At 32.7% G+C, this 129,176-nt stretch overlaps 2 protein-coding genes and 1 long non-coding RNA gene across 8 annotated transcripts; all 3 read left to right on the forward strand.

Annotated features, from left to right (window-relative positions):
• The first annotated feature begins 16,892 nt into the window (after positions 1–16,892).
• On the forward strand, positions 16,893–57,979 carry LOC143085633 (uncharacterized). 6 transcript variants are annotated; one of them, XM_076262104.1, is made up of 3 exons: positions 40,536–40,662; positions 41,101–41,162; positions 55,350–57,979. In XM_076262104.1, the coding sequence occupies exon 3, from the start codon at positions 55,357–55,359 to the stop codon at positions 57,799–57,801; it is 2,445 nt and encodes an 814-aa protein (XP_076118219.1). In that variant the 5' UTR covers positions 40,536–40,662; positions 41,101–41,162; positions 55,350–55,356; the 3' UTR covers positions 57,802–57,979. The 6 variants fall into 6 exon arrangements, 5 of the variants coding, with proteins under 5 accessions (XP_076118218.1, XP_076118219.1, XP_076118223.1 ...); XM_076262107.1 differs by lacking the exons at positions 40,536–40,662; positions 41,101–41,162 and adding exons at positions 48,412–48,569; positions 51,330–51,402; XR_012981392.1 differs by lacking the exons at positions 40,536–40,662; positions 41,101–41,162; positions 55,350–57,979 and adding exons at positions 16,893–17,114; positions 23,689–24,851.
• Positions 57,980–83,322: 25,343 nt separating this feature from the next.
• LOC143085634 (uncharacterized) lies at positions 83,323–112,633 on the forward strand. Its single transcript, XM_076262109.1, has 2 exons — positions 83,323–83,342; positions 109,429–112,633. Exon 2 carries the CDS (start codon positions 109,435–109,437, stop codon positions 111,826–111,828), a length of 2,394 nt encoding a protein of 797 aa, XP_076118224.1. The 5' UTR covers positions 83,323–83,342; positions 109,429–109,434; the 3' UTR covers positions 111,829–112,633.
• Positions 85,375–97,980, forward strand: LOC143085635 (uncharacterized). Its single transcript, XR_012981393.1, has 2 exons — positions 85,375–85,581; positions 95,244–97,980. It is a non-coding gene; the product is annotated as an uncharacterized LOC143085635 (long non-coding RNA).
• Positions 112,634–129,176: the final 16,543 nt, after the last annotated feature.

Here is a 129,176-nt window from a genome sequence, read left to right on the forward strand (position 1 = left end):
ACTCTAAATTGATGCGAACAAATTTTTTTAGTCATAATATTCAAATATTGCTACCTATTTTCTTATACAATCAATCCTTACATGAAAATATAGCTCATTTACTATGCGGCTATATAGATTTACATAAGCAAATGCTTATATGGTCAGTTTTGGTTGTTGTGGACAAATAATTTTATTATATGAGTCAGTCTGAGGTATGAAAACTACTGAATTTTGTTTACAATTCAATATTTTGAATAAAAAAAGGACATGCTGGCACTCTAAATTGATGCGAACAAAAATTTTTAGTCATAATATTCAAATATTGCTACCTATTTTCTTATACAATCAATCCTTACATGAAAATATAACTCATTTACTATGCGGCTATATAGATTTACATAATAAAATGCTTAATATATGGTCAGTTTTGGTTGTTGCGGACAAATAATTTTATTATATGAGTCAGTCTGAGGTATGAAAACTACTGAATTTTGTTAACGATTCAATATTTTGAATAAAAAAGGACATGCTGGCACTCTAAATTGATAAATAAAATTTTTTAGTCATAATATTCAAATATTGATACCTATTTTCTTATACAATAAATCCTTACATGAAAATATAACTCATTTACTATGCGTCTATATAGATTTACATAATAAAATGCTTATATGGTCAGTTTTGGTTGTTGCGGACAAATAATTTTATTATATGAGTCAGTCTGAGGTATGAAAACTACTGAATTTTGTTTACGATTCAATATTTTAAATAAAAAAGGACATGCTGGCACTCTAAATTGATGGGAACAAAATTTTTTTAATCATAATATTCAAATATTACTTCCTTTTTTATTATACAATCAATCCTTACTTGAAAATATAACTCATTTACTTTGCAGCTATATAGATTTACATACTAGAATGCTTATATGGTCAGTTTTGGTTGTTGTGGACAAATATTTTTATTATATGAGTCAGTCTGAGGTATGAAAACTACTGAATTTTGTTTACGATTCAATATTTTCAATAAAAAAGGACATGGTGGCACTCTAAATTGATGCGAATAAAATTTTGTAATCATAATGTTCAAATATTGCTACCTATTTTTTTATACAATCAATCCTTACATGAAAATATAGCTCATTTACTCTGTGGCTATATAGATTTACATAAGCAAATGCTTATATGGTCAGTTTTGGTTGTTGCGGACAAATAATTTTATTATATGAGTCAGTCTGAGGTATGAAAACTACTGAATTTTGTTTATGCTTCAATAATTTGAATAAAAAAGGACATGCTAGCACTCTAAATTGATGCGAACAAAATTTTTTAGTCATAATATTCAAATATTGCTACCTATTTTCTTATACAATAGATCCTTACATGAAAATATAACTCATTTACTATGCTGCTATATAGATTTGCATAATAAAATGCTTATATGGTAAGTTTTGGTTATTGCGGACAAATAATTTTATTATATGAGTCAGTCTGAGGTATGAAAACTACTGAATTTTGTTTACAATTCAATATTTTGAATAAAAAAAGTACATGCTGGCACTCTAAATTGATGCAAACAAAATTTTTTAGTCATAATATTCAAATATTGCTACCTATTTTCTTATACAATCAATCCTTACATGAAAATATAGCTCATTTACTATGCGGCTATATAGATTTACATAAGCAAATGCTTATATGGTCAGTTTTGGTTGTTGCGGACAAATAATTTTATTATATGAGTCAGTCTGAGGTATGAAAACTACTGAATTTTGTTTACGATTCAATATTTTGAATAAAAAAAGGACATGCTGGCACTCTAAATTGATGCGAACAAAATTTTTTAGTCATAATATTCAAATATTGCTACCTATTTTCTTATACAATCAATCCTTACATGAAAATATAACTCATTTACTATGCGGCTATATAGATTTACATAATAAAATGCTTATATGGTCAGTTTTGGTTGTTGCGGACAAATAATTTTATTATATGAGTCAGTCTGAGGTATGAAAACTACTGAATTTTGTTTATGATTCAATATTTTGAATAAAAAAGGACATGCTGGCACTCTAAATTGATGCGAACAAAATTTTTTAGTCATAATATTCAAATATTGATACCTATTTTCTTATACAATAAATCCTTACATGAAAATATAACTCATTTACTATGCGGCTATATAGATTTACATAATTAAATGCTTATATGGTCAGTTTTGGTTGTTACGGGCAAATAATTTTATTATATGAGTCAGTCTGAGGTATGAAAACTACTGAATTTTGTTTACAATTCAATATTTTAAATAAAAAAAGGACATGCTGGCACTCTAAATTGATGCGAACAAAATTTTTTAGTCATAATATTCAAATATTGCTACCTATTTTCTTATACAATCAAACCTTACATGAAAATATAACTCATTTACTATGTGGCTATATAGATTTACATAATAAAATGCTTATATGGTCAGTTTTGGTTGTTGCGGACAAATAATTTTATTATATGAGTCAGTCTGAGGTATGAAAACTACTGAATTTTGTTTACGATTCAATATTTTAAATAAAAAAAGGACATGCTGGCACTCTAAATTGATGCTAACAAACTTTTTTAGTCATAATATTCAAATATTGCTACATATTTTCTTATTCAATCAATCCTTACATGAAAATATAACTAATTTACTATGCTGTTATATAGATTTACATATTAAAATGCTTATATGGTCAGTTTTTGTTGTTGCGGACAAATTATTTTATTACATGAGTAAGTCTGAGGTATGAAAACTTCTGATTTTTTTTTACGATTCAATATTTTGAATAAAAAAGTACATGCTGGCAATCTAAATTGATGCGAACAAAATTTTTTAGTCATAATATTCAAATATTGCTACCTAATAATAATTATATATTACGAGTTTGTCTGATGTATGAAAACTACTGAATTTTGTTTACTATTCAATATTTTAAATAAAAAGAGGTCATCGCCGTACGTCAGGCTGGTACAAACATTGCTGTCAATTGTTTTATATGGTCAATTATGGCATAAAAATCTAACTGAATTACTTCTATATAGAATAAGATAACTTGTTAAGAGGTAAATATTGTCAGTTGTGGTGAATGATATCAAAAAGTTTTGTTTTACGAGTCAGTCTGTCTAAGATGAGAAAACTGTTTGATTTTGGTGAGGATTACATTACATGTATTTAAACATACTTAAACTATTATTTGCGAAGAACAAGAAATTTACTATAATTATTGTTCAATTAAATACAAATGTGTGACATTTTTAAATAACTGTAATCGTCAATATGTCAAGCAGAAATGACCACTTGGTCAATTAATTTTGATGTTCCTTATCATTTCATATTTTAGGTCAGTGTATCCAAGTTACGATGACAATCTGAGTTAACGGGCGTTTACTTCAAACAGTAAACGCGCGTTTACTTATTACAAAAATAGAAGACGCGCCTTTTTCCACGTTAACGCGGAGGTAAACGGAAAAGTAAACGCCCGTTTACTCTTTACAAAATTAGAAGACTCGCCGTTTTTGCGTTAACGCGGAGGTAAACGCGAAAGTAAACGCCCGTTTACTTTTAATGTCTACTGCAATTTCGGAGTTAACGCACAGTTAACGCGGCGTTTACATGAAGTGCACGCGAGTTAACGCCGCGTTAACTTTTTCGGCCCGTCTACATGTAATGCTTGGTCTGCACCCAACTGTACCTGTGTTTATTTGATTAATAATTTCCGAAAGTTCTACATCTAAAGATTGTTCAATTTTCATGTCATAACCAGGAATCGTGCATTCCTTAACGCTAAGTTGGTCATCTTCTTTATAGTCACAACTTGCAAAATCTTTTGGATTGAACTCATTTGAATTCAAAGTATTGATTTGAAAAGCCTTGTCACTTATATCTACTTCAATTGTTTCATTTTGATTTTGATTGCCTTCTTGACCAGGAGGCCTTCTTGAAAGATAGTCAGCAATAGTATTATCAGTACCCGCTAACCATTCAATCTTGCAATTGTAACTTGCAATACCTAAAGCCCAAAGCTGTAATTTTGTTACATTGTGGCGAAAGCAATAAGTACTTTAAAGGCTTGTGGTCAGTTCTGATAATAAATTGAGCTCCATGAAGATAATGATCTAATTTTTGTAATGCATAATGAATGCTAAATGCTTCTTTTTCAATAGTAGACCACCTAGACTGTGTATCTGACAGTTTATGAGATAAAAAGTAAACGGGTTTTTCTTTTCTTAAACATGATAAATGAGTTTCTTCTTCCTCACAAGGTTGCAAAAGACATACACCTATGGTATCATTAGACGCGTCAGTATACAAAACATAAGGTTTCTTCAAGTCAGGGTATACTAATAAAGAAGTCACAGTTAAACTATATTTCAAAAAATCAAAAGCTCTTTGACATTCCTCATCCCATTGAAATTTAGCATATTTTTTAGTTAGAGCAAATAAAGGTAAAGAAATCTTTGAAAAATTAGGGATAAAGCGTCTATTGTATGAACACGCTCCTATAAAACTTCTTACTTCCTTAACAGGGTTTGGTAATGTTTTTATTGCTTCAACTTTGGCATCGTCCGGTTTTACACCGTCGATATTGGTTTTAAAACCTAAATAATTAGTTTCTTCCTGCAAAAATTGACATTTCGTTAATTTCAATTTCAAATTATGTTGTCTTAATCTGTCAAATACTTGTTGAACGTGATCGAAATGTTCCTCTACAGTTTCAGAAAAAAATATCAAAATATCGTCTATATAGGAGATAGCAAAGTTTAGATCTTGTAAAACTATTTCCATCAATTGACTAAATACAGCAGGACTATTTTGCAATCCAAATGGCATAACATTAAATTCAAAAAGTCCCTTATGACAAACAAATTCTGTTTTTGATTTATCTTCTTCCGCCATCTTAATTTGCCAAAATCCTGCCCGAAGGTCGATCAATGAATAAAACTTTGCAGCCCCTAAAAGTGTCAACATATCATCGATAACTGGAAGTGGATATCGGATTGCTAAAGTAGAAGAGTTCAGGGACCTGAAATCTATGCAAAAACGTGTAGTTTTATCTTTTTTATCAACTAATACAGCTGGTGAGGAATAATTACTGTTAGATCTTTTTATAATGTTTGCTTCTAACATGTCAGTTATTGCTTTATTCAAATTGACTATTTCTCTTTTGTGTAATGGAGTTCGATAAGGTTTCAATTTAACCGGGGGATATCGATTCTCATTTTCACTGTGTCAGTTTGACCTAATTCAGTTTCCTTAAAAGCAAAAACATCTCTATTATTATTCAACATTTGTAACACCCTACCCCTATGAACATCAGGAACATTAAGATCAGTTTCAAAAACATTCTCAATTTCAGAGTGCTCTTGAGTAGATTCAAGTGAGGCAACATTTTCTTCTAAAACTGGTGAAGCCCTTCCTATTGCTATGCCCCTTCTAAACTTATAAGTTTTACTCGTAGTATTAACTATAAGAACTGGCATTTGACGTTTTTCATTAATGTTTGCAACTGAATTAGCAACCATTAAACCTGGTTGATAACTCACATGCCCCTTGGTAATTGGTGAAATTTAAAAAGATTTAGAACTTGAGAATGTATAATTTTTATTACCTTTTACATAACAGATATTACTATTCTGAGGTTTGAAGACAATGGTTTGAGTAAGTCTAACAATTGAAGCTATATGAATATCTTCTACTAATTCCTAAAACATTTAAAGAAGCCCCGTTAACTCCTTGTAAATTGACTTTCTTTTTTTTCTAATTTTGGTAATCCCTTAATTGAATTGTATATCTTATTATGCAATAAAGATACTGAAGCTCCACTGTCAATTAAACTTCTAACTTTCATATGTGCAATTTTAATCAAACAAGAATTTGGATTCCCCGCTAAATTAATTTCAAATGTTTGTACTTGTTCAGTTTCATTTTCAATTTTGCTTTCTGATACATTTTTAAATGATTTTTGTTCTTGATAAGTTTCAATGTTTCTATTTTGTATATTTGAATTTCGCGCTCTAACTTTTTTTATTTCCGCTGAATTTTGAATTTCGCGCCATATTTCCTTTGTTTACCTCCTGTTTTGAAAAAATTGGCGCCATTTTTTCTTTGTTTGCCTCCGGTTTTGAATTGAAATTTCGCGCCATTTTTTCTTTGTTTGTTTCCGGTTTTGAATTACGATTGTTATATCTTTTATAATAATTTTTATTACAGTGATGGGTAGAATTGTTAGAATATGCATTGTTAAAGTCTGTTGATTTGTTATTTATTTTTTTAACCATGATTCATATATATTATATACAGGTTTTGTATATCCATAATCAATTTTTCTCTCAAACATCTAATTCCTTAATTCCCTTAAAAGTCTCCCTATTGGCTTCAGCATAAAGAGACCGTCATAGTTTACATTTTCCCTTGGTTTCCTAAATTGTTCATTTGATCTTGCTCTACATTTTCTTTGATAATAACCTGTTTTACCAAAGTTCCAACAGAAGAACGTTCTTCTTTGTTGTCCTGTTAAGTCAGACTTGTTTTGTACAGAATTAAACCTTCTAGGATATGTATTTGCATTATTACTTATCGTGTTGTCATTAAAATTTCCTCGGGGTACATGTAATTCGGCACGCGAACTTACTGTGTTTACATGAAACTTTGACTTATTGTCCCTACAATATTTTGCCTTATGGCCAAATCGGTTACAATTGTTACATTTCACACCTATGTCTCGGTAATGCGATATGTCCATTGGTGTTATATTACGCTCATTACCGTTATTTTTTTAAAGTCAAATTTTCGTCTTAATTGTGTTTCAGCCATTGCAGAGTTTACTGCTTGAGCCAAAGTTTGTGGATTTTCACGCATTATTTTCATTCTCAAATAATCTTGATACAACCCATTTATGAAAAAGTTAACTAATTGAAGTTGAACTATTGGTTGATTGATATCTTGCCCTCTAAAAGCATCTGTTGCTAAAGTTAAAATTCGTTCTTCAAATATGGAAACATTTTCGCCAATTGTTTGATGAACCTTATTCAAAAGTTCGAATACATATGATGCATCAGGAAAATGCCCATAACGAAAATTCAATTGAGTTTTTAGATTATCCCAATTATTATTCCCCTGATCAGTTTCTCTTAACCACCTAGCAATGAAATCACTTACTGGCCCTACAGATGTTTGATAACATATCATTTTGCAATCATTCGGACTTAAATTTGTAATCATTGCATATTTTCATATAGATCGAATCCATTGAGAATATTTTTCTGAATTTGAACCGTCAAAGCCTTCAACTATCAAATTGACACCGTTTGCAGTTAATTTTTGAGTAAGACCTTGAACTTGTGTTGCTAAATTTTGAAAAACTAACCCTACATTAAATTCTTGTTCAGCCATTTTTTGAGAATATAATAATTAAGATTATCAAATAAAATATCACACGTACTTAAGTATTTTTCAGAATTCGTCCTGTCACGGTGTACCAAAAACAGTGATCTTATAACAAGATGGAATTTGCTATAAGTTTATTAACGCTGCATAGGCCGATGTGTCCCATAAAATAAAATACACAAGTATATATACAGAATATAAACAGTGTCAAGGTTTCTATTAATTTGACCATTATAGTTATAATTCTAAAGATACAGGGATGAATATCTATTAAGTTGACTCTAATTGACATGTTTTGACCAACCTGGAAATTGATGTTTGAAGAATACACGTCCAGTGTTATAACTAATTGTTATTGCTACATGTCACCACCTGGTCTGCGTGTAAACATGTTATGTGCAACGTAGAGGTCAATTGAACAACCTTTTACAAGGTCATGATTTTCTTAATAGATATTCCCCTGTATTTATTTTATTCAATTTAATAAACATTTTGAGAATATATAATCATAAATATAAATATAAATATATATAATATATATTTATATATATATTTTAAGCCCATCATATTGTCACAATAAGTCAGCATGACCGAAATGGTCAATTGACCCCTTAAGAAGTAATTGCCCTTTTTAGTCAATTATTAACATTTTTTTTTTAAATTTCGTAATTTTTTACAAAAATCTTCTCCTCTGAAGCTACTTAGACAAATTTAACCAAACTTGTCCACAATTATCATTAGGGTTTCTGGTTTGAAAATTGTGTCCGGTGACCTCGCTCGTAAACTAAGATGGCTGCCATGGCTAAAAATAGTTCAAAGGGTAAAATGCAATTTTTGGCACATATCAATGAAACCAATGCTTTAGAGAAAATCTGCAACGGATAAAATTGTTCTTTAGGTCAAGATCTATCTGCCCTGAAGTTTTCAGACCAATCGGGCAATATGTTGTTGGGCTGCTGCCCCTGAATTGGTAATTTTATGAAAATTTTGCAGCTTTTGGTTATCATCTTGAATATTATTACAAATAGAGATAAACTGTAAATAGCAATAACGTACAGCAAAGTAAGAGCTACAAATAAGTCTACTTGTCCAAAGTGGTCAATTGACCCCCTAAGGAGTTATTGTCCTATATAGTCAATTTTTAACAATGTTCATAAATTTTGTAAATTTTTAACAATTTTTACAAAATATTTTCCACTGTCACGTCTGGGCCAATTTCAATATAGATAGAGATCATTGTAAGTAGCAAGATTGTTTAATAAAGAAAGATCTATAAACACATCACCAACACCAAAACACAAATTTGTCATGAATCCATCTGTGTCCTTTGTTTAATATGCACATAGACCAAGGTGAGCGACACATGCTCTTTAGAGCCTCTAGATTTTTTGTTTATTTAGGTCTGAAATATTGATAGGAAAGAATAACAAATATAAAAAAAGGAGAAAAGAGAGAAAAAAAACTAAAGAATAGAGAAATATTTCCTTAAAAAATTAAAGAATTCAGAAGGAAAATACCTAATATCGAGATCTTCTTTTATTTTTATTCGATATCTTTGTATTAATTTCATAAAATAAGTATACCCATTACCACGTGACGGACATATAACTAACATGCATCCTTGCTGCCATCAAAATAATTAAATATACACACCCATTTCATTTCAAGAATCACATCAAAATGATTTAAACGCTATCATGACTATAGAAAGTTAATTATGCATATCCAGAAACATTTTCAACTCACTGTTTCCTGTGGTCAAAAATAGGGAGAAATTTTTCATACAGTTGTTAATCTATTGATTGTTAATTTACACAACTGTGATAAGGAGTGATCAGATTCATTGCCCTTGAGAAATTTGGCATATCCTGCTGGTGCTTTACAGTTTAATTACGCTTTCAAAGATTTAATACACAGACATTATTTCACAGATCACTTCACTTCAATTTTGTCAACAATTTATATATACTAGACATAAAAACCTATACTGTGTGACCCCCTAGTTAAAATATTTTTTTATGGTAATCCCCCCAGTGGTATGATATTTTTGGCAATGACCCCCCTAAAATGCACCAACCCCCTCAGCTGATAAATAATTACTGTTCCCTTGGATAATATCTAACAAATATATACATGTTTTGCACAACTTGATATGCATACAAAATAAAATGAAACATTCAAGTCTACTAATATACTGTTTTGTGGATAAAAGATAGACAGTGTTCATATCATATGTATGTAACCTAAAAAAAACAATACAGTGTTCACTTATCAACCATTTTGATATCTTCGTCACGTATGCGTGACCTATTTATAAACCTGTCACGTGTAAACACTGTTCAACCTTGAACATTGATAATCTGTTATAAAACACCTCATTTTAAAAGTAATATTATGTAACCCTAGTAGCAAGGTGAACTATATTACATTAAGAAAAACAATTCATTGTTTTTTTAACTTATATAACATGTATTTGAGCACACTTTTTTAATAACCACTTAATTATTATTGATATGTTTTATTTGTTTATTTGTTTGTATATTTATTATTTTGGAAGATAGATTATTGACGTTTTATGTTGTGTATCATATTATTGTTATTCAAATGATCATTTTATTTGTTTAAACTTTGTTTTCAATAGGCAACATGAAGTTATGCACATTTTTTTTTATTTTATTTTTATATATATTTAATGCCCTTTCACCATCGTATGTGACGTCATTTTCATAATTTACTGCGTTGAGGCCTGGACTGAGTCGGGTGTGTCTATTCTGTGTTGGTCATTCATTATGTATTCGTGTTTGTTTTATGTAATGAGTTAATACTTCAGTTTCATTATGTATATCTGTTATATTCATTTGATAAAATTTACTGTTTGCAATAGCATTAATTGTTCTAAATAATAAGGATGTTCTTATCCCAAGCATAAAAACTTAGCCGTATTTGACACAACCTTTTTCAACTTTTGATCTTCAGTGCTGTACAACTTTGTACTTTTTTCGCTTTCGATCTTTTATATCTGGGCGTCACTGGTGAGTCTTGTGTGGACGAGGCGCGTTTTTGGCGTATTAAATTTTAAACCTGATGCTTTTTGTTATTCATTAATCATGTGTTTCTTTGTCTAATACGTTTTCCTATTTATTTGTATTGTAGTCCTGTAATATTATGTTGTCATTTCTATGTTATATTTAACATTGCCATTAAAGTGCGAGGTTTGGCATGCCACAAAACCAGGTTCAACTCACCATTTTTTCCTTTAAAAATGTCCTGTACCAAGTCAGGAATATGGCCATTGTTATATTATAGTTCGTTTCTGTGTGTGTTACAATTTAACGTTGCGTCGTTTGTTTTCTCTTATTTTTTAGTGTAAATTGACATTGCGATAAGACGTGTCACGGTACTTGTCTATCCCAAATTCATGTATTTGGTTTTGATGTTATATTTGTTATTCTCGTTGCATTTTGTCTGATGCTTGGTCCGTTTCTGTGTGTGTTAGTTACATTGTAGTGTTGTGTCGTTGTTCTCCTCTTATATTTATGCGTTTCCCTCAGTTTTAGTTTGTTACCCCGATTTTGTTTTTTGTTCATGGATTTATGAGTTTGAATAGCGGTATACTACTGTTGCCTTTATATGTACACAAATATGCATGTATGATCAAAACATTATTGTGACATATTATTTGTGCTTGTCTGATTCTCGTTAAGTATTTAGACAGCTGCATTGATAATTTGTGATATGTGATCAAAAGATTTCCCTATAAACAGAAACAGGTAAACAGTAACATGCCGTCCCGGTAGGAAATATTGTCTGTGATTCCCTCCTGCTCTTACAACTTGGCAAACTCTTTTCACCTTTTTGCGTAAGTCGTTTGCTTCACAGTTTTCTACTAAAATTTCACAATTGACACTTGAAAACAATGATCATATCGTGCACTATATCCTTTATGGTATACTACCACCAAATTATATTATGCAATATCCGGTTGCATACGAAAAAGGGTGGAATAGAATATTTTCCTTGAATTTGACAGTTGTAGGAAATTAATCCTACGTTTAATTGCAGGGAAAAAAATCGAATACATAAATATCTATCTTGGATGTTTCAAAACACCATTATTTTTTATTTGGTGTTTCAAATAAATATTTTGGAAACTTGAGGTTACAAACATGATAACTGAAGCACGTACACAAGAAAAAAAAAGCGGTGAAAATTTGATAGGTTAACTTCCAGTGATGGTTTTTATTTGACTTGTACGTTGGCTATCAGATATTCGGCTTTGAGACTTCCAAATGAAGGTAAAATCCAGAAAAGCTCTTTCGAGATAATTGACAATACTTGAAAATGAATCAAAAAATCGTCATTCATACAGTTACTCCTAATAAAAGACGTCACCATTTTTGTAGATCTTGTATTTTTGATCATTTACTTTTTGATTGTTTTTACCTTTCTGTTCGTGTTTTCGAAACAATAGTAAAATAATCGAAATTTAAGGACAATGGTAAATGTAGGAGTCTTCCAATACTTTTTGGGTAATATTTTAAATATGATTCTTATTCATTAAGTACTGTTGAAAACGAGATAAAAAAAAATAAAAAATAGTAAACCAATTAGAAACGATCATCATTTGAGGGAACATTTTCCTTAAGGAATAATCCAATCGTTTTATAAATTAACATTTTGTAGATCTTTTACCGTGGTTATCAAATAGTTTGTTTCTGTGTTTGTTGGTGTTTGTTGGTACAGTTCAGTGTTTTTGTTTTTTCCCCGGCTTTTTCCACTTATAGTTGACTTGTTTCCCTCGGCTTTGGTTTGTAACCCGGATTTGTTTTAGTTTAATCGATTATAAATATTGAACAATGGTATACTACTATTGCCTGTATTTACAAATGGTTAGTTTTTTTGTTGAAGATGTTATCTCTATAATGTCATAATTTTCAAGATAATGGGAACAAAACTCCAAGATATAGCTATTTTAAATTCATTAGAAACATTTGTGTTGCTGTCTTGTATATAGTAACACTCAACTTTCAAAATATTAGTTCAATGTTTTGCACACTCTATCAATTTTTTGTTTTACCCATATCCTTTTACGTCAACTTAATGACTTTTCTCGCATATCCAATCTTTTGCATTACTGAACGACGATAAAGTTAATGGAGATAAATGTACATGTATGCATCTTGATATCATCAGACAAATATCCAATTTTTACAATTATCTATCTCTCATATAATGCCGTATAAGCTGCAGCATGTCATGTTGAAACGAAAAATGTTCTTATACCACAATTTTCTTTCGGAAATTCCTATAACAATCAGTTTTGAGTTGTTTAATCTAGAAAGACTCGAATTATAGTGCGGTATTTGAAAAATGCCTTAAATATGATGGTTAGAGTCTTGTTACTCTAAAATGACAAATTAAACAAAAAACGGAAGGGAACTTCAACTCCAAGTGCTAAAAAGATGCATTAAATCTGACTTTAAACTCCCAGTCAGTACAACATTCCCTAAACGTGTCTTAAACTTATCTGTAGCGTTTTCTAACGTGCTAGTAGCGTATGTAGTACGTGCATGTAGCGAACAGGTATACGCTTGACACACGCTAGAGCTAGATGAATTTTTATGCTATTTACCTGATATTTTACTGTAATAAAGTCAGTATCAAAATGTAATGTTATGTTGTCATTTTAATGTCATATTTAACATAACCACATTGATCTCATTTTTTCTATGATGAGTTTATTTTGATAGATGTTGTCGAAAGAAAGTACATTAATCGCTTCATCAAGTTATATTATTAGGGACACTTAGTATAAATGAAAGAAAAAGACAAATGTAACAAACCTAATTAAATAGAGCGTAAGTATACACGAACAAAAGAAAAGAAGAAGAAAAAACGATATCAGGAAAATTGAAGAAGTAAAAATAGGACACTTGTTATAAATAAATAGTTGTGTAATTTGGTAGCGGGATGTTTAACCATGAACTTAAAAGTTTTTGCTCGAAATATATAACATGTGTAAATAGAAGTGCATTTTGATATACTTCTAAGAGAAACGGCTGGGAATCACCGAGTAGTTTATTTCTTATAGGCTTCCTGGATTACAAGTTAGAATCCTATAAAGTTGACAGTAGCCATATATACCGTGACATATACATATTCTTCTCATAACTGTTGGAAATCACCAGTATTGTTAATAGGTAAGTGAATTATGAGGTTTTGCACTAAATGCGCTTCAACCCAATTATTGCAGTATGTAATACTTTTTTTTTAAGTTAGGAAAGATGTGTCGTTGGGTCTTCAAGTTTTTATACGTTTCAGTAAGTTCGTGAAACGGTTACCAATGCAATGTTAACCGTCAGTGGATATTATAAAATTATTGTGTTGAATATTGTTGGGTTTTTTGTCTTAAGGATTTTCGTAAAATGAGTTTGTTTTTATGTTGAGCTGTAACCATGGTAACGCCACTGATAAGGTGAGGGAGGATTGAGGTCATACACATTTGTTGAACCCCGCTTCATTCTTGTTATGCCTGTCCCAAGTCAGCAGCCTGTAACTTAGTGGTTGTCGTTGGTCCATGTATGTTATATTAGTTTTTATTCAATTGTTATGTAATTGATCTTACTGTTGTTTTTTAATGATTTAAATTGATTCTCATTTTTTTTTATCTCGGTTCCGATTTTTATCCGACAATATGGTATGTGATTTTTCATTGTTGAAGGCCGTTCGGTGACCTAATATCACTTATATATATATTATTTGAAGTCTGTAAAGCTAGTAAATGTTTAATTTATGATTGTATATTAACGATCTGACTGAAGTTGAGTTCGTTTTGCTCATATCTATTTTTCTTAGTTGTTTTTGCTGTTTTTCTTTTGGTCGTTTTTCGTTGTTTGGAATCACCGTGTTCATTTGTCTTAGACTTATAAGTTTGACAATTATTTTTGTATCTTCTGCCTAAAACTAAAATATCATTCATAAATGTGTAATGTATAATGACCTAATCCTCATCTTGAATTACCAAACAGATGCAAGTTTATGTTTTATAGAAAGTTGAGCAATACGTGTGTTGCTACTTAACATAGACCTGAATCATTATATTCGTCAATTTCTGTGGTTTGTTTATAGGTGATATGTAAATTTGAGTACAAAGTAGACACTTTTTCCGTTTAAATTAATATGAAACAGATCATCTTTAAATCTAAAGTACATTATCTGAATCTTCAGAAAATTTTGCATTTCGTTAAATATTTGAATTTGTGGTTCTCCTCTACCCACAAAATCTACGAATATATGTATCAAACAAATATGGATGAATCCACAGTAACTGCACTTGATTTGGAAAATGCCCAAATCGTCCATCGGGTCTCACCATTGGCACAATTAAAATTACAATAAACTTTAACCAAAAGCAGAGAAGCAGTAGGTTTAGAAATTCAGGGCAAATGAATGTTGACAATATGCTGCACAGGTTTACATATATTTTGACTAAAATAGTAGCAAATGTGCATTGGCGGTAGCTATGGTAGTTTTCAAAACAGTAGTTAAATTGGTGACTGATACTAGAAACCAACATTTTGAGATAATGAAGTTTGTGTAAACTTACGGAAAGGTTTGTATTTCATTTTGTGTCTGAGATGTTAGTTTCAGATTTAAATACTATAGTAACCATGATCAATTTATCTTCAGATGTAGATCAGAGTGATCACGTTTTTGGAGTGGTTTGTCTAATGAAAGTAAATTAATCGTTTCATCGAGTTATATTTGTGCAGACAATTAGTATAAGTGAAAGAAAAGGACAAATGTAACCAACTTTATTAAAAAGAGCATAACACACAAAATATACATGAATAAAAGAAAGAAAAAACTATATCCGGAAACTTAAAAAAAAACAATTAGACACTTGTTATGAATAGTTGTGTAATTTGGTAGCCCAAGGCCGTAGCTACCCTTGAGGCAAGTGAGGCAATTGCCTCACTAAAATTTCGACATTGATTATTTTTTTTATACATATATATCAATATAATAGTCATTTGTTGTTCTGTCTCAACCTTAATTTCTATATAACTTGTCATCATTCATTTTAAACTATTCTTCTTGGATATAACTCAGCATCTCAACGGGTGGTGTTTCTCGATAACATTAACCTAGTAATGATAATCATCATGGATCTCTGGTTAAAAACAGGCTCTTGCAGAAAAGGAAAAAGTAAAATCACAAAAATACTGAACTCAGAGAAAAGCGACACTGAAGGTAAAGAAAGGAATAATTTTAGTAAACTAGTTTTTTGTGAACAGAGTCTGAGTATTGTATATAACTTCATTAGAACAATCCAAAAACGATAAGTAGACTGACAAATCAAGTACTGGTATTCGAAAGGGGGAAGTTCTGTCTGCGTATTCATTTCTCCGTTTAACCAACTTTTGACAAATCAAGTCATCGCAAGGGGCAGTCCTGTCTGCGTATGCATTTCACGAACTTTAATCTTTCTCTTTACAGATAAATAAAATATAAATAATATGACACATGCATGGATTAGTTTCTATCCATGTTTCTTTAACCTTCAAAATTGAAAGAATATCCCATATTTCAATTTGATATTATTGAGGAATGGTAGAACCTTTAACACAGAATTTTGTCTTTACTTATTCGGGACTACGGAATTTCGTTTCTTTATATTCGGGGTTTCGGAATGGGACTCCCCATACCCATAACCCCTAAATTTATAGATTCTGGAACTTAAATACCACCAACTATTTCCAGAAATAATTTGAAATTATGGACCTACACGTAAACGTCAAAAACTCCATTCCAATTCCCCTGTACCCATATCATATATACTCTATAGATAGAATCATATACATTTATCTTATCTCATTCTATCCCTAGTTTGTCTACCGTAAAGCTTAATTCCCTTTTGCAAACAAAACTGTTACTATCGATGCTGCTACTAAATTGCTGATGGAGAAGGAATTATAAGAAGACATTGATCATTGTGTTGATGATAATGTGCTTCCTTTAGAAACACTGACTGCCCTGAAACGACTGAAAACTTGGAAAGAGCATGCATGAGTGGCAAGAAATTGTGCGGGCTTGCCATGTTCATCGCGATAAGGATATCAGCAGATCAAATTATGATTCTGAAACGAGTTGACTGAACCGGCCATAGAAAAATTTGGCAAACTCCACTGAATCGATGTTTGTTCTATGTTCTGGCAGCAGACTCAAATCAGTGATATTTAGATGATTATCTTACATATAAATTTAAATAAAGTTGTTAAAAATTTGGTGTAAGTAAAAGTCTTAAAATATAAAAAAAAATATGTAAAAAGTGTCCAAATTCAAAACATTATCAAATTCTCTAAAAATGCCTAAAATGCAGGATTTTGCACCATTCATTTCATACCCTCAAATGGCTCAATTATTTTGCCTCACTAAAATAAGATGCCTAGCTACGGCCTTGGTAGCCTGATGTTTTACCACGAATTTAAAAGTATTAGTAAGAAATGCATACCATGTGTAAATAGAAGAACACGATAACATACAATTTAAAAGATAACCGGCCGGGAATCACCGAGTAGTTTATTTCTAATAGTCTTCCTGGATTAGAAGTGTAGAATCCTATAAAGTTGACAAGAGCCATATTCATATTCATATTCATATTCTTCTCATCAGTTAACTATTGGAAATCACCAGAACTGTTAATACAGGTAAGTGAAATAGGAGATGATGCACTAAGTGCGCTTCAACCCTCCTATTTCAGTATATAGTTTGGTTGGTTTTTTTTTAATTAGGAAAGATATGTCGTTCAGTCTTTGTTAGTCTTGTATGATTTTTATATTTTTAGTTTCTTGTGTATAATTCGGAATTTAGTATGACGTCCATTATCACTGAACTAGTAACATATTTGTTTAGGGGCCAGCTGATGGACTTCTCCGGTTGTGGGAGTTTCTCGCTGCATTGAAGACCCACTGGATGCCTTAGGCTGTTTTCTGCTCTACGGCCGAGCTGTTGTCGTCTCTTTGACACATTCTCCATTTTCATTCTCAATCTTGTATACGTTTAGTATTTTTGTAAAGCGGTTAACCAAAGGTCGTTCGGTAATCTTTTATCGCTAATATAAAGGTCATTTGAAGTCTGTAATGCGAGTAAATGTTTGATTTATTATTGTATATTAATGATCTGACTTTAAGTCGAGTTCGTTTTGCTAATATCTATATATTTTTTCTAAGTTGTGTTAGCTGTTTTTCTTTTGGTCGTTTTTCGTTGTTTGGAATGGCAGTGTTCATTTGTCTTAGACTTATAAGTTTGAAAATTCTTTTTGTATCTTCTGCCTAAAACTTAAATATCATTTATAAATATGTAACGTATAATGACCTAATCCTCATCTTAAATTACCAAACAGATGCAAGGTTATTTTTTTATAGAAATGAAGCAATAAGTGTGTTGCTACTTGGCATGGACATGAATCATTATATTCGTCAATGTATCTGTATCTTGCATCTATGCAATAGGATTGAGTTATCATCTTTTCTTTCGATGGGTGAGCTTACCCATACCTGCAATGTAAGCCTTTTTTTATAGTAGTTTAATCATTGATGAGCATGAAATTTATTACTTACAAATTAAATATAGTCAATAGTTTAAAGTCATAATAAACGAGTGACCGGTGAAAAATAATGTTATTCCAATCCTTGAACTAATGCATACAAACATCATAAACTTAGTCTTCTGTGCAAGATTTTATCATTTTTTTCGCATAAATTTCGTATAATCGTCAATTTTTTTTCAATCGGTCAGTGTTGTTGTGAAAATATAGCAGGCAATTAAGGTCGTGTTTTGAAGCCGAAGTTTAACGATTGTCACCTGTTTGTCAACAATCAACAAAAAGCATGGATATTGAGCCCGTGTTTAACATGTACAATCAGATAATAGTTTATTTTAAGGACATTCATGCGTATTGCGATCACCGGATTTTTACGAGATGGGTCACACTGAGGTCACTTTGCATACGAAAAATATGTTGGGGAATTGCTTCCTGGAAGGAAGCAATTAAAATAAAGTAAACTCCTTCTAAATATGAACAAATTAAAGAATTTTCTTCAGAAAAATGTATATGTAAAAAAGTTTTATAATGAAAACTATTCATTGAGTTATAAAAAACAGGCATTAACTTTTTTTAATTTGAGGTTCTTATGACTTTAGTAATGGAGCAGTTAAGTTTAATTAGTCGTTCTCATTCCATCTTAATAAGGAGCAGATTCAAGTGCCAAGAAAATACCGTTTCATTTGAAGATATTTAAGGATAATGTCAAAACTACTAGACGGTAAGCAGTCAAAAATCAATAAATCAATCTTCTTTTTTTAGTAAACAAGATTCCCGTATAAGAACTATAATTTCAACCATTATGGAAATACACAATTTCATTCATTTGCAATTTTATATACGGGCGTTAAACATTTTAATATACGTGGTAGCAATACACAGTTAGGAGTGTGGTTTAGTATTTTTACCTCTGAATTTTTCAAATAGAAAATTAACGCTGTCTTCGTCCTAGACCTGAAAGTAGAAATTAGACTTGTGCCCATGCTGAGTGGCATTTCACCCCTGTAATGGTACCCATGGTATTAAAAATACAACCGATCCTTCGAAAGGAATACAAACGATTGCAGAATGCAGAAAATAAACTCGTTATCAATATTCGCGTAATTCGACTCTGAGGCTAAAGGAGTAGGTCCGGTAAGGGCCGATTTCAGCCTCAAATTTCAGGTTCATCTGACGAAAGATTTTGGACACTTTTTAAACAATCAAGTGTCTATTTCAATTGATTCAATTTGTTTATGTGAAAGATTTAAACTGATTTAGTCATTAAAAACGCTCTAATTCAAGCTTAGATATGAAACATCTATCAGATATGCCAAAAAATGTCACTTTAAGGCTTTTCAGATGTTTTTTGTCAAAAATGAAAGTGGCTGCATCCGTGTCATCCTCAACCTTTATACAATGTATATGTTAATATGTATTATCATCAAATACAAATTTCAATATTAAGAATGAACATTAATGCGGCCACTTTCATTTAGGACGGAACTCGTCAAACATTCAACTATAATGCTAAAGCTGTGAAGATTTCAGTAATTTAGCATGACTTAATGATGCTAGTACCCGATATGTGTGCATTGTACTGTTAAAAACAGCCCATATTTATGTAGCAGAAGCATTCTACTTTCCAATAAATAACTAAAAGTTTACATTTTATCAATTTTGTAAAACTGCTATATTTTGGGGCCAAAAAGGGTCTTACTGGACCTACTCCTTTCCCAACCATAAAAGGTCATAGAATTTGACTAATTTATATTAACAATAGGCTCTTACCCGTGGCAAAACAGTCAGAAAAGGACATTTAAGTTAGTGAAGAATCGTCTAACATTTGATGACAGGTAGTCTAATTAATATACTAGTAATATGATACCCTGCTGTTATTCTATTAACGTAGTTTCGTTATGTGGAATTTGACAACCATAAACTATCTTTTATGTTTATTAAATAATTAAGCATAATACATTAAAACAGCATTGTACAACATCAATCGAGGCTACCAGTAAATAACAATGACATCGACAATGTTTTCACAATCATTAGACTGTGCTTACTTAGTTTGAAATAAGTTTTAAAAATGAAACAGACATTAGTTGCGTACACGGATTTTAAGCTATATTAATTGATATTTGTGGTGGAGTTTTTTTTTACGTGTGTATGGTTGTGTATTTCAAGATCTTTTTACATAATAAGCATACGCGAATAACTATATTAAAAGTCACACGAGAAATAACATGAAGAAATATACCTCGTAAACTTTAAATGTTACCACTTGCACTTTATAAGATTTTTGCACTGATGTTACATTACATAATTATGATTTCGTGAAAGCCTGGGAAAGTGTAAACTAAAATCGTATTTATCTTGTATACAAGTTAAAGGGGCACTAGCTACGAGATATTTGAAAAAAACTAATATATATTTTTTTTGGCTCAATCAGTAATGAAAATAAGCAAAAAACATTGATTATGAATTATTGACTTGCAAGTGAATAATTCTAATACAGGTAAAAACGACGATAAACATTTATTTTTTATCTGTAATGTGAAAATAAATATACCTAGAATAATTTAACAGCACGTGTTTTTTTAATGTATTTATATCTATATTTATGTTTACATCGCTTATATGGTCATCGGATGACTATGGAAGTCAACTCGATAAATAATTAGATGACGTCTAGACTCAAATACACACGAAACGAAGGTACGTGTTTTCATGCCTGTGCCTTGTTTATTGTTTTATTTGGACTTTTAATAGTTTGGATAAATGTTTTACTTATTATAAATCAAATATGAGAATTTGATTAGAATCGGTGAACATGAATTTGACAGCTAGTGCCCCTTTTAGGTTGTTTCTAAAAATCAGAAAGGAGCGTTGCCCAATTTTTTGTCTTAAGGGAGTTTGAAAGACTAACCGTATAGCGGGTTACTTTCGTAGGGTGCAAATTTTTGCTTATTTTCGCGGATAGAAAAAAAATCGTCAAAATAAATTCCGCCAATTTAAAACGGCCGGTGCAAAGTATTGTTAAAAGTTTTAAATCCGCCAAAATAATAACCGCCAAAATATTTCGTATACCTTATTCAATGAAAATCGCCAAATTTTACACCCGCCAAAATAACCCGCTTTAGGGTAATATGTTAACTTCTATGTCGTTTGGTCTCTGGCGTAGAGTTGCTCATTGGCAATCATACCACATGTTCTTGTTTTTATATTTTGTATCAAAAACAGTTTATATACAAATTTGCAATCGTCACTTTATCGTAAGAATGTAATCTAATAATAAGTTTAGATTATAACATGCTCCATATTGGGTCGAGGGATGATACCAGGGCCAATATGGAAAAGGCATGTTATAATCTTTTTATCACATATTTAAGTTCTGCAGAAAAGAGAAAAAGCATAAAAGGTAAAATCTTAAACATTTTATCACAAACGTGTCGTTAAGGATGCAATGACGTCACGTCATTTAGAATCAGGGCACAATTACCAATAACCTCTTTTTTGCCGCGGGCAATTTTGAGATTATTGCATATGCAAAACCCGACATATTCGTAACAAATGTGTGTTAATACAAAAGAAATCATGACTAAACCTGGTTTTGTTTTCATATTGTAACCGATGATATATCAGTTATTATAAAAAGTATATAAACATCCTTCATCTGCAAGATCAGCTAAAGTTATAGTACATTATTCCACAATTGAATTTACCGGATGAATTTACTAAAGAATTTGAACAGTATAAAATAAGCTATTTTAGATCAAACTTGACATCGTTAAATAATGTTACATAATTTATAAAGGAGTATAATTTTTCAAAGTGTCACTTAACGTGTGTATCAGATAAAATACATATTTACAAGGAAACACATTCGGTTTGGTATGACTTCAATACGTTTCAACAACGCATACCAAGAATTATCTTTAATCTTTGATACAAAAGAAGCTCAAAGATTAAATATACAAGATATAGATATTGTTTAGTACATATTGCTTTTCATACCTGTTAAATTTTTAAAACTCTTCTTTTTATTACTGAATTATACGACGCGAATTGTAGTCTGCTAAAAAATATAATGTATATGAAACACCTTTAGAATCAAAAGAAAATATGCAAAGTGGACATGGTATGTCTGAACATTAATAGAAACTTTATTCTTGGGAGTAATTTTCCATCAAGAATCATATGATGTGATCATATTTATATTCTGCCAATACAATTATTTCAGACACCTTGATTTTAATTTCTTTTCATTTGGTATTATCTATGTCTGTTCCATTAACTTATACTAGTTTGCGCTGAGTAATAGCGGTAAAATGGAATTGTGGAATAGTATACACCTATGGACTGGATTTGAGGGTAATAGCAAGTATGTTTCCCCTGAGATAACAACTATTGCTCGAGGCGAAGCCGAGAGAAATAGTGGGTATGCGCAGGGACAACAAACTTGCTATTACCCGCACAACCAGTCATTATGTGTTTTATTATACTGACCAAATCAACTTTATAAAAAGTTTACATAAATCATCTAAAAAAAAAGAATATGTCACATAAACATGCACATGTTGAACTATATACTATTCATCTAAATAAGTTACAAATATGAGGGCAATTGCCTTTCATTAATGCTCTTAATTGTAGAAAACTAGACCCATGTCTGGCGCAGATACACACTTTTAAACTATTATCTATGATTAGTTTATTTACTTGAACTGTTGTTGAATTTTATTTTTTATTATAATTCAAACTTTCGGGAGGCTAACAATTTAGGAGAAGATAAAGCTTAACTCTTTCCTTTAAAAATGTATTTATAATTGCCATTCATATGAAATGGAATTAAAGCAATTTGACAATGAATGACATAAACATATCAGTGAGTGAAAATCCCTGTACCAAGTCAGCAATTTGACAGTTGTTGTCCATTCGTTTGATGTGTTTTATAATTTGTTATTTCCACTTGATTAAGGAATTTCCGATTTTGAAATTTCCTCAGAGTTCAGTATATTTGTGATTTTAATTATAATATTCCTGAATAGTGTCTTTCAAGTTGGTCTAACGTTTTAAACAGACATACTTAGAAACTAAGCAAACGACAAAATTGACATACATTTTCATAAAATTAAAATATTATGACCGATCTTTTATTTAACTCGAGACTCGTAACGTCTATTCGCCTTGGCTTTCAAACATTCGGCTTCGAGCGTCCTTGGGCGTCTCATTCCAGAAAAGAGCTTCAGACGCATACATTTAAGTGTTTCTTATTATCTTTTGAATGACTGAATCGATACCGCTGGTGGTGGACTTTCAGTCCCCAAGGGTATCATCCACTAAGTAGTTAGTGCTTCATCACTATTATTATTGATAACAAATCTTTCAGAATATTCTTTTTTTTTTATCCAAATCAGAAAAAAACTTAGAAACTAACTCTCTCAGGCAAAGATAAAATTCGATGCTTATGGCCATTTGTCGGAGTTCTGTTTGGTCATAAAGCTCTGCAACTATTTTAGTTTTATACATTAGTGCTTTTCAAATATGTGACGTTGAGCATTCATGATGAAGGAAAATCAAGAAAAGCGATACAGACGCGTGTAATATATATAGTATTGTTTTCATTTTTTTCTCTCTACAAGTTGTTGTCATTTGGTTTGTGTTTAAAAAATTCTTTTAAACTTGTTTTACAGGTCAAAAATGCCAGGGGAACAGCTAACCTGTGTTTGGCAAGCTATATATGCCCTAGATCGTCTCAACAGTGTAAACATGAACAAAGATGCTATGAAATTGTTTCTTACAAATGCCGCTCAATACGAATCAATCCACTTTTCTGATCGCAAATATTCCGACACGTTTTCAGAGGCAACTGTTAAGTTCAATGATTTCAAAGAGTACGTAAAAAAACATCTGCGGGAAAATGGGGTTGCCTTTTCCAAAACTTGCAGTGATTTGGAAGAAATGAGTTGGAATAACCTGAAGTCTGGCCTGAAAAGTAAACTAGAGACAGAAGACGTTTATAAACTATGGCGCATTTGTAATCGCCTGATGAAGGAAGATACATACCCGCCTGTGGTCTTTAGAGAGGAGGCAAGCTGGCTTTTAGAGAAAGTGCTGTCTAATCTGGGACATAATCTGAAGTCTTCAGATGATGCCTTTAGAGAAGATAAATTTACTTTCCAAGAAATGTTATCAATTATGGAGGATTTTGCTTTTTCCGACACATCACATCAACAAATAAACACATGTATCGACGATCTCTATACGTGGTTGGTTGTAGAAGTGATGAAAAAAGCAAAGTATACAAACGTACTAAGAAGCAGGCAAATTGGACAAATTGGGTAAAACGTTGGTGTGTTTTAACACCTCAGTATCTTCGATACTATGGTACGGATGTTAAAGCTTCAACAAGAGTTCCAACAAAAGCTGATTCCAATCAAAAAGGCGAATTTACGTTTACTAAGAATACTAAACTAGAAAGCCTTATAGGGTACAGTGGTGTAGTTAAAAGTCTGCAAGGAAGGTTTAGGCTCGCAAATGTTCCAGTTTTAGAAATGGAAATTGCTGTCGATGACGAGAATGAGAAACGAGCATGGTTATCTGACCTAGAGGAAATAATTCAGTGCTTGAGAAATAATACAACACCTGTTCAAAAACTTCTCAAGGAAAGGCATTTGAAAAGTATGGCAGCAAGGGAAAGGAAAGATGGAACAAATAAACAAGTAGAAGATATCGAATCAGCTCTAAATAAAACAAAGCTCCGGGCCGAGAGGCAGTCTAAAAAGCAAGTTTTCGATGACACATCCAAAAATGTAGTAAAACCATTAACAACAGAAAAAACAAAAGACAAAATACAACTAAAGCGCCCTTCCTTGGAAAAAGAGAGTGCAGAAAAGATAAAAGCGATGTTTATGAAAATTGACACGAATGGAAACGGTTTGTTGGATAAATTAGAATTTGCAAACTTCTTAAAGGGCCTTGGATTAAACATGTCAGAAAAAGAAAGCAATCTAGTTTTCAAATCTGTAGATACAAATAAAAGTGAACAGATTACCTTCGAACAATTTCAAAACTACTTTTGTTTGCATATCATGAACGAAATGGAAACTGCCGAATGCGTAAATGCCATGCGAAAAGCATTTTTGGAGGCTGATCGTGATGGATCAGGTACACTAAACTTCCGGGAATTTACGGAGTTTGTTTGGGAAAAAAACAGGTCTGCCAGAATGACAAAAATTTTGAAGTCTTTCGCTAACATTACTACTGACGAAATTTCGTTTAATGATTTTGAAAAGCTGGTTTCAGGCAGTGGATCAGAGGTTCTTGTGCCAATATTAGAAGAAGAAATAGAACGCGGCACTGACTCATCTCTGGATGATTTTGAAGACCGCCTTTAGAAAGTCTATAAGGACACAGAAGCAGATGAACTAGCAACCTATATAAGACAACGATGGGATAAATTTGCTACATTCCGAAGGGCTGGGCAAACAGGTTCTGTTGTTATGACTGGTGGACACGGAATGGTAGCAGATATTGTTCCAGGAGATTATAGTTTGATTGACCTTGCTTGCTTCAGTGACCTGCCTCCATTGGAACCAAAGCATAAGGTCGTAAAAGACACACAATGGTTATCCAGTACAATACCCGGAAAATCAGGAAAGATCATATTTCCACTTGAATTTGACAAACAAGTACCAACCGAACAGGCCACATCAGAACTTTTACGGTATTATGGTTGCAGTTTTGCTGATAGTCAGCAAGAAAAAATATCTTTGCTCTTCCGTAACGGAATCCAGGATTTCACGTATGAAAACGGATACTTGGAAAAGTACGTAACGGCTACAAATGGTGGGGCAGGAATTGAAAAGCATGATTTTTCACATTTAGATTGTCCTTTGTCAGAAGATTCGGGAATTTTCATTCTTGCAAAATTCGTGGACAATGGCGATTTCCACATAACAGCCTTCCGACTTCCTGTACGTCATACACTATATGTACCCGGAGGAGTAATTCATTGTAACGACTACCTCAAAGGGACATGGAGGACCATGCTGTCAGATGAAACAGACATTGATCACGTGCATCTCACACACGTCGTAGAAGAAGGGCACGAAGAAAAGTTTAGATTTCAGTTTACATATTAACTGCTAATTCCGCTTTTACAAATACTTGTTAAATTGAATGAAAAGCATTCTTACGGAATTTTCAATGAAATAAGGAAACTTCGATCATAAATGATTGATAAAAATATTTGCCTATCTGTATGTATATGAGGGTTATTAATCAGGAATAAATGAGATATTAAACAGTACTGTAACTTGGTTTCTCCGTTAAACAATTGACCAAAGTTTTGTTACAAAATGTACCAAAGAGTACCTACTCATTTAAGAATTGAATGCTTCTTTTCGTAAATTCATTGGGGTGTAGTTTAGTTTAAACATATTTTATTGTCTAAATATACAATAGGATTGGATACAAGTTATAACAACTTAAGAAAATCCTCTCCATATAAGTACAATATACAAAATTTCAAGATGACAGCAATTAAATATTTCAGTACAATATGAAAAATATATACAATTTTATATTATGTTTAAACAGTATAACAGTTGGATACGAGTACAGCAATATTAATCAAAGAATCTTTTTGTATGGCGTTTATAACTATGTACATTTCTGAAAAGGATTGTGTTTTGTTCAACAGGGTGTTGGGGTGTAAAAGCGTTGACCGAAGTACATTTTGTTTAAAGCGTAAAAGCGCTTCATTCTCAAAATGTGCGCACGTTCAACGCTTTTACAACCCAATGAAATAATAAAAAGGAGCATTTTTGGTCAAGGTAGTTTTTGATGAAGTTGAAGTCCAATCAACTTGAAACTTAGTACACATGTTCCTTGTGATATGATATTTTTTATGTTTGATGCCAAATTAGAGATTTTACTCCAATTTCACGGTCCACGGCGCATAGAAAATCATAGAGCGATTGGGGCATCTGTGTACTATCGAAACATTCTTGTTAGTTTTAAATATTTTCAAACAAACGTCACGTTTCCTAAAGATACTATATGTAAGTAGTCATTAAAACCTGTACAAATAAAAACAACCATCGGGCTTTATGAGTGTTTTGTGTATATTTAAACACGAATATACTAGTTCTTCCTTATACAATTATGAAACTAAACTAAAGAAAACAATGTCTTCTTATTATCAATGAACCATCAGGATATGACCTATTTCTTACAGTATATGGGAAATAGACATACCATTGAAAATGTAACGTTAATGAACAATACACAATAAAAGAAGATGAAAAGGTTATGTGAAAAAAACTCTTTCTGACAAACATGCACATCTAACCATATTTATTTACACCAAATATAGTGACCCTATTGCTGATAGTTTTTGAAAAATGTATATAATGATCATAGGATAAAGTTAAATTTGCCAATAATAGAGGGACAAAAGATACCCGATGGACAGTCAAACTCATAGATCGAAAATAAACTGATAACGCCATGGCTAAAAAATGAAAAAAGACAAACAGAAACATATAATACATATGACAAAACATAGAAAACTAAAAGACTAAGCAACACGAACCCCAACAAAACTGAGGGTGATCTCAGGTACTCCGGATGGGTGAACAGATCCTGCTCCACATATGGCACCCGTCGTGTTGCTCATGTTATTACAATAAATTATAATAATATATGAGTTTATGGTCTAATGAAAGAAATGTACACATTATAGTTGTTTATTGCACCAGACTGATGACGAACTTTCAACGGTACTTTAGAAATCATAATTTATTCAAAAAGAGAATTTGATTAATTACTGTAAGCTAAAGTTGAACACGTCGGTTACTATTAAATGCTTAAACTACATCTGACTAATGATTTTTAAAGAAAGAAACTGTCCACAAAAAAATAATAAAGACCAAGGAACTATGGAAATAAGGTCTTGTTCAGATGAACTCTGATAGACGGCTATGTACATCTTGCAATCATACCATAAAGGAAATATAAATGACCTTTTGCTCAGAGTATTTAGATGAAAAGTCCTATCCTTTAAATGCAACGTTCACAAAAAAAAACAGTTAGAAATACATGAAGGTCATATGAACCCTACAAGGCGTACATATAAACATGTACACCCGCCACATTATTTATGTATGTGTCTGTCCCAAGTCAGGATCCTGTAATTCAGTGGTTGCCGTTTGTTTATGTGTTACATATTTATTTTCGTTCATTTTTTTTTTTTTTTTTACATAAATAAGGCCGTTAGTTTTCTCGTTTGAATTGTTTTACATTGTCTTATCGGGGTCTTTTATAGCTGACAATGCGGTATAGGCTTTGCTCATTGTTGAAGGCTGTACGGTGACCTATAGTTGTTAATGTCTGTGTCATTTTGGTCTTTTGTGGATAGTTGTCTCATTGGCAATCATACCACATCTTCTTTTTTATACACATACACCATTGGTTTATTTATTAAACCATTGCATTGAATAATGATTTATAAAAATTGTAGTCGAATGGACGCTTCCAGGTATACATGAACTGCTTACAATCATTTCATACACAAAATAAATTGATGTATTACTTTGTATTTCTAAGGAATGGACCGATAGATCATGTGAATAAGGTCAAGTTATGGATTTGAACGCAAAATCTTATCCTTAATCATAGCTTTATAATGAGCTCACAGTCATGGTCAGAGGAATATTTCTTATACACATTCACGTTTTCAATAGATCCAATATACAAAATATAAGAATCCCATTTCTCATAATAAGTAAGAAAATCAGTGGTTCATGCAATCTTTTGAAGACGAAACGCACGTCCGGCGCAACTAATATAAATTTCAATTCTGGTATCTATGACTAATTTATATACATCTATATTTGCGGCTTTTTTCTCTGTCAGCATTGAGATTTACCAACACTGTCACTATATGTCATGTGTAAAACCAAATATGATTTAATGTTATATTAAGTTAAAAGGGAAAAGGGATCTAGGTTCTTGTTGTTCAGTCTATAGTTTTTCTATGATTTTTTTTTTTGTCGTTAATTTTTATTTTGTGCAATGGAATTGTTCGTTCGTCCTGAAAATTTATTTGTTATCTTTCGCCTAACTCTTCAATTTCTTTCAGGGTGTTATATAATATGATGACCTTACCCATATAAGAAATTACGAAATAGATACATGTTTATGTTTTATAAGGATGCGGAAACAATAAGTGTATTGCTATTCTGTGGGTTTACCTTCCTGGTGTATCTACGGATATGTAAGTCTAGGTGCGACGAATGACCACTTCGCATTTTAAAAATAGATTTGGAGAAGATAATATTTAGATGTATATTGCTAGTTAAACTACGTCCATAATCTATACATGTTTAACGTAACTAAAATTAATATAATTGTAAGCATAAACTGTCATCTTTCATCTCTGTTACATTCTGCTTTATATGATGATAGTACTGCAATGAATGATGCGCTTTTTGGTGCCCTTTCTAATCGTCTCAAAAATTGAATCAAAAGAAAAGATATAAAAAGTTTTAAAAGTTCTGTCAATTGAAAGTTTCCGTTTTTTTTCTGAACAACGTTGTTTACTATTCATAAACCAAGTTAACGTTGAAATCGACTTACAATGTTTTGCCTTTTCTTTTTGAAATTTGTGATTTTTCTTTTTGAAATTTGTGATTTATCTTTTTGTTTATTTTTGATAAATCTACATTCTAATATTTGCTTGTTTTCAACATTATGTGTTAGTGGTAAATGTTTTCAGTTAAAGTTGGAAAACGATAAATGAATATAAATTTCAAATGGTCAATAATTTTATAATGAAGTATAAGTTTTACATATCCCATCTCATATAATTTAGCAAAGAATTAAGCTTTTGACAGTTTCACTGAAAATTAGATATTTCTAAGAATAATTGAAACACAATTACAAGCTGTTGGAAAAATTATTACGATTGACATACTTGGGTAGGATTGCTACGGATAATTCCTACAACAAATGTAGGCGTGTTATACACCATTGTAAAAATAAATCAATTTAGATTTACGATATTACAAGTTTTAGTGGGATTGACAGCCTGAAAATTTGGCAATAAACGTCTCGCACTAAATGATCAATTATAAAAACTGTTATCTTTTGCCTGAATAGAACTAATCACCCAGTTAGTAAAATTGTGGTCTGTCTAATAAGTTACGAGTTTCCTTTTTTAGATTCAAATTTTCCCATGACGTCAATATCATTCAGACTCTCTCTTGACTTTACGTATGAAAAGAAATAAATTCAGATAACTCCGAGAATCATTTAGACTTTTCCATAGCATTGACCAATCGGCAACCGAGATATATAAGTAGACGTGACGCGTTTATTGCCAAATTATCAGCGGTTGGCAAAATTATTACGATTGACATACTTTGGTATGATTGCTACGGATGATTCCGACAACAAATGTGTGTATGTTATGCACCATTGTAAAGATAAATCAATTTAAATTTACGCTATAACAAGTTTTAGTGGGGTTGACAGCCTAGAAAGCGGCATACAACGAAATTTCGTCACCGTCTGACATTTTTAGAAAATGCAAGTTAAGTACAAGGTATTATATTAAGGTATATAGGAATTTTTTTTCTGAGACAAGTGCCTGTGATATGTATACCACGTAAATCTCCTTATTTTCATAAAGTTGGAATATACTTGGAATATATATTTGTTTTTATGAAACGTCCACACAGTAGTTATCTGAAGACTAACAAATAGACAAAATTAATGCCAAACCTGACCATTATCAAACACTGATCACAACGTAATAAAATTGACGTCTAAAAATCAGCACACGCCAACAAAACGAATATATGAACCTGTAAGAGCAGTTACAAAATCTTGTTAATTCTTGATTTACACGAGTTTATAAAACTTATCTAAATATATTACATATTGTACTATATTTTGCCATTCGCACTAAAAAGCGCACTCATCGCTTTCAATATCGATCCAAAATAGGCATGGCTATAGGAAAAAATCATTATTAAGCCTTTTCTCGTTTATTCGGCGAATGGCCGCATCCAAGAAAAGCAATGACTCTTATAGCATTTTATCAAAGGTTACCAAATGTACCAGTTGGTTCACTAACTAACAAAACGTATGTGTATGGTCAAGTTATTTCAGAATTACGTTAATATAGAAACATGCAGCTTCGTCGTCATCAATAAGAGAAAACCAGTCAATTTCCGTATCAAGTCAAATAAAAACTTATGAAATAAAAATACACAGAAACACAATGTTAAAAAAACTAACCTTACTTGATAATTAACACAGTTATTTCAGAATTACCTTACATTAGAAACAAACAGCTTCATTGTCAGCAGATTGAGAAAACCAGTCAATTTCCGTATCAAGTCTTATAAAAACTTACGAAATATTTAAGATACAAAGAAATACAATTGTAAAAAAAATCTTACCTTACTTGATAATTAACACAGGAAAAATATAATTCAATTTTATATTCAATTAAAATTAAACTTTGACTTTGACTTTTATAACAATTGCTATTCCTTTTTAATATAAAACCACGCGAGAATTATGAAATCTCACATTCCTCAGTCTCAGTATTGGTATTACTATTAAGTCAATACGAATTTAACAATATTTCGTGGTTTAGTTCAGTTATTTGTATATATATATATATATATATATATATATATATATTAATTTGCAATCGATTTGAAATCATTTTTGTATAGAAAGTAAAATGGTTTAATCGATCAGCTTTATTCCAATGTTATAGAACAAACAATCCCGGGACAATATATTTCAAAAATTGAAAGCGACCATCGACTATTTTATTCGATTTAACATAATGAAGAGGACGTTTTTCATCTATATCTTCAATTCACCATGATAATTGCATCTCGAAACAAAGAAAGAAAAAAATATATATCATTTTCATTTTTAAAACTATATTCTGTACACGCATTGTAAAGATAATTCATATAGTTCCCATGATTTCAAAATAAGTCTCATATCGATTAAAAAAGAAAAGTAGCCTGTAGGAATAGTATCTTTTAATACAACTTTCTATTTTTTTAAATTCACAGAAAAAGATAAACTCTACCGTGGATTAAAATTTGAAATTGCACTCAAATTATCAGTTAAAACAAAAACATGCAACGCAGATACCATAACAATAGATATACATATACACACACGAGTTGTACAAATATTTAGATTTCTTCATTCGACTTTTACAACATACTGCGTTAGTTAATATTTATTCTTCCCTCGACGGGGCTCTAACCTGGCCTTTTTTAAATCTTGACAACGGGAGAGATCCGTTTGCGCCAAAAATGTGTCCTTTTGCGCCACATCTTTTTTCTACAATGCTACGTTTGCGCCGCCTGTTTTAAAATTACATGGTATCATTTGCGCCAAAAATAAACCATACGATTGCGCCAATTACTAGAAGAAAAATGACTTCTCTCCACCGTTATTCGGACTTGGAACCGGCAGTTTACACGGCAAATCTTTCCGTTTCTGAAACATACTTTCTTTTTACTACTGCTGCATGGGTACTTCCTAATTGATTGTATATAGTAGCTTGTAAGTTCACTTTATTGTTCAAAAAGACAAACATTGAAGGATGAAATGCATAAAACAGTTCATAATAATTTCCCGTGAAATGCTTCTGCCCCATTACTAGTACGTCTTGAGGTAGATGGAGTTTCAGTCCATACGGATGGTGAGAGCAAAGCACTGTGTCATCAACGTATGTGGCTAAAACATAATCATAAAAGCTTATATTTTCTTCTCTTTTGGCATATCTTGTATTAAATATATTCAGCAAAGCGATAAGTTTTCTTCTCTCTTTGTACATGGATTGCATGTCTACTGCATTTCAAGTCATTTCTCTCCAAATGCTCATCTTCATGGTGAAATATCTCCGATCATATGATACTTTTTAAGCATGAAATAAGAATAAATATTAATCATTAATATTTATGATAGATATGTGTACAGGTAAATTGGTGCAAATGTATATCTCTCTGAAACATAAGTTAAGTAAAATTTGTCGGGTCTTTAATAAAAACGTGACCAATCCAATTCTATTTTCTGGCTTGGATTTCCGAATTTCTGGTATGCGAGATATAGTCGATTGAAAATTATTAAATTATGTGTGTAGAAGTATAGAACTTTATATTGAAGGAGCTGATAAAAAAAAAACAAAATGTTCTTTAAGAGAAATCTTAAAAGGGTTATTCCGACCGAATTTTTTAATCTGAATTTATGTCTTATTGTTAAAGATCGCGTGTAATTAGATTTTTTTTTGTTAGATTGCTGTCTCGTTGATATATTTTCCACATCTTCTTTAATCCTAACATGGACTTAATAACCTCCTTGATCATAGATAGCAAAAACATATTACTATTCATTAAGGCGATTCAGATTTCCATATTATTTTTAACAATTGGCATTTTATAAGAAGTGGATATTTTTGGTGCCTGTTCATAGTTTGTTGTAACATAACCTTTTAGGTTACATTACATTATTAAAGAGTCAATTTAAACTTTAACTTAATTCGTTTAAAAAATCAAATTTCCAATCATTGCTGAAAATCATTGAACTAGTAGTCAAAATGAATAGTTTTACACTGAATAGTTAATAACCATAAATGTTGAAATTCCGAAAATAAGATCAAATACTACTATAATTATTTTCCTTAAAGGTTAACATGGTTCAACATAAGGCATATCCGGATAAATCAGATCATCAGAGAAACTAGTAAACATTTCATTACAGTTAATCTGGACAGGAATTAACATGCAGTTTGCAAAATACTACATTGAAAACCTTGTTCATAGAATCTGTTTATCTCTTCACTAACTTTTGTTCTCAATCCGAAGAACAACAAATAACTCATATCACATTTAACTGATGAAGATTTATAGCTTTGACTTCATTTGAAGATTTGAAACTATAATCCCGATACGGGCGGGAGATGCGTTCAGGAGATGTTGGAAATGCTATTTAACTTAGATTAGTTGATAGCTGTCTATGCGGTATTCACTTTGCTCACATTGAAGGCCGTACTGTGACATATAGCTGTAAAATTTCCGTGTCATTTGGTCTCTTAGTTTGATTTAAACAATATTTTATTTTCAAAAGTGCATAAAATACAATTATACCATACAAAGAGTAGGAATTTGGAAACAAGAAGAACTTATATTAATCCGTCTCCCTTGATTAAATTTGGTCTCTTGTGAAGAGTTTCTCATTGGCAAACATACCACATATTCTTTTATTATATACTAAGTAACGAATAGCATTGTTTCTGTCTTACATTAACACATCATAGGAAGTTACCTGTTTCTAGAATAGCGTCCGCATTTTTGTCCTAAGTCAGGAGACGCTGGCCTTTGTAAGTTCTGTATGTTGTTTTTTCTTATTATTTTAGTTCATTCAATTGTTTTGGAGTTTAGTGTGACGTCTATTTTTACTAGTACACAATTTTTTTAGGGGCCAGCTGAGGACCACCTCCGGGTGTGGGATTTTCTCCCAGCGTTGAGACCCCTTCGGCAGCTGTCTGCTCTATGGTCAAGTTGTTTTCTCATTGATATATCCCCCATTTCTATACTCAATTTGATTCATCAAAAACAACCAGACACGAACACAAATATGACATAATCTAGTCTTACGTTAGGTGAAAGGTTCATGTACGCTAGAGACAAAACAATTGACCTAACCTACTATAATTATATTTTATAAGCAGGAACAGAACGATTTATCGGATGACATTTTAATAGTTTTTGTACCTTTAAATATTGTATCATCTTACCCAGTCCTTTAAACTTAGATAATATGAACTTTTTTCTTGACTTGGGGTGATCTAAACTCAGATTATTTTTTTTTTTTTTTTTTTTTTGACATACTGATATAGTTCAATTCGCCACCTTAAACATATTATATATACATACATATAAAGTTCCAACCGCCCTTTTAGACATATATAGACAAACATATGTATAGAATTCTTCAATCACCAAAAAATTAAAACCATTTAGAGGCTTGCATTGCCATAGTTCAAATATATACTGTCTTACGGGTTACATCATGTGAATGTTGCAACGTCCGATTCTTTGAGTTATATAATGCTATGGATATCTATCAAAATTGAAACATATTAACATCACTTTAACATAACAACTAATTATCTAGTCTTAAGACACAGTTCAAATATATATACGACATATGTACAATGTACAATGTACAAACAAATTCGTATCAATGTTTAGGTGGAAAGGGTTTAGTAGGGATGTCAACTCGGTGTACTTGATTTATTATAATCGAGTACTGTTCAGATTTACCGATCGATATTCCAGTACTCGAGTACTCTTTGACATCCTTACTATTTACACTTATATAACCTAACACAATTTACTTAACTTTTAAAAGTTGTCTACCTGTTTAATTCCCCGTTTCCTTGTTGTCAGTTTCAAAACGTTAAATTCAAACAATATGATGATGGTGTTTATTCAAAAGTTGATAAACTAAACATTTACTTTCATATACTCGGAAGTGAAACAGATAATCTTGTGTACACTTTTACAAAGACGATTCGGTTTCTATCACGTAACGCACAAAACAACCCGAATATTTAATCATTCGTGTCATGCAGTCGTATGAAATATAGACAGTGAAATCCTCGGGTTGTTAGTATTGGTTTAACACGGTTACGTTACACTGAGAGCAAACATGTTTGACGTTGAAATTGAACACAAAATGTCCAGATGATCGCATTTTTTATGACCATCGCTAACAGAAAGCTTGGTTTGCCTCAAATCTAGAGAACACTTTCGATTTCGGTTGGAATTGATAAGAACGTTAAATATGTATATAATTTAGAATTATTACCGAATATCCAATCTTATTTAAATTGAAATTATTAGACTTTTTGTGAGATGTTTATGGTCAATTAATTTGATAATTTGACAATTGACTAATACGTTGGCAATCAACTATTCGGCTTTGAAACTTTCAAATGAAGGTAAAATCCAGAAAAGGCTCTTTTGAGATAATTGATACTACTTGAAAATGAATCAAAAATCGTCATTCATGCAGTTACTCCTAATAAAAGACGTCACCATTTTTGTAGATCTTGCATTTTTGATCGTTTACTTTTGATTGTTTTTACCTTTCTTTACCTGTTTTCGAAACAATAGTAAAAAAACTCGAATTTCAGGGCAATCTTTAATGTAGTTTTCCAATAGTTTTTTAATAAAATTCTAATTATGATTCTAATTCATTTAGTACTGTTGAATACGAGATAAAAAAAAAAATTTTTAAAAATAGCAAACCAATTAAAAAAGATCATCATTTGAGGGGAAATCTTCCTTAAGGAATCATCCAATCGATTTATAAATTAGCATTTTGTAGATCTTTTAGAGTTGTTATCAAATAAACTGTTTCTATGTTTGGTGGTGTTTTTTTTTGCCGCAGTTCATAGTTTCTATTAATTTTTTTGCCGTTGTTATTCTCGTATATTTTATGTGTTTCCCTCGGAAATATTTCATAATTAACCTACCCTGATCTGTGGTATTCTACTATTGCCTGTATTTACAGATTGTTTTTTGAAGATGTAATCACAATTTTCAAGATAATTGGAAAAAAACTCGAAGATAAGTTACAAACTCAAAATCTAACGACATTAACCCATATGATGATTCAGCTGATGATTTTGATGGAATAAGTATTTTGTAGATCTTGTTATTCTAAGCGTGTATGCTCTTTGTAGTTTTTAAGATGTTAGCAAACTGTGACAGATATGATTTACTATTTAAGGTAGGAATATTTCCTCCTCCCTTTTTATCAGGGTATGAAAAACATAAAGGTTAAACGCAATCCAATATTTCATTGAAAAAGCACACCCAAGGAACTTTTAATTCAAAGTATTGGAAAATATAAAGAATGTGTATGGAAGGTTTTACAGATCAACTCATCTCTGTCAAATTACTGACCATATATAAATTCATGCTCTGCGGTAGTATACCTGATAAATGTATGATGAAAAATTTCGAGGTCCATTCAACATATTAAAAAATAATAGTATCAAGAAAATAGAGGAAGGTGTCTGATAAATATAAAATGTGTGAACATGTTGCAAATCATCACTGTCATACTGCTGGCCATAAATAAATTTCTTCTGTAATGTCTTTTTCTGAAAATAAAAGGAATGACTGAAATATTTGTTGGATCAATAAACTGAAAGACAATTATACAGAGTGGCAAGGTGAATGCGTTATAGTCCCTCTCTAGGGATAATAGAACTCGTTCCTCGCGTTTGTTTTACAAAATTTTCTTCAACCATTTTAATTATTTAAGTATTATAAAGGATACCTGGATACTAGATTTAAGATTTGCTTTCAAAATTTTAATTTTTGAAATTAGTAAAAAATGGTTTTGTTTTACACATTTTATTGACATAAAAAATAAAGTGCACCTGCAGAGAATGTTATAAATATATACATATCCAATATAAAAAAGAAGATGTGGTATGATTGCCAATGAGACAACTATCCACAAAAGACCAAAATGACACATACATTAACAACTATAGGTCACCGTCCGGCCTTCAACAATGAGCAAAGTCAATACTGCATAGTGAGCTATAAAAGGTCCCGATAAGACAATGTAAAACAATTCAAATGAGAAAACTAACGGCCTTATTTATGTAAACAAAATGTTTCTACTACTGTTGAATCCGCAGCAGTTAGAATTAATGAGCTATTACATTACTAGTTTGATATCGATGTGGCATTCACATTGAACTGATCAACATTATTATGTGATTGTTACTACTGGTGAAAATAAAGGCAACGGTAGAATACCAGTGTTCAAAAACGAATTTCTTTGCTTCTAAATAGCCAGCTTTATCCAATTTAGGAGAAAAATGTATGTGAAGAAATCAATTCTCAACCAATAACAAGTTACCTATCTGAAACTATTTCACTTTCACTTGAAACATTTGTGTTGCTATCTTGTATATAGTAACACACAACTTTCAAGATATTAGTTCAATGTTTTGCACACTCTATCAATTTTATGTTTAACCCATATCCTTTTACGTCAACTTAATGACTTTTCTCGCATATCCGATCTTTTGCATTACTGAACAACGATAAAGTTAATAGAGATAAATGTACATGCATCTTGATATCATCAGACAAATATCCAATTTTTCCAATTATCTATCTTTCATATAATGATGTATAACGAAACGAAAAATGTTCTTATACCACAATTTTCTTTCGGAAATTCCTATAACAATCAGTTTTGAGTTGTTTAATCTAGAAAGACTCGAATTATAGTGCGGTATTTGAAAATGACTTAAATATGATGGTAAGAGTCTTGTTACTCTGAAATGACAAATTAAACAAAAAACGGAAGGGCACTTCAACTCCAAGTGCTAAAAAGATGCATTAAATCTGACTTTAAACTCCCAGTCAGTACAACATTCCCTAAACATGTCTTAAACTTATCTGTAGCGTTTTCTAACGTGCTTGTAGTGTATGTAGTACGTGCATGTAGCGAACAGGTATACGCTTGACAAACGCTAGAGCTAGATTAATTTTTATGCTGTTTAAAAATTTCCCGTAGTTATAGCGTCGACGAAGCGTATACATTTGCATTTCGATGTACTTCCAACTTCTAACGGTTGCTTAGCGTACCACTTCCATGCACTTAACGTATACGGCTAGTGCACGTCGATCTATACGCTATAGTGTGACGCCGGCATAATGTGTAGACAAAACTGGTAGCTGGTGTATCAAATAATAAGCCTGGTACCTTGATAACTATATACTAGTAACCAAAGTTAGAGATAATTAAGTATTTGTAAACTTAAATATAGGTTTGTATTTCATTTCGTGTCTGATGGGATAGTTTTAGATTTAACCAAATAGATATAGGAAGATGAGGTATGATTGCCAATGAGACAGCTCTTCATCCAAGTCACAATTTATAAAAGTAAACCATTATAGGTCAAGGTACGGTCTTCAACGCGGACCCTGGGCTCACAACGAACAGCAAGCTATGATTAGAATTAGACTATTTACCGGATTTGTAATCACATAAGCAGCAGGAAGGGTGCCACATGTGCAGCAGTATCTGATTACCCTTTCGGAGCACCTGAGATCACTTCTAGTTTTTGTTGGGGTTCGTGTTGTTTATTCTTTAGTTTTCTATGTTGTGTCATGCGTAATTTTATTTGTCTGTTTGTCTTTTTCATTTTTAGCCATGGTGTTGTCAGTTTATTTTTTCTATTTATGAGTTTGACTGTCCCTCTGGTATCTTTCGTCCCTCTTCTATAAGGGGTCCAAAAATAATTACTAGTGTAAAACCATTCAAACGGGAAAACCAACGGTCTAATCAACATAATAAACGAGAAACGAGAAACACTTATGAACCACATAAACAAACTACTGAACATCAGATTTCTGATGTAGAAGAAGTGCAAACAATTTCAGCGGGTTTAAAAGTTTTAATGACACCAAACATTCTCCCTTATCTGAAACAATAGTGTAACATCACAACATGGATAGACACACTATAAAATATCAATTGAAATGGCTCAATCAAAAAATGTAGTACACAAATTTTAACTGCCATAGAAACTTACATAGAACTAATACAAAATGAATAACGTAATCTTACTTAATCATAAAACAACATGTACTTATGTTTGTCACGTAATACTATAAGCGAATAATAAATTAAAAACATATATACGATAACAAGAAATAGACAATGCTAGGATTAAAATGGATTAACTTATTAACATGTAAGCTAACAATTTGGAGAACAATAGTCGCTTGATTTAGATAAAATTTGAATTGTTACGAAATAAGAGGAAAATATCGCTGTCACATAATAATGAAACTACTGAACATAATAACCAAAGCACCGAACATAATGTCAAAACTACTGAACATAATGTAAAAACTACTGAACATAATATGAAAATTACTGAACATAATATAGACACTACTGAACATAATATAGATACTACTGAACATAATGCATAAAGCACCAAACATATTAAACAACCAACATCAGAAGACAGTCATGGCGTTCCATAATTATCACTTGATTTAAATGTTGACCGAATACTGTATTCTGAACTGAGATCCTGAACACGCTCATTTAATTATCTGGGTTAGGTCGTCGGTTTCTCGGAAAAGATTATTCATTTATTCGTACTGTGGTAGAGTGGAATTTAGCATTGTTTTGTAATTGTAAATTTGTATATATTGATTAGATATATTGGAATGAAACAATTTTCATACTATTGATATTATTAGTTACAAATTGAATGGTATTTAATTTGTCCAGTCTGAATACCGTTAAACTGACCAGTGTACCTGTTTGTCTATGTTTCCTTGATTTCTATATTTAGAATCTTAATTAAGGCTATATTTCTTATGGATAGTGATTTTGGTCACATGTTCTTTTTGGAGGGAAATTTCTATTGTTCTGGACACTCTCTTTTCAACTGTCATACTGATCAGATATATTTCACATTTCTGGAGTTTGCAAATTATCTTTTATAAATTGTTATAGTTTTTGCTGAATCTTTTGGGAATCCATAATTTACTACTTTACAGGTCAGTTGTATATACTGTTTCTCACATTATTTTAATAGTCCTAGAGTTTTTAACAGAGTATGCAAGATTTGGTTAGATTGATTGGATTGAATGGAGAAATGAATCTGTAGTATGAATATGACCTTTATGAATGATAAATACAATTAATTAATCTATAACATGCTTTAAATCATTAAAGATTGATAAATGATTATATATCAAATAATTCCTAAATAATAGATTATAATATAGCATTGGAGTGAAATGATATTAAATAGAAAGAAAGAGTTTTCTTGTGTATAAATAAGAAGTAAATTAAATAGTTAAATATTCATTTTAAACCTTTATTATGTTTTAGTATTTAAGAGACCAGATTTTCTTATTTTTGGTATGTGTTCATATTATGAAGTCATTTATAGACATGGAACACATTAGTTATAAGTTTATATTTATCTTCAGGTTAATATTTGATGTAGCCAATACACTTATGAAGTCTTGAGACCTTCAAATAAATACTTGAGGTAAGCAAAGAGTTGTATTATGTTGTTTTATAATTTGGTTAATTATTTGCTTATTTTGCTTACTTTGCATTGCTGAGTTGCTGCATGTAGATATTTTAATGTTTTACTATTTTGCTTAGTTAATTACTATTTATGGAATTCATGTAGAATATACTATTTACATGGTAACAGAATATTTATTGCAATTGAGTTTGTGAGATACATAAATTAATACTAAGAAACAAGTTTATTTAAGTTGAGTCTTTGAGACAAAATTATAGATGTGAAAGAGAATGTTATTTTACTTAGAATGTTATACAGTGCAATGTACTTGTTCATAAACATGTCAGAGTTATTTATCTTTGCACCAGTATTTAAAGTATTTTATAACTATGTTTTGTAGGGTCTTTATACGAGACAACTGATTACTAAGACCTTTAATTAATAATCCATACATATTTACAACCGAGTCTTTATGATGTCCATTTCCACCCGGTTTCAGTACATTAAAATTACATTATGATAAAGTTCATCCCACTCAAAAAAATATGTAAACATTTTGCAATATTCTGAAAGGATACAAAACTATATAAATATGATTAAATAGCCTTCCCAGGAAAAATGATTTATTGAGAAAAGTAAAACTCTAACATTTTTAAAAGATATTTAAGTGGACGTAAAGGCGTTTTACTAAAATTCTCAGACTGATTTATACTAAAGAATGTGTCCATCACAAATTTCATAGTTTAAATAATACAATGATAATAACACCGGTTACCCCATATGATGAAAATGATTAAAAGATTAGCATAAAGTTATTCAATATACATCAACTTGACAAATACGTTATTGTATTACCAAATACAAATTCCAACATGCAACCCTTGGAGACAGAAGTCTCGTGTAAACATTTTCGTTATGTATACTTAATATAAAAATCGTGAACTAAATAAGATATGTAAATGTTCCCGACTATATGAGTATTTGGACCGTATGAATATAATCATACGATCTACGAGCTGGATCAGATGGGTAAATTTCAGACAAACATTTGTCAAAATCTTTTTTTTTGCAAGTTAATGTTAATAACGCAGATGAATAAGTGATTATTCAATCAAGTGAATTAAATATTTATTAAATTGTCTATCTGAATTATATTTTGGCACTCTCGCTCCCGGTGACCCTTGCTGCAACAAGGAACACCAGATTTTTTTTTTACATTTACATGTTTTGTTCATGCATGTTTCTTTGAATTTCCATATCTTACTAGCAACAGAAAAGCTGTCTTGTTTCAATTTTTTTCGTCACAAGTTCCTATTATAAAAAGAAATAAATAAGCCTAATTCACATGATAGTTTGTACACACTAAGTCAGGAATCTGATGTACAGTAGTTGTCGTTTGTTTATGTATTTTATACGTGTTTCTCGTTTCTCGATTTTTATATAGATTAGACAGTTGGTTTTCCCGTTTAAATGGTTTTACACTAGTAATTTTGGGGCCCTTTATAGCTTCTTGTTCGGTATGATCCAAGGCTCCGTGTTGAAGGCCGTACCTTGACCTAAAATGGTTTACTTTTATAAATTGTTATTTGGATTGAGATTTGTCTCATTGGCACTCACACCACATCTTCCTATATCTATCAAGCAATATCCTGTTTTCACTAAATACACCTCGGGAATTGCTTTCTAAAATACTCTTGAAGATATAGAGTAGTAGTGCACAACATCTATATAAACATATCCCCATTGTGATCTAGATCTATTTCTGTCAAAAAAAATACGGCTGACTAATACACAATATTTTAGAAGCAAAGTTTTCTTAATCATTCAACCAACGACTTTAACTGGTGTAGTATCAATATCGTAACTCTATAGTTATTTGTAATTTTCTTTGGTTAATAAATGATTTGCATTATTAATAAGTCTTTATTTAAAAAAAAAATAATTTGGTAAATCACATGTATCGTAAATTCTGTATTTATGATTTAAGGTCATCATTATTAGAACTGAATTTATATATTTAGTTTTGTAGGGTTCATGTTAAGCAATCGTAAGGTTTTGTTGACTGACGTTAATCATATAAAACAAGGTAATTAGCTCAAATGCCAATGAGATAACTATTCAAAGTTCAAATTAAGTGAAAATAATCAAGTGTAGGCAACCTTATGACTATAACCATGAGGAAAATGAATTTTTAAGAACATATTTTAAAAATAACAAATTTGAGGACATGAACCAATATCTATTACTTAACTTTTGGATAGACACATGCAGGGGTTCAATAAGTTCATATTTGAGCGCTCAACCCTTCCCTTTACATGAACAGAGCACAATATAAGAACCGCTTCTCACAAAGTGTTTGTTACGATATCTGATTTCTTTATTTTTCTCCGAATTGAGGCATACATACTTTGTTGTCATTGGATATCTTTTTGTAAAATCGTATGTAATTGGTTAACTTTTTTATTGTTCACACGTTGCTATTTATAAACATCAATGTTTTCATGATCAGTACTTATTTCCAAAATCACAGTTTTATACAGACTTTGCAAGGTAGGTGAATTTTCAAATGTTATTCTATACTGCATGTTTTGCGCATTCGTTATTAGAACTAAAAAAGGATGAGATATATAAAATTTGTTAATTGTCTATGAAAACTTGCTCTGTCATTCCCGGACATAGTTTAGTTAATACAAGAACTTAATTAGTCATGAAATTTATAAATAAGTCTACACGCAATACGATATTAAAAAAATCTTATTGCTTTATTCGAAGTTATAAGGATAAGTATATCCAGTGTTATTCGTCTTGCTATGCATTCAATTGCAAGTTGGTGTCTTACATATATTGTTTCGTCGTATTGCTCTCATGTTGATATGTTTTTCTTATCACGCTATCAATTTTACCATATTTAATGAAACAAATTGTACATTGTACAATTGTACTCAGTTAAATATTGCTGCCAAAGGCAGAAAATGTTTATCAATGTTGTATGATTTTTCAGATTCACAACTTAACAACGAAATATTTGGGCGGGGTACATTGTATCATCAGTAGTTCGCACCACCACTGGTTGTTAATATGCTCTTTATAGACCCTTTAATTTGGAAAAATGACAAATTCTGTTCTGTTTTATTCTATATACAGATTTCGAATTGAGTGTATAGAAAGTATTCGAACTACCTAAGCCTTATGTTATATATACAGAGTTATTTCTTTAAAAACATGTTACTTTATCGTATATCTAAACGAAACAGACAGACAATTTTCTTTTATCCTGTTACCCTTATGCTTGACTTGATAAGTGTTGGACTAATGGGTTGTGGAGTATTGGGCTGTCGGAGCAATTGATTGTCGGACTATTGGGTTGTTGGACTAATGGGTTGTCGGACCAATGGGCTGTCGGACCAATGGGTTGTCGGACTAATGGGTTGTCAACTACATCTAATGGGCTGTCGGAATAATGGCGTGTAACCATCTCATTAATAATTATACCACATCTTCTTTTTTAAATTAACAGAAAAGATAAAAAAAAATCTACATGAAAGTCGAAAAATATAATATTGTATGTATGACAAAAAGAGGGCTCCAAAAAGGTTCTCAGTCCTAAGATCAATTGGTCACTTTTAGAAATTTATTTAGTTAACCAGGCCATATTAGGCAAATTATACAGTGACACCAACAAAATTCAAACTTGATCTCTCTGTGTATACATGTTTCATAAGATTTGATTGAGGCAAACTAAAATTATAAAATGGGAACCAATTGTGACGACTAATGTACTGACAAACATGGGTTAAAGCTACTACAACCCCCCCCCTTCCCCCTCCAAAACAAAAAAATTGCGGCACGTCATAAAAGTGTTTATTTTAGTTTTTGCCCGGCCTTGTACCTTGAATCGATCAAATGTGTGCACAAAGAGTGGGACATTGGAAATGTATTCTTTTATTTCACAGGGGACACTAAAGTCTTGTATTCATGCATGTTTACAACTTGTTGGGATTAAAAAGCATTGATAATTACAAAGAAAAATAAGATTGGTATGTACTGCGCTGTTTCTAGTGTTGCAGTTTATTGAATGTGTAGAATTTGTCTTCAAATTATTACTGTTTTTAATCTTGTATTTATATGCAGACATTCTCAGCTTAGTGGTTTCATTCCAAATCTCGGGATTAATGCAGTCTTTTGTAAAGGTTACAGAGACAGATACAGAAAATAAGGGCGTAATTCATGTAAAGGTTAAAAAAACGTTGAGAATAGCAAAACAATTTTTTTCGAAGATTTATCCTAAAATATGATACCTCAATTTACAGGTCTCTTAAAGGAGAGGAGGGGAATTTCAGAAGGATTAGAAGTGTGCTTCAGCTGAACCCCCCTCCCCAACGCACACACCCACACACACAAAACAAGATATTATGATATTGGAATCATGAACTTAAAAAATGTGAGATATATGTAGAACGACGCATAGTAAGAAATGATTCATTATTGATACAATTATATTGCTTGATAATTTTGATTTCATAGTTTTGCCGGTAATAGCATAATTATTTTACTGGGATTAGCACAATTCTAACTTAGCAGATGTATTATATTTGTCTATCTCGGAGAATCTGAATTCCAATTGCGGGATAGTAGTACAACAAAGCAGTTATTAATGATATGTTAATAGCTACTTGTATATATTAAGAGGATTCCATTATACTGGACTTCCGATATAAGCTATCACCCATTGACTATTATTATTTTTTAAATCACCACCAACTTAAAATATGTTCAATTTGCCTGTCCGTCTATCCGCCCGTCCATCACACTTCAGCTTCAGTTTAGAAATGCTTTGACCAAATTATTGGTTTGTTAATATTATGTTACGGGTGAATTTTGTGATTTATGCTGGTGGAATAACATCTCAGACGGATGTGTGCCATTAGAAATTAAGAATTGTCTTACAATTGTTAGTGCCATATCTATCTTGCCTTTCCATAAGCCAGGTTGGCACGGCTATTGCAATCCCATGAAGTTCATCATCTGTTAACCTTAAACCAGATGCTCCACAGGGCGCAGCTTTATACGACCACAGAGTTCGAACCCTGAACAGTTGGGGCAAGTATGGACACAACATTCAAGCTTGATACAGCTCTGAATTTGGATTGCGATTAAATAGTTGACACAACATAGTTTTCTGACACAGAATGAATGTAGTCTAAGAACTTAAACTTAAAAACTTAAACATTAAAGATTTACCTATTATGGTCCAATATCCAAAATCTAAATACATGGTTAAATTCAGCATATCAAAGAACCCCAAGAATTCATTTTTTTGTTAAAATCAAACTAAAAAGTTTAATTTTGGACCCTTTGAACCTTAATTTAAAACAATTTAAAAACTGGACCAAAAATTAACATTTACAGTAAGATTCGGCATATCAAAGAACTCCAATTATTCAATTTTTGATGAAATCAAACAAAGTTTAATTTTAACCCTTTGGGTCCCTAATTACTACACTGTTGGGACCAAAACTCCCAAAATCAATCCCAACCTTCCTTTTATGGTAATAAACTTGTATTTAAATTTCACAGATTTCTATTTACTTATACTAAATTTATGGTGCGAAAACCAAGAAAAATGCTTAATTGGGCCCCTTTCTGGCCCCTAATTCCTAAACTGTTGGGACCAAAACTCCCAAAATCAATCCCAACTTTCTTTTGTGTTCATAAACCTTGTGTTTGAATTTCATAGATTTCTATTAACTTGTACTAAAATTATTGTGTGAAAACCACGAAAAATGCCTCAATGAGCCCTTTTTTGGCCCTAATTCCTAACCTGTTGGGAACAACCTTGTGTTTAAATTTAATAGATTTCTATTAACTTAAACTAAAGTTAAAGTGCAAAAACCAATGTGTCTTCGGACGACGTAACGCAATTCTCTTTTTCTCAAGAATCTACTTGTATGCAACATTTTAAAAAATCAACATACCCCTCCCCCCTTTTTCCAAGCCCCCAACCCCAATGTTTCTTACATATTAAATTTATTGAACCATCTGAAGAAAAAAATTAGACAAGACTGTGAGTGAAGCAAAGAAGGAAGTGATATTCCAATTTGAAAATTAACACCCTTTATTTATGTATTTTTTTACATAAATTTCTATTTATGCAGTTTTTAATGGATGTTGCTATGGATAATATGTCTTTCCGTGGTAACAATTGAAGTCAGCAACACTTGACTATAGTAATTTAAAGTTTGCGTTAGCTTTATGTATTTTCTTATCGGTTATAAAACAATTCAGGACATTTAAGCATTTAAACTGCAATATTCTGCAAATGAAAACTCCGTTTCCAAGGAAAAAATCGGTTGCTATGGTGACAAAACTAAAAAAAATCCCACGCATTTTTCTATTAAATTTGGTAAAGTAGTATCCAAACTTCATAACTACAATGCTAACTATTCTGTACACATTTGCACTTTTCTGAAAAACACCAGAGAATATTTGATAATTTCGCAAAAATCCCAATTTCAGAAAAGTTGAAAATATGCATTTTTTCGCAAAATTTTTCAAAAAATTTACAAATTTGGTTGACATGCAATCTTCACTTAAATGAAGCTTAAACCATGTTCTATCAATGTTACATATGAAAATTAATGAAACATGCATGGTTCTATTCATAATCAGGCTCTGAAATGTGGTGATTTAGCTGATTTTTGAAAGATTTTACTACGCTTAACAACCAAAATATTGTGTGTCCGTTACCATGGCAACCACTCATATTTTCCCACTCAAAATTATTTTTTGAGCAGGATTCATTTATTGCTTCTACTAGGCCAATTATAGATAAAATCTGAAACCCCCCATGTATCACATATATATGGCACTCTGCCTGGTTCTTATAAAGAGCTGTACTTAACACAAAACGAAAGAATAAATTTGATCTATGAAACGATGTAAATACAAAGTTATTTAAAATAATGGATTAATAAATAAAGTAAAAGTATTATACCGCTATGAAATATTAAACAATTTCAGAAAAACATCAACTTTGACAATTAGTATAAATGAAAGAAAAAGACAAATGTAACAAACTTAATTAAATAGAGCGTAAGTATACACGAACAAAATAAAAGTAGAAAAAAAAACGATATCCGGAAAATTGAAGAAATAAAAATAGGACACTTGTTATAAATAAAAAGTTGTGTAATTTGGTAGCGGGATGTTTAACCACGAATTTTAACGTTTTTGCTCGAAATATATAACATGTGTAAATAGAAGTGCATTTTTATATACTTTTAAGAGGACTGGCCGGGAATCACCGAGTAGTTTGTTTCTTATAGGCTTCCTGGATTACAAGTTAGAATCCTATAAAGTTGACAGGAACATATACACATTCATATTGTTCTCATAACTATTTGAAATCGCCAGTATTGTTAATAGGTAAGTAAATTATGAGATTTTGCACTAAACATGCTAAATGCGCTTCAACCCTATTATTTCAGTATGTAGTAAATTTTTTTTTAAATTAGGAAAGATGTGTCGTTGAGTCTTCAAGTTTTTATACGTTTTAGTAAGTTCGTGAAGCGGTTACCAATGCAATGTTAACCGTCAGTGGATTTTCGTAAAAATGTGTTTGTTTTTATGTTGAGCTGTAACCATGGTAACGCCACTGATAAGGTGAGGGAGGATTGAGGTCATACACATTTGTTAAACCCCGCTTCATTCTTGTTATGTCTGTCCCAAGTCAGGAGCCTGTAACTTAGTGGTTGTCGTTGGTCCATGTATGTTATATTAGTTTTTATTCAATTGTTATGTAATTGATCTTACTGTTGTTTTTTAATGATTTAAATTGATTCTCATTTTTTTTTTATCTCGGTTCCGATTTTTATCCGACAATATGGTATGTGATTTTTCATTGTTGAAGGCTGTTCGGTGACATATTATCACTTATATATATATATATATATATATATATGATTTGAAGTCTGTAAAGCGAGTAAATGTTTAATTTATGATTGTATATTAACGATCTGACTGAAGTTGAGTTCTATTTTTCTTAGTTGTTTTTGCTGTTTTTCTTTTGGTCGGTTTTCGTTGTTTGGAATCGCCGTGTTCATTTGTCTTAGACTTATAAGTTTGAAAATTATTTTTGTATCTTCTGCCTATAACTTAAATATCATTCATAAATGTGTAATATATAATGACCTAATCTTCATCTTGAATTACCAAACAGATGCAAGGTTATTTTTTTTTTATAGAAATGAAGCTATAACTGTGTTGCTACTTGGCATGGACATGAATCATTATATTCGTCAATGTATCTGTATCTTGCATCTATGCCATAGGATTGAGTTATCACCTGTTCTTTCGATGGGTGAGCTTACCCATACCTGAAGTGTATGCCTTTTTTTATAGTAGTTTAATCATTGATGAGCATGACATTTATTACTTACAATTTAAATATAGTCAATAGTTTAAAGTCATAATAAACGAGTGACCGGTGAAAAATAATGTTATTCCAATTCTTGAACTAATGCATACAAACATCATAAACTTAGTGTTCTGTGCAAGATTTTATCATTTTTTTCGCATAAATTTCGTATAATCGTCAATTTTTTTTTCAATCGGTCAGTGTTGTTGTGAAAATATAGCAGGCAATTAAGGTCGTGTTTTGAAGCCGAAGTTTAACGATAGTCACCTGTTTGTCAACAATCAACAAAAAGCATGGATATTGAGCCCGTGTTTAACATGTACAATCAGATAATAGTCTATTTTAAGGACATTCATGCGTATTGCGATCACCTGATTTTTACGAGATGGGCCACACTGAGGTCACTTTGCATACGAAAAATATGTCGGGGAATTGCTTCCTGAAAGGAAGCAATTAAAATAAAGTAAACTCCTTCTAAATATTCCAAATTTGAACAAATTAAAGAATTTTCTTCAGAAAAAAGTATATGTAAAAAAATTTTATAATGAAAACTATTCATTGAGTTATAAAAAACAGGCATTCACTTTTTTTAATTTGAGGTTCTTATGACTTTAGTAATGGAGCAGTTAAGTTTAATTAGTCGTTCTCATTCCATCTTAATAAGGAGCAGATTCAAGTGCCAAGAAAATACCGTTTCATTTGAAGATATTTAAGGATAATTTCAAAACTACTAGACGGTAAGCAGTTAAAAATCAATAAATCAATCTTTTTTTTTTAGTAAACAAGATTCCCGTATAAGAACTATAATTTCAAGCATTATGGAAATACACAATTTTATTCATTTGCAATTTTATATACGGGCGTTAAACACTTTAATATACGTGGTAGCAATACACAGTTAGGAGTGTGGTTTAGTATTTTTACCTCTGAATTTTTCAAATAGAAAATTAACGCTGTCTTCGTCCTAGACCTTAAAAGTAGAAATTAGACTTGTGCCCATGCTGAGTGTCATTTCACCCCTGTAATGGTACCCATGATATTAAAAATACAACCCATCCTTCGAAAGGAATACAAACGATTGCAGAATGCCGCAAATAAACTCGTTATCAATATTCGCGTAATTCGACTCTGAGGCTAAAGGAGTAGGTCCGGTAAGGGCCGATTTTAGCCTCAAATTTCAGGTTCATCTGACGAAAAATTTTGGACACTTTTTAAACACTTAAGTGGCTATTTCAATTGATTCAATTTGTTTATGTGAAAGATTTAAACTGATTTAGTCATTAAAAACGCTCTAATTCATGCTTAGATATGAAATATCTATCAGATATGCCAAAAAATGTCACTTTTCAGATGTTTTTTGTCAAAAATGAAAGTGGCCGCATCCGTGTCATCCTCAACCTTTATACAATGTATATGTTAATATGTATTATCATCAAATACAAATTTCAATATTAAGAATGAACACAAATGCGGCCACTTTCATTTAGGACGGAAATCGTCAAACATTCAACTATAATGCTAAAACTATGAAGATTTCAGTAATTTAGCATGACTTAATGATGCTAGTCCCCGATATGTGTGCATTGTACTGTCAAAAACAGCCCATATTTATGTAGAAGCATTCTACTTTCCAATAAATAACTAAAAGTTTACATTTTAACAATTTTGTAAAACTGCTATATTTTGCGGCCAAAAAGGGGTCTTGCTGGATCTACTCTTTTCCCAACCATAAAAGGTCATATAATTTGACTAATTTATATTAACAATAGGCTCTTACCTGTGGCAAAACAGTCAGAAAAGGACATTTAAGCTAGTGAAGAATCGTCTAACATTTGATGACAGGTAGTCTAATTAATATACTAGTAATATGATACCCCTGCTGTTATTCTATTAATGTCGTTTCGTTATGTGGAATTTGACAACCATAAACTATCTTTTATGTTTATTAATAATAAAGCATAATACATTAAAACAGCATTGTACAACACCAATCGAGGCTACCAGTAAATAACAATGACATCGACAATGTTTACACAATCATTAGACTGTGCTTACTTAGTTTGAAATAAGTTTTAAAAATGAAACAGACATTAGTTGCGTACACGGATTTTAAGCTATATAAATTGATATTTGTGGTGGAGTTTTTTTTTTACGTGTGTATGGTTGTGTATTTCAAGATCTTTTTACATAATAAGAATACACGAATAACTATATTAAAAGTCACACGAGAAATAACATGAGGAAATATACCTCGTAAACTTTAATTGTTACCACTTGCACTTTATAAGATTTATGCACTGATGCTACATTACATAATTATGTTTTCGTGAAAGCATGGGAAAGTGTAAACTAAAATCGTATTCATCTTGTATACAAGTTAAAGGGGCACTAGCTACGAGATATTTGAAAAAAATAATATATATATTTTTTGGCTCAATCAGTAATGAAATACAAATAGTGAAATAATGATTCCTTTTTAGTAGCAAAAAAAGGTTCATTTTTTTTCCAAATAAGCAAAAAAATATTGATTATGAATTATTGACTTGCAAGTGAATAATTCTAATACAGGTAAAAACGACGATAAACATTTATTTTTTATCTGTAATGTGAAAATGAATAGACCTAGAATAATTTAAATGCACGTGTTTGTTTAATGTATTTATATCTATATTTATGTTTACATCGCTTATGTGGTCATCGGATGACTATGGAGGTCAACTCGATAAATAATTAGATGGCGTCTAGACTAAAATACACACGAAACGAAGCTAATTGTTTTCATGCCTGTGCCTTGTTTATTGTTTTATTTAGACTTTTAATAGTTTGGATAAATGTTTTACATTATTATAAATCAAATATGAGAATTTGATTAAAATCGGTGAACATGAATTTGACAGCTAGTGCCCCTTTTAGATTGTTTCAGAAATCAGAAAGGAGCGTTGCCCAATTTTTTGTCTTAAGGGAGTTTGAAAGACTAACCGTATAGCGGGTTATTTTCGTAGGGTGCAAATTTTTGCTTATTTTCGCGGATAGAAAAAAATCGCCAAAATAAATTCCGCCGATTTAAAACGGCCGGTGCAAAGTATTGTTAAAAGTTTTAAATCCGCCAAAATACTAACCGCCAAAATATTTCGTATACCTTATTCAATGAAAATCGCCAAATTTTACACCCGCAAAATAACCCGCTTTACGGTAATATGTTAACTTCTATGTCGTTTGGTCTCTGGTGTAGAGTTGCTCATTGGCAATCATACCACATGTTCTTGTTTTTATATTTTGTATCAAAAACAGTTAATATACAAATTTGCAATCTTCACTTTATCGTAAGAATGTAATCTAATAGTAAGTTTAGATTATAACATGCTCCATATTGGCCCTGGTATCACCCCGGGACTCCCATACCGGCCTCGAGGCTTTAGCCGAGGGCCGATATGGGTCAAGGGATGATCCCCGGGCCAATATGGAAAAGGCATGTTATAATCTTTTTATCACATATTTAAGTTCTGCAGAAAAGAGAAAAAACATAAAAGGTAAAATCTTAAACATTTTATCACAAACGTGTCGTTAATTAGAATCAGGGCACAATTACCAATAACCTCTTTTTTGCCGCGGGCAATTTTGAGATTATTGCATATGCAAAACCCGACTTATTCGTAACAAATGTGTGATAATACAAAAGTAATCATGAATAAACCTGGTTTTGTTTTCATATTGTAACCGATGATATGTCAGTAATTATAAAAAGTATATAAACATCCTTTATCTGCAAGATCAGCTAAAGTTATAGTACATTATTCCACAATTGAATTTACCAGATGAATTTACTAAAGAATTTGAACAGTATAAAATAAGCTATTTTAGATCAAACTTGACATCGTTAAATAATGTTACATAATTTATAAAGAAGTATAATTTTTAAAGTGTCACTTAACGTGTGTATCAGATAAAATACATATTTACAAGGAAACACATTCGGTTTGGTATGACTTCAATACGTTTCAACAAGGCATACCAAGAATTATCTTTAATCTTTGATACAAAAGAAGCTCAAAGATTAAATAAACAAGATATAGATATTGTTTAGTACATATTGCTAAACATCTTTTCATACCTGTTAAAGTTTTAAAACTCTCCTTTTTATTACTGAATCATACGACGCGAATTGTAGTGTGCTAAAAAAATATAATGTATATGAAACACCTTTATAATCAAAAGAAAATATGCAAGGTGGACATGGTATGTATGAACATTAATAGAAACTTTAATCTTGGGAGTAATTTTTCATCAACAATCATATGATGTGATCATATTTATATTCTGTCAATACAATTATTTCAGACACCTTGATTTTAATCTCTTTTCATTTGGTATTATCTATGTCTGTTCCATTAACTTATACTAGTTTGCGCTGAGTAATAGCGGTAAAATGAAATTGTGGAATAGTATACACCTATGGACTGGATGTGAGGGTAATAGCAAGTATGTTTCCCCTGAGATAACAACTATTGCTCGAGGCGACGCCGAGGGCAATAGTGGGTATGCGCAGGGACAACAAACTTGCTATTACCCGCACAACCAGTCATTATGTGTTTTATTATACTGAACAAATTAACTTTATAAAAATTTTACATAAATCATCTAAAAAAAAGAATATGTCACATAAACATGCACATGTTGAACTATATACTATTCATCTAAATAAGTTACAAATATGAGGGCAATTGCCTTTCATTAATGCTCTTAATTGTAGAAAACTAGACCCGCGTCTGGTGCAGATACACACTTTTAACCTATTATCTATGATTAGTTTATTTACTTGAACTGTTGTTAAATTTTATTTTTTATCATAATTCAAACTTTCAGGAGACTAACAATTTAAGAGAAGATAAAGTTTGACTCTTTCCATTAAAAATGTATTTATAATTGCCATTCATATGAAATGGAAGTAAAGCAATTTGACAATGAATGACATAAACATATCAGTGAGTAAAAATCCCTGTACCAAGTCAGCAACAGTTGTTGTCCATTCGTTTGATGTGTTTTATAATTTGATTTTGCCACTTGATTAAGGAATTTCCGATTATGAATTTTCCTCAGAGTTCATTATATTTGTGATTTTAATTATAATATCACTGAATAGTGTCTTTCAAGTTGGTCTAACCTTTAAACAGACATATTTAGAAACTATACAAACGACAAAATTGACATACATTTTCATAAAATTAAAATATTATGACCGATCTTTTATTTAACTCGAGACTCGTAACGTCTATTCGCCTTGGCTTTCAAACATTCGGCTTCGAGCGTCCCTGGGCGTCTCATTCCAGAAAAGAGCTTCAGATGCATACATTTATGAAGTGTTTCTTATTATCTTTTGAATGACTGGATCGATACCGCTGGTGGTGGACTTTCAGTCCCCAAGGGTATCATCCACTAAGTAGTTAGTGCTTCGTCACTATAATTATTGATAACAAATCTTTCAGAATATTCTTTTTTTTTATCCAAATCAGAAAAAAAACTTAGAAACTAACTCTCTCAACCAAAGATAAAATTCGATGGTTATGGCCATTTGTCGGAGTTCTGTTTGGTCATAAAGCTCTCCAACTATTTTAGTTTTATACATTAGTGCTTTTCAAATATGTGACGTTGAGCATTCATGATGAAGGAAAATCAAGAAAAGAGATACAGACGCATGTAATATATACAGTATTGTTTTCATTTTTTTTTCTCTCTACAAGTTGTTGTCATTTGGTTTTTGTTTAAAAAATTCTTTTAAACTTGTTTTACAGGTAAAAAATGCCAGGGGAACAGCTAACCTGTATTTGGCAAGCTATATATGCCCTAGATCGTCTCAACAGTGTAAACATGAACAAAGATGCTATGAAATTGTTTCTTACAAATGCCGCTCAATACGAATCAATCCACTTTTCTGATCGCAAATATTCCGACACGTTTTCAGAGGCAACTGTTAAGTTCAATGATTTCAAAGAGTACGTAAAAAAACATCTGCGGGAAAATGGGGTTGCCTTTTCCAAAACTTGCAGTGATTTGGAAGAAATGAGTTGGAATAACCTGAAGTCTGGCCTGAAAAGTAAACTAGAGACAGAAGACGTTTATAAACTATGGCGCATTTGTAATCGCCTGATGAAGGAAGATACATACCCGCCTGTGGTCTTCAGAGAGGAGGCAAGCTGGCTTTTAGAGAAAGTGCTGTCTAATCTGGGACATAATCTCAAGTCTTCAGATGATGCCTTTAGAGAAGATAAATTTACTTTCCAAGAAATGTTATCAATTATGGAGGATTTTGCTTTTTCCGACACATCACATCAACAAATAAACACATGTATCGACGATCTCTATACGTGGTTGGTTGTAGAAGTGATGAAGAAAAGCAAAGTATACAAACGTACTAAGAAGCAGGCAAATTGGACAAATTGGGTAAAACGTTGGTGTGTTTTAACACCTCAGTATCTTCGATACTATGGTACGGATGTTAAAGCTTCAACAAGAGTTCCAACAAAAGCTGATTCCAATCAAAAAGGCGAATTTACGTTTACTAAGAATACTAAACTAGAAAGCCTTGTAGGGTACAGTGGTGTAGTTAAAAATCTGCAAGGAAGGTTTAGGCTCGCAAATGTTCCAGTTTTAGAAATGGAAATTGCTGTCGATGACGAGAATGAGAAACGAGCATGGTTATCTGACCTAGAGGAAATAATTCAGTGCTTGAGAGATAATACAACACCTGTTCAAAAACTTCTCAAGGAAAGGCATTTGAAAAGTATGGCAGCAAGGGAAAGGAAAGATGGAACAAATAAACAAGTAGAAGATATCGAATCAGCTCTAAATAAAACAAAGCTCCGGGCCGAGAGGCAGTCTAAAAAGCAATTTTTCGATGACACATCCAAAAATGTAGTAAAACCATTAACAACAGAAAAAACAAAAGGCAAAATACAACTAAAGCACCCTTCCTTGGAAAAAGAGAGTGCAGAAAAGATAAAAGCGATGTTTATGAAAATTGACACGAATGGAAACGGTTTGTTGGATAAATTAGAATTTGCAAACTTCTTAAAGGGCCTTGGATTAAACATGTCAGAAAAAGAAAGCAATCTAGTTTTCAAATCTGTAGATACAAATAAAAGTGAACAGATTACCTTCGAACAATTTCAAAACTACTTTTGTTTGCATATCATGAACGAAACGGAAACTGCCGAATGCGTAAATGCCATGCGAAAAGCATTTTTGGAGGCTGATCGGGATGGATCAGGTACACTAAACTTCCGGGAATTTACGGAGTTTGTTTGGGAAAAAAACAGGTCTGCCAGAATGACAAAAATTTTGAAGTCTTTCGCTAACATTACTACTGACGAAATTTCGTTTAATGATTTTGAAAAGCTGGTTTCAGGCAGTGGAGCAGAGGTTCTTGTGCCAATATTAGAAGAAGAAATAGAACGCGGTACTGACTCATCTCTGGATGATTTTGAAGACCGCCTTCAGAAAGTCTATAAGGACACAGAAGCAGATGAACTAGCAACCTATATAAGACAACGATGGGATAAATTTGCTACATTCAGAAGGGCTGGGCAAACAGGTTCTGTTGTTATGACTGGTGGACACGGAATGGTAGCAGATATTGTTCCAGGAGATTATAGTTTGATTGACCTTGCTTGCTTCAGTGACCTGCCTCCATTGGAACCAAAGCATAAGGTCGTAAAAGAAACACAATGGTTATCCAGTACAATACCCGGAAAATCAGGAAAGATCATATTTCCACTTGAATTTGACAAACAAGTACCAACCGAACAGGCCACATCAGAACTTTTGCGGTATTATGGTTGTAGTTTTGCTGATAGTCAGCAAGAAAAAATATCTTTGCTCTTCCGACACGGAATCCAGGATTTCACGTATGAAAACGGATACTTAGAAAAGTACGTAACGGCTACAAATGGTGGGGCAGGGATTGAAAAACATGATTTTTCACATTTAGATTGTCCTTTGTCAGAAGATTCGGGAATTTTCATTCTTGCAAAATTCGTGGACAATGGCGATTTCCACATAACAGGCTTCCGACTTCCTGTACGTCATACACTGTATGTACCCGGAGGAGTAATTCATTGTAACGACTACCTCAAAGGGACATGGAGGACCATGCTGTCAGATGAAACAGACATTGATCACGTTCATCTCACACACGTCGTAGAAGAAGGGCACGAAGAAAAGTTTAGATTTCAGTTTACATATTAACTGCTAATTCCGCTTTTACAAATACTTGTTAAATTGAATGAAAAGCATTCTTACAGAATTTTCAATGAAATAAGGAAACTTCGATCATAAATGATTGATAAAAATATTTGCCTATCTGTATATATATGAGGGTTATTAATCAGGAATAAATGAGATATTAAACAGTACTGTAACTTGGTTTCTCCGTTAAACAATTGACCAAAGTTTTGTTACAAAATGTACCAAACAGTACTTACTCATTTAAGAATTGAATGCTTCTTTTCGTAAATTCATTGGGGTGTAAAAGCGTTGACCGAAGAACATTTTGTTTAAAGCGTAAAAGCGCTTCATTCTAAAAATGTGCGCACGGTCAACGCTTTTACAACCCAATGAAATTATAAAAAGGAGCATTTTTGGTCAAGGTAGTTTTTGATGAAGTTGAAGTCCAATCAACTTGAAACTTAGTACACACGTTCCTTGTGATATGATATTTTTTATGTTTGATGCCAAATTAGAGATTTTACTCCAATTTCACGGTCCACGGCGCATAGAAAATCATAGAGCGATTGGGGCATCTGTGTACTATGGACACATTCTTGTTAGTTTTAAATATTTTCAAACAAAAGTCACGTTTCCTAAAGATACCATATGTAAGTAGCCATTAAAACCTGTACAAATAAAAACAATCATCGGCCTTTATGAGTGTTTTGTGTATACTTAGTCACGAATATACTAGTTCTTCTTTATACAATTATGAAACAACTGAACTAAAGAAAACAATGTCTTCTTATTATCAATGAACCATCAGGATATGACCTATTTCTTACAGTATATGGGAAATAGACATACCATTGAAAATGTAACGTTAATGAACAATACACAATAAAAGAAGATGAAAAGGTTATGTGACAAAAACTCTTTCTGACAAACATGCACATCTAACCATATTTATTTACACCAAATATAGTGACCCTATTGCTGATAGTTTTTGAAAAATGTATATAATGATCGTAGGATAAAGTTAAATTTGCCAATAATAGAGGGGCAAAAGATACCTGAGGTACAGTAAAACTCATAGATCGAAAATAAACTGATAACGCCATGGCTAAAAAATGAAAAAGACAAACAGAAACATATAATACATATGACAAAACATAGAAAACTAAAAGACTAAGCAACACGAACCCCACCAAAACTGAGGGTGATCTCAGGTACTCCGGATGGGTGAACAGATCCTGCTCCACATATGGCACCCGTCGTGTTGTTCATGTTATTACAATAAATTATAATAATATATGAGTTTATGGTCTAATGAAAGAAATGTACACAGTATAGTTGTTTATTGCACCAGACTGATGAAGAACTTTCAACGGTACTTTAGAAATCATAATTTATTCAAAAAGAGAATTTGATTAATTACTGTAAGCTAAAGTTGAACACGTCGGTTACTATTAAATGCTTAAACTACATCTGACTAATGATTTTTAAAGAAAGAAACTGTCCACAAAAAAATAATAAAGACCAAGGAACTATGGAAATAAGGTCTTGTTCAGATGAACCCTGATAGACGGCTATGTACATCGTGCAATCATACCATAAAGGAAATATAAATGACCTTTTGCTCAGAGTATTTAGATGAAAAGTCCTATCCCTTAAATGCAACGTTCACAAAAAAACAGTAAGAAATACATGAAGGTCATATGAACCCTACAAGGCGTACATATAAACATGTACACCCGCCACATTATTTATGTATGTGCCTGTCCCAAGTCAGGAGCCTGTAATTCATTGGTTGTCGTTTGTTTATGTGTTACATATTTATTTTCGTTCATTTTTACTTTTTACATAAATAAGGCCGTTAGTTTTCTCGTTTGAATTGTTTTACATTGTCTTATCGGGGTCTTTTATAGCTGACTATGCGGTATAGGTTTGCTCATTGTTGAAGTCCGTACGGTGACCTATAGTTGTTAATGTCAGTGTCATTTTGGTCTTTTGTGGATAGTTGTCTCATTGGCCATCATACCACATCTTCTTTTTTATACACATACACCATTGGTTTATTAACTAAACCATTGCATTGAATAATGATTTATAAAAATTGTAGTCGAATGGACGCTTCCAGGTATACATGAACTGCTTACAATCATTTCATACACAAAACAAATTGATGTATTACTTTGTATTTCTGAGGAATGGACCGATAAACCATGTGAATAAGGTCAAGTTATGGATTTGAACGCAAAAGCTTATCCTTAATCATACCTTTATGATGAGCTCACAGTCATGGTCAGAGGAATATTTTCTCATACACATTCACGTTTTCAATAGATCCAATATACAAAATATAAGAATCCCATTTTTTATAATAAGTAAGAAAATCAGGGGTTCATGCAATCTTCTGAAGACGAAACGCACGTCTGGCGCAACTAATATAAATTTCAATTCTGGTATCTATGACTACTTTATATACATCTATATTTGCGGCTTTTTTCTCTGTCAGCATTGAGATTTACCAACACTGTCACTATATGTCATGTGTAAAACCAAATATGATTTAATGTTATATTAAGTTAAAAGGGAAAAGGGATCTAGGTTCTTGTTGTTCAGTCTATAGTTTTTCTATGATTTTTTTGTTTGTCTTTTTGTCGTTAATTTTTATTTGTGCAATGGAATTGTTCGTTCGTCCTAAAATTCATTGGTTATCTATCGCCTAACTCTTCAATTTCTTTCAGGGTATTATATAATATGATGACCTTACCCATATAAGAAATTACGAAATATATACATGTTTATGTTTTATAAGTGTATTGCTATTCTGTGGGTTTACCTTCCTGGTGTATCTACGGATATGTAAGTCTAGGTGCGAGGAAGGACCACTTCACATTTTAAAAATAGATTTAGAGAAGATAATATTTAGATGTATATTGCTAGTTAAACTACGTCCATAATCTATACATGTTTAACGTAACTAAAATTAATATAATTGTAAGCATAAACCGTCATCTTTCATCTCTGTTACATTCTGCTTTATATGATGATAGTACTGCAATGAATGATGCGCTTTTGGTGCCCTTTCTAATCGTCTCAAAAATTGAATCAAAAGAAAAGATATAAAAAGTTTTAAAAGTTCTGTCAATTGAAAGTTTCCGTTTTTTTCTGCACAACGTTGTTTACTATTCATAAACCAAGTTAACGTTGAAATCGAATTACGATGTTTTGTCTTTGTTTTCTTTTTGAAATTTGTGATTTTTCTTTTTGAAATTTGTGATTTTTCTTTTTGAAATTTGTGATTTATCTTTTTGTTTATTTTTGATAAATCTACATTCTAATATTTGCTTGTTTTTAACATTATGTGTTAATGGTAAATGTTTTCAGTTAAAGTTGGAAAACGATAAATGAATATAAATTTCAAATGGTCAATAATTTTATAATGAAGTATAAGTTTTACATTTCCCATCCCATATAATTTAGCAGAGGATTAAGCTTTTGACAGTTTCACTGAAAATTAGATATTTCTAAGAATAATTGAAACACAATTACAAGCTGTTGGAAAAATTATTACGATTGACATACTTGGGTAGGATTGCTACGGATAATTCCGACAACAAATGTAGGCGTGTTATACACCATTGTAAAAATAAATCAATTTAGATTTACGATATTACAAGTTTTAGTGGGATTGACAGCCAGAAAATTTGGCAATAAACGTCTCGCACTAAATGATTAATTATAAAAACTGTTATCGTTTGCCTGAATAGAACTAATCACCCAGTTAGTAAAATTGTATAAGATACCGTGAAAAAACTTAACAAGTCTTATTTGTGGTCTGTCTAATAAGTTAGGAGTTTCCTTTTTTAGATTCAAATTTTCCCATGACGTCAATATCATTTAGACTCTCTCTTGACTTTACGTATGAAAATGAAATAAGATCAGATAACTCCGAGAATCATTTAGACTTTTCCATAGCATTGACCAATCGGCAACCGAGATATATAAGTAGACGTGACGCGTTTATTGCCAAATCATCAGCGGTTGGCAAAATTATTACGATTGACATACTTTGGTATGATTGCTACGGATGATTCCGACAACAAATGTAGGTATGTTATACACCATTGTAAAGATAAATCAATTTAAATTTACGCTATAACAAGTTTTAGTGGGGTTGACAGCCTAGAAAGCGGCCTGACATTTTTAGAAAATGCAAGTTAAGTACAAGGTATTATATTAAGGTATATAGGAATTTTTTTTCTGAAACAAGTGCCTGTGATACGTATACCACGTAAATCTCCTTATTTTCATAAAGTTGGAATATACTTGGAATATATATTTGTTTTTATGAAACGTCCATACAGTAATTATCTGAAGACCAACAAATAGACAAAATTAATGTCAAACCTGACCATTATCAAACACAGATCACAACGTAATAAAATTGACGTCTAAAAATCAGCACACGCCAACAAAACGAATGTATGAACCTGTAAGAGCAGTTACAAAATCTTGTTAATTCTTGTTTTACACGAGTTTATAAAACTTATCTAAATATATTACATATTGTATTTCATTTTGCCATTCGCACTAAAAAGCGCACTCATCGCTTTCAATATCGATCCAAAATAGGCATGGCTCTAGGAAAAAATCATTGTTAAGCCTTTTCCCGTGTATTCGGCGAGTGGCCGCATCCAAGAAAAGCAATGACTCTTATAGCATTTTATCAAAGGTTATTAAATGTACCAGTTGGTTCACTAACTAACAAAACGTGTGTGTATGGTCAAGTTATTTCAGAATTACGTTAATATAGAAACATGCAGCTTCGTCGTCATCAGTAAGAGAAAACCAGTCAATTTCCATATCAAGTCAAATAAAAACTTACGAAATAAAAATACACAGAAATACAATGTTAAAAAATCTAACCTTACTTGATAATTAACACAGTTATTTCAGAATTACCTTACATTAGAAACAAACAGCTTCATTGTCAGCAGATTGAGAAAACCAGTCAATTTCCGTATCAAGTCTAATAAAAACTTACGAAATATTTAAGATACGAAAAATACAATTGTAAAAAAATCTTACCTTACTTGATAATTAACACAGGAAAAATATTCAAATTTATATTCAATTAAAATTTAACTTTGACTTTGACTTTTATAACAATTGCTATTCCTTTCTTATATAAAACCACGCGAGAATTATGAAATCTCACATTCCTCGGTCTCAGTATTGGTATTACTATTAAGTCAATACGAATTTAACAATATTTCGTGGTTTAGTTCAGTTATTTGTATATATATATTAATTTGCAATCGATTTGAAATCATTTTTGTATAGAAAGTAAAATGGTTTAATCGATCAGCTTTATTCCAATGTCATAGAACAAACAATACCGGGACAATATATTTCAAAAATTGAAAGCAACCATCGACTATTTTATTCGATTTAACATAATGGAAGAGGACGTTTTTCATCTAGATCTTCAATTCACCATTATAGTTGCATCTCGAAACAAACAAACAAAGAAAAAAATATCTATCATTTTCATTTTTAAAACTATATTCTGAACACTCATTGTAAAGATAATTCATATAGTTCCCATGATTTCAAAATTAGTGTCATATCGATTAAAAAAGAAAAGTAGCCTGTAGGAATAGTATCTTTTAATACAACTTTCTTTTTTTTAAATTCACAGAAAAAGATAATCTCTACCGAGGATTAAAATTTGAAATTGCACTCAAATTATCAGTTAAAACAAAAAAAAAGGAACGCAGATACCATAACAATAGATATACATATAAACACACGAGTTGTACAAATATTTAGATTTCTTCATTCGACTTTTACAACATACTGCGTTAGTTAACATTTGTTCTTCCCTCGACGGGGCTCGAACCCGGCTTTTTTATATCTTGACAACGGGAGAGATCCGTTTGCGCCAAAAATGCGTCATTTTGCGCCACATCTTTTTTCTACAATGCTACGTTTGCGCCGCCTGTTTTAAAATTACATGGTATAATTTGCGCCAAAAATAAAACATACGATTGCGCCAATTACTAGAAGAAAAATGACTTCTCTCCACCTTTATTCGGACTTGGAACCGGCAGTTTACACGGCAAATGTTTCCGTTTCTGAAACATACTTTCTGCTGCATAGGTACTTCCTAATTGATTGTATGTAGTAGCTTGTAAGTTCACTTTATTGTTCAAAAAGACAAACATTGAAGGATGAAATGCATAAAACAGTTCATAATAATTCCCCGTGAAATGCTTCTGCCCATTACTAGTACGTCTTGAGGTAAATAGAGTTTCAGCCCATACGGATGGTGAGAACAAAATGTGGCTAAAACAAAATGTGGCTAAAACAAAATGTGGCTAAAACATAATCAGTAAAAGCTTATATGTTCTTCTCTTTTGGCATATCTTGTATTAAATATATTCAGCAAACCGATAAGTTTTCTTCTCTCTTTGTACATGGATTGCATGTCTACTGCATTTCAAATCATTTCTCTCCAAATGTTCATCTTCATGGTAAAATATCTCCGATCATATGATACTTTTTAAGCATAAAATAAGGATAAATATTAATCATTAATATTTATGATAGATATGTGTACAGGTAAATTGGCGCAAATAGGTTCCGAATATTGGCGCAAATGATACATTTGGAAAACAAAATTTGGCGCAAATGATAACCCTGAAAAACAGTAATTGGCGCAAAAGGACTGCTGCCTTGACAACACCGCCATCACGGAGGCTATCTCTCTGAAACATAAATTAAGTAAAATTTGTGGGGTCTTTAATAAAAACGTGACCAATCCAATTCTATTTTCTGGCTTGTATTTCCGAATTTCTCGTATGCGAGATATAGTCGATTGAAAATTATTAAATTATGTGTGTAAAAGTATAGAACTTTATATTGAAGGAGCTGATAAATAAACTGACAAAATGTTCTTTAAGAGAAATCTTAAAAGGGTTATTCCGACCGAATTTTTTAATCTGAATTTATGTCTTATTGTTAAAGATCGCGTGTAATTAGATTTTTTGTTTTGTTAGATTGCTGTCTCGTTGATATATTTTCCACATCTTCTTTAATCCTAACATGGACTTAATAACCTCCTTGATCATAGATAGTAAAAACATATTACTATTCATTAAGGCGTTTCAGATTTCCATAATATTTTTTTACAATTGGTATTTTATAAGAAGTGGATATTTTTGGTGCCTGTTCATAGTTTGTTGTAACCTAACCTTTTAGGTTACATTACATTATTAAAGAGTCAATTTAAACTTTTAAATTAATTTAATTCGTTTAAAAAATCAAATTTCCAATTATTACTGAAAATCATTGAACTAGTAGTGAAAATGAATAGTTTTACACTGAATAGTTAATAACCATAAATGTTGAAATTCCGAAAATAAGATTAAATACTACTATAATTATTTTCCTTAAAGGTTAACATGGTTAAACATAAGGCATATCCGGATAAATCAGAGCATCAGAGAAACTAGTAAACATTTCATTACAGTTAATTTGGACATGAATTAACATGCAGTTTGCAAAATACTACTTTGAAAACCTTGTTCATAGAATCTATTTAGCTCTTTACTAACTTTTGTTCTCAATCCGAAGAACAACAAATAACTGACTCATATCGCATTTTAACTGATAAAGATTTATAGCTTTGACTTTATTTTAAGATTTGAAACTATAATCCCGATACGGGCGGGAGATGCGTTCAGGAGATGTTGGAAATGCTATTTAACTTAGATTAGTTGATAGCTGTCTATGCGGTATTAACTTTGCTCACATTGAAGGCCGTACTGTGACATATAGCTGTAAAATTTCCGTGTCATTTGGTCTCTTAGTTTGATTTAAACAATATTTTATTTTCAAAAGTGCATAAAATACAATTATACCATACAAAGAGTAGGAATTTGGAAACAAGAAGAACTTATATTAATCCGTCTCCCTTAATTAAATTTGGTCTCTTGTGAAGAGTTTCTCATTGGCAAACATACCACATATTCTTTTATTATATACTAAGTAACGAATAGCATTGTTTCTGTCTTACATTAACACATCATAGGAAGTTACCTGTTTCTAGAATAGCGTCCGCATTTTTGTCCCAAGTCAGGAGACGCTGGCCTTTGTAAGTTCTGTATGTTGTTTTTTCTTATTATTTTAGTTCATTCAATTGTTTTGGAGTTTAGTGTGACGTCTATTTTTACTAGTACACAATTTTTTTAGGGGCCAGCTGAGGACCACCTCCGGGTGTGGGATTTTCTCGCAGCGTTGAGACCCCTTCGGCAGCTGTCTGCTCTATGGTCAAGTTGTTTTCTCATTGATATATCCCCCATTTCTATACTCAATTTGATTCATCAAAAACAACCAGACACGAACACAAATATGACATAATCTAGTCTTACGTTAGGTGAAAGGTTCATGTACGCTAGAGACAAAACAATTGACCTAACCTACTATAATTATATTTTATAAGCAGGAACAGAACGATTTATCGGATGACATTTTAATAGTTTTTGTACCTTTAAATATTGTATCATCTTACCCAGTCCTTTAAACTTAGATAATATGAACTTTTTTCTTGACTTGGGGTGATCTAAACTCAGATTATTTTTTTTTTTTTTTTTTGACATACTGATATAGTTCAATTCGCCACCTTAAACATATTATATATACATACATATAAAGTTCCAACCGCCCTTTTAGACATATATAGACAAACATATGTATAGAATTCTTCAATCACCAAAAAATTAAAACCATTTAGAGGCTTGCATTGCCATAGTTCAAATATATACTGTCTTACGGGTTACATCATGTGAATGTTGCAACGTCCGATTCTTTGAGTTATATAATGCTATGGATATCTATCAAAATGGAAACATATTAACATCGCTTTAACATAACAACTAATTATCTAGTCTTAAGACACAGTTCAAATATATATACGACATATGTACAATGTACAATGTACAAACAAATTCTTATCAATGTTTAGGTGGAAAGGGTTTAGGAGGGATGTCAACTCGGTGTACTTGATTTATTATAATCGAGTACTGTTCAGATTTACCGATCGATACTCCAGTATTCGAGTACTCTTTGACATCCTTACTATTTACACTTATATAACCTAACACAATTTACTTAACTTTTAAAAGTTGTCTACCTGTTTAATTCCCCGTTTCCTTGTTGTCAGTTTCAAAACGTTAAATTCAAACAATATGATGATGGTGTTTATTCAAAAGTTGATAAACTAAACATTTACTTTCATATACTCGGAAGTGAAACAGATAATCTTGTGTACACTTTTACAAAGACGATTCGGTTTCTATCACGTAACGCACAAAACAACCCGAATATTTAATCATTCGTGTCATGCAGTCGTATGAAATATAGACAGTGAAATCCTCGGGTTGTTAGTATTGGTTTAACACGGTTACGTTACACTGAGAGCAAACATGTTTGACGTTGAAATTGAACACAAAATGTCCAGATGATCGCATTTTTTATGACCATCGCTAACAGAAAGCTTGGTTTGCCTCAAATCTAGAGAACACTTTCGATTTCGGTTGGAATTGATAAGAACGTTAAATATGTATATAATTTAGAATTATTACCGAATATCCAATCTTATTTAAATTGAAATTATTAGACTTTTTGTGAGATGTTTATGGTCAATTAATTTGATAATTTGACAATTGACTAATACGTTGGCAATCAACTATTCGGCTTTGAAACTTTCAAATGAAGGTAAAATCCAGAAAAGGCTCTTTTGAGATAATTGATACTACTTGAAAATGAATCAAAAATCGTCATTCATGCAGTTACTCCTAATAAAAGACGTCACCATTTTTGTAGATCTTGCATTTTTGATCGTTTACTTTTGATTGTTTTTACCTTTCTTTTCCTGTTTTCGAAACAATAGTAAAACAACTCGAATTTCAGGGCAATCTTTAATGTAGTTTTCCAATAGTTTTTTAATAAAATTCTAATTATGATTCTAATTCATTTAGTACTGTTGAATACGAGATAAAAAAAATTTTTTTTAAAATAGCAAACCAATTAAAAAAGATCATCATTTGAGGGGAAATCTTCCTTGAGGAATCATCCAATCGATTTATAAATTAGCATTTTGTAGATCTTTTAGAGTTGTTATCAAATAAACTGTTTCTATGTTTGGTGGTGTTTGTTTTTGCCGCAGTTCATAGTTTCTATTAATTTTTTTGCCGTTGTTATCCTCGTATATTTTATGTGTTTCCCTCGGAAATATTTCATAATTAACCTACCCTGATCTGTGGTATACTACTATTGCCTGTATTTACAGATGGTTTTTTGAAGATGTAATCACAATTTTCAAGATAATTGGAAAAAACTCGAAGATAAGTTACAAAATCAAAATCTAACGACATTAACCCATATGATGATTCAGCTGATGATTTTCATGGAATAAGTATTTTGTAGATCTTGCTATTCTAAGCGTGTGTGCTCTTTGTAGTTTTCAAGATGTTAGCAAACTGTGACAGAAATGTTTTACTATTTAAGGAAGCAATATTTCACTCTTCCTTTTTATCAGGGTATGAAAAACATCAAGGTTAAACGCAATACAATATTTCATTGTAATAACACACCAAGGAACTTTTAATTCAAAGTATTGAAAAATATAAAGAATGTGTATGGAAGGTTTAACATATCAACTCACCACTATCTGGCTATTGACCAGATATAAATTCATGCTCTTTGGTATACTTGAGAAATGTATGATGAAAAATTTCGCAGTGCATTCAACATGCATTAAAAATACAATAATATTAAGAAAATAGAGGAAGGTGTCTGATAAATATAAAATGTGTAAACATGTTGCAAATCATCACTGTCATGCTGCTGACCATTACTAAATTTCTTCTGTTGTGGTTTTTTTTTCTGAAAATAAAAGGAATGACTGAAATATTAGTTAGACCAATAAACCGAGAGACAAACAGATAGAGAAGCAATGTGAATAGGTATAATAAAACTCGTTCCTCAGGTTTGTTTTACAAAACTTTCTTCAACCATTTTAATCATCTAGATTTGAGATTTTCTTTCAAATTTTAATTTTGAATTTAGTAAAAATAATGTTTTTTTACACATTTTATTGACATAAAAAATAAAGAGTACCTGCAGATACTGTTATATATATACACACCCAATGATTTTTTTTCCAATATTGTTGAATCCAATGAGCTAATACATTACCAGTTGGATATCGATGTGGCATTCACATTGAACTGACCAACATTATTATGTGATTGTTACTGCTGGTTAAAATAAAGGCAACGGTAGAATACCAGTGTTCAAAACGACTTTTTGGATTTTTGGATTTGTGGCTTCTAAATAGCCGGCTTAATCCAATTTAGGAAAACAATGCATGTGGAGATAGTTTTTAAACCAAGAAATCAATAATCAATCAATTATAACAAGTTACCTATCTCAAACCATTTCACTTTCACTTGAAACAATTGTGTTGCTGTCTTGTATATAGTAACACTCAACTTTCAAGATATTAGTTCAATTTTTTGCACACTCTATCAATTTTATGTTTAACCCATATCCTTTTACGTCAACTTAATGACTTTTCTCGCATATCCGATCTTTTGCATTACTGAACGACGATAAAGTTAATAGAGATAAATATACATGCATCTTGATATCATCAGACAAATATCCCATTTTTCCAATTATCTATCTCTCGTATAATGATGTATAAACTGCAGCATGTCATGTTGAAACGAACAATGTTCATATACCAAAATATTATTTCGGAAATGCCAATACCCAGTCAGTTGTGAGTTGTTTAATCTAGAAAGACTCGAATTATAGTGCGATATTTGAAAAATGCCTTAAATCTATAGTTAGATTCTTGTAATACGTGCATGTAGCGAACAGGTATACGATTGACAAACGCTAGAGCTAGATTAATTTTTATTCTAAATACAAATTTCCTGGAGTTAAAGCGTCCACGAAACGTATACATCCGCATTTCGATGTTCTTCCAACTTCCAACGGTTGCTTAGCGTTCCTCTTCCGTGTACCTAACGTATACACTGGTGCACGTCGATCTATACGCTATAGTGTGACGCCAGCATAATATGTAGACGAAACTGGCGTCTGGTGTATCAAATAATAAGCCTGGTACCTTGTTAACTGTATACTAGTAACCATAGTTAGAGATAATAAAGTTTTTGTAAACTTAAATATAGGTTTGTATTTCATTTCGTGTCTGATGTGATAGTTTAAGATTTAAGAATTAACCAAATATATATAGGAAGATGAGGTATGATTGCCAATGAGACAGCTCTCAATCCAAGTCAAATTTATGAAAATAAACAATTATAGGTCAAGGTACGGTCTTCAACATGGAGCCTTGGCTCACGACGAACATCAAGCTATAAAGGGCCGCCAAAATATTACTAGTGTAAAACCATTCAAACGGGAAAACCAACGGTCTAATCTACATTAAAAAAAACGAGAAACGAGAAACCAATACCAATATAGGCAACAGTAGTATACCCCTGTTCGAAATTCATAAATCGATTGAGAGAACAACAAATCTGGGTTACAAACTAAAACTGAGGGAAACGCATCAAATCTATGAGGAGAACAACGACACAACAGAAACACAACATTAAAATGTAACGCACACAGAAACAAACTATAATATAACAATGGCCATTTTTCTGACTTGGTACAGGACATTTTAAGAAAAAAAATGGTGGGTTGAAACTGGTTTAATTTCATTTGAATTTCTAAAAAGAAATTTCCCAAAAATAAGATAGAATTAGGATAGAATTCAAGATTAGATTTTCAATACTGATATAACATTTATTAATAACAATGAAAATTACACCCTAATTAATATCAAATTGTGGTAGTAATGAGATAATTAATGGTATTATGTAGCTATGTCGGTGTTTCTTCTGAATCAAACTGTAAACCAAATATAAAGTATAAATTTCGTTTACATAATCTAAAATCTAATAAATGAACTTGGTGATTAATTATCTTTACCATAACACACAATATAACAGAAAAAAAATAAGATTTACAACTTCAAACGTTAAGACTTTTGACAAAAATTTATGAGAATAACAAATATAACATCAAAACTAAATATGTGAATTAGGGATAGAAAAGTACCACAATCCACAAAACAGTCACAATCGTGAATAAGTCATGTTCGGTACCATGGGTACTTAAAAGATTAAGATATATCTTGTTTATCAATAAAACTCATCTCAAATTTGGTACAAGTAAGATAAGTCAATTTATTTTCAGATGTAAATCATATTGTTCTCATTTTGTTAGGTGTTGTCTAATAAAAGAATATTCATTGTTGTATTTTTGGGGACAGTTAGTATCAGTGAAAGAAAAAGACAAATGTAACCAACTTAATTAAAAAGAGAATAAGTATACAGTCACGAACAAAAGAAAAGAAAAAAACTATATCCGGAAAATTGAAGAAGTAAAAATAGGACACTTGTTATACATGTTATAAATAAATAGTTATGTAATTTGGAAGCGGGATGTTTTACAACGAATTTTAAAGTTTTTGCTAGAAATATATAACATATGTAAATAGATGTGCACGTTGACATACTTTTAAGAGGACTGGCCGGGAATCACCGAGTAGTTTATTTATTATAGGCTTCCTGGATTACAAGTGTAGAATCCTATAAAGTTAACAGGAGCCATATACACATTCATATTTAAGGTCTTTCCCCTACATGGGAAAGACCTTATTGTTTTTCTAATGTTTTTTTTTCTTCCAACATTTTTTTCACATGCCCTCCCCCCGTTTCTATTGAAGTCATCAAGACCAAATATTAACCATCGATAGATCTCATTATGAGGTATTACCAGATGAGGCTGTGTAGGATTTCATCATCCCCTTTGAGAGTTATATCCCCTTGAAGAATTTTTTTTATTTGCATTTTTCTTAAAAAGTATTAGAGATAGAATAGAATTGAAAATGGCAGAATGTACAAGAACAGATGGCAATGTTAATAAACATAAAAAAATAGTAGGTTATTTTCCCTGATAAGAAGTTATTTCCCTTGAAAAATTATACATTTTTGGAAAAATTATATTTCGTGAACTGGAAGTCGTAGAGACTTGGGACCTTCACAAATATTCTCTAATTCATGTGACCTTTAATTTGCACCAAGGTCAAAGGTCACCGAGTGCAAAAAGAAATTACGCTGCAATTTCAAGCTTGCATATTAAGAAAACTATAAGAGTTTGCTGCACTCATACTGTGTATAAAATATTCCTCTCGACAAGCTCTACATTTTATACATTAAGCTAAAAAATGTCCGACTGTCTGTTCAAAAGTTACAACAACATAATTCTTAAAACTGTAGTAACAAGTGTATATCTTTTAAAAGGTAACAGATATCAACCTAATATAAACTGCAAAGATGATCAGTAATTCAAGACCTTCAATTTGAGGTCAATGTCAGGTCATGATGAAATTTCACCTTGACCTTCACATTATACTATGACCTTGACCTTGTGATATTTGATAGGTCAAGTGGTCCTGAGTTGAATGGTGCTAGTCCCATGTCTCTACGACTTCCGGTTCTTAAGTTTGGTATTGCATCATATATTTGATGATTAATTGTGACCTTGGTGAACTTTGAAATTGTCCCAATTCTTTTTCTATAATGTTGTCCTTCAACTGTAGATCATTTATCATTTAACAGATTTGAGATATCTATTGTCGTTGTAGAGATAATGCAGTTTGAAGTTTTGCGAGCGGAGGCATGTATTTCTGAATCAACAAGAGTGTACCTTAAAATGTTTTAGAAATTGAAGAGGTTAACATAGTTATATGTTTGACCAAATACCAAAAACATTCCATGGAAAAAAACGCCAAAAATTCAATTTGAAATTTTCAAGTTTTGCATTGACTTTGTAAGTTTCATAACTTCTATTTATATAGTTGATATTGCATCATTTTTTGCACTTTATCAAATGGGGTCATCTGATATATCAAATTGAAGGTCTTAATAAACTCTACTTAAAAATGAAAATTTTAAACCCCTTTTTCATCCCAGGAGGACGGGTGGGGTCATTTAGTGCAAACATTCAAATTTCTCAGATGGTAAGGTTGTCGCATATCAAATGAAAGAACATAAAGCGTACATTTCAAATTTCAAATTGACATCTCCCAAAAATGGGTTGGATGGGGTCATTGAGTGCAAAAAATAAATTTTCTTTTAAGATAGGGTTGTTGTATATTAAATGAAAGGTTTTGATATGTACATTTCGAATATCAAATTCCTGACCTCCAAAAATTAGTTGGATGGGGTTATTAAGTGCAAAAATCAATCTGTCTAGAACATGGCGTTGTCGCATATTTAAGGTCTTTCCTCTCCGCGAGGAAAGACCTTATTGTTTTTCTAATGTTTTTTAAGGTCTTTCCCCTACATGGGAAAGACCTTATTGTTTTTCTAATGTTTTTTCTTTTTCTTTTTTTTCTTTTTCTTTTTTTTCTTCCAACATTTTTTTGACAGGGCCTTCTCCCCTTTCTGTTGAAGTTATCAAGACCAAATATGGACCATCGATAGACCTCATCATGAACTTTTACCAGATGAACTTTTATAGGATTTCATCATCCCCTTTAGAAGTTATCTCCCTTTTATTGATTTTTTTCAACATGGCCCCCCTTTAATGTTTTAAAAGATATCATGACCTTATATGGACAATAGGTAGATATCATCATGATGTATTACCACATGAGGCTGCATAGGATTTCATCATCCCCTTTGAGAGTTATATCCCCTTATAGCAATTTTTAATATTTGCATTTTTCTCAAAAAGTATTTGAGATAGAATGTAATTGAAAATGACAGCATGTACAAGAACAGATGGCATTGTTTATAAACATAAACAATTAATTTGTTACTTATCCTTATAAGGAGTTATTTCCCTTTAAAAATTATAAATAATTTTTGAAAAATTCTATTTTCAGAACCGGAAGTCATAGAGACCTTGAACCTTGACCAATAATCTTTAATTCATGTGACCTTCAATATGCACCCAAGGTCAAAGGTCACCGAGTGCAAAATAAAATTACGCTGCAATTTCAAGCTTACATATTAGGAAAACGATAAGACTTTGCTGCATACATACAGCGTGTAAATTGTTCCTCTCGACGAGATCTACATTATATGCAATAAGCCCAAATATGTCTGACCGTCTGTTTAAAAGTTACGACGGGATGATTCTTAAAAGTATAGTATTGTGTGTATATCTTTTTAAAGGTAACAGATATCAACCTACTATAAACGACAAAGATGATCAGTAATTCAAGACCTTCAATTTGAGGTCAATGTCAGGTTATGATGAAATTTCACCTTGACCTTCACATAATACTATGACCTTGACCTTGAGATATTTGAAAGGTCAAGTGGTACTGAGTTGAATGGTGATAGTCCCATGTCTCTACGACTTTCGGTTCTCAAGTTTGGTATTGCATCATATATTTGATGATTAATTGTGACCTTGGTGAACTTTGAAATTGTCCCAATTCTTTTTCCATAATGTTGTGCTTTAACTTTAGATCATTTACCATTTAACAGATTTGAGATATCTATTGTCGTTTTAGAGATAATGCAGTTTGAAATTTTGCGAGCGGCGGCCTGTATTTCTGAATCAACAACAGTTTACCACTTAAAATGTTTAAGAAATTGAAGAGGTTAACATAGTTATATGTTTGACCAAATACCAAAACCATTCCATTGAAAAAAACACCAAAAATTCAATTTGAAATTTGCAAGTTTTGCATTGACTTTTTAAGTTTCATAACTTCTATTTATATAGTTGATATTGCATCATTATTTGCACTTTGTCAAATGGGGTCATCTGATATATCAAATTGAAGGTCTCAATAAACTCTACTTAAAAATGAAAATTTTAAACCCCCTATTCATCCCAGGGGGACGGGTGGGGTCATTTAGTGCACACATTCAAATTTCTCAGATGGTAAGGTTGTCGCATATCAAATGAAAGAACATAAATCGTACATTTCAAATTTTAAATTGACGTCCCCAAAAAATTGGTTGAATGGGGTCATTGAGTGCAAAAAATAAATTTTCTTTTACGATAGGGTTGTTGTATATCAAATGAAAGGTCATGATGTGTACATTTGAAATATCAAATTCCCAACCTCCAAAAATTAGTTGGATGGGGTTATTAAGTGCAAAAATCAAACTTTTTAGAACATGGCGCTGTCGCATATCAAATGAAAGCTCATCTACCCTGTGTTACATATATCATACTTCCGATCTCAAAAATGTAGGCGGATGAGGTCATTAAGTGTAAAAAGCGAAAAGTTTCAAAAGGTATGCTTGTCGTATATCAAACGAAAGGTCGTACAAAGAACATTACGAAAACATCAATTTTTCAGGAAAGACCTTTCAATTGTTTTACAAACAATTGAGATACTAGTTAAGGTCTTTCCTCTCCGCGAGGAAAGACCTTATTGTTTTTCTCCTGTTTTTTTTTTTTTTTTTTTCATCCAGCATTTGTTTAACATGGCCTCCCCTTGTTTCTATTGAAGTTATCAAGACCAAATATGGACCATCGGTAGAGCTCATCATGAAGTATTACCGGATGAGGCTGCGTAGGATTTCATCATCCCCTTTAGAAGTTATCTCCCTTTTATTGGGTTTTTTCGACATGGCCCCCCCCTCGTTGTTTTTGAAGATATCATGACCTTATTTGGACAAAAGTTAAATCTCATCATGATGTGTTACCATATGAGGCTGCTAAGGATTTCATCATTCACTATGAGAGTTATGTACCCTTGAAGCAATTTCTTTCTTTTACATTTTTCTCAAAAAGTATTCAAGATAGAATCGATTTGAAAACGGCAACATGTACATGCCCTGATGGCAATGTTAATTAACATTTACAATCATTTTGTTGTTAACCCTTATAAGGAGTTATTTCCCTTGAAAAAATATAAACATTTTTTTTTAAATTGTATCTCGAGAACCGGAAGTCGTAAAGACTTGGGACCTACACCAATAATCTTAAGTTCATGTGACCTTTAATTTGCACCCAAGGTCAAAGGTCACTGAGTGCAAAAAAAAAATTCGCTGCAATTTCAAGCTTTCATATTAAGAAAACGATAAGAGTTTGCTGCATACTTACAGCGTATAAAATGTTCCTCTCGACGAGCTCTACATTTTATACCCGACCTCAAAAGAGTCTGACTGTCTGTTCAAAAGTTACGACGGGATGATTCTTAAAAGTATAGTATTGTGTGTATATCTTTTTAAAGGTAACAGATATCAACCTACTATGAACTGCAAAGATGATCAGTAGTTCAAGACCTTCAATTTGAGGTCAATGTCAGATCATGATGAAATTTAACCTTGACCTTCATATTTTACTATGACCTTGACCTTGTAATATTTGAAAGGTCAAGTGGTCCTGAGTTGAATGGTGATAGTCCCATGTCTCTACGACTTCCGGTTCTCAAGTTTTGTATTGCATCATATATTTGATGATTAATTGTGACCTTGGTGAACTTTGAAATTGTCCCAATTCTTTTTCTATAATGTTGTCCTTCAACTGTAGATCATTTATCATTTAACAGATTTGAGATATCTATTGTCGTTGTAGAGATAATGCAGTTTGAAGTTTTGCGAGCGGAGGCATGTATTTCTGAATCATCAAGAGCTTACCACTTAAAATGTTTTAGAAATTGAAGAGGTTGACATAGTTATATGTTTGACCAAATACCAAAATCATTCCATGGAAAAAAACACCAAAAAATCAATTTGAAATTTTCAAGTTTTGCATTGACTTTGTAAGTTTCATAACTTCTATTTATATAATTGATATTGCATCATTATTTGCACTTTGTCAAATGGGGTCATCTGATATATCAAATTGAAGGTCTTAATAAACTCTACTTAAAAATGAAAATTTTAAACCCCCTTTTTATCCCAGGGGGACGGGTGGGGTCATTTAGTGCAAACATTCAAATTTCTCAGATGGTAAGGTTGTCGCATATCAAACGAAAGAACATAAAGCGTACATTTCAAATTTCAAATTGACGTCTCCCAAAAATGGGTTGGATGGGGCCATTGAGTGCAAAAAATCAATGTTCTTTTAAGGTAAGGTTGTTGTATATCAAATGAAAGGTCATGATGTGTACATTTGAAATATCAAATTCCCGACCTCCAAAAATTTGTTGGATAGGGTTATTAAGTGCAAAAATCAAACTTTCAAGAACATGGTGTTGTCGCATATCAAACGAAAGCTCATCTTCTCTGTTCCATATATCATAATTCCGATCTCAAAAATGTAGACGGATGAGGTCATTAAGTGTAAAAAGCGAAAAGTTTCAGAAGGTGTGCTTGTCGTATATCAAACGAAAGGTCGTACAAAGTACAATACGAAAACATCACTTTTACAGGAAAGACCTTTCAATTGTTTTACAAACAATTGAGATACTAGTTAAGGTCTTTCCTCTACAAAGGAAAGACCTTATTGTTTTTCTTCCGTTTTTTCTTTTTCTTTTTTTTCTTCCAACATTTTTTTGACATGCCCGCCTCTTGTTTCTGTTGAAGTTATAAAGACCAAATATGGACCGTAGCTAGACCTCACCAAGATGTATTACCAAATGACCTTGTTAAGGATTTCATCATCCCCTTTAGGAGTTATCTCCCTTTTATTGATTTTTTTCAACATTGCCCCCCCTCGTTGGTTTTAAAGATATCAAGACCTTGATTGGACATAATGTAGATCTCATCATGATGTATAACCATGTGAGGTTGAATAGGATTTCATCGTCCCCTATGAGAGTTATATCCCCTTGAAACAATTTCTTTCCTTTGCGTTTTTCTCAAAAAGTATAAGAGATAGAATCGATTTGAAAACGGCAACATGTACAGGAAAAGATGGCAATGTTAATGAACATGTACAATCATTTTGTTATTAACCCTTATAAGGAATTATATCCCTTGAAAAATTGTACATAATTTTAGAAAAATTGTATTTCGAGAACCAGAAGTCGTAGAGACTTGGGACCTTCACCAATAATCTTTAGTTCATGTGACCTTTAATATGCCGTCAAGGTCAAAGGTCACTGAGTGCAAAAAAAAATTACGCTGCAATTTCAAGCTTGCATATTAGGAAAACGATAAGACTTTGCTGCATACATACAGCGTATAAAATGTTCCTCTCGACGAGCTCTACATTTTATATGATAAGTCCAAAAATGTCCGACTGTCTGTTCAAAAGTTACAACGGGATGATTCTTAAAAGTATAGTATTTTGTGTATATCTTCTTAAAGGTAACAGATATCAACCTACTATAAACTGCAAAGATGATCAGTAATTCAAGACCTTCAATTTGAGGTCAATGTCAGGTCATGATGAAATTTCACCTTGACCTTCACAGTATACTATGACCTTGACCTTCTGATATTTGAAAGGTCAAGTGGTCCTGAGTTGAATGGTGATAGTCCCATGTCTCTACGACTTCCGGTTCTCAAGTTTGGTATTGCATCATATATTTGATGATTAATTGTGACCTTGGTGAACTTTGAAATTGTCCCAATTCTTTTTCTATAACGTTGTCCTTTAACTGTAGATCATTTACCATTTAACAGATTTGAGATATCTATTGTCGTTTGCAAGATAATGCAGTTTGAAATTTTGCGAGCGGGAGCATGTATTTCGAAATCGACAACAGCTTACCACTTAAAATGTTTTAGAAATTGAAGAGGTTAACATAGGTATATGTTTGACCAAATACCAAAAACATTCCATGGAAAAAAACACCAAAAAATCAATTTGAAAATTTCCGGTTTTGCATTGACTTTGTGAGTTTCATAAGTTCTATTTATATAGTTGATATTGCATCATTTTTGGAACTTTGTCAAATGGGGTCATTTGATATATCAAATTGAAGGTCTCAATAAACTCTACTCAAAAATGAAAATTTTAAACCCCCTTTTAATCCCACTAGGACGGGTGGGGTCATTTAGTGCAAACATTCAAATTTCTCAGATGGTAAGGTTGTCGCATATCAAATGAAACATATAAAGCGTACATTTCAAATTTAAAATTGACGTCTCCCAAAAATGGGTTGGATGGGGTCATTGAGTGCAAAAAAATAAATTTTCTTTTAAGATAGGGTTGTTGTATATTAAATGAAAGGTCATGATGTGTACATTGGAAATATCAAATCCCGACCTTCAAAAATTAGTTGGATAGGTTTATTAAGTGCAAAAATCAAACTTTCTAGAACATAGAGTTGTTGCATATCAAATGAAAGCTCATCTACTCTATGTTATTTATATCATAATTCCGATCTCATAAATGTAGGCGGATGAGGTCATTAAGTGTTAAAAGTGGAAAGTTTCAGAAGGTATGCTTGTCGTATATCAAACGAAAGGTCGTACAAGGTTCATGTACATTACGAAAACATCACTTTTACAGGAAAGACCTTTCAATTGTTTTACAAACAATTGAGATACTAGTTTTTCTTTTTTTTCTTCCAACATTTTTTTGACATGCCCGCCTCTTGTTTCTGTTGAAGTTATTTAGACCAAATATGGACCATCGCTAGACCTTACCAAGATGTATTATCAAATGACCCTGTTAAGGATTTCATCATCCCCTTTAGGAGTTATCTCTCTTTTATTGATTTTTTTCAACATGGTCCCCCCAAAATGTGTTAAAAGATATCATGACTTTATTTGGACAATAGGTAGATCTCATCATGATGTATTACCATGTGAGGCTGTATAGGATTTCATCGTCCCCTATGAGAGTTATATCCCCTTGAAACAATTTCTTTCCTTTGCATTTTTCTCAAAAAGTATAAGAGATAGAATCGATTTGAAAACGGCAACATGTACAGGAACAAATGGCAATGTTAATGAACATGTACAATCTTTTGTTGTTAACCATTATAAGGAGTTATTCCCCTTGAAAAATTGAACATAATTTTAGAAAAATTGTATTTCCAGAACCAGAAGTCGTAGAGACTTGGGACCTTCACCAATAATCTTTAATTCATGTGACCTTTAATATACAGTCAAGGTCAAAGGTCACTGAGTGCAAAAAAAAATTACGCTGCAATTTCAAGCTTACATATTAGGAAAACGATAAGACTTTGCTGCATACATACGGCGTATAAAATGTTCCTCTCGACGAGCTCTACATTTTATATAATAAGCCCAAAAATGTCCGACTGTCTGTTCAAAAGTTACAACGGGATGATTCTTAAAAGTATAGTATTTTGTGTATATCTTTTTAAAGGTAACAGATATCAATCTACTATAAACTGCAAAGATGATCAGTAATTCAAGACCTTCAATTTGAGGTCAATGTCAGGTCATGATGAAATTTCACCTTGACCTTCACATTATACTATGACCTTGACCTTGTGATATTTGAAAGGCTAAGTGGTCCTGAGTTGAATGGTGGTAATCCCATGTCTCTACGATTTCTGGTTCTCAAGTTTGGTATTGCATCATATATTTGATGATTAATTGTGACCTTGGTGAACTTTGAAAATGTCCCAATTCTTTTCCTATAATGTTGTCCTTCAACTGTAGATCATTTATCATTTAACAGATTTGAGATATCTATTGTCGTTTTAGAGATAATGCAATTTGAAGTTTTGCGAGCGGTAGCATGTATTTCTGAATCAACAACAGCTTACCCCTTAAAATGTTTTAGAAATTGAAGAAGTTAACATAGTTATATCTTTGACCAAATACTAAAAACATTCCATTGAAAAAAACACCAAAAAAATCATTTCGAAATTTTATGTTTTGCATTGACTTTGTAAGTTTCATAACTTCTATTTATATAATTGATATTGCATCATTTTTTGCACTTTGTCAAATGGGGTCATCTGATATATCAAATTGAAGGTCTCAATAAACTCTACTTAAAAACGAAAATTTTAAACCTCTTTTTCATCCCAGGTGGACGGTTGGGGTCATTTAGTGCAAAAATTCAAACTTCTTAGATGGTAAGGTTGTCGCATATCAAATGAAAGAACATAAAGCGTACATTTCAAATTTCAAATTGACGTCTCTCGAAAATTGGTTAGATGGGGTCATTGAGTGCAAAAAATAAATTTTCTTTACGATAGGTTTGTTGTATATCAAATGAAAGGTCATGATGTGAACATTTGAAATATCGAATTCCCAACCTCCAAAAATTGGTTGGATGGGGTTATTAAGTGCAATAATCAAACTTTTTAGAACATGGCGTTGTCGCATTTCAAATGAAAACTCATCTTCCCTGTGTTACATATATCATACTTCCGATCTCAAAAATGTAGGCGAATGAGGTCATTAAGAGTAAAAAGCGAAAAGTTTCAGAAGGTATGCTTGTCGTATATCAAACGAAAGGTCGTACAAAGTACATTACGAAAACATCACTTTTACAGGAAAGACCTTTCAATTGTTTTACAAACAATTGAGATACTAGTTTTTCTTTTTTTTCTTTTTTTTCTTCCAACATTTTTTTGACATGCCCGCCCCTTCTTTCTGTTAAAGTTACCAAGACCAAATATGGACCATTGATAGACCTTATCATGCAGTATTACCAAATGACCTTGTTAAGGATTTCATCATCCTCTTTAGAAGTTATCTCCCTTTTATTGTTTTTTTTCAACACAGCACCCCCTCATTTTTTTTAAAGATATCATGACATTATTTGGACAATAGGTAGATCTCATCATGATGTATTACCATATGAGGTTGAGTAGGATTTCATTGTCCCCTGTGGGAGTTATATCCCCTTGAAACAATTTCTTTCCTTTGCATTTTTCTCAAAAAGTATAAGAGATAGAATCGATTTGAAAACGGCAACATGTACAGGACAGGATGGCAATGTTAATGAACATATACAATCATTTTATTATTAACCCTTATAAGGAGTTATTCCTCTTGAAAAATTGTGTACAGTTTTAGAAAAATTGTATTTCCAGAACCGGAAGTCGTAGAGACTTAGGACCTTCACCAATAATCTTTAATTAATGTGACCTTTAATATGCAAACAAGGTCAAAGGTCACCGAGTGCAATATAGAATTACGCTGCAATTTCAAGCTTGCATATTAGGAAAACGATAAGACTTTGCTGCATACATACAGCAAATAAAATGTTCCTCTCAACGAGCTCTACATTTTTTATAAGAAGTCCAAAATTGTCCGACCGTCTGTTCAAAAGTTACAACGGGATGATTCTTAAAAGTATAGTATTGTGTGTATATCTTTTTATAGGTAACAGATATCAACCCACTATAAACTGCAAAGATGATCAGTAATTCAAGACCTTCAATTTGAGGTCAATGTCAGGTCATGATGAAATTTCACCTTGACCTTCACATTATACTATGACCTTGACCTTGGGATATTTGAAAGGTCAAGTGGTCCTGAGTTGAATGGTGATAGTCCCATGTCTCTACGACTTCCGGTTCTTAAGTTTGGTATTGCATCATATATTTGATGATTAATTGTGACCTTGGTGAACTTTGAAATTGTCCCAATTCTTTTTCTATAAAGTTGTCCTTTAACTGTAGATCATTTACCATTTAACAGATTTGAGATATATATTGTCGTTTTAGAGATAATGCAGTTTGAAATTTTGCAAGCGGTGGCATGTATTTCTGAATCAACAACAGCTTACCACTTAAAATGTTTAAGAAATTGAAGAGGTTCACATAGTTATATGTTTGACCAAATACCAAAAACATTCCATGGAAAAAAACACCAAAAAATCATTTTGAAATTTTCATGTTTTGCATTGACTTTGTAAGTTTCATAACTTCTATTTATATCGTTGATATTGCATCATTTTTGACACTTTGTCAAATGGGGTCAACTGATATATCAAATTGAAGGTCTCAATAAACTCTGCTTAAAAAATGAAAATTTAAAACCCCCTTTTCATCCCAGGGGGACTGGTGGGGTCATTAAGTGCAAACATTCAAATTTTTCAGATGGTAAGGTTGTCGCATATCAAATGAAAGAACATAAAGCGTACATTTCAAATTTCAAATTGACGTCTCACAAAAATGGGTTGGATGGGGTTATTGAGTGCAAAAAATAAATTTTCTTTTAAGATAGGGTTGTTGTATATCAAATGAAAGGTCATGATGTGTACATTTGAAATATCAAATTCCCGACCTCCAAAAATTAGTTGGATAGGGTTATTAAGTGCAACATTCAAACTTTCTAGAACAAGGCGTTGTCGCATATCAAATGAAAGCTCATCTACTCTATGTTACATATATCATACTTCCGATCTAAAAAATGTAGCCGGATGAGGTCATTAAGTGTTAAAAGCGAAAAGTCTCAGAAGGTATGCTTGTCGTATATAGAACGAAAGGTCGTACAAAGTACATTACGAAAACATCAATTTTACAGGAAAGACCTTTCAATTGTTTTACAAACAATTGAGATACTAGTCTTCAGTGTTTTTCTTATAACTATTGGAAATCAACAGTATTGTTAATACAGGTAAGAGAAATATGAGATGTTGCACTAAGAACGCCTCAACCCGATTATTTATAGTAGTTTTAATTTTTTTTTAAATTAGGAAAGATGTGTCGTTGAGTCCTTAAGTTTTTATACGCTTTAGTATGTTCGTGAAGCGGTTACCGAATGAAATCATGGAAATGTTAGTGGCTATTATAAAATTCATGTGTTGAATATTTGTTCTGATTTTGTCTTTTTTTTTTCGTAAAATATGTTTGTTTTTCATGTTGAGCTGTAACGCCACTGATAAAGTGAGGGAGGATTGAGGTCATACACATTTGTTGAACCCCGCTTCATTCTTGTTATGTCTGTACCAAGTCAGGAGCCTGTAACCTTAATGGTTGTCGTTGGTTTATGTATGTTATATTAGTTATTATTCAATTGTTATGTAATTGATCTTACCGTTGTTTTTAATAATTTCAATTGATTCTCATTTTTTTTTTTTTTTTTTTTTTTTATCTGGGTTTCGTTTTTTTATCAGACAATACAGTATGTGATCTTTTCATTTTTGTGGGCCGTTCGGTGACCTATTATCGCTTATATACAGGTCATTTGAAGTCTGTAAAGCGAGTAAATGTTTGATTTATGATTTTTATGCCCCACCTACGTTCGTCCGTCCTTTCGAACCACTTCAGGTTAAAGTTTTTGGTCAAGGTAGTTTTTTATGAAGTTGAAGTCCAATCAACTTGAAATGCAGTACACATGTGCCCTATGATATGATCTTTTTTCTTTTATTGCCAAATTAGTGTTTCGACCCCAATTTCACGGTACACTGAACGTAGAAAAAGATTTCAGGTTAGAGATTTTGGTCAAGGTAGTTTTTAATGAAGTTGAAGTCCAATCAACTTTAAACTTAGTATACATGTTCCCTGTGATATGATCTTTCTAATTAAAATGCCAAATTAGAGTTGTTATCCCAATTTCATGGTCCACTAAACACAGAAAATGATAGTTCGAGTGGGGCATCCGTGTACTATGAACACATTCATGTTTATTAATGATCTGACTTTAAGTTGAGTTCGTTTTGCTCATATCCATTTTTCTAAGTTGTGTTTGTTGTTTTTCATTTGGTCGTTTTCCGTTGTCTGAAATGGCAGTCCCCATTTGTCTTCGACTTATAAGTTTGAAAATCATTTTTGTATCTTCTGCTTAAAACTTAAATATCATTCATAAATGTGTAATGTCTAATGACCTTATCCTCTTCTTAAACAGATGCAAGTTTGTGTTTTATAGAAAGTGGGGCAATAAGTATGTTGCTACTTAGCATAGACCTGAATCATTATATTAGTCAATTTCTGTGGTTTATATACGGTGATATGTAAATTTGATTACAATGTAGACACTTTTTCCATTGAAATTAATATGAAGCAGATTATCTTTAAATTTATTAATCAGTACATTATCTGTATCTTCAGAAAATTTGCATTTCGTTAAATATTTGTTCGTGGTTCTCCTCTTCCCACCAAATTTAAGAAAATTTTTATCCAACAAATGTTAATGAACCCACAGTAACTGCAATTGATTTGGAAAATGCCCAAATCGTCCATCGGGTCGCACCATTGTACTTTAAAATCAACTTTAACCAAAAGCAGAAAAGTAGGATATTAGGTTGACCAAATGTGAATTTGCGGTAGTTATGATAGTTTTCATAACAGTGGATCAGTCAAGAACCCAAATTTTGAGATAATGAAGTTTTTGTAAACTTACATACGGGTTTGTATTTCATTTTGTGTTTGAGGTGTTAGTTTCAAATTTAAATAACCAAGGTCAATTTATCTTAAGATGTAGATCAGAGTGATCTCATTTTGGTAGGGTTTGTCTAATGAAAGTAAATTAATCGTTTCATCGAGATTTATTATTGTAGACAATTACAAGTGAAAGAAAAGTACAAATGTAATCAACATTATTAAAAAGAGCATAACACGCAAAAGAAAGAAAAAAACAATATCCGGAAACTTAAAAAAAACCACTAAGACACTTGTTATGAATAGTTGTGTAATTTGATAGCGTGATGTTTTACCACGAATTTAAAAGTATTAGTAAGAAATGCATAATTACATACAATTTATAAGAAAACCGTCCGGGACTCACCGATTAGTTTATTGTTTAAAGGCGTCCTGGATTGCAAGTGTACACTTTTATAAAGTTGACAAGAGCCATATACACATTCATATTATTCTCATAAGTTAACTATTGGAAATCACCAGTATTGTTAATACAGGTAAGTGAAATATGAGATGTTGCACTAAGAACCCTATAATTTCACTATGTAGTTTTATTTTCTTAAATAAGAAAGCTGTGGCGTTCAGTCTTTGTTAGTCTAGTATGATTTTTAATTTCAGTTTCTTGTGTACAATTCGGAGTTTAGTATGCCGTCCACTGTCATTGAACTAGTAACATATTTGTTGAGTGCCAGCTGAAGGACTACTCCAGGTGTGGCCGTGGGAGTTTCTCACTGCATTGAAGAGCCATTGATGGCCTTCGGCTGTTGTCTGCTCTATGACCGAGTTGTTGTCTCTTTGACACATTCTCCATTTCTATTCTCAATTTTATTTAAGTTTTTATACGTTTAGTATTGTTGTAAAGCGGTTTACCAATACAATGTTAACCGTTAGTGGCTATTATTTCAAAATTAAGGAGTTGAATATTTTGTTCAGTTTTATTGTTTTGAGAAATATTGTAAAATATGAACATCACAATAATTCATATCGTAATAACAAAACTCTGCCCAAGATCTATAACTATTTTGAAAATGATCTTTGAGGCCTTTAATCGTTGTTACTTCGTATTAATTTGTGTGGGTTTTATTGTGTACTTTGTATTGACGTATTGAGTTGTACCATTTGAAAACTGATTTTGACTGTTTGTATTTATGTTGAGCTGAAACGCCACTGTCAAAGTAAGGAAAGGATTAAGCTCTTAAAGATTTGTTGAACCCTGCTTCATTCTCTTTATGTCTGTCAGGAGCCTGAAACTTAGTGGTTGTCGTTGGTTCATGTATGTCATATTGGTTTTTATTCAATTGTAATGTAATTGATATTACAGTTGGTCTTTTTTTAATTTCAATTGATTCTTCATTTTTTTTTTTTTATCTCGGTTCCGTTTTTGATCCGACAAAACGGTATGCGATTTTCTTTCATTGTTGAAGGCCGTTCGGTGACCTATCATCACTTGTATAGATTTGAAGTCTGTAAAGCGAGTAAATGTTTAATTAATGATTGTATATTAACGATCTGACTTTAAGTTGAGTTCGACTTGCTCATATCGTTTTTTCTAAGTTGTGTTTGCTGTTCTTATATTGTTCGTTTTTCGTTGTTTGGAATCACCGTGTTCCTTTGTCTTAGACTTAAAAGTTCTTTTTGTATCTTCTGCCTAAAACTTAAATATCATTCATAATTGTGTAATGTATAATGACCTAATCCTCATCTCAATTTACCAAAACAGGTGCAAGTGTGTGTTTTATAGAAAATGGAGCAATACGTGTGTTGCTATTTAACATGGACATGACATTTTGGAGCCTTTTATAGCTGACTATGAGGTATGGGCTTTGTACATTATTGAAGGCCGTACGGTGACCTATAGTTGTTAATTTATGTGTCATTTTGGTCTCTTGTGGAGAGTTGTCTCATTGGCAATCATACCACATCTTCTTTTTTATACGAATCATTATATTCGTCAATGTATCTGTGTCTTGCATCTATGACATAGGATTGAGTTATGATCTTTCCTTTCAATGGGTGACCTTACCCATACCTGCAGTGTATGCCTTCATATTTTATATTTTACAAACGCGATGATTTTAATTTTCCTATAGTCAACTTTCCATTTCTGTGTAGCAACATCCCAGCAGCACCAGCATATGGAGTATATGTGTCTCAATTGATACGTTACTCTAGAGCTAGCTCAAAGTACGTTGATTTTGTTGAACGAGGAATACTACTTTCTCAAAAGTTGGTAAGACAGGGCTATGAATCAATCAAATTGAGGTCACACTCATGAAATTTTACGGTCACCATCATGAGCTGATTGGCCATTATGACAAAAGTATGTCAGAAATCATATCTGATATTCTTCCTCAGTCATAATAACCTTCCATCATTACCGAACTGAACAAAGAAATAACACGACGGGTGACGTATACGGTGCAGGAAATGCTTATCCTTCCGGAGCACCTGATTTCACTCCCGGTTTTTAGTGAAGTTCGTATTGTTTTTTAATTATTAATGATAACTGTTGATGTAAATGTCCTTTGGTTTTGTGAGTCTTTGTTTACTCCTTGGTTTTGATTGTTATTGTCTTATAGTACTTCGACCATATTGATGAACATGAAATTGATTACTTACAATTTGAATATAGTCAATGATTTAATAATGGAGCAGTTAAGTTTAGTCGATATAATTCAATCTTAATAAGGAGCAGATTCAAGTGCCAAGAAAATACAGTTCATTGGAAATATTTCAGGACAATGTTAAAACTACTAGACGTTAAGCATTCAACAATCAATAAATCAATCAATCTTTTTTTACGTAAACAATATTTCCATATCAGAATTAAAATTTCAAGCATTATTAAAATACACAATTTAATTAATTTGCAATTTTTTTATATGGGCGTTAAAAACTTTGATATACGTGGTAGCAATACACAGTTAGGGGTATGATTTTGTATTTTTGCCTCTAAATTTTTTAAATAGAAAATGAACGCTGTCTTCTTCCTAGACCATAACAGGAATCCAAGGTTGTAGAAATAAGGGATGAAATGCCACTCAGTATCATACTGAGTGGCATTTCATCACTGTAATGGTACCCATGATATTTAAAAAAAGTCACAAAGGGAATCGTCTAACATTTGATGACAGATAATCTAATTAATATACTAGTCATATGCTGTTATTTTATCAATGTAGTTTCGTTACGTGGTATTTGACAACTATAAACTATCAGATATCTTTTATGTTTATTGAAGAATAAAGCACAATACATTAAAACAGCATTGTACAACATCAATCGATGATACCTGTAAATAATAATGAGATCGACAATGTTTACACAAACACATGTATTGACCCCAAATCTTATTCAAAGACGAACTTAAAGACTGAGCAATACGCTCCCCTCCGCAACCAAAACATGGTGATTTCATGTGATCAGTAGGGATAAGCAGATCACCATTCGTGCACCCTTTATGTTGAATATGATAGGTATAAATTCGATATCACAAAGAAAAGTGGACGGGGTTTTAGTTACGACTATTGGAGAATATCCTTGGTCATCTGTGATACAGATACTTCAAAACAATTAACTATCTCGTTATAACTTTTTGGGGATGAATCCTTGCTTCTTTAGCCTCCTTGTAAGCAACAACCCTGTATCATGGAAAGAAACTTGAAAAAAACGTAAACTCAAGCATATTGTATTAATTATAATGTATATATATATATATATAATAATATTTTTAAATTTGCAAACTACATTTCACATCAAATAATAACAGTTCGTTAAAATATTGTCACTAGCGCTTTCATGCCTTCTGGCAATCTTCAGGCGACGTTTTAACAATGTCCTTGACGACACTGCCGTTGGTAACGTTTATTACGTTACAATAACGATAAGGGGAGATAAATCAAACGTGTTTAAGTAGATCCGTTTAATTTTGGCTGAAAGTCCTTTATAAGTCGTAATAAAGGACTTTCAGCCAAAATTAAACGGATCTACTTAAACACGTTTGATTTATCTCCCCTTATCGTTATTGTAACGTAATAAACGTTACCAACGGCAGTGTCGTCAAGGACATTGTTAAAACGTCGCCTGAAGATTGCCAGAAGGCATGAAAGCGCTAGTGACAATATTTTAACGAACTGTTATTATTTGATGTGAAATGTAGTTTGCAAATTTAAAAATATTATTATATACATTCTGTACACCGTGTTTATTTACTTTTGCTATATATATATATATATATATATATATATATATATATATATATATATATATATATATATATATATATATATATATACTTTATATGCAGGCGTTTATCGAATGTTGCTACATTGTAATGGTAGGTTTAAAATTTGAAAACCTTATTCTCATATAACAAACATTGTCAATTTGCAGCTGGAGTTAAGCCATGCTATCGTTCGTATCGTTTATTATACGGCCGATGGGATAGATGTATTCAACATATTCACCAGACTTCAACTCAAATCAGTCGAGATTTCTCTCTTTGGCTATTAGCCAAATTCTTATAACTTTGGAGGTTAAAGACAAGATTTTACTTAACGAAACAGGATATGCACTGTGTGTGTCATTGGCTTTTCCTGGTGGGAATTGATATAAAAAGAAAATATCAAAAAATGCCGAACTCCAAGAGAAATTCACTTATCAAATGGCAAAAGCAGAAGCTCAACATATGAAAATAAACGCATATCACCTAGTTGATATGTTTGTCTGTATTTAAGAATACTGTTCAACTGAAACGTGTCCGGTATACTTTATTTAGTAATTATGTAATTTTAACTGTATACAATAGTGACCATTTTATAACCTCAATACAGGTAAGTTACACATGATATGTTGCACGTTCTCTCGTTCATACGTTGTTAGGTTCATTTGAAATATTTTTTAGCGTCACTTAATTTTTACATTAGGTTTGACACATGTAAGTTATATAATGTTTACCGTTAGATAATTAATGTACTGAATGTTTTGCTTGCCATTCACTCTGCATAGTAGAAACTGTCACTTTAGAAAACGAAAAAGCTTGAAGAACTTACATTTTCTACTATACTATTCGAACATATTATCAATCGAATATAGAAATTCAAGTACTGAAGTATTGAATATCGGATGACCGCAAGTTCTTTTGGATTGCCAAAATCACTTATCAAAGAAAAAAATCACATCTCTATACCTAAAACTGAGGTATATGTACAAAGATATATTTTTTTCTGAGACAGGTTCCTGCGAAAAGTATGAATAAATGACAGGAAATTCAACCTCACAGTAATAACTATTATTTACACTGGTTTGTTGTTCTATATATTATATTAATATAACAGTTACATGTATATATAATTTTCATCCATTTGTATATCATTCTATTCTACTATTCTAATAATCTATATATTTTTATCAGCATTCATTGAAGACATGTATTTATAACAACGATAAGGAATGTTAGTTTGTACTATTTAATATCCGAGTATTTATCATGTTTATGGTGTAACACCACTAATTCGGGCCCGGCCAGAAAGCACATACCAGAAAATAGTACATATTTAACACAAAATAGTTCCTACGCATGAGTGTAACTTTCAAAATATGTAGAATATTTAGGTATTTTTGGTATCAAATGAAAGCTGAAGGACTGGTGATCATTGTAGATTACTTTTGGACTTTTAATTTTGAATATTTAAAACACTGCACCAAATTTTAAAAAGAGGGTACATTTTGTCTGTTTGTCAGATCTGATGTACCTGTTTTGGTACATCCGAAGTTCCGGGAACCAGTTCTTTCTTATATGCCATTAAAGGTATGTTAATTTTTTCAGTACAAGACACCATAAAGTGTTGCTTTGAAATGCAATGATTGCCACTTTATTTGAACTTAAAAGAAAAGAGGTGTGCCTGCTTGAAACGGAGGAATTTAACATAGAAAGCAATGGGACCATGAATTAGTGGTGTACTTCCTTATATATCGGTTACAATACCAACACGACAGTTACGTGTGCAAAATTTAGGCTATAACAATACATCGGAATGATCCCACGGTCATCTCGGGTGTAAACAACACAACACATTTATAAACATAATCATGAAAATTTTGTAAGGTAGGAATAGTTATCAAAGGTACCAGGATTATAATTCAGTACGCCATATTCGACTTAATAACCTTGGTAGCAACAATATTAATTAATTTCATTTTTACTTCTGTAGTGCTAAAATATGTTATTTCTTTTGACCTAATAAGCATACACGAATAACTGTATTAAAAGTCACACGAGAAATAACATGAGGAAATATACCTCGGAAACTTGAATTGTTACAACTTGCACTGTATAAGATTTATGCACTGATACTACATTACTTTTTTTTTGTGAAAGGCTGGAAAAGTGTGAACAAAATTATACTAAAATTGTATGATTTTCATCTATAAGTTAAGGTTGAATCAGCTCCATACTAGAATGATAAATCAGAAAGGAGCGTTGCCAAATTGTTGGTCTTAAAGGACCACTAGCTGTCAACTCCATGTTCACCGATTTGACTCAAATTCTCATATGTAATACATAACAATGTAAAGCATTTATTCGAATTATAAAGTCTTAACTAAACAATTTACAGGTTATGGGCTCGATAATACGAGGCACATGATGTGGCAAAATTTCAATGAAATGCCAACTCTAAAATTGTGAAGTGCAAATCAACGTGAATAAAATACATGCATACTTGATGGTACGAGTAGCAGGCTTAATCAGTTCAAATTCAAACACTTCACATTATTTTGTGAGACATCAAGAAAATATGAAAGTATCATCGTTTTTCAGACATTTTCAATTTGACGGTTTTTTTATTTTTCATATAAAGTTATTACAAACCCCATAGTATAGATAGGCTGTATTGTTCAACTTTACCAGGAATTCGCGAAGACATACAATGTAAAAGAACAAACTTTCATTCGTCGTATTATAAAAACGAATATTGGAGAGTACTATAATAGGTAAGGCCTTCAAACATCAACTTAAACTACCGGTCGAACGATTATCCGAGTAACCGGTTAGTCATAACTGTACGATTTGACAACACTAGTTTTAAGTCTATAGATCATAGAACAGTCAATGATCAGTAATTTTACCGATCATGTCAAATTCTCAATTGTGCAATTTGTCTTGAGTACGGATTCGAATGGACAGTATCGCATGCATGGAAGGAGTCTCTTTCACAGTTAACGCATCTGATCTTGTATTTTATATACCATTGATTACATGAGCTCAATTAACTGCTCAAATTAAATACACTTTTAATTAGCATTGAACTAGCTTCTATCAACTGTATTTGCTGTCTAGTTATTTCGTTAGTTGCGTTTGTGCTACGTGTTAATCTGACTAGTCAAGTCATTTTACAGTTTCGTCTTATGTTGTTGTAATACACCACTGTCTGCAGTTATTGAAAGTGACAAGTAATGAAAGTGTCAAAGTTAAGTACTGTTATAGTCATTGAAGGACATATTGACACATATATCTTCTGGAGCACCTGAGATCACCGCCAGTTTTCGGTTAGGTTCGTGCTGCTTAGTCATTAGTTTTCTATGTTGTGTCTTCTGTACTATTTAATTGTCTGTTAGTCTTTTCATTTTGAGCAATGGTGTTGTCATTTTATTTTCAATCTATAAGTTTGACTATCCCTCTGGTATCTTTCGTCCCTCTCTTATATATATAATTATATATATATATATGTAGGTGTGTTTTACAGGCGTTAATCGGTACTTCAATTGTTGAGCTTTGGTATTTAAAATAAAATGATGTGAATACAATACCCATAAAGGTGTCAGTCGTTATTATTATTTTGTATATGATTATTTGAAAATATTCAATATTTTTTCCGGACATTGATGTTTTATGCTATTGAGAGGCACTGTAGATACAAAAAAATGTTGTGTTCACTAAAATTGGAGTTAATAACAGAAGTGTGCCATAGGACACATATAATGCGGTCAATGCAAATTTCAGGTGCTTTAGAACAATAAGTAGATCCTGCTCTAAACTTATCGAAGGTATATCTTTTCTTTTACCAATAAGAACATTAGTTCAATAGCTGAACCCTATTTAATACATAGGGTATTCGTAATCAACTGTAATCGATTACATTGCAAAGTAATTACATTTTATTAGTAAGCATTCTTATCGTTATTTTTTGTATTTTTCCTTTGATCTTTTTTTGTGATAATTTTTCATATCATGCTACTCGCTTGAGGTGGGACATTATCGCTAGAAACTAAGATGCTTATGAAATTGACACGTACGTCGACATAGGTAAAATAGTGATAAACAGATTATCATTAGTCAACACATCTCGATTCGCCGTACTGGCTCAAGCGAGAAAATCAATCTAGTTGAGATAAACAACAATATTCTATAAGTATTCCGACTACAAGTTATGGTAATGTTACTCTCCACCAGGGACCAAATGACATTATCATTTTCGTGTGTTGCTATTTATCATACCGGTATTTGTTTTGTACATGAATCATGAACAGTATAAAATAAGTTATTTTAGATCAAACTTGACACCGTTAAATAATGTTACATAATGTATAAGGAAGTATAATTTTTCAAAGTGTCACTTAACGTGTGTATCAGATAAAATATTATTTAAGATTTGTAGCAAAATGCACAATTTATACATATTTACAAGGAAACATATTCGGTTTGGTATGATTTCAATACGTTTCAACAACGCATACCAAGAATTATCTTTAATCTTTGATACAAAAGAAGCAGATTAAATATACGAGATATAGATATTGTTTAGTACATATTGTTAAACATCTTTTCATACCTGTTAAATTTTAAAGCACTCCTTTTTATTACTGAATTATACTACGCAAAATGTATCGTGCTAAAAATTATAATGTATATGAAACACTATTAGGATAAAAAAAAAATATGCAAGGTGAACTTAGTATGTCTGAACATCAATAGAAACTTTATTCTTAGGAGTAATTTTCCATAAGAATCATAAAATGTGATCATATTTTGTCAATGAAAACTACAGCATATGATTTAAACGTTGGCCATTTTTATAATCTATTCAATTATAAGTCTTAGTTAATAACTCTGCCAATACAATTATTTCAGACACCTTGATTTAAATCTCTTTTCATTTGGTATTATCTATGTCTGTTCCATTAACTTATACTAGTTTGCGAAATTAGAGCTTGAGTAATAGCGGTAATATGAAATTGTGGAATAGTTAATATAAATATATATAATCGTCATTTATACGAAATGGAATTAAAACAATCCGTGTTATTCAGACCCTTGGAATATATTTGTGACAATGATTGACATAAACATATCAGTGAGTGAAAATGCCTGTACCAAGTCAGGAATATGCCAGTTGTTGTCCATTCGTTTGATGTGTTTTATCATTTGATATTGCCATTTGATTAGGGACTTTCCATTTTGAATTTTCCTCGGAGTTTAGTATTTTTGTTTTTTTAATTTTTATATCACTTAGTAGTGTGTTTCAAGTTGGTCTACCTTTTTAAACAGACATACTTAGGTACTAAACAAACTACAAAATTGACACACATTTTCATATTATTCAAATATTATGACCGATCGGCTTCAAGAGTCCCTTGGCGTCTCAGTCCAGAAAAGAGCTTCAGACGCATACAATGTTTGTGTTTTTATCATCTTTTGATATAGATATAGGAAGATGTGGTGTGAGTGCCAATGAGACAACTCTCCATCCATGACTGGATCGATACAGATGGTGGTGGATTTTCAGTCCCCAAGGGTATAATCAACTTAGTAGTCAGTGCTTCGGTACTATAGTTATGTTATTGATAACAAATCTTTCAGAATATTCATTTTTTGAATTAAAAATCAGAAAAAAATAGGAAACTAACTCTCTCAGGCAAAGATAACATTCGATGGTTTTGGCCATTTGTTTGAGATCTGTTCCGTCATATAGCTCTCCAACTGTTTTAGTTTTATACATTATTGTTTTTTATATATGTGGCGTTGAGCATTCATGATGAAGGAAAATCCAGAAAAGGATACAGACGCATGTTATATATACAGTATTGTTTTTTTTTTCCTCTCTACAAGTTGTTGTCATTTGGTTTGTGTTTAAAACTTTCTTTTAAACTTGTTTTACAGGTAAAAAATGCCAGGGGAACAGCTAACCTGTGTTTGGCAAGCTATATATGCCCTAGATCGTCTCAACAGTGTAAACATGAACAAAGATGCTATGAAATTGTTTCTTACACATGCTGCTCAATACGAATCAATCCACTTTTCTGAACGAAAATATTCCGACACGTTTTCAGGGGCAAATGTTAAGTTCAATGATTTCAAAGAGTACGTAAAAAAACATCTGCGGGAAAATGGGGTTGCCTATTCCAAAACTTGCAGTGATTTGGAAGAAATGAGTTGGAACAACTTGAAGTCTGGCCTGAAAAGTAAACTAGAGACAGGAGACGTTTATAAACTATGGCGCATTTCTAATCGCCTGGTTAAGGAAGATACATACCCGCCTGTGGTCTTCCGAGAGGAGGCAAGCTGGCTTTTAGAGAAAGTGCTGTCTAATCTAGGACATAATCTCAAGTCTTCAGATGATGCCTTTAGAGAAGACAAATTTACTTTCCAAGAAATGTTATCTATTATGGAGGATTTTGCTTTTTCCGACACATCACAGCAACAAATAAACACATGTATCAACGATCTCTATATGTGGTTGGTTGTAGAAGTGATGAAGAAAAGCAAAGTATACAAACGTACTAAGAAGCAGGCAAATTGGACAAATTGGGTAAAACGTTGGTGTGTTTTGACACCTCAGTATCTTCGATACTATGGTACGGATGTTAAAGCTTCAACAAGAGTTCCAACAAAAGCTGATTCCAATCAAAAAGGCGAATTTACGTTTACTAAGAATACTAAACTAGAAAGCCTTGTTGGGTACAGTGGTGTAGTTAAAAATCTGCAAGGAAGGTTTAGGCTTGCAAATGTTCCAGTGTTAGAAATGGAAATTGCTGTCGATGACGAGAATGAGAAACGAGCATGGTTATCTGACCTAGAGGAAATAATTCAGTGCTTGAGAGATAATACAACACCTGTTCAAAAACTTCTTAAGGAAAGGCATTTGAAAAGTATGGCAGCAAGGGAAAGGAAAGATGGGACAAATAAACAAGTAGAAGATATCGAATCAGCTCTAAATAAAACAAAGCTCCGGGCCGAGAGGCAGTCTAAAAAGCAATTTTTCGATGACACATCCAAAAATGTAGTAAAACCATTAACATCAGAAAAGACAAAAGACAAGGTACACCTAAAGCGTCCTTCCTTGGAAAAAGAGAGTGCAGAAAAGATAAAAGCGATGTTTATGAAAATTGACACGAACGGAAACGGATTGCTGGATAAGTTAGAATTTGCAAACTTCTTAAAGGGTCTTGGATTAAACATGTCAGAAAAAGAAAGCAATCTAGTTTTCAAATCTGTAGATACAAATAAAAGTGAACAGATAACCTTTGAACAATTCCAAAACTACTTTTGTGTGCATATCATGAACGAAACGGAAACTGCCGAATGCGTAAATGCAATGCGAAAAGCATTTTTGGAGGCTGATCGTGATGGATCAGGAACACTGAACTTCCGGGAATTTACGGAGTTTGTTTGGGAAAAAAACAGGTCTGCCAGAATGACAAAAATTTTGAAGTCTTTCGCTAACATTACTACTGACGAAATATCGTTTAATGATTTTGAAAAGCTGGTTTTAGGCAGTGGAGCAGAGGTTCTTGTGCCAATATTAGAAGAAGAAATAGAACGCGGCACTGATTCATCTCTGAACGACTTTGAAGACCGCCTTCAGAAAGTCTATAAGGACACAGAAGCAGATGAACTAGCAACCTATATAAGACAGCGATGGGATAAATTTGCTACATTCCGAAGGGCTGGGCAAACAGGTTCTGTTGTTATGACTGGTGGACACGGAATGGTAGCAGATATTGTCCCAGGAGAGTATAGTTTGATTGACCTTGCTTGCTTCAGTGACCTGCCTCCATTGGAACCAAAGCATAAGGTCGTAAAAGACACACAATGGTTATCCAGTACAATACCCGGAAAATCAGGAAAGATCATATTTCCACTTGAATTTGACAAACAAGTACCAACCGAACAGGCCACATCAGAACTTTTGCGGTATTATGGTTGCAGTTTTGCTGATAGTCAGCAAGAAAAAATATCTTTGCTTTTCCGCCACGGAATCCAGGATTTCACTTATGAAAACGGATACTTGGAAAAGTACGTAACCGCTACAAATGGTGGGGCAGGGATTGAAAAACATGATTTTTCACATCTAGACTGTCCTTTGTCTGAAGATTCGGGATTTTTCATTCTTGCAAAATTCGTGGACAATGGCGACTTCCACATAACAGCCTTCCGACTTCCTGTACGTCATACACTGTATGTACCCGGAGGAGTAATTCATTGTAACGACTACCTTAAAGGAACATGGAGAACCATGCTGTCAGATGAAACAGACATTGATCACGTGCATCTCACACACGTCGTAGAAAAAGGACACGAAGAAAAGTTTAGATTCTCGTTTACATAACAGCTAATTCCGCGGTCAAATTACTTTGTTAACAAAGGGGTTGTACATTATTTGTATATACTTAATTTAGAAATTGATTAAGAAATATAATAAGTCAGTGAACCCATTTACGCTTTTACAAATACTTGTTGAATTGAATGAAAAGCACCCTTACAGAATTTTCAATTCAATAAGGAAACTTCGATCATAAATGATTGGTAAAAATATTTGTCTTACGCCTGTTGTATGCAGGAAAGGTAATATAATACGAGGGTTATTAATCAGAAATAAATATGATGTTGAACAGTACTGTAACTTGGTGTCTTCGTTAAACAATCGACCAAAGTTTTGTTACAAAAATGTACCAAAGAGTACTCATTTAAGAATTGAATGCTTCTTTTTGTAAATTCATTGGGGTGTAAAAGCGTTGACCGAAGTACATTTTGTATGAAGCGTAATAGCCCTTCATTCTAAAAATGTGCGCACGGTACGCGCTTTTACAACCCAATGAAATTACAAAAAGAAGTATTCAATACTTAAAATGACATTTTTTAGCTAGGATCATGAAAACACGATTTCTATGAGGTTTTTCTTTTATTTACCTCTACGTATTATTGTGGGACCTCGTGTCATTATGAATGTTACATTTCTTTGTGTAATAAATCTCATTCAGAAGAACGCTAGATTGCTGGTGTTTGCGTCCGTTCATCCGTCTGTTCGTTTGTCGTTCCGTCCGTTTGTTCGTCCGTCCGTGTGTCTGTTCGTCCGTTCGTACGTCCCGCTTCAGGTTAAAGGGTTTGGTCAAGGTAGTTTTGGATGAAGTTGATATCTAATCAACTTGAAACTTAGTACATGTTCCTTGTGATATGACATTTGTTTATGTGTGATGCCAAATATTTACATACATGTATGTAAATTGTGTCAAAGGTGTCGAAATTGTTATGTTTGTGTTTAAAAAGATTCATCGGAGAAGATTATGATGGACGAACAACAAACGTTTATAATTACCAGTATCACAACTGCTTCATTGAGCGAGGGGATAATTTAAACATGTACACATGAAAACAATCATCGGGCTTTATGAGTGTTTTGTGTATAGTTAAACACGAACAAACTAGTTTTTCCTTATTTGATTATGAAACTTAACCAAAGAATACAATAACTTCTCATTATCAATGAACCATCAGGATATGACCTATTTCTTACAGTATAAGGGAAATAGACATACCAATGAAAATGTAACGTTAATGAACAATACACAATAAAAGAAGATGAAAAGGTTATGTGAAAAAATTCTTCATGACAAACATGCACATCTGACAATGTTTATATAAACCAAATATAGTGACCTTATTGCTTATACTTTATGAAAAATGTACATAATGATCATAACAAAGTTAAACTTGCCAATAATAGAGGGGAAAAGATACAAGAGGGACAGTCAAACTCATAGATCGAAAATAAACTGACAACACCATGGCTAAAAACGAAAAAGACCAACAGACAAATGATAATACACATGACACAACATTGAAACTAAAAACTAAGCAACACGAATCCCACCAAAAACTGGGGTGATCTCATGTGCTCCGGAAGGGTAAGCAGATTCTGCTCCACATGTGGCAGCCGTCGTGTTGTCATGTTTATACAATAAATTAGCATAATATATGAGGTTATAGTATAAAAACCCTGCCCGACAGAAGTGTACACATTATAATAATTTATTGCACAACACTGATGAAAAATTTTTAGCGGTACTTTAGAAATCATAATTTATTCAAAAAGATAACTTGATTTATTACTTGAAGCTAAAGTTGAAAACGTTGGCTACTATTAAATGATTAAACTCCATCTGACTTATTGTACATTTACAAATCAGATACAATACTAAGGTGTTTTTTTAACTCATGACTAGATTACCTTGGCTGTATTTGACAAAACTTTTAGTAATTTTTGGTCCTCCATGCTCTTCAACTATATACCTTTGGCCTTCATATTTTTGGATTCGAATGTCACTGGGGAGTCTTTTGTAGACGAAACGCGCGTCTGGCGCAAATATAAAATCCAATTCTATGATGAATTTATATACATCTATATTTGCGGCTTTTTTCTCTGTCCGCATTGAGATTTACCAACATTGACACTAAATGTCATTAGTAAAACCAAATATGATTTAATGTTATATTAAGTTAAACGGGAAAAGGGATCAAGCTTGTTTACTCCTCGAGGTTCATGTTGTTCAGTCTATAGTTTTTCTATTAGATTTTTGTTTGTCTTTTTGTCGTTATTTTTATTTTGTGCAGTGTCGTTGTTCGTTTGTCCTGAATATTACTAGGTTATCGTTCGCCTAACTCGTCAATTTCTTTCAGGGGGTTATATTATATAATGACCTTACCCCTATCAGAAATTACGAAATATATACATTTTTATGTTTTATAAGGATACAGAAACAATAAGTGTATTGCTATTCTGTGGGTTTAACTTCCTAGTGTATCTACGGATATATGTAAGTCTAGGTAGGAGGACGAACCACTTCACATTTTAAAAATAGATTTGGAGCAGATCATATTTAGATGTATATTGCTAGTTAAACTACGTCCATAATCTATACATGTTTAACATACCTAATATTAATATAATTGTAAGCATAAACTGTCATCTTTTTCTCTGTTACATTCTGCTTGATATTATGATAGTACTGCAATGAATGATGCGCTTTTGATGCCCTCTTTATCGTCACAAAAATTGAGTCAAAAGAAAAGATATAAAAAAATTTACAAGCTCTGCCTCTGTCAATTGAAAGTTTCCATTTTTTTCTGCACATCGGTGTTTACTATTGATAAACCAAGTTAAAGTTGAAATCGAATTACGATGTTTTGTCTTTTCTTTTTGAAATTTGTGATTTATCTTTTTGTTTATTTTTGATAAATCTACATTCTAATATTTGCTTGTTTTCAACAGTATGTGTTAATGGTAAATGTTTTCAGTTAAAGTTAGAAAAAAATAAATGAATATAAATTTCAAGTTGTCAAATAATTTCATAATGAAGTATAAGTTTTACATATCCCATCCCATATAATTTAGCAGCGGATTAAGCTTTTGACAGTTTCACTGAAAATTATATATTTCTAAGAATAATTGAAACACAATTACAAAATTTATTATCTATGTTTATCTGTTTATAATCACACTTCAGTTTGTCTTCCTCCGGAAATCACGGAGAAGATGTGTACAAGTTAATACTGTTTTACCAATATAAAAGAATCTTATAAAACTTAGGAAAGTCAGATATATTTTGAATAGCTGTAAGAGTTCTCCACAATAGTGACTATTGTATAACTTGAGACATCAATACCGGTAAGTACATGTAACATAAGATGCTGGGCGTTTATTTAACCTTGGTAGTTTAGTTAATTATTACGGGAATGATAAGCTGTTGACAATTTTTTATTAAATGGTGAACATTGCCAGTGTTAATTATTATTTGGTTTTGTAGTGATAAATATCAAGACTGCTGTATCAATGCAGTTTCTATCATCATCATCTTAGCAACTCATTAAATACATACTTTAACTGTTCGTTGAGAGCATAGGCTCCGTGTTGAAGACCGTACTTCGATTTGAGTTTTGGTGTTTTAACGCCACTTTTAAGCACCGCATTTAGGCGACCTGTTTTTATTAGTGGAGGAAGCCGGAGTGACTGGAGAAAACACCGACCTTTGATAGGAAAACTGACAATCCTAGTCAATTTAGATTGGAGTCGAGTGCACACAAGATAGGGGTTAGAACACCACACGATAGGGGTCCCCCCCTTCATAACTTAATTTGGGAAAAATAGATTTACCACTAGGGATATATGTATAAATCGATTTTAGATATACAAATTTTGCAGAATTTTAACACACCCCCCCCCCCCCCACCCCAAACTATTTGATTTAAGTTTTTTATCCTACATCGATCTTTTGATGTCGTCCCTAACTTTCATAAATATTGTAAGCTTTTAAGCAACGCAGACTATTTTCATGATGTTTCACATATATACATATGCTAAAATAAGTATCTATTATAAACGCACTACTGAAATCAGGAGCTATTTGCCATACCATAGACAATTTTTGGAGCTGACTAGAGTTGTCCACAATTTATTTAATAAAAACATTTCACTGAGAAACTATAAGGTTGGATTTCTAGTGCAAAATATCGGAGATACTTAGGCGTGAAATAGTAACATCTTGCTTTCTATTTCACCGTGTAAACTTTTCATAAAGACCAATTGAATATGTCTAGTTTCCCATGAATATATTTCTTTTTTTCTGTATATAGATAGTATTAACTTTGTAAAAAGAAATTTTCGTTTTGGCAATTGTTTTAATAAATAATCTTACATGAGGTATCCTTTTTATATAACTGATTGTTCGAGTATTCCTCTGAACTAAACTTGTAAATTTAACTCACAGTCGTGTTATGGTCGCCTGTTGGTAAATAATTCCTCTAAAACGGGTGCTAAGGGCTGTCTTTTGCTTGCAGTGAGGTGGGACCATTTCAAGCCGTGTTGAATGCATCATCTAAGAGATGAAGAACAACGATAAAAGCGTTGTTCCTCTGCTTTTTGTGGTTTTTTCTGTGCATTTTCTGATTTTGTGTCATGGATAAATAATCCATATCCTCTTTGTTCTATCGTAAAGTTGAAATAAGTGCAGTAAGTAATATTGAATCATTTTTAGAAATCGATACATATTTCTTTAATTGTTTATGGAGGAATTTTTTTATTTTTATTTTTTTCTCACAACAAAACTACAAAACACATTTCCTTGTTAATCTTTTTATTTCCTTATGTTTGTATATTTTTCAAAAGTGTCTATTACGCATTAATTTTGTTTCGTCTCTCTCCTATCTGATTAATGATTCAGATTAGAGTCAGATGAATAACAGTGGAAGTGCTTACTTATAAAGGATGTTTAGCTAGCTAAACTAACCAGGTTTAATACTCCGTTCTTTACATAAGAAAATGATGCTTGTACCACGTCAGGTATATGACAATTGTTATTCATTCGTTTGGGATTTTGATTTTGCCTTTTGCCTTTTCCTCGGAGTTCGGTATTTTCTTTTCTTTATTAGTATAAAAAAGAAGATGTGGTATGATTGCCAATGAGACAACTATCCACAAAAGACCAAAATGACACAAACATTAACAACTATAGGTCACCGTACGGCCTTCAACAATGAGCAAAGCCCATACCGCATAGTCAGCCATAAAAGGCCCCGATAACAAAATGTAAAACAATTCAAACGAGAAAACTAATAGTTTTTTTTTTTATAAATTGCATTTGAATAACGATCCCATTTAATTATTTGTTCACTCTGACAATTTCTTTGCCATATTTTCTAACACGATAATGTTTAATTATCTCTTACAAAAACCCTAAAACAAGATGTTGTATATAGTTGTCAATAATGTTAAGACTTACAAAGCATACTTATTGAACAAATAGTATTATAGTATTGGTAAGTATCCTCTAAAATGAGATATTAAACCTGTAGAATCTAATTGTTTTTCATCAACTATACTGAATCATGTTGGTAAATCTCCACATCTGTATTCATTGAAAATAGAAAATGTATAGATTTACGAGGAAATTCTTGTCAGTGATAATCGATGAACATTTATTCTTTTTCAACAAAATAGAAATAAAGAATACCAGAGATACATGTACTTAAGTCTGCGACATATCTTGAATTTAATTTGGAAATTGATGATAATGGTCGTAAAAATTAACTTTACGACAAAATGAAAACATTTCAGCTTTCCAATTGTAAGCTTTACATATTTATGTAAATGAAATCTATATATGGAGTACTTATTTCAAAGATGATGCAATACTCTAGATCTTTCGTTTCCGAACATATTTTCTTGATAGAAAGTTGTTGTTTACAAGAAAACTAATTAATCAGCATATCATCCTTCGAAAGTTTGACGGACGCCATCACGATCCGATTGACCATTTATGAATATCTGTGGTGCCACAGATGACTACAGATTTGTGTGAATCGTCCTTAACTACAAAACATGTGTTAATAGTAGAGCAGAATCTGTGTATACCTTCGGACCAAATGGTACCCCCGTCTGGGGGCGGTCCCCCACTATTGATGCAGTCTGGACCAGACCCTACATCTATTGCATCTTTAATGCAGACCACACCTGTTCCTCCTATTTCATCTCTGATGCAGTCTGGAATGCCTCCACATATGCAACCCAGTAGAGGACCACCTTCTGGTCCTCCATTCATGCCCCCCAACCCCAACCCTCTTCACCCAAGTTTTGTGTTGTGCGGGTCTTTCATTTATTAGTTTAGAAAATCATTTTTGTATCTTTCGCCTATTTTATATCCTGTATTATTGATATATATAATTTAGGTGAATAACATGGTTTTCCTCACTGAAACCGAGAAAATAAAACACAAAATACAATGTTCTTTGCATTACAATAAAATGAAAGAGAATTCAATAGCAAATGAATTTAGGACTAGTTTTATCTTCACGAAAAGTAAAAAAAAGAATGATTGAAACATATTTTGTTTCTGCAGAATAAGTTTAACAGAAGCACACTGTAACGCATTTAAATTGTACAGGATAAAGGTACTTAAGAATTTTGAAGTGTGTAAGTTAATTCGTATAAGGTCAAAGATGACTTCGTTACGTAATCTGTGTCAGTTTAAGACGTGTAGTAGGTAAATATACCATTTGAGATGTGTAGAAAAGTAGAAATTATATTAACATGCACTACAAACCATTAAAAGTCTGAAATGGCCTATATCTGTACTCGACTGTACTGATTTTTACTCGACCAGTCTGAATTCGTCTGAGGTTTACTTGATAATACTCGACTGTAGTCTGAACCATACTTAACAGTCTGAATGTGTACTTGACCAGTACTTAACCATTTTATACGAGTCTGAACCGTACTTGACCTAGTCTGAACCGTACTCGACCTAGTCTGAACCGTACTCGACCTAGTCTGAACCATACTCGACCTAGTCTGAACCATACTCGACCTAGTCTTAACCAACCTAGACCTATTCTTTGTGTCTATCAACTGAATTTTATCAATTTAGGATTTTTTTTTAATAAAAATGAAATTTGAACAACAACTTGAAATTAAAAATGTATTCAATACAGTATTGAAATTAAAATTTCACAATAATCAATCATAATATAACTTCAACTCAATATTAATCAACACTTACATAATAATATGTATCAGCTTTTAAAATATAAATAAAACAAGCTGATCAAATAATCTAAAAAAATGAATTGTAACTAATATTTTCAATATTATTCAAAATGTTATGAATATTTTGGAAGTATTTTATGGTAACTGGACTATTTTCACCATTAACTTAAGCCTAGTATAGATTTATGGTGTCAGTTGAGTTCAGGTAATAATACAGTGAATGTTTTTTATTAAGATATATATATATATAAAATAGTATATAAAACAACTTAATAAATTTAAAAAAATGAGAGCTTAATTGTTTTGTTTTATTAAACCAAGAAGTTAATCTAATCAAGATAATAGAATTTCCATAGCAATCCTTGATAACCTTTTTAAAAAAGGAAATGTATTCCAAAGTAACAGTAAAAAAAATTTCAATTTAAGTATTTTTTTTTGTTAAATTAACATGCACTTTAATATGTTCTAATTACCTCAGTACATGTGTGTTTTACAGGTAAAAAGAAAGCCCTATTTTCTTAAATTCGTGTATTACTTATCTAGTACATACATGTATATTCGAAAGGCCTTGTTATTTAATTTAAACAGGATGTTGCAATTTTGAATCAATGTTATTTAGAATTTAATACCTCTGACCAGGTGTGATCTTATTTATGAGTTTGCCCCCAAGCAGAGGTTATACTTTATATTTCACCACTAATCAGAAAAACAATTTTATTTATTTATTTAATTTTATCCCTTTTTGATATAAGTTATATATAATATATTTTTTTTATCCTAAATATAATATATATTTTTTATAAATTTTGTTGGCTGTTGATATATATGTCAGTTAAAACGAAATTTATTTTAACAGTTAAAAAAGTAGAGTTTTTTTGGTCTAGTATGGTTCAGACTGGTCGAGTATTGTTCAGACCTTTGGTTAAGTATGGTTTAGACTGGAAAAATAGGTCGAGTACATGTCGAGAATGGGTTAAGACTGTTTCAGACTGGTCGAGTAATAGTTCAGACTATTTTCAATGGCAAAGATAAGGGTCAAGTACGATTCAGTACAGTCAAGTATGGTTCAGACTGGGGTCGAGTAATGTCAAGTAAAAGTCAGACAAATTCAGACTGGTCGAGTAAAAATCAGTACAGTCGAGTACAGATATAGGCCATTTCAGACTTTAATGGTTTGTAGTGATGGTAAAAGTTACGTGTTCTCTAATGTTATCATTTCGATTAAATATTATTTTATAATGTATAAAATTTTACAAGGAAATACAAATAATAAGTTTCGACTTAGCAAGATTTTACACATGACATAAAAATTCTAAGTATCATTTGAACCTTACAAGGGGTTCAATGTTTAGCAATATTCGAAACCGTTCTTTTCATCAACGAATTTTACGAAATATTATTAATGAAGATAACTTTTACTCAGACGTTTTTTTTCTAGAATACAAGTTTTGATATTTTTATTAACATTTCGTGAAATGAATATAACAACTAGCTGAATAAATACATATAACAGATATACATGTATATGTATGTAGTGTACGTGAGTCTAAAAAGAAAATTTAATTTAGTCGTAATTGGCTTTTGACTAACTATCAATCTCTGTGAGTACACTTATTACAATGCCTTTCGTCTATTTGGGTTTTTTTTTTTGTGTTAGTTATTTTTGTGCCTTGCACTGATTTTTTTGAGTTAAGCAATAACAATTTTTTCTTATGTTGTGCTGCAGCACCAATGTCCCAGGTTAGGGTAGGTTTAGCCCTCAACATTATTCCTACCCCAACTCATTTTTACAAGTCTGTAAAAATACAGGAACCTTTAGTACAGAGGTTTTCGCTGGTTCATGTCTCTGATATTTGCTTTTGTAAATTGTTTTGTTTAAATCAGGCCGTTAGTTTTGCATTTAAATTGTTTCAAATTATCATTTCGTGGTGTTTTGTAGCAGATTATGAGTTTTTCTGATTGTTGTAGGTTTGTGCTTGACTTATAAATGCTTACTACCACTTCGTTTTATCTCTGGTGGATATATAGCTGTCTCATGCATTGCCATTTACACCATATCTTCGTATTTTTTCACCAATTAAATCATCAAAATGGATGAAAATTATCATTTATACGAAACGTCAATTAAGGTTTAAAACAAATAATACACAAGGTGGACATACGGGGCGCCGAATGGGACTCTTGTGGTTTTGTACTCGAAATTCAATTTTGTACGGACAAAAGAGACTTTTTTTCAACAAAAATGAGTTCAGTTTAACAAAATTTGTAGCATACCACTAATTCAAAATTTTGGCATACAAAATTATCTTTCAGTGGACAAAAGTCACATTTGTCATGACAAAATTCATTTTTGTTACACAGACTTGACTTTTGTTACCTTATTTGAAAATTGGGCGACAAAAGTCAATTTTGTATGCAAATTAGTTTAGTTTGGATTGTGTGAACTAATTTGCATACAAAATCGACTTTTGTTACACAAAATTGACTTTTGTGTACCATATCAGGTAACAAAAGTCAATTTTATATGCAAATAAGTTTATATTTGCATACCTTTTTGACAAAATAGACTTTTGTCATTACAAAAATGAATTTTGTCTACAAAAATGAATTTTGTCATCACAAAATATTGAAGATCTCATAAAACAAGTTTGTATCACATAGTTTTGTAAGACAAAAATGATTTTGTTATGACAGAATTGAATTTTGTACAGAAGCACAAGAGTCCCATTCGACGCCCCGTAGGACACGGTACACAGATTGAAAATTTCTGTGGATTGCAACTTTTTAGAAACGGTATTTTTGAAAGAACTTGAGGAATACATAATGTTGTAATTTATTCAACCAACTAGTTTTAAACATGTGTTAAACGTGTGACATTTTCTCAAATCTCATTCAATGTATATGACTTTGTGTATGTGTATGACAAAAAGGCACGATTAGGACTCTGAAGTACAATGGTTAATCTGAAATGCGATGGTGTTTGCCTAAGTGTGAGGTCCTCGACAAGTGGGATAGACTTTGTCAAAGTTTGAAGGTCCTTTCGCTGATGTTTGATGGTCTATAAGACTATTATAAAATCTACTGATGTGCATTTTCTTGAGAAGATTTTTTTTATATTAGTTAGTATCTAAATTTGCATTCATCATTGTCCATAAAACACTTAAATAACATTTTGATATAGTGGTGTTTGATGGTCTATATGACTATTTCAAACTCTACTGCTGTGCATTTTATTGAATTTATTTTTTCTCATTATTAGTTAGTATTAAATTTGCATTCAGCATTATCCTCAAAACAATTATGGCATTTTGGAATGCATAATATGTTTGTGCATGGTTCAAATAAAGTAATCATTTCTGCAATAAGCAAATTAGGATTACTAGTATGTGACAATTTATATACTGTTTTCTCTAATTCTTCGTCAATTTATCCCTTTCTGCACCCATGTATAAAAAAAAATTAAGCAACGTGTGCTTCGTTTGATCTCAGTTCTTCATTGGTTAAAATCCGATTATGACGTCGAATATTCTTGTTTTTCTTGGGACGGCATGATAAAAGGCGACCATGCCTGATGACGTCACATAGAAAGAACACATCTTTTTGCAGATCAGTCGCAAAGAAGCAACAAGTTTGCCTGCGTATTGTTTGAAAATCATTAGAAAAACAGATTCTACCACCAAATCTCGTGTGATACGATATTTATCCACTCTCGACAGTTAAATTTTTTAATATTTTAGACGCTCGGAGAGCCTCGCGTTTTAAATTTGAAAATTTAACTGTCTCGAGTGGATAAATATCGTATCACACTCGATGCAGTGATAGAATCTATATTTGTCATCACCTGTGAGTACCGTGCTGATTTGCAAACCTTCAAATGTACATCTGTGTTGGTATCATTCTAGATATAGGAAAATATCATAATTATGTATGTCCTCAATTGCAGTTTCATACTGTATAAATTTACTACATACTCTCGATGATAAACTTGATAGCTGCTTCTAACAAAACATTTGATTTCTAAATTGACATGTTAACATTTAAAACCTTGAAAATATATTGCTTATTTTATCTATCGAACTTCCGAGTCACCACCAACGCACATTAAGCGTAACTTACACCATTATAGCGGCACCACCATCGCACTTCAGCGTAATACCATCGCAGTTAAGTGTGACCATCGCGGTTTAGAGTCCTACACATGTCCAAAGTTTGTTCTGTAGTTACTTTAGAAATCCTTACTAAATCTATTTCATTTGATATGAGTTATGTCCCATTTCAACAAGACGTACTTATTTGTTGCGATGATAGATCGGGTAATAACGTTCATATTAAATTGTGGGATCAGTCGTATATTTAATGATTGTCATCTTAATAGTCGAGTTTAGTTACAAATATGAGGACAATAGAGACATATTCAGAAGTTAAAAAATGTATATAAATAAACATGTTTCATTGACACTCATACCACATCTTCTTATATCTTCTAATATTTATATCTAATATTATTATTATTATTATTATTTGCAGGTCAAAATGCCCGGAGAACAGCTGACCAGTGTTTGGCAAGCTATATATAATCAAGACGGACCCGACAGTGTAACCATTAATAAGGAAATATTGAAATGGTTTCTGTCAAAAGCGTCGTCTAGATATGAATCAATTCAATTTTCTGAACGCAAATTTTTCAAAACGTTTTCAGAGGCGACTATAAAATTCAGTGATTTCAAAGAGTTTGTAAAGAAAAATATACGGGAACCTGGGGTTGCTTTTTCAAAAACTTGCAGTGATTTGGAGGAAATGAGTTGGAGCATCCTTAAATCTGGAATAAAAAGTAAGCTGGAAACCGGAGATGTTTACAAACTATGGTGCATAACAAATCGTCTGATGGATGAAGATACTTATCCACCAGTGATCTTCCGCGAGGATGCAAGTTGGCTTCTAGATAAAATTCTGTCTAATCTAGGACATAATCTCAAATCTTCGGATGATGTCTTCTCGAAAGACAAATTTACTTTCCAAGAAATGTTATTTATTATGGAGGATTTTGCCTTGTCCAATACATCACAGCAACAAATAAACACATGCATTGACGGTCTCTACATGTGGTTGGTTGTAGAGGTAATGAGAAAAGGCAAGGTGTACAAACGTACTAAGAAGCAGGCAAATTGGACAAACTGGGTGAAACGTTGGTGTGTTTTGACCCCTCAGTGTCTTCGATACTACAGTAGTGACAATAACTCCAACCAAAAAGGCGAATTCACATTCATTAAACATACCAAAATAGAAAGCCTTGAAATGTACAGTGGTTTTATGAAAAATCTTAAAGGCAGATTTAGGCTGGCGAATGTCCCAATGCTAGAAATGGAAATAGCTGTCGATGACGAAACTGTGAAACGGGCCTGGTTATCTGACCTAGAAGAAATAGTTCAGTGCGTCAGAGATAAGACAACGCCTGTTCAAAAACTCCTTAAGGAACGGCATTTGAAAAATGTGACAAAAAGGAATAAGAAAAATGGAACAACTAACCAAGTAGAGGATATCGATTCAGCTCTAAATAAAACAAAGCTTCGAACCGATGCACAGACTAAAAAGCATGTTTTCAACACCTCTATTGAGATAGTGGAACCAGAAAAGGAAACACAACAAAAGAGTCCTTCCTTGGAAAAAGAAAGTACAGAGAAGATAAAGGCAATGTTTATGAAAATTGACACGAATGGAAACGGCCAGTTGGATAAAAACGAATTTGCAGACTTCCTTCAAGGTCTTGGATTAAACATGTCGGAAAAAGAAAGTAATCTAGTTTTTAATTCTGTAGATACAAATAAAAGTGAACAGATTTGCTTCGAGGAATTCCAAATCTACTTTTGTAATCACGTCATGAATGAAACGGAAACTGCCGAATGCGTCAACGTAATGCGAAAAGCATTTTTGGAGGCTGATCGTGACGGATCAGGAACATTAAACTTCCGGGAGTTCACGGAATATGTTTGGGAAAAAAACAGAAACGCAAATATGTCAAAAATTTTGAAGTCTTTCTCGAATGTTAGTACTGACGAAATTTCGTTTGAAGATTTTGAAAAGTTGGTAGCAGGCAGTGGAGCAGAGGTTTTTGCGCCAATATTAGAAGAGGAAATAGAACAAGGCACTGATTCCTCTCTAGATGATTTTCAAGGCCGCCTTCAGAGGGTGTATGATGACACAGAAGCAAATGAACTTACTACCTATATAAGACAGCGATGGAATAAATTTGCTTCATTCCGAAGGGCTGGAAAAACAGGTTCTGTTGTTATGAGCGGTGGACACGGAATGGTAGCAGATATTGTCCCAGGGCAGTATAGCTTGATTGACCTTGCTTGCTTCAGTGACCTGCCTCCTTTGGAACCAAAGCATAAGGTAGTAAAAAACACACAATGGTTATCAAGTACAATATCTGGAAAATCTGGAAAGATTATATTTCCACCTGAATTTGACAAACAAATACCAACAGAACAGGCCACATCAGAACTTTTGCGGTATTATGGTTGCAGTTTTGCTGATAGTCAACAAGAACAAATATCTTTGCTCTTCCGTCACGGAATTCAGGATTTCACTTATGAAAACGGATACTTGGAAAAGTACGTAACGGCTACAAATGGTGGGGCAGGAATTGAAAAACATGATTTTTCACATTTAGATTGTCCTTTGTCAAAAGATTCGGGATTTTTCATTCTTGCAAAATACGTGGAAAATGGCGACTTCCACATAACAGCCTTCCAACTTCCTGTACGTCATACACTATATTGCCCCGGAGGAGTAATTCATTGTAATGACTACCTCAAAGGGACATGGAGGACCATGCTGTCAGATGAAACAGACATTGACCACGTGCATCTCACACACATCTTAGAAGAAGGACACGAAGAAAAGTTTAGATTCGAGTTTACATAACAAATTACTTTTATTTTAAATTGTTTCAATCAGAATATCAAATTTGTTTTAATTAAGAGGATGAAGGTTGCCTTATGTAATTATCCAATTTTGTTATTTGAATTTTAGAAGTAAATGCTTTTACAAATGCTTTTCTTTTCAAATTGAACAAATATATCTCTTTAGGTTCATCCAATCAAAAATGGTCGCATTTCCGTCCTATATGTAAATTCAAACATATTTTGAAGTCAACTATATAGCGAGCCTAAATTGTGTCAAAGTCAACTGATACCTCCCAAATGCGTTAACTTTAACTCAAAATAATTAAATAACTAATGAATTTGGTCAAAAAAGTAATGCATAAGTTCTAAGAAACAAGCGTTTGCCAAAAACTTTAACTTATTGAGACGTTTCTGTTGTTCCGCTTTTTTCCACTTTATAATATTTGATGGGTTTCCCTCGGTTCAAGGTTGTAACCTGGATTTATTGTCTCGTAATAAATTTATGAGTTTTGAACAACGATATACTTATGTAATCCATGTCTCATATAGTGCTATATGTATTATACAAGGGTCGAAAGAAGGAAGATGTAAATGAAAGCTGAGTTTACTATAATGTAAGCTCTTATTCTGTCATGCTTTTGTAGACTTATGATAGGTGACATTGCAGTTGTATGATAAAATTTTATGGTTTTATAACTCTTCAAACATTCTCATAATATAAGTGTTTATCATGTTGTAAACCTTATCTGTAATAAGTGGTGCGATTAGTGCTATTTATATATAGCTTTTGTCTAGTCTTGCCTATAAATATCGTGATTAAACTATACTGCTTTCCTTTTTTATATTATACTTACGGTGCACAATTCTTCATATATTGCTATTAATATCTGATTTAATAAATGTTTATTAAAAACAAAAATAAAATGACAAAATAAACGAGAAAGATAGTTCAAATATCTCGTAGAAATGAGTGAATAGTAAGCCAGCAATGTTAAGGTTAGAGTTAACTTCCTGGAAGTAATGATTTTAACTCCTTTTATGTGAATAACAATCGTTCAAGCTTTTTGGCGTTTTCTAATCATTAGTATTCCATTTCTCTGAAAGGAATGTGATATTTTGTACTAGGGTTTTACACTTCCATTTAACAGGAAGTTTTCCTCGCTTTGTATATTTGTACTTGTATATATCAAATAATTTCCTTAAAGTTAAAAGATATCTTAATATATCTCTAAACTTTAAGAAAAGTTATATTGTTAAGAGATATAACAATATATCCTTGTTTGTTTCGCGGAAATACAACTTCTGATTATTCAAATCTACGGAAGCGTATTAGCGCCACACATTTTTTTTTTTATTTTTCTTCCTATGTTTGCGTTATAACGTTATAATGTGAGTTCGTAGTCTAGTGGTTAAGACCGATGGCTACAGTGCTGAAGGTCCCGAGTTCGATTCTCACTCGGGGTGCTAAAAATATCAGCACATCAGAAGGGTAATTTTCACCCTCTCACACACATCTCTGGTACCCAGACCGGAGTTTAAACTAGAATGGGTACTTTGGGGGCCTCGGTTGGTCAAAGTTGTCCCTTACTTTGACCTGGAGATCAATCTTCTGATATCTCTCTGGTTTGTCTGTTTCCACCGAGTGGCCCGGTGGTTCTCTCCGAGTACTTCGGCTTCCTCCACCATAATAACAGACTGCCCGGTGTCCTAGCACTCCCTTTGTGTTGGGTGGGGATTGATTGTCCTTGTAAAAATAATTGTCGTATAAATATACGTTAGTGACACATCTCCATTAATCCCGTTAGGGAGTGTACATGGATGCCACTGTACCCTCGCAGTTTTCGAGGGGTTCTTCGGATATCGGAGGCATTTACCAGTACATACATATAACGCAAATATCTTGATTTCAATTATTCATTAAGTTTTGTATATATGTCCGTCTGTCATTCATTTCGGATGTAATTTACTAGTAGATAAAAAAGAAACATACATACAAGGCCAAATCATTATAATAAATATGCATAGGAATAATGGAATAATTGAAGTGCAATTATACATAAATTAAGACTGATTTGTGCATCAGAAAAGTATATAATTTAACAAGAAAATAGATATAGTTTAGTATATAGTCATATTAAATTTGAAAGATCAAAAGTAATGTCATACAATTGTGAAACCAACCTCCAAGTCAAATAGACAAAATGATCTTTCTGCTTTAAAATGAATTATTAATAAGGAAACATTGGTTATTTTTAAATGTATACTTATGTAAACTATGGGAAGTTTAAACTCATTTGATATTTTCCCTGGTCAAGTGAGGCTGTTAAAAAGCAGGGGTCCCTAAGTATGCGACCTGGGCTACTTAGGTATTTATATAGCAGGAAATAATTGAATAAAAATATTTGTTATCGTTAAAAAAAAAAAAAAATAAGGAAACATTGTTTTTAAATCTCAGAATATGATCAAGATTCTTTGAAAGAAAGTCCTTGAATTTTCATTTCAATATAATGAAGTATTTTTAAGATGCTTGGGTAGCAATTTGAATAGAGAGAACATAATTTTATTAATAAAACATCTTCATTCTATACATTTATTGCCAAAGGGTAGCTTGTTTGAATCTAACCTACTTTACACAGTTCTCAAACGAGAGGTTACTTTGGAAGTATATTTATATTCGGTTATAGCTATATTACCATTGTTGATTTTATTCTTAGGTATAACCTCAATGTACTCAATTTTCTTTGTAATATATATACTAGTAGAAACATGGATATCGTTTTTGGGGACCTTTATAGTTTGTTGTTCAGTGTGAGCCAATGCTCCGTGTTGAAGACCGTAATTCGGCCTATGATGGTTTACTTTTACGAATAGTGACTTCGATGGAGAGTTTTCTTATTGGCACTCATACCACATCTTCTTATATTATTCTGCTCATTATTAGTCATTGATATGATCTAATTATTCAAGCATTTTACTTTGCAATTACTACAAAGGTGATAAATTTTAATATATACAGCCTCCTCCATTAATAACCACGGTTTCCTTTGGATCTTGAATAAGAAATAAGATAAAACAAATGTTTGCGTTATAACGCAAACATAGGAAGAAAAATTTTTAAAAATGTGTGGCGCTAATACGCTTCCGTACAAATCTCCTTAATTATTATATATAAACATCTAGATGCGGTGCACGTACACTCATAACGTTTGCGAAAATATACCATGCGATGAAGGCGCTGCATTTTATTGACAAATAATGTCTACCGACCAATTGAATGAAGAGGCAGACAGAGAGAGATATAACTATTTCTACAAATCCGTAAGCATTCGCGCTCTAAATTTTTGTAATCTAGCATCTGAGTTACTTTGTCATTCATTTCATGGACTGAATGTTAGGCTCTTCCTTGACATCATTTCCTAGTATGGTCTTAAAAAACGATGATAGTCCGTTTTAAGGTGACGATAAATAGCTTGCATGTAAAAGACACCCTTGTAGATTTCGAAAAAGAGCAGGCTAATCAGTGCCGCTACTAGGCAGCACTCGCACCCGAAAAGTGTAAAGGGATTAATATAAGTTGCAAAATCTTGTTTCCCAATCCACTATAAATTACTAGTAATAAGTTTAAACTATCTTTTAGCAAACTGGGTTTGAGAAAAATGTAAGAGCAAAAAGTGGTAAACTCGGAGTCAGAATAATTGTCTAGTTGATGGTGACATTTCTTCCTGCGCACTGTTACCTTGTGAAATAGCACTTAAAAATCCGGCCCAGAGCAGTTCAAGATTATACAAAGCAAGGTTAATATTCATTATAGTACATTAGAACATGTTCTCGTCCTGAAAATGAATTTAGTTTACCACTGAACGCTATTATAAATCAGCCATTATCATCGATGTAATCGAATATGCAACGTTTTGACGTCCAGGCTAAGCAAGTAATATTGAAAAGGTACCAACCTTTTGACGTCCAGGCTAAGCAAGTAATATTGAAAAGGTACCAAAAGAGGGACGAAAGATACCAAAGGGACAGTCAAACTCATAAATCTAAAACAAACTGACAACGCCATGGCTAAATATGAAAAAGACAAACAGAAAAACAGAAAAACAATAGTACACATGACACAACATAGAAAACTAAAGAATAAACAACACGAACCCCACCAAAAACTAGGGGTGATCTCAGGTGCTCCGGAAGAGTAAGCAGATCCTGCTCCACATGTGGCACCCGTCGTGTTGCTTATGTGATTACAAATCCGGTAAATAGTCTAATTCGGTAGGTCACATTCATGAAAGGGAAGGGGATTGTAGTTACGACGTAAGGAACATATCCGATATCATTTGTGAAACGGTTATTCCATAACGGCCAACCAACTCGTGATGGCGTCCGTAAAATTTACGAAGGGATGATTTCAACTTCACCATTTGGAACTCTTGGTTTAATAGCTTCCTTGTGAGCAGTAACCCTCCTTTTATCTTTTGATTGGAGCACTGATTGATTGCTATTAAGACAAACAATGTTTTTTCAACTTCAAAAACACACACATTTGTTTTCCTTGATTGAATATACAAGAACAATATTTTTATCAATGTTGTAACGTTTAATTCATTATTCAATTCAAATAGAAATCATCATGTTTTAACTTCCCTTCTAGAAACAAATTCTAAGAAAAAAAGGTTAACGAAAAAAGAATGATCAAGTTCGACTTTCAACGGATATATTTCCTGAAAACACGTGTGACGTGATCTTTTGGCATAATGTAACTGGACACCCATTTCAGATGACCATATTTAAAATCTACATAATGATTCTGACTAAGTGTAAATATTTTGTTATGCATTTAATTTGAAAAGCTCACTATAGCTTGTGTTTTACAAATCGACTTAAAACTTTAAAAAAAAAAGTGTTGACCTTGTATTATATAACATATACTGTCCCTGTAAAGTATTATAATTATGCATATGACACAGAGAACAGTCAAAAAGTGACTTATAGCCACTTACTAGTATAATAAGAGCCTTGTCAAATGACATACTTCAGACATATTTTAATACTACATGTACGTTAGTAAATAGAACCAGAAAAAAATAGGTTCACCGTATCATGGACGTCAAGTTGGTTACCTATTCCCTATTCCCTATTCGTTACCTATTCCCTATTCCCTATTCGTTACCTATTCGTTACCTATTCCCTATTCCCTATTCGTTACCTATTCGTTACCTATTCCCTATTCCCTATTCGTTACCTATTCGTTACCTATTCCCTATTCCCTATTCGTTACCTATTCGTTACCTATTCGTTACCTATTCCCTATTCCCTATTCGCTACCTATTCGTTACCTATTTCCTATTCCCTATTCGTTACCTATTCGAACAAAGTTTGGAGACTTATTGTTTTTGCTCAGTTCTTATTATTTTTATTCTTCTTCTTCTTCCTCTTCCTCTTCTTCCTCTTCTTCTTCCGCCACTTTAAAAATGAACTTGTCCGCAGTATTTCTCCAAAAATACTTGTCAGATTTACTTAGGGTTTCATAAAATGTTAGACTAATATGTCTAGGTGAGCCATCAATCGTTCATTTGTGCATTGGGGTCTATAAATGGGTATTTTGAGGGGCATAAAGAAGGGAGGGGTTTACTATAGAACCCAATGGGATTTTATTTTCTAAAATTTTCAAATGAATATAACTTGAAAACTGTAAGTGATAGATACATGCAGTCTTCAGAAATGATTAAAGGACAATAAAACAAATCACATGAAATATAGGGGAGTCCCTGGGGGTCATCCCTACCCCCTTCAATTCAAGAATATGCTTTTAACTTGTAAACGGTCCAGATCCCCACCCTAAACCATATATATTCTTGTATGGGACAATAAAACTAATCAAATGAAATTAAATAAAAGTTCCTGGGGGTCACCCCCACCCCGTTCAATGTGAGAATGTACTGTTATCTTGTAAACGGTTCAGATCCCCACCCCTAAACCATATATATTCTTGAAAAGGACGATACAACTAATCAAATGAAATAAAATGGAAGTCCCTGGGGGTCATCCCCACCCCGTTTAATTTGAGAATGTACTATTATCTTGTAAATGGTCTAGATCCCCACCCCTAAACCATATATTGTCTTGTAGGGGACAATAAAACAAATGAAATGAAATAAAAGGAAAGTCCCTAGGGGGTCACCCCACCCTCTCTTGTTTGAAAACTTATAAACAGTCAACATCCCCACCCCTAAACTATATATATTCTTGTAAGGGACAATAAAACTAATCAAATGAAATTAAATGGAAGTTCCTGGGGGTCACCCCCACCCCGTTCAATTTGAGAATGTACTATTATCTTGTAAATGGTCCAGATCCCCACCCCTAAACCATAAATGTTCTTGTAGGGGACAATAAAACAAATAAAATGAGATAAAAGGAAAGTCCCTAGGGGGTCACCCCACCCCCTCTTGTTTGAAAACTTGTAAACGGTCCAGATCCCCACCCCTAAACCATATATATTCTTGTATGGGACAATAAAACTAATCAAATGAAATTAAATGGAAGTTCCTTGGGGTCAACCCCACCCCGTTCAATTTGAGAATGTACTATTATCTTGTAAATGGTCCAGATCCCCACCCCTAAACCATAAATGTTCTTGTAGGGGACAATAAAACAAATAAAATGAGATAAAAGGGAAGTCCTGAGGGGTCATCCCCACCCCCTCTTGTTTGAAAACTTGTAAACGGTCAACATCCCCACCCCTAAACCATATATATTCTTGTAGGGGACAATAAAACAAATAAAATGAAATGTAGGTAAAGTCCCTGGGGTCACCACCACCCCCTCCTGTTTGAATACTTGTAAATGGTGGAGATCCCCACCAGTAAGCCATATATATTTTTGTATGGGACAAAAAATCAAATCAAATGAACATGGGACCATATGAATAGCGAGTTATGGGAGCTTTATTTGGGAGACTTCGTAACAGCATCCTGTTACAATTACTTCTTGTTGTTTATACTCTTATATCTGGTAATAGTTCTAAATTTGTTGAGGTAAAATGATCTTTTTATGACCTATTTATATGTGTTTGTGCTCAACCGATCCTTTTACTTTATGTTCGATACTCATTTGTTCCTTATTTGATTTTTATACGTTCTACCTTTTAACTGCTTTATGTCCGTATGTTTGAAGATGGATCTTGGTTCGAAGGGATGAAATCACCGTGTTAGCGCTTGCATAAAAAAAAAATGTGGTATGATTGCCAATGAGACAACAACCCACAATAGACCAAAATGACACAGAAACTATCAACTATAGGTCAATGTACGGCCTTCAACCATGAGCATAGCCCAAACCGTGTAGTCACCTATAAAAGGCCCAGATATGACAATTTCAAACAATTCAAACAACAAAACTAACGGCCGTATTTCATATACAAAAAAATAAACGGAAAACAAATATGTAACACAAAAACAAACGATAACTACTTAATTTCAGGCTCTTGTCTAGGGACAGGCACATACTAACATAATGTGGTGGGGTTAAACATGTTAGCAGGGTGTACATCGTTTCGGAGCATGCTATTACCTTGTTTAATTCGTTCCATCACTCGCTTATAATTCGCTTATAATACGTGTATCATACGTTGCACCTTTTAAAACATGATTTTCAATTGTTTTGTTGTCTCTGGTGGTAGATTTAGGTTCTTAGAGGTGATATAACTCTATAAGCGCATATGTACCCGTTCCAGCGCTCGGATAATAACCTGTTAAATATTCGTTACTTATTCGCTTTTAATACGTTTGTTGTACGTTGCACCTTTTAGAAAAGGATTTTCAATTGTGTTCATATCTCTGGTGGTAATAATGTGTTCTTATAGATGAAATATCCCTATTAGCGCGTATGTACCCGTTCCAGCGCTCGGATAATACCCTGTTACTTATTCGTTCCTTATTCGCTTTTAATGCGCAGGGTAAGTATACGTTGCACCTTGAAATAAATCGTTTTTTAATTGTGTTCATGTCTCTGGTGGTAACAATGTGTTCTTAGAGAAGAAATGACCCTATTAGAGCGCATGTACCCGTTCCAGAGCTCGGTTAATACCCTGTTACCTATTCGTTACCTATTCGTTACCTATTCACTTATAATACGTTTGTTGTACGTTGCACCTTTTAGAAAAGTATTTTCACTTGTGTTCATGTCTCTGGTGGTAACAATGTGTAATTAGAGATGAAATGACCCTATTAGCGTGCATGTACCCGTTCCAGCGCTCGGTTAATACCCTGTTTCCTATTCGTTACCTTTTCGTTACTTATTCGCTTTTAATACGTTTGTTGTACGTTGCCCTTTAAGAAACGGATTTTCAAAAGTGTTAATATCTCTTGTGGTAATAATGTGTTCTTATAGATGAAATACCCCTATTAGTGCATATGTACCCGTTCCAGCGCTCGGTTAATACCCTGTTACCTATTCGTTACCTATTCGTTACTTATTCGCTTTAAATACGTTTGTTGTACGTTGCACCTTTAAGAAAAGGATTTTCACGTGTGTTCATGTCTCTGGTGGTAACAATGTGTAATTAGAGATGAAATGACCCTATTAGCGCGCATGTACTCGTTCCAGCGCTCGGTTAATACCCTGTTACCTATTCGTTACCTATTCGTTACCTATTCAGTTATAATACGTTTGTTGTACGTTGCACCTTTTAGAAAAGGATTTTCAATTGTGTCCATTTCTGTGGTGGTAAAAATGTGTTCTAAGAGATGAAATGACCCTATTAGCGCGCATGTACCCGTTCCATCGCTCGGTTAATACCCTGTTACCTATTCGTTACCTATTCGTTACCTATTCACTTATAATACGTTTGTTGTACGTTGCACCTTTTAGAAAATGATCTTCAATTGTGTTCATGTATCTGGTGGTAACAATGTGTTCTTAGAGATGAAATGACCCTATTAGCGCATATGTACCCGTTCCAGCGCTCGGTTAATACCCTGTTACCTATTTGTTACCTATTCGTTACTTATTCGCTTTAAATACGTTTGTTGTACGTTGCACCTTTTAGAAAAGGATTTTCACTTGTGTTCATGTCTCTGGTGGTAACAATGTGTAATTAGAGATGAAATGACCCTATTAGCGCATATGTACCCGTTCCAGCGCTCGGTTAATACCCTGTTACCTATTCGTTACCTATTCGTTACCTATTCACTTATAATACGTTTGTTGTACGTTGCACCTTTTACAAAAGGATTTTCAATTGTGTTCATGTCTCTGGTGGTAACAATGTCTTCTCAAAGATAAAATGACTCTATTAGCGTGCATGTACCCGTTCCAGCGCGCGGATAATACCCTGTTACTTATTCGTTCCTTATTCGCTTTCAATGCGCGGGGTAAGTATACGTTGCACCTTGAAATAAATCGTTTTTTAATTGTGTTCATGTCTCTGGTGGTAACAATATGTTCTTAGAGACGAAATGACCCTATTAGAGCGCATGTACCCGTTCCAGCGCTCGGTTAATACCCTGTTACCTATTCGTTACCTATTCACTTATAATACGTTTGTTGTACGTTGCACCTTTTAGAAAAGTATTTTCAATTGTGTTCATGTCTCCGGTGGTAACAATGTCTTCTCAGAGATAAAATGACTCCATTAGCGTGCATGTACCCATTCCAGCGCGCGGATAATACCCTGTTACTTATTCGTTACTTATTCGCTTTAAATACGTTTGTTGTACGTTGCACTTTAAGAAAAGGATTTTCACTTGTGTTCATGTCTCTGGTGGTAACAATGTGTCATTAGAGATGAAATGATCCTATTAGCGCACATGTACTCGTTCCAGCGCTCGGTTAATACCCTGTTACATATTCGTTACCTATTCACTTATAATACGTTTGTTGTACGTTGCACCTTTTAGAAAAGGATTTTCAATTGTGTTCATGTCTCTGGTGGTAACAATGTCTTCCGAGAGATAAAATGACTCATTAGCGTGCATGTACCCGTTCCAGCGCGCGGATAATACCCTGTTACTTATTCTTTCCTTATTCGCTTTTAATGCGCGGGGTAAGTATACGTTGCACCTTGAAATAAATCGTTTTTTAATTGTGTTCATGTCTCTGGTGGTAACAATATGTTCTTAGAGACGAAATGCCCCTCATAGAGCGCATGTACCCGTTCCAGCGCTCGGTTAATACCCTGTTACCTATTCGTTACCTATTCAGTTATAATACGTTTGTTGTACGTTGCACCTTTTAGAAAAGGATTTTCAATTGTGTCCATTTCTCTGTTGGTAAGAATGTGTTCTAAGAGATGAAATGACCCTATTAGCGCGCATGTACCCGTTCCATCGCTCGGTTAATACCCTGTTACCTATTCGTTACCTATTCGTTACCTATTCACTTATAATACGTTTGTTGTACGTTGCACCTTTTAGAAAAGGATTTTCAATTGTGTTCATGTCTCTGGTGGTAACAATGTGTTCTTAGAGATGAAATGACCCTATTAGCGCATATGTACCCGTTCCAGCGCTCGGTTAATAACCTGTTACCTATTCGTTACCTATTCGTTACTTATTTGCTTTAAATACGTTTGTTGTACGTTGCACCTTTTAGAAAAGGATTTTCACTTGTGTTCATGTCTCTGGTGGTAACAATGTGTAATTAGAGATAAAATGACCCTATTAGCGTGCATGTAACCGTTCCAGCGCTCGGTTAATACCCTGTTACCTATTCGTTACCTATTCGTTACCTATTCACTTATAATACGTTTGTTGTACGTTGCACCTTTTAGAAAAGGATTTTCAATTGTGTCTATGTCTCAGGTGGTAACAATGTGTTCTTAGAGATGAAATGACCCTATTAGCGCGCATGTACCTGTTCCAGCGATCGGTTAATACCCTGTTACCTATTCGTTACCTATTCGTTACCTATTCGTTACTTATTCGCTTTAAATACGTTTGTTGTACGTTGCACCTTTAAGAAAAGGATTTTCACTTGTGTTCATGTCTCTGGTGGTAACAATGTGTAATTAGAGATAAAATGACCCTATTAGCGCGCATGTACTCGTTCCAGCGCTCGGTTAATACCCTGTTACCTATTCGTTACCTATTCGTTACCTATTCGTTACCTATTCACTTATAATACGTTTGTTGTACGTTGCACCTTTTAGAAAAGGATTTTCAATTGTGTTCATGTCTCTGGTGGTAACAATGTCTTCTCAGAGATAAAATGACTCTATTAGCGTGCATGTACCCGTTCCAGCGCGCGGATAATACCCTGTTACTTATTCGTTCCTTATTCGCTTTCAATACGCGGGGTAAGTATACGTTGCACCTTGAAATAAATCGTTTTTTAATTGTGTTCATGTCTCTGGTGGTAACAATATGTTCTTAGAGACGAAATGACCCTATTAGAGCGCATGTACCCGTTCCAGCGCTCGGTAAATACCCTGTTACCTATTTGTTACCTATTCGTTACCTATTCACTTATAATACGTTTGTTGTACGTTGCTCCTTTTAGAAAAGGATTTTCAATTGTGTCCATGTCTCTGGTGGTAACAATGTGTTCTAAGAGATGAAATGACCCTATTAGCGCGCATGTACCCGTTCCAGCGCTCGGTTAATACCCTATGACTTATTCGTTACCTATTCGTTACTTATTTGCTTATAATACGTTTGTTGTACGTTGCACCTTTTAGAAAAAGATTTTTATTTGTGTTCATGTCTCTGGTGGTAACAATGTGTTCTTAGAGATGAAATAACCCTTTTAGCGTGTATTTACCCGTTCCAGCGCTCGGGTTACTTCTTATTTCAAGGTGCAACGCATAGCACGCGTATTTAAAGCGAATAAGGAACGAATAAGTAACAGGGTATCAGTCGAGCGCTGAAACGGGTACATATGTTCGATTAAGGTTATTTCACATCTAAGAACCGACAGTTACCACCAGAGACACAACAATATTTCTTTTTAAAGTGCAACGCATTACACACATTTTAAAAGCGAATAAGGAACGAATAAGTAACAGGGTATCACTGAGCGGTGAAATGGGTACATATGCGCTAATAGGGTTTTTTCAACTCAGATCAGAGAACACATAATTACCACCAGAGACGTGAAAGCAATCGATAATCGATTTATTTCAAGGTGCAACGTATACCACGCGTATTAAAAGCGAATAAGGAACGAATAAGTAACAGGGTATCAGTGTTGCGCTGAAACGGGTACATATGCGCTAATAGGGTTTTTTCACTTCAGAGAACACACAATTACCACCAGAGACATAAAAGCAATAGCTAATTGATTTATTCCAAGGTGCAACGTATACCACGCGTATTAAAAGCGAATAAGGAACGAATAAGTAACAGGGTATCAGTCGAGCGCTGAAACGGGTACAAATGTTCTATTAGGGTTATTTCACCTCTAAGAACCGACAGTTACCACCACAGACACAAAAATATTTCTTTTTAAAGTGCAACGCATAACACACGTTTTAAAAGCGAATAAGGAACGAATAAGTAACAGGGTATCAGTGTAGCGGTGAAATGGGTACATATGCGCTAATAGGTTTTTTTCAACTCAGAGAACACATAATTACCACCAGAGACATGAAAGCAATCGATAATCGTTTTATTTCAAGGTGAAACGTATACCACGCGTATTGAAAGCGATTAAGGAACGAATGAGTTACAGGGTATAAACCGAGCGCTGGAACGGGTACATACACGCTAATAGGGTTATTTCATCTCCAAGAACACATAGTTACAGCCAGAGACAAGAACACAATTGAAAATCATTTTCTAAAATGTTCATTTTTATACAAGCGCTCACCTCTTCGAACCAAGAACCAGATCTTCAAACATACGAATATAAAACATTTAAAAGGTAGAACGTATAAAAATCAAATAATAAACAAATAAGTATCTAACATAAAGCAACAGGATCGGTTGAGCACAAACACATATAAATAGGTCATAAGAAGGTCATTTTACCTCAACAAATTTAGATCTATAACAAGAGATAAGAATATAAACAAGAGTGCACACGTTGAAATGTCTCGCCTTCTTTACTAATCATTGATATTATGTTGATAGTCTTAAGTATAAAGCTTTATAACAACTGTCACATAACTTAACATTAACCAAGACAACAAAAACCAAATTGAATGAAAATGAGGTCAAGGTCAGATGAAACATGCCAGACAGACATGTAGAGCTTACAATGCTTTCATACAACAAATATAGTTGACCTCTTACTTATAGTTTAAGAAAAAAAGACCAAACACAAAAACTTAACACTGAGCAATGAACCGTGAAAATGAGGTCGAGGTCAAATAAAACCTGCGCGACTGACATACAGATCATATAATATTTCCATACACCAAATATAGTTGACTTATAGCATATAGTATTAGATAAAAAGACCAAAACTCAAAAACTTAACTTTGACCACTCAACCATGAAAATGAGGTCAAGGTCAGGTGACATCTGCACGCTAGACTTGTACACCTTACAATCATTTCATACAACAAATATAGTAGATCTATTATGTAAAGTATGAGAAAAAGAGACCAAAACACAAAAACTTAACTATAACCACTGAACCGTGAAAATAAGGTCAAGGTCAGATGACACCTGCCAGTTGGACATGGACACCTTACAGTCCTTCCAAACACCGAATATTCTTGCCCTATTGCTTATAGTATCTGAGATATGGACTTGACCACCAAAACCTAACCTTGTTCACTGATCCATGAAATGAGGTCGAGGTTAAGTGAAAACTGTCTGACGGGCATGGGGACCTTACAAGGTACGCACATACCAAATATAATTATCCTATTACTTGAAATAAGACAGAATTCAACATTACAAAAAATCTTAACTTTATTTTCAAGTGGTCACTGAACCATGAAAATGAGGTCAAGGACATTTGACATGTGACTGACAGAAACTTCTAAACATGAGGCATCCATATACAAAGTATGAAGCATCCAGTTCTTCCACCTTCTAAAATATAAAGTTTTTAAAAAGTTAGCTAACACCGCCGCCGCCGTAGCCGCCGTAGCCGCCGCCGCCGCCGAATCACTATCCCTATGTCGAGCTTTCTGCAACAAAAGTTGCAGGCTCGACAAAAATTAAAAAGGGTGAGGATATCAAAAATTGAATAAGTAACGAATAGGTAACGAATAGGGAATAGAGAATAAATAACGAATAGGTAACGCATAGGGAATAGGGAATAAATAACGAATAGGTAGCAAATAGGGAATAGGGAATAAGTTACGAATAGGTAACGCATAGGGAATAGGGAATAAGTAACGAATAGGTAACAAATAAGTAACAGGGTATTAACCGAGCGCTGGAACGGGTAGATGCACGTTAATAGGGTCATTTTATCTCTAAACACAATGTTACCACCAGAGACATGGACACAATTGAAAATCCTTTTCTAAAAGGTGCAACGAACAACAAACGTATTATAAGTGAATAGGTAACGAATAGGTAACAGGGTATTAACCGAGCGCTGGAACGGGTACATGCGCTCTAATAGGGTCATTTCGTCTTTAAGAACATATTGTTACCACCAGAGACATGAACACAATTAAAAAACGATTTTTTTCAAGGTGCAACGTATACTTACCCCGCGCATTAAAAGCGAATAAGGAACGAATAAGTAATAGGGTATTAACCAAGCGCTGAAACGGGTACATGCACGCTAATAGGGTCATTTCATCTCTAAGAAGACATTGTTACCACCAGAGACACGAACACAATTAAAAAACGATTTATTTCAAGGTGCAACGTATACTTACCCCGCGCATTAAAAGCGAATAAGGAACGAATAAGTAACAGGGTATTATCCGCGCGCTGGAACGGGTACATGCACGCTAATAGAGTCATCCAGTTCTTCCACCTTCTAAAATATAAAGTTTTTAAAAAGTTAGCTAACACCGCCGCCGCCGTAGCCGCCGTAGCCACCGCCGCCGAATCACTATCCCTATGTCGAGCTTTCTGCAACAAAAGTTGCAGGCTCGACAAAAATTAAAAAGGGTGAGGATATCAAAAATTGAATAAGTAACGAATAGGTAACGAATAGGGAATAGAGAATAAATAACGAATAGGTAACGCTTAGGGAGTAGGGAATAAATAACGAATAGGTAGCAAATAGGTATAGGGAATAAGTTACGAATAGGTAACGCATAGGGAATAGGGAATAAGTATCGAATAGGTAACATGCACGCTAATAGAGTCATTTCATCTCTAAGAACACATTGTTACCACCAGAGACATGAACACAATTGAAAATCCTTTTCTAAAAGGTGCAACGTACAACAAACGTATTATAAGTGAATAGGTAACGAATAGGTAACGAATAGGTAACAGGGTATTAACTGAGCGCTGGAACGGGTACATATGCGCTAATAGGGTCATTTCATCTTAAATTACACATTGTTACCACCAGAGACATGAACACAAGTGAAAATCCTTTGCTTAAAGGTGCAACGTACAACAAACGTATTTAAAGCGAATAAGTAACGAATAGGTAATGAATAGGTAACAGGGTATTAACCGAGCGCTGGAACGGGTACATATGCGCTTATAGGGTCATTTCTTCACTAAGAACACATTGTTACCACCAGAGACATGAACACAATTGAAAATCCTTTTCTAAAAGGTGCAACGTACAACAAACGTATTATAAGTGAATAGGTAACGAATAGGTAACGAATAGGTAACATGGTATTAACCAAGCGCTGGAACGGGTACATGCGCGCTAATAAGGTAATTTCATCTCTAAGAACACATTGTTACCACCAGAGACATGGACACAATTGAGAATCCTTTTCAAAAAGGTGCAACGTACAACAAACGTATTATAAGTGAATAGGTAACGAATAGGTAACGAATAGGTAACAGGGTATTAACCGAGCGCTGGAACGGGTACATGCACGCTAATAGGGTCATTTCATCTCTAATTACACATTGTTACCACCAGAGACATGAACACAATTGAAAATCCTTTTCTAAAAGGTGCAACGTACAACAAACGTATTATAAAATTGAATAGGTAACGAATAGGTAACGAATAGGTAACAGGGTATTAACCGAGCGCTGGAACGGGTACACGCGCGCTAATAGGGTCATTTCATCTCTAAGAAGACATTGTTACCACCAGAGACACGAACACAATTAAAAAAAACGATTTATTTCAAGGTGCAACGTATACCCTGCGCATTAAAAGCGAATAAGGAACGAATAAGTAACCGGGTATTATCCGAGCGCTGGAACGGGTAATATGCGCTAATAGGGGTATTTCATCTATAAGAACACATTATTACCACAAGAGATATGAATACAATTGAAAATCCGTTTCTTGAAGGTGCAACGTACAACAAACGTATTAAAAGCGAATAAGTAACGAATAGGTAACGAATAGGTAACAGGGTATTAACCGAGCGCTGGAACGGGTACACGCACGCTAATATGGTCATTTCATCTCTAATTACACATTGTTAGCACCAGAGACATGAACACTAGTGAAAATCCTTTTCTAAAAGGTGCAACGTACAACAAACGTATTTAAAGCGAATAAGTAACGAATAGGTAATGAATAGGTAACAGGGTATTAACCGAGCGCTGGAACGGGTACACGCACGCTAATATGGTCATTTCATCTCTAATTACATATTGTTAGCACCAGAGACATGAACACTAGTGAAAATCCTTTTCTAAAAGGTGCAACGTACAACAAACGTATTTAAAGCGAATAAGTAACGAATAGGTAATGAATAGGTAACAGGGTATTAACCGAGCGCTGGAACGGGTACATATGCGCTAATAGGGTCATTTCATCTCTAAGAACACATTGTTACCACCAGAGACATGAACACAATTGAAAATCCTTTTCTAAAAGGTACAACGTACAACAAACGTATTATCAGTGAATAGGTAACGAATAGGTAACAGGGTATTAACCGAGCGCTGAAACGGGTACATGCACGCTAATAGGGTCATTTCATCTCTAATTACACATTGTTACCACCAGAGACATGAACACAATTGAAAATCCTTTTCTAAAAGGTGCAACGTACAACAAACGTATTATAAGTGAATAGGTAACGAATAGGTAACGAATATGTAACAGGGTATTAAACGAGCGCTGGAACGGGTACACGCGCGCTAATAGGATCATTTCATCTCTAAGAAGACATTGTTACCACCAGAGACACGAACACAATTAAAAAAACGATTAATTTCAAGGTGCAACGTATACCCTGCGCATTAAAAGCGAATAAGGAACGAATAAGTAACCGGGTATTATCCGAGCGCTGGAACGGGTAATATGCGCTAATAGGGGTATTTCATCTATAAGAACACATTATTACCACAAGAGATA

This window comes from Mytilus galloprovincialis, chromosome 8 (assembly GCF_965363235.1).
Source record: "Mytilus galloprovincialis chromosome 8, xbMytGall1.hap1.1, whole genome shotgun sequence".
Taxonomy (NCBI): Eukaryota; Metazoa; Mollusca; class Bivalvia; order Mytilida; family Mytilidae; genus Mytilus; species Mytilus galloprovincialis.

What these genes read in the sequence shown, in the direction of transcription:
- LOC143085633 (XM_076262103.1), top strand. Translation starts at nt 55,357, where the DNA reads ATGCCAGGGGAACAGCTAACCTGTATTTGGCAAGCTATATATGCCCTA.
- LOC143085634 (XM_076262109.1), top strand. Translation starts at nt 109,435, where the DNA reads ATGCCCGGAGAACAGCTGACCAGTGTTTGGCAAGCTATATATAATCAA.